The following is a 144,179-nucleotide window of genomic DNA, read 5'->3' on the forward strand; positions in this document are numbered from 1 at the left end:
CGGGGTTGGTGAGAGTTAAAGCCCTGTCACACAGTTCCGTATGGTTGGCGCATATGGAAATTAGCATATACAACGTATATGAACGTATACAGAGCCTATTGATAGCGTTTTGTATAAGTACGTGATACTCTATCAATAGGCTCTGTATACGTTCATATACGTTGTAAATGCTCATTTTCATATGCGCCAGCATACGTTTCTGCCATATGGAAGTGTGATAGGGCTTTAACCAAAAACAGTTAAGTTATGGTCGGTAACACCACTGAGGAAACTGCAGAGTGGGTTGAGAGTTCTCTGTGGGTTCGACATTACACATAGGCATTTCATCTATTGTTAATGTGAACATATTGACTCGCAGCTTTAAGGGGAGGTAAACATAGTAACACCTAGACAACACATCTTGCCGGATGACGGCATTTGTCGTGTTTTTGAATTGTATTGTGTGAAACTGATACAGAACTGACTGTAATGTTTTAATGCACATTGTTTCTATTGCTTGGAAGACAACTTCAAAAGTTCAACTATGTCTTGGTTTCTGTCAAATATGTGTTTTTCTTTCTGTAAAACATACAAAAAAAAAAGTATGAATCCTCTTAAACTCAGGTGTCAGAATATAAATGTATCCAATCAAATGGGATTTGGGGCGACTAACTGAAACAAACCATCATAAAAAATCTTCACTTGACGCTCAGCTGGTGCGTTGTGGCGAGGTGCGTGTTTGGATCACAGTTTTCAAAAACTTTGTTTACATCTCCCAAAAGACAGTGATTGTGCTCTAATTTATTCATGTCTTCCTCAAGCCACCCTCTTGATTTAACAACGCCCGTGAAGGATCTTTTAATACTTCAAGTGTTTTTTAGCATTAATCCTAGAATTCTGAATAACCTTTAAACAATCTCCAATCATCTTCCCTCCATCACATGACTCCTACTTCACAAATGAGTTCCACAAATGAGAAGAGAAATGTTTAATTAAGTTACAATAAATAAATAAGTTGCACACTTGTTATAATTTTCTCTTCCCCTTGCCTTGACGTCCACTGAGCCCCCATGTGCCTTTTTCAAATAAATGGCTCAAACAATAAAATAAAAAAAACAGACATACAGCTATTCAAATTAGAATTGAGGTCTCTGTGGGCCAAGTGTAAAATTGCTTTCACCTCCTCTGTGTTCACTGGCAGGCCAGGTCATTACTGTAATTCCATTGTGAATGTATTTTGCTGCAAATCAACTTTTAAACTGTTGAAATTAACAAATGAGTGTTGGATGGTTGAATTTGTATGAAGAGTAAAGAAATGGTCTAAAACGAATGTTAGTTAAGGTGAAGCCAACCAATAAGCCTAAGGGGGAAGACAAAAAAGGTTACAGTGTAATTTTATTCCACATCTAACTGCTTGTTGATACCGCCACTGTTTGCTGTTCTTTGCCTACATAATGTGTATCGCGTATCACAAAGAACAGTTTATGCGACATTATTCAACTGCAGTCGGTCTAATTTTCCAGATGTGTTATGGTCTGTGTATCTCCCTTGTTTTGACATTTGACGTAAAGACTACACAAATTAAAGTCTTGTATATCACTCATTAGCACCATCAATCAAACATGTAAAAAGGTTTAAATATACAATACTGCTGACATGTGAAACTAGCTGTTGACATAGCTCAGATACATTAGGCCCTTAAACAAACCATTCCTCGGGAAATCATCTGTTAACGTCATGCTTTTGGCAAAATTGTGCTTCGTTTTTAGTGTCGGACGGTGCTCTGCTGTTAAATCAATCGGAGCCCATCATTATTCTTAACTATGCTATAAGGGAAAGCTATTTGTTCTTGCCAGACACGTATATATTGCTCATAAAGCACTACGCATTTTAAAAAATCTAATGTTTCAGAGTAACATTCTAGTAAATGATCTCACATTTACCTCTGGATTTTCTGAGTGATTAGGATTCATTTGAGCTTTATACTGCCATGAAACTGTAAAACAGTAGTTGATTTATATTTTGATATACTTATATATATATTTTTTTTTCTTTCTTGGCTAGTTATATTTTATGCTTTGAAATACACACAAAACTGAACGCTAACCAGCCAGCAGAAGCTGCCTTCCACTTACAAACGCCTCAACAAGCATTAGAATGACAAACACATCTGTACGGAGCCCATCCTGCCATATCACTGCCTTGTCAGTCGGTGTCTTCACAGTTTATGTGGCGCGTTTATCTTACTGAGGAAACTGATAAGTAAATAAGTCTCAGGGGAACAAGTCCTCTGGGAAAAAAAAGTAAAGGAGTGGTTTTGAATCCTCATTGGATAGTTTGTTTTTGGCCAGGAAGTGGAACCCCCCCCCCGTCCTGGAGAAATTTGACCCGGGCACGGGGGTCAGCAGCTTGTCACAATTATCCTCGAGGTCCTTTAACTTCCAGATTGTAAAAAAAAAAAGCTTCTGTCTCCCAGAGACTCTGTTTTTAGCCAATCAGGAGTGTCACAGGAAGAATCCACTTGGCAATACCTTTATCGGCCCATCAGCACCACTGCATGACATGGGAAGACAGCCAGACATTCTTCACACAGGAGATCAGTTTCTTGGCTCTGCCTGTGTTTAAGTGGGTCCTCTGCCACTTCACTGTTGCTGATAGTAACCCATTTGGCAGCCAGACATGACTCTGCTGCCTGCAGGAAGGCTGATGTGGAGGCAATAAGCAAATCCAGTCACTGTAAACTTTTCTGCAGTCATTCTAGGAATGTTTTGAGAGCACTCCATTTACCATATTACTCACATGGTTTCAGAGTCTCTCTGAGAGATCATGTACATCTCTCTTACCAAGAGCTATGCATTTTAACAGAGGGAACAGAACGTATGGTCATCCAGAAACCTGCACACCTGTAGTGTGAAGGGCTTCAGTGTGTTAGCTGAAGGACACTGTGACAGGACACTTTTTTTTTCGCAGGGAGCTGTCACTGCCCAGTTAGAGAGGAACAGAGTCAGAGCAAAGCCCGAGTTCCCCTCCTGTGTTTTCAGTATTTCTACCTCGAATCAAGGACTTAGGCTTCTGAAGATCTCATTAAACTAAGTTAATACAATCTGAAGTATAATAAATGTATGATTAATGTAACACTTTGTAACATATTTATTCATTTTTAACATTGAAACAACATTCAGTCACACACACATTGACATTGGTAAACAACCCCCTCCTTGAATGTATCACTTCAATGTAAATAATGTTAGTATCTCAACAGATAAGTGGGTCTCTTTCTCTTGTTTGAGTTTTCACAATGTGCCTTAGCACATCATAATAGCTTAGTATAATGTTTTTTGTATTTATGATTTTGTTCCCAACTGGACTTCTTTGCAGCAGCATGCAAAATGATAATTGTCATTGATATTGATACACTGGTCTATAACATATCAGTTTCATCACAGTTTTCTAAAGCATAAGGTGACATCATCAAATCTTCACAAGTGAAAAGCTGGAACCAGAGCATGCTTGTTGTTTGTGCTTGAAAAAACAATCAAATGAATAACATTTACTAATCAATCAATTGACCAATCGTTTAACCTTTAATACCAAAACATAATTCTAATATGGTAAATAAATGCTACCAATGGTAAAGAAATAAAAAAAGATTGTATGTCCTATCTTGAAATAGGAAGGTGAGTGAGATCATCTAAATTCCTAAACACTAACATTTGTTAGCTAATAAGCCAACAAGATCAATAGTCATTCACTAAAAGTTAAAATATTTCTGCGAGTGTTCTGTTAGATGAAGTGGGTCACACACAAAGCATATCATTCACTGTCTGATGAAGCCATGAGTATGCATGGCACAGCACTCAATCATTGTTAATCAATTTATATTCCTCATTTATCCACGTGTGCATGTGCAAATGTAAAACAAACGATAATGGTTTAATCGCACATGATGTGATATCTGTTTTATCTAATGTAATATTTATGATTGTCTGGATTTCCTTTTATCCAGGCCATGTCTGTTTCCATGCGCCATCTGTTCAATGCATGCTGGCAAAGGCTCATCAGGCAGGTAAGGAAATAGTGACTCCTTATTATGTGTTTGAATTTGTGTGTGTTTGTGTGTGTGTGTGTGTGTGTGTGTGAGAGAGAAACAGAGCGATAGAGACTAAACAAACTCAGGATGGGGCTTAGTGCTAAGAGTTTACGTCGTTGTGCTTCTTTGTGATTTCTGTAAACTTTTTTGTTTCCCCACCACGGGCTTTAAACAGGATGTTTCATGTCCAGAACCCCTTTTGTTGGTTTACAAACCTCAATCGAGCAAAGTACAACTCATTTTAATTTCCATTTATTTCCAACCATTGACCACTAATCAATAGAGTTTTGCCATTTTTCATGGGAGTGGCAGCAGTTTCCTTTGAGGATGCAGTTGAGGCATTTAGAAAATCAGCACTTTGTTTGCTTAACAATTTGCGGGCAGCCTCTGTTTATATGCGCTCGTGTGAGTAAGGCAGCTGTTTGCTACTGTGATTGGCTTGGATCGGTTTGGACCGGGGATGGGAGTGTTACTGGTCCAGACCACAATGACGTTTTAGAAAGCTGTCTCAAAGACAAATGTACCAGTCTGATCAATCACAGAAAACAAATAGCCGGGTATGTCAAATGAGTGAATAACAATCAGGAGAGGAAATAGAAATTGGAGATTCATGAGACTCGGATTCACGCTCTCTCGTTCACCCTGCTCTAGCCCGGCATCTCTCCTGGCTCCACTTAGCCACCTTTCTGTTGTTCCTCTGCCACTCTGCTGCAGCTCCAGTGCCATCCTGCATCCTGCCTCTTACCACTTCTGTCAGTGAGGTAATTATAGCCAGAGCAGTGAGAGAGAGAGTCAGTGCCGGAGGGTTAGCCTCGGACCTTTGAGCCACACCACCTTCTCCATCTCCAGAGCTTTGTAAATGACCCTGCCGCTGGTCTTTCAGAAACACTGTAACAAGCCAAAAGTGAGACAAAGTGCCACTCCACAAGTTCACCTCTATCAACGGCATTCAAATTAATATTTCTCTCAGCACCAAGCCTAAATGTTGTAAGTAGCTCGAGTAGTAAGTCATTTGTTTATTTTTTCCACCACTGAACTTCTTTTAATGTAAGTAAAAACACAATCTAAATGTATTATTGTGCAGTTTTCCCAAGAAAGACCATCCTGGGTGTTTAAAAACCACAATTGCAATCTTTCATTAACCGGAGATATGTACGTGGAATAACTAATATGTTATGTCATTTCCTGATAGACCATAGCTAAATTCAGTTATATGAGAATGTCACAAATTATGAGTGTGTTTTTGCCTTGCCACTCAGATGATTGTGGGTGTTAATAATTTGCCATAAACTTTGTAGTGCTATGACTAATGATATCTATTGAACAATATGTTGGTTTACTTTTTTTATCAGTGTTTTTATATGCAAAGAACATTGTTGGTAGTAATGCATGCAAAGTGGCAGAAACAAACAACACAATAATAGGAATAAACAAAAATAGCAGAGAAATGATTGCTGCAACAATCTGTTCAGTGGCAGATATATTCAATATTGTGTGAAAATTACGCTTCGTTATCGCTGAGCAGTCACAGGATTTAGTTACATAGCGAATTGGACAAAACTAAGCTAATCAATTTAAAGGTAAAATAATATTAAAGAATGAATCAGTACTTTGTCATAATTCAAATATATTTGAGCAGTAAAAAGAAACAGTAAGGAGGGGAATGTTTACCTATTTCAACTTTAATTGAGGACAAAATCCATTAATTCTTATCCCCACAGAACCAAGGTGCTATAATGTTCTTCTACTCTCATGACAAGTTTAGATCTGGGGCCTCTAGATCTTAAACCAATATATAGCTTATTAATAGAATTTATGTGCCATATACCGTCTTCTCAGGGACGGGCTGCCTAATTATCCCCCAAGCTGAATGATATTGGTGTGCTTTATTAATGTTCCACGGTATTGCCAGGGACAACCAATAAATATGGCACTGGGGATTCCACCAAATGAAATGGGAATATTCCAGTCTTTTAATGAAGCGCTGTCAATGCGAACCACATATACCCTTATTTAAATATGCACATGATCCTTCAAAGACATTATACCAAGGATGGGTAAGTGATGGTAGCTCACTTGTCTTTTACAACCCAAGAGCTGCTTTGAACCACCTTGGGTCGTTCCTCATAAGAAAAACAACAGCATTGCATACGGATAAGATTCACCACATACTTTTGATTATTATGACATTGTTCGCTAGGTGGACTTAATGAGCACCTCACCAGTGTGTCTGATCCTGTTGGAAATAATGGGAAAAGTTTACATCACGGACACGGACATTTACAGCAATGGGTCCGGACATCAAAGCACCAGTCTTGGTTTCTCTCACCTTTCATTGGAACATAATGGAAAATCAAACATCATTATCAGTACATCGAGCCATAAAAGACAAATGTGTGTGTTACTGCTCACACTCTGTTTTCCTCAGTGTTTTATGTGCTCCCTGAGGAGATGTTAAGGCCTGTTGCAGATCGACCATAAATCCCAAACTTAGTCTTGTTTTTTTGTTTTTTTTTATCGCAGAGGGAGGTTGCTGTCTGGCTGAAGATTGACCATGGCTCAGGGCTGGAAACAGACCTATATGACAAGACCCCACTGAGGACTGAATGGACAGCAGTGTCTGATGAATGTCCTGCCTCCTTCTTAATCAGAAAGCACTCGCACCATGTGAGACACCAACAAAAGGTATGTGGCAGAGCTAGGCCAGTACAATGTTCTAAATATACCTTTGGTGACACACGCCGACTCCTTGTGGTGTATCAACAAAGTTTCTTTTTCACGAGCAGTCCTGCTCAGTCAGTGCAACAACTGTCAAAGTTGCTATTTGAGTATGTTTCTTTGTCTGGGAACCACATTTACAGGATAAAGCTGCCGATTTATTTTATTATTATTGTCACTAAATCCCATGAAAGACCAAAGCCAACAATGATTTGATCCTACCAACAAGTACTGTCTGTTTGTTTTCCTATGGGCCGTAGGCCTCCATTATTGTTTGAAGAAAAAAAGGGAAACTTAATGAGCCACACTGTTGAACTGTTTCCTTGTGATGAACATGGGAGCTGTAGTGTCTTTTGAGTCAGTTCCACACACACCGTCCCGCTGCTGTAATAACTCCCTATAGCACTAAATGTGTATTAATCCACAGCTGGAAAATAGTCCCCAACAAATGCATGTTTTATTCCTTTGTGGGTAATGTTTGCTATAGGCTACAGTGACCAGCTGTTTGGGGAAATTACTTTTTTATTTTTATTTTTTAAATTCCTTCCTCCAGTCTCGAATAGGAAGGAGTGTTGAATTGAAAGACGGGCTAACATATCGTTATATTTTGTCTTTAAGGACTCCTAAAAAATGTAGACTAACGGCAGTCTTGCCCTTTAAAATTGTAAAGTCTGACTTTGCTTATATGTGAAATTTAAACAAGTGTTCTAAAAAAGCTTTTCTGTACTTGATGTGAAAATCATATTTTATCCTGTGTCCAATTTAACACTGAATTGCGAAATGGAAATCCTAATAGTCAGAAAACAGCATGTGTCAGTGGAAAAAAGTGACCCTAAATACATCCTTCAATGTCTGCACATTGATGAGTGGAAGGAAGCAAAATTGTCCTTCAGAGCCTGTTATTATTAGAGCAAGCTATTGCAATGCACGGTGCACAGCGAGCCTGGAGCATAGGTTGCATTTTGCTGTACACTCCACTGCAAAATGAGACTAGTCAAGCCCTAATGTAACCAGCAAAAGCTGGATAAAAATCTATACAAACTCAATTATGAATCAATTTGAGTTTGTGTCAGACAGTCTGGTGCCAACAGAGTGGATTTTTTATTAACTTATGGTCTGGGAAGAATGAAACACTTTTCATTTGTGTACTTCAGTATGTTGCTTCATGATTCAGAGGAAGGGTGTTCACACTTTGTCTTAGAGGGAGTTATCCCTCTTGGTGGTGGGCCGGGTGGAGAGGCACAGCGTTTTCTGTCCTAATTATGACATTTATTTTTCAGTTTGTTACTTCACTGCTCAAGATTATCAAATTATAAGGATGTGTGGAGGAGATAAAGAACCCCTTTTGCAAAGCAGAAGGTGGCTCAACAGTTGATTGAGTAATTAAAATTGAACGCCTCCCACATTGATTCTTATTACCGCATTGCTTTAATACATTTGAATTCAGAGGGATCTTTTTTTTACCCTGCACCCCACTGTCCTGCTCCAGCGTATCAAACTAGGTCACAAGCTTGAATATTCATGATCCTCTATGACAACTCCCCGCTATTCCATGTCAAGACCTATGTTAATTCTGAGATTTGCACATTTGAGCCTGCTTGAAACTCTTTAACTTAACTACCTCAGATTTTGAGTACTCTGAGAGCCAGTTTGACAACCTTAGCCGCCCTGAAATGAAATGTGTGTGCTGCACAAGGCTCATCTAATATATACCTTACATCCAGAGTATGGTTTAGATTTTAACAAGTAATTTCTTTTGCTTCGCTGGACATATGGCGGCCATTCTGAAGGGTCACTCAGGATACAGCTGTGATAGCTTGAGATGTTATTGATTTGAGCAAGATAGCCAGGTGGCCGATGGGATTCCCGGAAAAAAATGCTGTTGTTTTGCACGCAGGATAGATTGTGCTCCGGTTCTCACGTGTCACTGGAGAAATGACAGTTGAGACTTGAATATTCTGAAATGTAGAAGGGCCAGCTCGATCCACAGCTCATCAACATTACAATCCATCTGTCAATCATTGTCCGTGGCGTCGTTATCATTGGCCAGTTGCTGTCTCTGTTATATTGCACGTGCACACAAACACTCACAGGTCCCATTGGTTCCATTAAAAGTTGCCCTACAGTAGTTTGTCCTTTTCTTGTCCCTAACTCATACACTTGACACTTGCCAGGAATACCTGGTCTGTCCCTTAAGGTCAATAAAGCACTAAAGAATTGCCCAACAGAAATGACAGCATTTCCCCCTGACATTTACACCCAGTGTGTGATGATGACCTCTCATTAGTAAGAAAGTGGGTCGTAGAGACTCTTGTAGTTATCAATTCTTGAGTGAGAAACGGAAGCTGTGTGTACTTCATCTTGGGAAATAAAGCAATCCTCTTGGTAGTCATTTACTACTTTGCTGCCAAGAGCATCATCATTAATTTGAAATGGTGTGGAATGCTTGGCATGGCCCTTTTCTAACAAGTTGACTGAGAACTGAGGCTTTCACAGCCAAACTGTGGGTGCGTTCAGCACAGAAACAGTCGGGAGGAAAGCAAATGTGATGAGAACGTGCAATATTTGATGTAAAAGGGAAACATTTTAGTTAGGTTAGGCAGTCAGTAGTAACCATATTATAGTAGCCGTCTTGAAATATACTAACCCTATGGATTTGTATCCACTACTCCGTTCTCTTTTCTCTATCTTTGCTATTTTTGTGCCTCCCTTTTACTCCAGTCGTTCAAAATTACAACTGCCCTGTGTGATGTATCTTGAAGATGATTATCCACTAAGATTGAGCTTCTGTAGCTGAACACGCCCAGGGGAGCCTCATCACCCCCGCTGTAATAGACAAGAACAAAAGGAATGGAGAGGGAAGGAGAGGAGAGAGGCAAGAATTCCACTGAGCTCCAACAAAGAACACAGTCAAATCTTCACCCCCCCTCACACCGTCTACGGCAGCCGTTCAACATGCTTGCCTTGAAGATAGCTCGATCCTCATCTCACCCTGGGAGAGAGATATACTGAGGCATATTGATCATAGTCTACTCACAGCTGTCATTAATTCAGACAACTCAGAGCTTAATGAGAAGTTTTATTCCTGCCTCTTCTTGTTACTCATTGGCATTAGATGCTCCCCCCCCCTCCCCCTTCTACTTAGTGTGACATAGATGCAGCCCCTCTACCACCTCCCCCTGCCAAATTCAACATTTAAAGATTTATCTCTTAAATGAGAACCTGTGGTAAACAGGCTAATCTGTTTGGCAGCACTCACGGTCATGGCTGAATAAAACATTTGACAACACTAAGCTCCTGAATCTTCCTATCTCTCCCTGGCAAAAGGCCTCTCTCTGCCTCCCTTCAGGGCTCCTTCATTGTTAATCCCACCGATCGCATTCTTCTAGCTTTTTGCCGTGCTGCAGGGGTGTGGCCGGACCTTTGTCTCGTCTGACAGAGAGTTCATTATGTGATTGGCGAAGAGCTAATGCAATAACGCTCATCACGTGCCGCTACCGAGGCCAAGTCCAGCCATTCAAGCAGCACTCTGTTCTTCTTCTTCTCTCCCCTCTGTCTTGTGGAGGCAGCCTGACACCTCTCCTGTGGTGACAGGTTCCCTCTGAGGTATTTAACCACTTGTCTTGCAAAACCCCTTTTAATTGAAATTACCCATTGGCTGATAAGCTTCTGGAGCCTTATCAGTGAGGAGATATAGTGGTTAGGGTCTCTCACGCTGGAAGGTTTTGCTGTTGCTTGCTTTACTCCCTCTTTTTCTAATTGTCTTTCTCTCTCTTCAGTTCTCCCCTCCAGTTTTCTTTTTCTTTTCTCCAAATGGGCACTCTTTTATTTTCTGTTTATTTATCTGTTGCACACTTTGTTACCTTTCTTTTTTTTTTTTGCTTCTCCTCCACTTTTTCCAGGTTTGAAAAATTGCCCAGTCAAGCATCCTGTCTTTGGTGCTGTTGTCGTGGCTTCTTGGCATGTAATACACTACATGATCCAGTAAGCACTTTGGTTCTTATCTGACATATACAGCCGCATGAACCGCTATGACACGCCTCCCCTGTTGTGAGCTGTGAGGACTCACCGGTTAACAAAGGTATTGCTGTTCCAGCCAAAGTGACTATCCATGTCTGTTTTCAGATCGACGAGCTTTGCTGCGGCCTCATCAGTCAGCACGCAAACTGCTAATTTATCATTCCGCTGGTTCCAGCACATTACACACTAATGCAGAAGAACCATAATTAGGTCAGTAACAATCTGTTATTTAAATTCTGTCACAGTCAAAACTTGACAACTTCTCTCCCACACACACACACACACACACACACACACACATACACACTGACACTCGTAGTGAGACAGCAGAATCAGCAGCAGTACTTGTCTTGACGGGTGGAATTTAGTGATGACATCATTTTTATTAAACAGCTCATCGTGTTTTTCTCAGTCAGCTTCTGCCTGGCTGAAAGCGCCTCTACACAATGATCTTCTTGGATTGGGTACCCTGGAGCATGAAGACATCTTTTGTAAATCGCTGAAAGAAGAATGATGTTATCAAGACAAAGACTGCTACAGTGCATTGGCTTGTCAAATAGAAATGCACATTAGCTCGGTTCAGTATCTCCTCATTTTTTTGTTGTGGCACACCACACTGCACTTTTGAATGGGCTCCAACTCAGCGGGCTAAATTCAATACGAAAATGCAATAGGCATAAAGCAAGGTAAACAACCGCAAATGTATCCCAACCTTTTTTTTTTTCTTCTCCAAAATGTAATGAACGCATGCACGGCAGGACAGGCTGATGAGAACACACAGCTCAAAGCACTGCTTTTATGTTGAACAAAACACATTGCAGCTACCTGGAAGGATACACTCAAGGATTTCTTTGTTGTTGATATTCAAATACTTTCCTTGTGAGTCACTGAATAAACTTCAGTTTCTGCCCTGTTGAATGCAATTTGAAGGCTATGCCCTGTCGAATCTAATTTGATGAATACTTACTATGCTGAAACCCACATCACTCTTCATGCATGACACAAATGAGTATTCCAGTGGTCATTTATTATGAAGAGGTTGTTTTATCACAACTCTTGGTATGAACAAATCAATGGGAAACCAGTGTTACATCTGAATAATTCATCAGCGGTTATTAGGCCCTTTCATTTACATGTACTAATTGGAAGTACTGCTGCACACATGGCTGTATGATAATAGTTGTGCTTAAGCTGTCAAGTGCGTATAAAGGCCATTAGATCTCTCATACTTTATGATGCATGCGCTTGACTATTTGCTGGAATGATGCGTCAAAGTAGAGGATGTTTGAGCAGCGAGCGGCTCATGGCTAATATGAGCCACCATTTTTTTTTCTTTCTTTCAGATTTCTTTCAGTTTCTTCCCGAACATTAAATACAAACTTACTTCACCGTGTGTTAAGTCAACCTCAAGTGTATATTACATTTTAAATTTAGCAATAACAAACCATAAATAGCATAACTGATCAAAGACTGACACAAGGCGAGAATTGCCCACTCTCTTAGAAATTACGTTAATATAAAACAAATTTACAACAGCAAATAGGTTTTGAGAGAAACAAATAATCACATCTGCTATCAGCACAAGAAGGAAATGTTCCGTCTATATTAAATCGTCTATATTTGAACTGTTAATACTGAACGTATTAGCAAAATGTTCCCCACAGTATTCGCTCGTAACAACTATAACATGATAAAATGTGTTTATGATTATGTTAAAGGAGCACTTGGTTATGGTACGGTCACGGCCATGGTTAAATATTGAAAAGTTCTAAAGGCAGTTGAAGAACGAGTCACGACGTGTTTACTTTATTTACATTAAACAAAGACATACTGTGTATCCTACCAAAGTGACTCTTTGCATTATGAAAAGTCTGTCGGGTCAGAGTCTTGTGCTTTGTCGCCTACCAGCCTCCCTCATTTCCTCCATACAACAAAAAACATCGACTGCGAACATAATCCAGACGGTAATTATGTTTCTGCTCAAAACATATTTAATGAGTAGTGTATATACATAATTTCTAAGAGACAGTGCTGCAGAGTGTGTGTCTGTACATATCGAAGATTACCCAAGAACTGTACTCAAATGAGTATACCCACAACATTTTACTTTCTATTCTATTCATGTCCATGCCCAATTAAACGTTGAATGAAAAATATTCTATTCCACTGCATTTCAGAGTTAAATATTCTACTTTTAACTCCACTACATTTATCCGACAGCTACTCATTGCTTTTCAGTTTTCGATTTTCGATTTTTCTTTTTTATTATTGATAAGCTTATAAAATACAAATGCATTGTTATGGATGATAATTGGTTCCCGATCTTTTTGGCTTCAAACTCGCCCTTTGTCTGGATTCAGATGTCTTTGAGTTGGTTGCAGTTCCACCGAAGAGATATTTCCCTATAAAGCTTCTCACATGGGTTCATTTATATCACATTTTGAGGCCCTAAAGAGGTCAATTATTCCAATATTTCACAAAAAAATAGTATATATTTAAAAAAGAAAAAAAAAATTTGTAGAAGAACTTTGTGTTTTATTTATTTCCTACCAAAAAATAATAACCTAATATCTCCCCAGATGTGTCATCATGCATCAAAAGAAAATCTAATAATGTCATATATAATAATAATAATTTTACGGCAGCCATTTTTCTGCAGAATCACTGCTTTTACTTTTGATAAAGAACATTCTGCTCATCATATTGTACTTTTACTTAAGTAAGATATCAAATATATTGTAATGAGGTATTTTCACTGTGTTGTATTATTAAGGTTACTTAAGAATATTATATAAATACTGAACATATTGCATTGAACATAAAAAGCAGATTCAGTATTTTTCATCCTGACTAGCATATAGCAGAGCTCAAGCTGTAGTGGAAAACGTTATTTTTGGGTGTGACCAACAAGCTAAATGAAAGCCTTGAGCATTCATATTCCAGATTTATGTTGCACAACTCAGGAGTTTAAGAGGGCAAATGAGCAGATTAAGGCTATAAAATACAGGGAAAGAGAAGGAGCGATGTGCTGCAGACGGAGGGGAGTGTGGAAAAGTGGCGGTGCTTCGGACGAGCGTGACCTGAGAAACACCATGTGGAGGCAGAAGGGCCCGCTGGAGCCACCTGAGCCTTGACTCCGTCTGAAACAGGAGTGCTTCGTTGACAAGCTATCACTCAGAGACTCCGACAGGGCTTTCAGCAGACCCCCGTCCTCCCCGGGCCCTTCTCCCCACACCAGCCCCCTGACGCACACGCTCGAACCCTACACCACAATGTATGTCAGCACAGTCATTAGGGTAATTGCTGATTACGCGCACAATTGTCTCACCCAGCTCTGCCAGACGTCCATCAATCTACAACTTAGGTTGTCTTACATTTGGGACGACTGGTTTGAAGAAGAAGATTGTTCAGGACGTTGACTTCTTTTTTTCCCGAGCAAATTGTGTCCTGGATTTCTTTTTATGGACATAATTTGTTTTGCTCTAACCGGTTTTAGTGTAATATTTAGCAGTCGAGTGAGATATGACTGGCCAGACGTCACAGGCAATAGATGAAAACTCACGGCAAATGCCTCATTTTGAGGCCTGCTGATGGATAAGTGGACAATGTGTCACAGACAGGTAGTGTGAAAAATTGCCCTTGTTATGCCTGTAGACAGTCAAGGTATCAGTGGAATTCAAAGCGGTGAAAGTCCTTGCAGGCTTTTTTTTTGACAGTCTGTCCTCCTTAGTGGAGGTAACAATGGTATATATTAAGTTTGATATATTTTTTTCACATGCGCTATCACAGTCTACAGTCTCTGAATTTGAACTGTCAGAGAATAGCCAACTGTCCAATCATAAATCCATCTGCTTTCTACACCCCATTTAGGAAGACACTTACACTTAGACGTACCGGGAAGAAGCAAGTAGATATTCTGTGCCATTCGGAATGAAACTTTGAAAGTCTCGCTTTTTTTTTAGATTGAACATGTGACCTTCCTGTTACAGGACAATCTCTCTTGATGGAGAACAGGTTTGCCAGTGGAATTGAAGCAGCAACAGCTTACAGTCTTTATCCAAAACATCGGTTTGATCAGCTTTTTTTTTTTTTTTAAAGGCTGGCACAGTTAAACTGATTAACATTTCAATTTGTATTTGGGGACTAAAATCAGCTCTCCTTGTTAAAAATGCATGATTTTATAACAGCTCCATAATAACGATATTAACCCATTCAAACAAAGGCTCACCTTTGCAATTACACCAATCTGGAGTGATGGCAAAGGGAGACCATGCTGATGCTGGCCCTCTGTATTCAGGCAACATCTCACCTTCTTTATCATGTTGATTTCAGGTGTTCACACTGAGTTGCCCTTTAAATTTGTTACGTGTGGCTGTTTGTGAACATCACTTGAGCAGAAAATTGCTCCTACCTCATACCTTTGTGCACGCCTGTGAGGCAAGGGCAAAAACTGGTGGGGGTGGTGAGGGCAGACGGATAGAGATGGCGGTGTAGGTGAGTGGTCCTACATCAGTACAAGGTGATGAGTTTATGCATCCTCACTCCCCAGAGGCCCTGAGGCCATGACCTCCCATCCATCCCCTTACGCTCTCATTCATTTCACTTTCATAAGCAACAGTAATGACTACGCTCCAATGAAAGGGAGAGAGAGAGAGAGAGGGAGAGAGGGAGAGAGAGAGACGGCTGAGACACTTGTTGTGAGGAGATGTGGAATCTTCTTGCTGCAATGGCAATTGCTTGTGCTCTTCGAAAATGCTGCAAGGAGATATATAGCTATTACTGAGGTCACGCAGGACAGGAGCAACAATCATTTTCTCCTTCTCATGTACGCACTCTGCTTTATGCGGCTGACACTCAAACGGATTGACACATGCCTAAACATGCACATGCATGCACATAGACTGATAGCACACACAGTCACACGCACTCACACAGTGGCTGATGGACCGGCAGCTCTGTGCATTGTAATATGCTTGGGAGCCTGTACAGGGATTAGCAGCTCATTTCAGTGGCTGCACAGTTGGCCTTCACAGTCTCCCAGAGGAGGGAGACAGCTGTGCGGGGGTGCTGTTTGGAGAGCGGCTAGCAGTGTGTGTGTGTGTGTGTGTGTGTGTGTGTGTGTGTGTGTGTGTGTGTGTGTGTGTGTGTGTGTGTTGAGGGGCGGGGGTGGGGAGGCACGGCGTATGCTTATCTGACACCAAGGGGTAAATTTGAGATGGTCCAATACCAGCTTAACCAATACACACCACTGCACTTAACTGCAACGGAACCAAGCAGCTGACTCCCGCCTCTCAAGAGATGTCTTATCACATTGCTCCTCACTTTAAACAAACTACAAGTTTGAGAGGATTTAGAAAGGCTTCAGCACAGGCATGTGACGAAGCATGAACGCATGTGTTGGAGAGGATTTGTGATGATTAAAAAGAAAAAAAAGACTAAAGCTAATTTTAAAGTCGGTTCCAGCTAATTCTAAAAGATAAACACAAACATTGGTTTCTTTTTTCTACAAAGTACTCAGGGCGCACAAGGCCAAGACTTTGTTGTGATAATTACATGTGAAACCACTAACTTTAATTACATTTTGCCCAGACAAACCGCTCCGGTAACTTCTGGTGATAGGATCCAGGTGGACCTTGTTATGAAAATGCGAGAAAGGTCTTGAGTGACGAAGGGGTCATGTGAAGATGTGCGGTCGTGATCTCACTCAAGTCTCGTCTGGAAAGAAACGGGAGGTTTCTGCAGACACCTAAACGCAAATAAATATTTAAGTGGGAGTTAGCTCCTCTGTCAGCTGGAGACTAGGTTTCTTGACTTATGGCTTCTAAAGTGACGAGGTGTGAATTCTTGGATTTGATGACCTGCGCGTGAGCCTCTTTGACTCTTCCTGCACCCATTTTCTTTTCTGTTTATGCAGCGTCTTTTGCACAAGTTGCATTCCATTTCTGTTTTTAAAGCCATGCATTGGAGAAATACAGCTGCAAAACGCTTTATCGTGATGAGGATGAAAGACAAGTTTAACCTTTCAACATATTTTTAGCGTTCATGGGAGAAGTTGTCATTGCTGCCATTAGTGTAAATGTTGATCGTGGCGACTATGTTGTTTCAGGTTAAGATTTCACGGCTGCTGGTGGGCCGGCTTCCGGAATTCTAAAACGTCAACTGTCAGCTCCAAAGCAAACACCGCCGACTCCAGGACGGAAAGGAAAAAGGAAACAGAGAACAAATCCGCTCCAAGAAAACCTCTAGCAGAGTAATACACTGTGACGTGAGACAGGGACTCACTCCTCTGGTTATTTCCCAGGCGCTCTTGGGAGTTTTACAAAAAGTGAACAAAAAAAGAAAAAGATCACACCAACTGATGTCATCGTCTGTAATTTTGCAGACAAAGGAACCTTTTACTGTGTTATATCCATTCTATTATGTCGGCCACCGTGAACTGTTGTGGCATTTACATGAGAAATGGGACTGGTGGTGAGTCTGGGCTCCATCTCACAGTTGCTTGTCTCTTTAATCCAATCTAGTGCAATGGTGTTGGCATTGCAGTACCAAGGCTGCAGCAGCAGGGGACTGCTTTGTGAAGAGCGGAAGGGGGTTATAATTTTGAGACCCCCAAACCATGGAGGGGGTCACTGGCTTTGCTGTGCTGGCTTCCTCTCACTTTGTCGACATGAGGCGTGGAATCAAGTGGGATTTTGAATTCAAAGGCACGGTTAGCTTTGAATCCCTTGAGATATGCGGACGGGGGAAAAAAGACAAATATAAAATATCTAAAATAGTTCATGTTTTCTCCATTGAGTGTGTATTTTGTGCAGCAAGAATGAAACACACAAGAACATTTTCATCTATTAGACAAGTGGAAGCCTATTCAAATAAGACTTTCCTGTTTCGAGCACCTCCCGGGTGACGCAGTAGATATCTAGCGGCTAGCGACCTGTGGCAGCACCTGTCATTCAAAGCGGCCACGCCATTAATTATGCATAACTTTAAGCCTTCATATCATCTAATCTGATGAGTTGTATAAAACTACACCCTGTACAATTCTCATGAAGGAGGAACTCAGCTATAGAGACCAAAAGCATTATTTTGTACAAACATTATTGTTTCTGCCGTAAAGTATGCCATTTTAACAAGAGGTGTATGGAGAGTGAATCACTTTTGGAGCCAACCTCACGTGGCCATTCGAGGAAGCGCAGTGTTTTGGCACTTCCGCGTTGGCAGAGGTTGCCGCTTGATAAAAACCCATGAATATTTATTAAGTCCTCCGAGATAAAGTTAAGATACAATTACTTGCTGGAATCTACATCTACAGCACGGCCTCAGCTGAGGTTTTAATATTTGGGTGCTGGAGAGGTTTGAGAAGAATCCCAGCCTCATTGTTCCGAACACAACAGCTGTGACTTAATGAGTCCATTCCAGAGTGCTCACCCTTTGCCCAAGTCTGAGCTGCTTCCACTGCTGCCTCCTCATTGACCACATGACCATTGTCACCAAGGTATTCACTGGGTCTTAATGGTAAGACACACAAGAATGCAGCGGTGGCTGAGCCTTTGCCACCTCGAAGCATTGGTGGGAAAGCTCCTGAACTCAATTCCAACGGCTTATGTTTACCATGACAAACCAGTGACCTATGGGTTCACTCTAGTAATTTGGGTAGAACCTCCCACACACACAAACACAGAACTCTCTCTCTCTCTCTCTCTCTCTCTCTCTCTCTCTCTCTCTCTCTCTCTCTCTCTCTCTCTCTCTCTCTCTCTCTCTCTCTCTCTCTCTGCAGCTCTGAAATATGCGTCCTCTGTGATCTGTGATCTTGGCGGCTGCCGTTTGTGTCAAGCTGTAAAGGAGCAAGACATGTGATGTACAAACCTGCAGCCTTGCAAGGGAAGTTAGGATGTTGCCATAGCAATTGAGATGAAGCTGCCATAATGTTAAAACTCCATCATTAGACAATTCTTGCTGATCCATGCAAGTAAATTCATTTTTACTTCCACACTGGAACTGACTGGGACTGATGGAAACAAGCTTTTTACGAATGAATTATTCACACAGATGTTGTTGATCTCATAGCGGACGTTCAAAACAGAGTCTAACGTGACCATAAACCTTTCCTACTGTATTTTATTAAACATTCACTTCAGCTGAGTTATAGTTGTGTTACAATGCTAATCGTGTTGAGTGTTTGGTTCCCAATTATCCTTGAGGAGGGAAAGAGCGTCTGTCATTCCGCCGCATATGCATACAAAGTGGTGTGCTTCTTTATTAAGGACTATACAAACAAGACTGTATTAAGAGCCATGAGCAAAGATGGTGCTTAAGAGCCTGGAGCTACACGCCCTTAACCCCAGGAATAACACAGCATGGAGCTGTCATTCGAGTCAGGTATCATTATCGCGGCAGGTCTGAGTTCTTAGGGAAGGCTGACAGCTTTATGATTTGATTCACTTGTGCTGGGAAGTAATTAAAAAGGAGGGGACACATTGTAAACTCTCGAACATGAAAAGTAGACACCTGAAAAGGTATTACTACATGCCAGTGTAGTGATCTGTTGTTGCGTGCCATGACATATTTTTGAATTCATAGAAATGGGTTACATGAATCTGTTCCGTTACCCCTACCTAACAGCGTGCTTAAACGATATTCATAATTACCATCTCAAAGATATTTTAATTAACCTCGCTCGTTTTCTATCACACCACCATCATTTGAGATCATGCTGTGAATTGAATTCCAGTCATGTGTCCCCCCATACATACTGTGAATTAGCTGGAGCAAAAGTCAGTGTGCTTGACCCTGGACATGAACCTCAGGGAGAAAAAGCTTGTTGAAAAACCAGACGGGCCAAACTCATGATAACCCCGCCCTCCCCCCCCCCCTCGAGGTTGTGCTGGTGAGGTACTTCTCCCCGTCTCCTGGACATGCCATGTAAAGTGAATGACAAGATATTAAAGCACTTTCTCATCAAGATTGAAAGGCGTACATTCTCTTTTTTTTGCCTTCAAGCAGTCAATTATTTGACAAGTACACATAATGAACAATGCAAGACTAGTCGGAATTTAATCAAAAGGCAGAGACAGGGGCTCAGTGCAGATGGGAAATGATTAACACAGTTAATCAAACATCCCAGCGTTAGGTTAAACATGGCAAGCCTATCCCATCATCTGTAAAAAAGGATGGGATCCATTGCACATTTCCATTTTTCCATTTCCTTTTGCCTGTGGAACAGTTATTGCATTTATTATGCTGACCCCCTTATTTATTCTGCGTGTCTCATGAAGGTATTTATGTTAGTCCTGACATCTCTGACTAATTTCCTCTCTTTGGTGAACCTTATGCAGAAGAATCTGAGGTAGGTAGCTTTGAATAAGTTGACAATATGCCGTCTAATCCAAGTGGTACTTTTGTAAAGGTTATTCTCAGAGGTTTGCTGTTTAGAAAGGCTTGTAAAAAAAAACATTGTATACAGGAAATACAATGCTTCAGGTCAAAGCAGTACAGGTGAGAAACTATTCAGACGCTGAGACATTTATCTTTCATTCTTAGTTTTTCTTTTGTGTCAGATTAACACAAAAGAATCAACTTTGTCTGATGGAACAAGAACTCTTATTTTATCACTATTTCACACAGGCAGTGGTTGACTAAATAATTATATATAATTATATGGTAAATATATGCTATACACTCAATTACTGTGCTTAGGGAAAACTTTGTTACTCCACTACTCATCTATTTTACAGCTTTAGTTACTAGTTATGGCCAATTTACAGATTTTACACACAACATATGATGATTTTAAAAATATATAACTCACTGTTACAGATATAATTAAAGTTTTATGTAATATTATATACAATAGTCCCTTTGGATAGTATCCAACACTTCAACCAAAAACAACAATAAATGCCACTTACACATTGATGGATCAGTTATAATAATCTGTCTTTAATGCAGAGCCTTTACATGTAATGAAGTGTTTTTATATTGCAGTGTTGCCACTATTTCCTAAGTAAAGCATGCTAATACTTCCTCCTGCTCAATGCTATGTTTAATCTATACCAATGAATTAGTGTCTGACAAACTCCTGAGGTAGCACTGTGTGCAGTGTGTTGTTTGGAATATCAAAAGTGGAGGGAAATGAAGAAATCAATAGAGATTTGTTTTTATGTTGTCCTCGAAACTAGTCTCAGGTGTGCGGTACGAGGACTTTTATCAATCTTCAAAATATCTCTTCATTCTGCAAAGTGGTGGAAAGTCTAGAACAACGACTATCCGTCCTTTTCCACTTTACCATGCAACAATAATTAGCCGTGATTACAAAGTATCTCTTGAGAAATTGGGACAGAACAATTTAGTTCATTGTCCTCAGAAATTGGAGTTGCCCTTCCTTTCCCTGTCTTCCCCCCCGTATTGGATTCATCTGTTCTTCAGCGTGCCAGGAAGAACACATCACTAATCAAGCAACCTATTTGATTTGCTTGGAAAGATTTCATTCGGACTAATTTGCCTTAATAAACAGTTGTCAAATGATTTGGACGAGTGCAATTCCAGACCCATTAAAGGATGTGTATTAAAGAATGCGCTTTTGGTATTGCCAGTATTTACATACGACCTTGCACATTTGCAAAAGCTTGTGTTTCCTGAGGCGTGTGGTTGGAAACACACCTTAAAAAAAAAAAAAAAAAAAGTAATCAGCCCTCAAGAACAAGTTGTTTAGTCATATGTGCAAGTTTTGACAAATTGAAAGACCTTCAAAGATTGTTGTTGACTCGGTAATAAGCATCTACAGCAATAGCCAGCATAAATTTGGCCATTTTGTATGCCTTGGTGAGCAGCCTCTGTATTTAGAACAGTAATGTTTTATGGAAATAAGCTATATGTATTTAAAACTTATAATTGTGTCCCTTTATACTGGCACAAAGCAGTTACTTTTAAATTAGTGGAATTAATCGGAATGCAAAATTGAAGGGAGGAATGTCTGTCCACAATGATGAATGCTTAAGTAAGATTTTGCTTCAATTAAAATTTCAGGCAATTATTCTAAAAGATTATTGACCTCTAAAGGGACTGGTGAGGTCACATATTTCCCTGTCTTTGCAGTATAGTATTCATCTTCATTAGAGGGAACAATTGAAGGCGTTTTCCTCTCGTACTAGAGGGTATTAACGCGGACAGATTATCCTCTGCACACTTCACTAATAAAGTTGATTTCTATTATTGTCTGTCCAGGTAAAAGGCAGATTTTGAAGCATTGTCTTCTTCACACTGACCTGCTCCTCGTCCTCTTCATCAGGGCTTCTGAGACTTTCTTGTCCGCAGTCAGCAGGCACAGGAAGGTCACTTTTGTTTTGAGTGCAGTCTAAAAGTCATTATGTACGACTCTGTTGAACATATGTGAAAGTTAATCGTGCAATAAAGTGTTATTTTCACTAAACTGAAGAACCACACGTGTATTTTTCTTTTTAATGCAACTGATCGATGCGTTATTGCAACTGGCACAAAACGTCTGGAGTCCTGCACTTTCCTCAGCGCTGCGGGAATATTACGGGGATGTATTAACTTTAAATCTGTGTAAGACAATTGAATAATACAGTTAGCTTATTATTGAGTTGATAAATTGATTATTATTGAGTTCCTTGAAATAATGTAGGAGTGAAAAAAATATCCCAGATGTTCTCCGCCGCCGAACAACTTTGTTTTCAAATTATAATGCAGCAACGTGATGGATTATAATGGTGATAACATTGTGCTGTAGTATGAAACCTGTAGTTTCAAATGCGTTGCGATCATCAATAAATGAATCTTTCTTTCAACCCGCTCATTTCAACGTAAACTGAGCATTCACTTGGTTTACAGTGAAATGCCACATCTTTTGTTTGAAAAATGTGTCCACATTTACACAACACAGAGCGCAACACGGCCAAGTGAAGCAAATTGGAAGCGTTGGTCTCTGTTGAACCTTATTACTTGTGACCATAGATCATTTCTTTATAGGTCACAAGTGAGGCACATCTGTTTCCACTTGGCTAAGTTTCCACACAAAACATTTGAATAGAGATTCTTCACCTATATCCATTGCTCCACTACGCTTGTTTAAACCAACATGTGTCTCATACATCAAACCTCAGAAAGAGCAAAAGGTTGTTTTGTACCAGAGAGTGTGTTTCTGAAAAGGTTTGATTATAGAGCACAGTTCAACAGATTCTTTAATGTTTACTCCCTGACACCGTTTTCTTTAAAGGATTTGTTTATGTAGTGTGGTCTTTTAACACTCAACTTATTTGACAGTTGTGCAAGCCAGAGCCCAACATGCCCACACTGGACCTTGCTTTTTTCAAATTTGATCTCAAAGCCCCTCATGTGTTTGACTTCTTTTTAATTGCTTCCTGTCTGCTGGGTCAATTATAAGTCCTGTGCTCTTTTAGGGGCGACCGGCTATAGCGCCATTTTTGGACAGACGGCGTGATTAAATAACAGAAATTTGAGCAGAATGATGACATCACTCATTGGGACTTGATTTGATAATATTTTACTTGGTGCGCAGGTCACAGCGTACACATGTTGATTTACGTTCAGACAGACGTTGACTGCCTCGACTGCCTTTCTTAGGTTTGTTTAATGAGGGGGAAAAAAAAGAGAAATCATGACAGTCTTACTCTTTTCTTTTTTATCCATTGTTGATTTTGGGTCAGGTGCATGCATAAATACCCCAGCGATCTTTTACTTAACTCAAAATATGAGCTTTGAGATTAACCGGTAACCAGCAAGCGAATTAAAAACACATACAAACAAGTTTTTCATTAACATATGGTAATCCATTCATTTTTAATTAAACCCAACAGCAAAGTGAAAGCACAAATAATGTCAACCTGAGCTTTAATTTCACATACTTGTGGAAATAATGAGAGTTGTTGATAATAGATGGTTTCAAAACAGCTCAGATAAAATATTCAATCTTAAAATATTACTTTCAACAGAAAATCTGCTAGCATATTCATATCAATGAATTGGTAAAAAGCACCATGAATAAAGCCTTTTGAATGAAGCTCATATTTCAGCTGCTCTCTCTTGTCAAAATCAATATTTACCAGCATTGAATTTGACTAGAGAGCTTTAAATTCTGTATTATTTATAACCAGCCACAGGTTAAAATTCAACATCCTCATAGACAACTCACAGAAAAAACTTTGTAGGTATTCAAACGTATAAATATAACATTATACACAATGCCGCCTCCACCTGACTATGCAGTCCCAGTGGCTTCCTTTAAAAAGGCTCTGTGCCCAGTTCAACCAGTGCAGCAACAGGGCCGCTCCTCGAGGTGCTGCAGAAGTGAGGTCAAAGCACTACACTGCCTGGTTGCCCGTGGCTACATAAATATTAACCGAGTCTCCATTGTGTAGACAGACCTTCTTTGATTATGAGTCTACTCCGAGATATCTAAGGAGACCACTACAGCCAGCTTGACTAAATTGATGAGAGAATACGGAGAGTCAGTGTAGTTGTGATGTGTGAGTTTTACTTGGTGTAGATCAAGCTGCTGGATTTCATGCATACGAAGCGAGGAAAGAAACATCACAAGTCGTCAGTTTGCATACTTGAAGCTTCACTTTGAACTTTTGTGGCTGGGATAGATATGAGAAAAAGAAAAAAAAGAAAATACAAACCTCTTTAAGTGTCAGTGTAGAATGATTCTCTGCGATTGGAAGTGTACAATTTAGTAAACTGAATGCTTAACTGATGTCCCAATTAAAGGAGCAGTTCAACACATTTTGATTATTTTGGCCACCTCTGTTGGTGCATATAGGTCAAGCTGAGTAAAATTGATTAGAACTTCAAAATAAAGGTCAAAAACACTAAGCGAACAAACGATTGAGTGATCAAGGTTAGACGTGGATTTGTTAATTGTGCTCTGAAGCATATAACCTGGCCAAATCTTTGTCCGTCATCAAGCGAAAAGACTCTGATTTGTTGGGGGTCAGCAGCAGTCCTGTGACTGGTCATGTGTGCCTGAAATGTCAATCATGTGCAAATATTTTGGGAAGGAACCAATAAGCATTGTTTGGTGAACAATTGAAGGTTAAGAGGCAAGCTCAGAGCCACATGGGAAACGGCGAGACATGTTTGCTCTCACCATGGATGACTGAGGTCTGTCCAAAGCATCTGCCGTCATCTTCAACTAATAGAAAAACAGAAGAAAAAAACACTGTGGTTACATCTTTTACCATCCTGCAAACACACTTGCATTCTCCATTTTGTTAGGAGTATATATTTACTTAAAATGTCTGTCTTTGTTTTCCACCAACTGAATGTTTTTTTTGGCCGTGCATTTATAGTGCACCATTTGGTGAGCGATTACATACAATACTGTGCCGCCTTTGCGAGACATGATTATATCACAGTTTATCATAAACACTTGCACATTAACAATTTATGTGTAACCGCTGTGACTCGTCAAAGAAATGACTGCACAAGCTGGGGTCACACACACATACACACACACACACACACACACATACACACACACACACACACACACACACACACACACAAGGTGGCCTATAATAAAATAAATAATTGTAATTACTGTGTGACTTAAACTGATATCTATGTCTTCACCTGCATATTTTTAATCTGCTTGTGAATTTTACAGTTCAATGATTTATGTTCATTCAGAAGAATAGCAATACGAGTCTAATGCCCTCTGTTGACAATCTGAGGAAGCAGATTCAAATGAATTCATTCAAAATGGCAGTTTAAGCTGTTCAACACTGCAGCCATATACACCACATGTGTTTTTAGTCTCGGCTTATAAATAAACATTTTTCTCTGCTTTTATTACATCTGTTTTCTCTTTTTTTTGTCCCTTGCAAAAGAAATGGCCGTATTATTATGTAAAATTATGCTTATGAAAACATAAATCTGCCCTTCTGCTGCATTCACCTTCACCTGGCAAGCATGACTCAACTTCACATTTTCACATTGTGGGTGAAAGACAGTTTTTATTGAAGCCAGGTGTGTACCCACGTCCTGCCTGATAATGTTTCTGGACAGAATTCCTCAACCAGATCATAACACGCTCCAAGTCTTCAGCAAATGCAAAAGGAAACCTGCACATGTTGTTTATTTCTAGATATTCTGATTTAGAGATTGGGGCCCTAATGAAAATATAAAAAAAACAGCAGCTGCATTGAACATTCGATGTTCTAACTTGGAGAAAAATATTTGGGTTTTTATGAGTTTAAAAAACCTGTAGAAATCTTGTTCAGATCGAACTGTAATCACCTGCATTGTAGAGTGAATATGAATAGTGGACCATCAACATAACATGCAGCTACAGTAATGAGTCAAAGGGTCAACGCTACAGCAGCCTGACAAATATCCGCTTGACTGCCGAATAGTGTCATGGATCATGTAGAAGGAAAAGTGTAGGGGGAAAAACAACACCCACAATTGAGGAGCGATTCTCTGTTTGAAAAACTGCTTGGCTCCACACACACACACACACACACACACACCCACACACACACACACACACACACACACACACACACACACACACACACACACACAATTGGCTCCATGCACCAGCAGCAGCTTGACCACTGCTGCCTGGGCCAGTGTGTTATCCTGTGGGGCCAGTTGGAGTGAGCATTACATTACTTCCATGTTCCTTTTGATGCTTGGTAGTATTACAGTAGAATAAGTCCTCTGTCATTGGTTGAATAGGCTGGACTGCCTACTGTGACAGAGCATGGGCCTCTCATGCCCAAAAGGAAGGCAGTGATGCATCTCTAAGCAGAAAAGGGGGGCAAACATAATAATCCTTTCTGTATGACGTAGCTGAATCTTCTCTTTTAGTTTAAAAAAAATTCTGAGCTGATTCCTGTCCGGCATGACAATAAGTTGATGTGATTAGTCTCCTGCACAGAACTAGACTCCGAGTCAGCGCGGATGTGGAGTCCATGTCAGGTTTTAGTGGTGTCCTCCGCTCAGACAGCTCCTGCAGACGGCAGCCTGCTCTCCACTGCACTGGCGCTGTTTACTGGAAGCCCGCTCCGCGCTGCTTCCACCAAGTGTCTCAACACTGTGAGCGGGATCTTTTCCAGAGGCGAGCCGCTGAAACTTGCACCAGTCTTCACAGACTTATTCAGGAGGAGCCAGGAGAGCAGCGTTGGCGGTTAAAGTAGCGGAGAGCGGTCTTTTCCCCCCCCTTCAACAGACACTGAAATCCCCACACTCTGTCCCTCTCAGTCACTCTGTCTTTTTTCTTTTTTTTGGGTCCCCGAGCTCCGCTTCTTGTTTGTTGTCGCTGCTTCGGGAGTGAGCGGAGAGCCGAGAATAGATGAGACGCTCAGAGGTGCATGAGGTGCTGATGAGTCGGGACTGAGCGCACCTTGCTTGCCATGGAAGTGCGTGTCCGGTGCAGGGGAATGTACGCGCTGAGAGGGGGACCTGCCGTCTGATAACCAGCCTCTGTCCCAGATAAGGCGAGCATGCCTCAGACCTGCATACTCACTCTCTTCGCTGCAGAGGAGTTCCCATCAGACTGTCTTTCCACAATCTGACATTTTTGTTTACCATTCACAACCCTACTGACTTCATTTCAGCCTGTTTGGCTTCACTGCTTTTCAAGAGAGGTAAGTTTTTTTCTTCCTTTTACACTCTAGTCCCATCACCGTTCTTGTAAATGTGACACGGCTATATTGAAGAGTTGTTGTGGAGTGTACGAACTTTTATTTCATTGCTCGGTCACTTTATTGCCTTGCATTTGATTTCGGTACTCATTTTTTATAATAACAAGACATTACTCAAGTCTCGCAGTGCATTTTTATTTTAGCTAAGGCCTACTTTTTATAAGTAAAAAAAAAAAAAGGTCAGATTTCATAAGGACGAACATCATTTAGTTTGTACTAATGGATACAGCTTTTGCACAGGGCACCTCTTTTTGTAGTAGTAATTTAAATGGACCGAGAGGTACCGTGGTTAATTGAAAAATGGTTAATCAAAACATAACCAGATGTGGATTGATTTGTTCGGCTGCCGAGTTTGGCTGAATGGAAACTATTAAAAAAGTGGGGGAGCAGCGCATTTATATGAACCTGAACATGTAAAGCACCATTTAATTGGAATGTATGCCTCCAGAGTTGAAGTGTAGTTTGTTGGTGGTGCTGGTCACTGAGGCTTTTTTTTTAATCCACTGATGGTCTTGTTGGTTTGAATAGGGATTTATGCTGGAAGCTTTGACCTGAGAAGCGATGTCGGTGTGATTCTTGAGAGCATTCACAGGCTAATCCATTGTAATTGGGGCTAGACTATTTGTCCAAAGAAAGAAAAGAAAGAGAAAAACCAGTCAAGGCTCAACTACCAATGTAATAATTACTTTTTTTTGCCAGAAAGAGAGCGAGAGCTTGTGATGCAACGGAGCTACAGGCGTAGGAAATGTCATGGAAATCAAAGGGACAAACACAAATGAAAACGTATTTTTTTTAAATGCGGAATTTTTGGCTGCTCAGACTTAACTCAATACAAGTCGTCGCAGAGTGGCAGTAAAATTAGATCCTTTTACTGCACATTTATTATTTAAGCATACCGATTCCGAACGCGTTTCGTCAACCATGTGTTAAAGAGTAGTCTAGGCAGCAGGAGCGCACACGCGGTGTGTGTGCCTCTTCTGGCCCGAGAAACACACCGCGGCCAGCCGGTGATGCATGGCAGCCCGGAGCACAGCAGCAATCTTCAGTGATCGATCAGCAGACTGGGATACATTTAGCCCCGGTCTTCACATGCCCTCAGTTTTTTTTGTTTTGTTTTTTGGTTGTATGTCTGATTTTAAGAGAGAGGGAGCTACAAATTCCTGCATGAATTAGAGTCCATGAATGTGTCTCATTTCTCTGTTTGGTCTAATATCTCTGAAGAACACATTCATCATAGCTGCTCATCAGAGGACTATACAGCAGCCGTAAAATGTGACATTTGTTGAGTAAAAATAAATAAATCAAATAAGCATTTAAAGTCCTGATTGAATAGGCACAACCTTTTCTAAGACTACTTTCTTGAGACATAGCAAGCAACATAATAGAGTATGGAGTGTATTATCTCCTTTTCCATACATACAACAGTGACATTCAGCTGAATACAAAGGCTGCCTATTTGTGAATAAGTGTTGAGTTTTCAGGAATGTGTCAGAAATACACACTTTAATCAGGCTCCATGAGCTACACATTCTATTCAAGCCTCTTTTTTGGGGAACTCTTATTTAATTTCATGTAAAAAAAAAAATGTTTCAATTAATGCAAGTGCAAATTCCAGCTGTTTGGAAGAAGACATTAGCATATCAAAGTGGTCATAGCCTTTTCACAATAGAAGGGAGTCGTATTTTATACCACGGGTTTTGGCTGAGCCTGAAAGGCTTGAGAGAGTGTGTGAGCTGGTAAAACTAAAAGACTTGTGTATCTCCCCTCTTGCTTGTAAGTAGGTCCGCACGACATCTTGTGTATAACATAATCTCACTTGTATTTGTTTGTCTGTTGGTGTGAGAGAATATGTCAGAGCTTTCACACAGCAGGGTAATAGTACAGTGACTCACAAACAGTAAAAGTGTGTGTGGGGTGGGAAACATAAAAAAAAAAAAGACATTAAATTCTTAAACTTTCATTAGAAAGCATTAATTCTTCACTAATACAGTGGCAATTTGTGTTGGTCAGCACCTGTAAAAACAGGTGCTTATTAGAAATAGTGCAAACTAGTTGTGAATGCGGATTAAAGAAGGAAACCATGTTCTCGGATGTCTCTTGTGTTATATCTCCAGCTTCGAGCATGTCATTATGAGCGTTTTACCATTGAGTCCCATGTGAGAGAGAGTACCTTTTTCAGTCTATAGCCTTGTTTCAGTGGAAGTGCGTCCGGTTTCAAAGAACTGCAGCTGCTCTTGATCTGCCAGAGCACCAGATTGCTCCTCTTTGCTTGTGCGTTCATCTCTACTCGCAGATCAATACAGCCAAGCACACTTCTATATGGGTTTTTTGGCGAGACAAAGTCATACATATCACTGTATTCTCCACTCTTTAAGTGACACTCTTGCAGCAAACAAGACTATTAAGGTTCAGTGAGTGTGATTGGGTGAGTTGGGTTGAATGCATCCAAATTTGTGACATTACATGTTGCTTTCATATTCGCCCCCCCTCCCCTCCAGAACAGCAGCTAAGGTTTTGTGATATCTACGGATATCTGACTGGTGCATTAAACAGATCATAAGAATTTCTGATTTTTGTATTATAACAAGCCAGGCACTTCCACTCTGGCTTTATTAAGGTAATTTGTTATTTATTTAATTCAATAAGAGCGCGCACACTGATCGATGGCAACATTTTCTCACTTTGTGTTTGCGTTGTCTTTGTCTGAGCAGCGATTGGTCCATATGACTGATTTAAAGGTTGCACTGTGTCTGAATGGATTGTTTGCGCTAGTGTTACGCAATATGGGATGTCGTGCCTTTATTCACGGTGAACACCACCCTAGCTACTCCATATCAAAATCAAGCAAATCATGGAGCTTGTGAATGCGTCAGAAGTAGAGGATTGCATGGACTTAAATCATTTAGATTTACATCCCATTGCTTATTTGGCGTGTACATTGTGGGTTTGTGTTTTCAGATGCAATCTTTGCTGTTGCTAAACCACCTACATGGAGTCATACTGAGCAGATAACTGCTTGCCATTAAAGGGAAGAAACAAGGCTGTAAAAGAAAGCTATGGCAAATTTGATATAACGTGCAGGCCTTTGGTGGGCCAAAAAACCTCCCCTTTCATGACTGATTTTATTTTACGATTGGCAATCAGTAAAGCGGTGTGCGCCGGTGTGTTTCCCTCCCTGCCATTTTGTGAAACATTTGTTTCCACTTGCCAAAGGCCTCTGGTGCGGCGGGGGATTTGGTGCCCCTGAAATGGCAGGTGAAACTTTCTGCTTGCCTAAATAATTTTGTAGCAGAACATTACACAGCAAGGACATAGTCAGCGGAACGTAAGGGTCAATTCAAACTCTGGTGACAAGAAACAACAGCAATATGAGCCGATGGCTCTCACATTGTGCCGTTTAAGTGGCAGCCTCCCTGAGCATATCTGGCATCTCTTTTTTTGTGCGTCACTCATTTTATGATTGACTGAAAAGTATTTAGAAGAAAAGGAAGCGCAAACCTACGTCGTAAAAATGGTCCACTGGTCATAAAACGATTGGGTGCAACATATTGGCCTAGTTTCTGATCGTAGCTCGTGTATCTTACATCATGTTGAAAACACTACCTGGGTTTCGGATAAGATATGCTGTGAGCCATTAGCAGTGTGTGTTTAGGTCACTCCCAATACAGTCTGTCAATAGAGCGTTGTGCAAAGAGACTCCATGATTTTATCACCATATTGGGATTTTGTTTTGCACATTATTATTTCACAGGTTCAAATTAGAGCAATCAATTCAGTTTTGAAAAGTATTTATCACTTGGATAATTTCTAAAAAAAATGTGCAAATTAAAAACACATTTGTAATTATTGAAAAATGTTATAACGAATGATAATTACATTTTATACACGCTAGGTTTTTTTTTGATCATTTAACTTTAACGTTGATTCTCTTTATAATTAAGACTAACAATAAAGACGACACACACACACACACACACACACACACACACACACACACACACACACGTACACGTACACAATGACCCTGTCTCATTCTTCGTGCTATATGAACAAGACTTGTCTTTATCTGTGCACAGCTGCAACACTATTTGGGAAAATATTCAATTTCTGTGTGACAGAGGAGAACCTAGGAGGCAAGGCTCTAAGCAAACAGCAGTTATTGCGGCTCTGCCATAGCAGCCGAGAGCAAGGCCTGGCTGGGAGAGAGGGGGGATCTGCGGACGTCTGCCAGGGGAAGGAGTAATGTCTCGGCTGGATTATAGGAGAGCGAAGCACTTCCACACTTAAAAGCCCCGTTTTCCAACAAGACAGGGCTGTTATTTAGGGACGGTGGGGGTAAACACACCAGCGCAATATATTTCCTCTATATAAGCTGCTGCTGTCCTTGGCAATTGTGACTGAATGCAAGTGAGATGGGTTTTTACTCCTCGTGCCTTATTTTATTTTTTTATAATTTTATGTTGGGCTGTGGGTGTTCTTGACATTGCTCCAGCGAAGTGCAAAAATGGTAAGCAGCATTCAACATTAGAATATCACTTTGAATGGCAGTGTGTTTTTTGTTTTGTTCTTCCTAACGGTGCTGTACATACAATGTAGCTGTGGCTGTCTATAAAATGATTTGCATACCTATTGAGTTATATACTATTTAGCAATTAAGTGGACCACGGCACTCTCCCAGAATACTGAATGCAAAAGCATGAAGTAGCAATAACCAACTAAAACTACTTTTTTTTTTTAACCACCAATCATATGTCTTCCAATGGGTGACATTGGAACTGAGATCGGGTTATGATTCGCTGGTTCTTTTAACGTGTATGCACATTGATATACTGAGAGCGCTTTAATTCAGAAAGCTACTGTAGACGCTTCATCTATATGGAAGTCTGCATGTTGGGAGTGCCGTTTTCAAAGCAACATTGATTTTTGAATGATCAAATACACCGAACTGACAACAAAGAAGTCAAACTCTTAAAAAAAAACTCACTCCAAATCACTGTGCATTGGCTACTTTGCAGCTGAAATCTTGCCAGAGGCACTTTACAGCTAATGTTTTTGCTCACTTTTTAAAGTGTATGCATCGCCACATATTTCATTCTATACGCTTATTTGGTCATCTGGTTGCTTTTTAAAGTCTGAGGCTTTGATAAATTATATTTTATTGTACAGTATTTAGTTTAGGGAGTGTGGAAGCTTTGTTCTCGTATCGTAGTTGCCAAGTCAGATGGAGTTGAGCGTCTGGCCTGGGAGTTTCAGAGGAATATCACAGGCATGGTAACTTGCTAAAAACTAAGCTAATCAACAAAATAATTGTCTGTTCAATTGCTACCATGCCAGAGACATCAAACACAGTCGAGGTTGAAAAAACAATCAAATTATCTCTTAATGATTGCTCACGCTGACAGACGAGCGCTTGTAACATTTTTTTTGCTTGTAGGAGACATATGTGGGGAAGAATGCACTTTGAGGTCGCTCGCTCATAAATTCTGTGTACATTTTTATAATCTGCATAGATATCCATAATCACCTGTAATGAAAACAATTTAATCTTATTATGTGGTTTTTGGCATTGAAACAGAGAGAACTATATTAGTCTATTAATTTCCTGCAGAGAATCATGAATCCTGCTGCTTTTATCCTCGTAGTACCCTCCATGTGTGGTCCACAAAAAATGTTTCTGTTTCCTCTACAGACTAAAGTTTGGCACCCATGTCTTCTCTTCTCTTTCTCTCTCTCTCACTCTCTCTCTTGCTCTCTCTCTCTCTCCCTCCCTCCCTCCCTCCTCCCTCCCTCCCTCTCTCCCCTTTCTCTCTCTCTTTCTCTGTCTTTCTCTCTCTGCGTAGATAATGTCTCTGCAAATGATTTAACCGCCCTCGTTGAGGCTCCTTCCAGTAATTGAACAAGCAGAGACTGGGTGCTTTACAGGAAAACAATAGTCATATTATCTCAGATCTCCACTGCTCTGAGATTCAACAACACACTACCTTGGATTGGACTTTGCCGACTACTTGGAGGGTCTGAATTGAAGAAAAGGAATCAGGTTTGCTTTCTCTCTCCGCAAAATAAATAAATAAATAAAATGGATGCCATTAATTTTTATGTAGGCGTTGATGTATTGAAAGTGTCGCATGATTGGAATGCATGTCTTGCGAGATGTACCTGGGGGGGGGGGTAAAGTGCAGCCTTGGGTGCTACTTGGTGCAGCCTTGACTTAAGAAGCATGCGCGGGAAAGAGACTTGCTAATAATTAATCAGAAATGTGTGTTGACAAACAGTGGCAATGCTTTTCAGCAATAATCAAACAATTAGAAACATGTGTGCTAATTATTTGAATTATTAGATCATTTTAAATAAACACATTTATCCACAATGTGCACACAGTCATAGTAATATTAATATCATTATTAATAATAATTTTATTAATAATAATAATAATATGCTTTTGAAATACAAATCCCTTTACGTGAAGATATGTCTCAAACCCCTATATTTCAGCATGATTGTTCAAGGTTGGAATTTGTTTAGTTTTTTGGCAGAGCAAGGGGAGCTTTGATTGTGTTGCTGTGGAGCAGAATTGACCTTGTGTGTCAGAATGAGCATTTTCTACGTCTTGTTTCATACAGAGCACTCTTAGACTGAATTGGCCTTAGGAGGAGTTGTTCTTGACAGAGATGCATTGTTTCAGGCAGCCAATAAACCACTGCACTGAGTGGCTACATCTGTGAACCTCATCTTGACTACAGTGTGGGGCTAGCAACAACACGGCAACTGTCACAGCTGCACCTGCTGCTGTCTCAGTACAGAGCTTCCCTCTCTGTTGCCCATAGAACCGTATCACTCTCCTCTCCGTGACAAGCCAAAGGCAATGGTCTCTGCTTAGGTCAACTGGAGAGAAGCTTCTTGGGAAAACACTTGAAAACAAGGGGACAAAATGTCAGTCCTGAAAAGAGATGTTAAAACAAAATTTCTGCCCTGAGGGCCAGGATTTGGTTTTTGTGGAACTTGGCTGTGAAAATGTGCATTTGTCCAGCTACAGTAACAGTATAGGGTTTGATATGACCGCAATGTGTCTCACCCTGATATTATAAATGAGGAATAGAGATACATGGAGCTGACTCTTCTGTACACACACCGCCCTGTTTGTGTATTGAGGCCATTCAGAAGATGATCTGATCAGCTGAGAAGAGATTCAGGAGCATTAAAGGCTTTTAAATCTCATATGTACTCATATTTGCTACGCTGCTGTAAAAAGTAACAACGCTAAGATCTAGTATTGGAATGATTAAACCTCCATTTTTGCACACACTTTTTTTGTGGTTCAGTGAATACCTGAAAGACAAAACAAGAGGCAAGAAATATCTAGCTGAAAAAAAAGACTATTAGATCATCATGCTGTCTCAGAAAAAGATTATTGGAGGGGAACAATGCAGAGAGGATTTTCAGCAAACAGAAGTGATGCAACATGTCCACTTTCCTGCCAAATTGAACTTAGGAGTGTGAAAAGCATTGCAGGGACACGAGCAGTATGGCTGACGTGAATGCAGATAGTGTGGGATTAACACAGGGGAAGATTGAGCGACATTGGCCGGTGACGTTTCTTTACAGCTTTGCTTGTACAGCTGTGCCAGGCCTGGCATTCACTGCTGCCTTTTGGATCCAACTCCTCCTCCACTGCCGGGGGGTTAAGTAATGAACATCTTAAATACTGCAGATAAGTTGAGCTAGTACTGAATGTGTGTGTGTGTAGATGGAGACATCAAATTATTCATGTATTTATAATGAAAATTGGAATGCTGAATATTGACACCTCAGTGTGTCTGTATGATTTGATCTTTTTGGCATTTGCACAGGAAAAATGCCGTATACAGGCTGCCCTAGTCATTCATTATGCCTCCTTCTAAATGAGGTGTGAGGCGGCTCTGCTGGTGTGAATTCTGCCATAAATCACACATACCCTGACTGCTTTATCCATTAGACCGACCTGTTTGTCTTCTTCAGCTACTCCGTCTCTAGAAACTTGTTTTAATAATTAAGACGAGTGTGAGAACTGAAGCATCTACTTCACACCTGGTGTGACACATAGATGTGGAAAAAAGAAGAAATGGAATTAGCCACAAAATGACAATACAGTTGAGTATAAACTTTATTGTAGATTACACCAAATTAAAGCTACTGTCATGATTTTATTGTTAGTCCTGAATCACTGTTCCCCTTTATTTAATGAAAGAAATATTACATTTTATTATTGCGTCGCTGTCCTATGAAGTCTACGTATCAAACAACTTGTTTTTAGCTTTGTGACTCAGCTAAATGGGTTATTTAGCAGTCGTTTTTTTTTTTAAACAGTTCATAAAGAAAAACTTAATTCAAATTTTGAGATACGCATCAAAAAATGTATCTTGTCACTGTTCATCAAACCATTTTAAAAATAATAATTATGTTACGCAGTGACCCATCTATAGAGCAATAGACAAAGACCCTGGATTTACTCAGACTGCTTAAAAAAAAAGTCAGGTTTCAGGTTTTACAGAGTGTTTTATGTAGCTGACTGCAACTACATAAAAACAGTCCATAAAAACAGAATTTACTTTTTGAAGAACCTTCATTATTTGGAGATGGATGACACAGATTGGCCGACATCGTCTATTAAATGAAATGCCGAAAAAGCCAATAACGGCAAGCAAATATAACATTTTGAATCTTTATCTACAATATCCCCGTTTGTGCCCTCGTAAAAAAAACGACAAATAGGAACATGAAAGCAAGGTTAAATGATGACGGGACAGAAAGCCCAGAGCAAGCTGCACACATTCTCAAGTACTGCATCTGTGCCCGGCAACACATGCTTCATTTTTAGTTTCAGCATCACCAGCTGAACCAATGTGATAAGTGCTATTCTCTAGTAGTTGATGAAAATAGGAAAGAAAGCAGGGTAAAGAGGACAGTCAAATGGGAGTAGGGGAGGGGGGGGGGGGGGGGGCGGGGGGGTAGAAACGGGTCCATTTTTGTCGTTGCAAAGAGTGGAGCCAGTTGCATTTCCGTCATTCATCAGCCCGAGCTGATTACGAGTGAGTCTAGAGTGAGCTGACAGGATGCGGCTCCTGCAGCCATTACCATCAGAAATAGGTCCTGCAGGCCCGGGGGTAGACGTGGAGCTGCAGCATCGAAGAGGCCGAGACCTGCCTAAAAGGATGGAAAGGTTTGCCATGTTTTGCTCGACAACATCTATTTAGTTTAGAAGTGAGGTAGCACATAACATATTGGCTCTAAAAGATCTGCCGATGATAAACCCAAGGAAATGATGCTCTGTAATTGGTGCTTTTGAAAATGTAGCAACCAGAAACTGAGTCGTAACAATCAGCGAGAGATGGTGAATGTTGCAGACACCGCAACGCCTACTCACTTTACTGCGAAGGGATCTTTTATTCTCTCACCTGAAAAGGCTCATAGGCTCCTGTGCATAATGGAAGCAGTGTAGCTAAGGGAGGGGTGTGAAGACATCGCTCCTGGGCAATATTCTGTAGTCACTGCCACAATACTCTCTCAGCTGTATTCTGGGTATTTAAACTTTCACAGAAGTTAAACACTTTGTTTTGCCAGACAGAAATATGTAATGAAGCTTTCAGAACCCGATTCATACAACTGGAGCATGCAGTGATAGCCCCAAACAAAAGTGCTAATTGACACTGAGGATATTTTTGGTGTGTAAAACATTGAAGCATGACGGAGATGAACAGTATTTACAGGACGGGGCTGAATATGTATCAGCTAGACAAGAATATCTCGTTTGATGTCGCAGTGAATCGATGCTTTTAACCTGTGCTTGTTATACACACGCCTTGGTAACCCTATGTCGAATGTAAATCAAGACGATGCTTTTAAAGCCGATATTTGTGATGCTTTTCTTTTCATTTTCTAAATCGGTAAATCATTAATGTATCCATTTGTGATACTGCTACTGTAAAACACGTAGGTGAGAAGTGTTGATGGACATTTCATGAATCGTTAGGTTGAACCTGCCCTGGTTGAACGTAAAGTATAACAATGTTTTCTATAATCAAGCATGAACCCTGTCTTATCACAGTTAACTAGCCGGAGCTTTTGCGTGTGTTCAATGATTGATTTTCAAAAACATTGCTGCGGAGGGCGGCGATAGCGAAAGATTCGACTCTTAACTGTAAGTGTGAATCGAACAGTCTCCTACGTAAGCATCCGATTGCACTGTAATTCATCGAGACAATATTAATCGTGTCAAATACAAAACTCTTTGCACATTAGAAAGTGCATCTCCTTCTCTTATGTCACCTTTTATGTTTCCATACTCCTCCGATCGCGACAGCTTATGCACAAAGAAAAAATAAATGTTGATTATGTTAACAGAACGAGGTCAAGGAAAGGTAAAACTTTTTTATTGTGTATAATCTACAGGCTATTTTAGTCAAATGAAACATAATCTTCTATCTACACGGCTCTGAATATTGCATAGTGTCAAGAAACCGCCTCACAGAGACGCTTGTTGTTGTTCAGAGGATCATTTTCCTTCCCAGCGAGAGCCCTTGTCCAAGTATCACCTTCTCTCCCAACATGGGACTTTGTTATCACACTCACTTCATATTCATAGTGAGTCTTATTCTCCTGTCATTATTGTGTGTAACTTAGAGCTGTAGCAATTACACTTCAGTGGATTACCTGCGCAGAGATACAGAGATTAAAATCTCTGCTTCATACTACCTCCAGCGTGGCGGTTCAAAGGTGCGACCCGCACTGCAATCCGCTGTCGTTTGGGAGAGCACGAAATTGGTCAACCTTTCAGAGTTTGTTTGGGAATTTGAATCCCTTTGGTATTCAAAACAGGAGGGCCTTATGACAGGGAGATAATTTCCTGGTGAATGTTTTATCGCAGTCCGCTTGACAGTCTCCTGTATCTGTCTGCTCGCTCTCTCTCTCGCTCTCTGTCTCTCTCTCTCGCTCTCTCTGTCTCTCTCTCTCTCTCTCTCTCTCTCTCTCTCTCTCTCTCTCTCTCTCTCTCTCTCTCTCTCTCTCTCCTTCTCTCTCCTTGTGTCTTTAGATTCCCTGACTTTGGTCCAGCTAGTCGTAGAAAGAGAGAGAGAAAAAAGAAGAAGAAGAAAAAAGAAAACCCTGTTTGTTTTTCTCCCTTTTGTTATCACAAAAGAGCAAACACATATTAAACATACACAAGGTGCAGAAGCAGTGATTGCTGTATCTGCTGTCCCACTGTGGGTGGCGGGGGACGATAACATAAGCCACAGACCCATTTCCATTTTTTTTTTTTTTAATCATGTCAAGCCTAAATCACGGTCAGTTGGAAGCGGGCATATTCTTAAAAATAAATATTTTTAACCCACTCTTTTAATCATATTCCTCCTGTGGTATGCCATGTGTTTAGATTTGGACAAAGGGAAAGTACAGCGGCTTTCGCTCTCATCTATTGGATGTAAGCCAAGTGTTTGCTTGATGACATCTCTGACATCCAAAATGAAGTTAAGATTTATTTAAAAATCTTTCTCTCAGTGCCATAGAGGCTGATCCATTGTACAGTGAGCAGGCAGGAGTGAGATCCTGTAGCACCTTAGTTAATAAAAGAGGGGGTTGGAATGAGCCAATCTGAGCTTGTTTGCATCACAATCCCCCACACAGTGCTGATGTTATGCTAATGAACACTGTGGGCTCAGCCCCAAAGCTGTCCTCTCTCTTTCACAGCTGAAAGTGGGGAGAGGGCAAGGAGTAGTGACACTGAAACTGCACGAGAAAAATCTAATGATGTAGCCTGAAAATTCATAGCGACTTAAATGACTCTATGTTGTAATGTCGCTGTGTATAAATGTAGAATTAGATGTTTTCTTTTTGTTTTGTTTTGAAACATTTTCGGTTGAGAATACATTTCATGTTATTGCGTGTAAAACGCTAATTTCTGAGCCTTTTTATACATTGTCTCTCTGTATTTGAAAAACAAAAACAAAAAACATTGCTAATATACCGTCATCAGGTTGAACAAGCACCATTACCTGTCAGGGCAGAAATGATTGAAGATTTAGGGCTGACAAGTGATTGCATTCAGGAAAAGACTACACCCACTTCTTTTGTCTGAGCTTCCTGACGAGACACAGTGCTATACCTTGTTTTAGGTCGACGTACGCCGCTTCCCCTTGTCTGACAAAAGCATTCGAGCTATCTTTTTTAGATTGAAAATAGATATGGCAGCGCTTGGGTTAGAAATGTGCTAGAATGAAGAAGGCTACAGATCCACTCTACTGCGGGAATCATTTGTGTAGTATTGCTTCTGTTGTAGGGGTTAGATCCTTGTGCTGTTTGCTATTTTAGTGAAGGCTGAGATTATGTGGTGTCCCTTATTTTGTCTGTGTTTGTCCCTCCCCTGAGCCACAGAAAGGTTGGCCACGTTATGCACAATGCCTCTAATCTGAAAGAATTAGCACCCTTCAAAAATCTAAATACCCACCACTTAAGAAACACAAGTATTGCTTTCCGGGGGTGATTTCAGAAATATTCAAAGACAGGGCATCTTTCTCTATGCTTTCTTGAACAAATGTCTACTGAGAGAAAGATATATAACGGGTGCTCAAGTGCAATGATGAGGTGAATCCAGGTAACAGCTCGTATTAAGCCATTGTTCAATGTCCCAGTCACAAAGGAGGAGATGTAGCTCAACAAGCAAAGGGATCCACGAAGAGAAGAAAAATTGAGATGTGGAGTGTGCGAAATAGGCTATGACTCAAAAGAAATTCACTTAATGACACATCTTTCATTCAAGGTGGAATTAAAACAGTCCCTCTTGTTTTTTTTGTTGGGTCCCAGAGATAATTGCTCAGTTTCTCTTTGGTTGTTCTCATTGCTCAAAGGAAAAGACACGGATGAATGGCTTATTTTCATTCTTGTTCCGCTCCCGTTTCTAAACGCGTCTCTCTGAAGTCATCTTCTCCATTACTTTCTTCATGTTTTGTGTTGCTGCCCACTACCTTAAAAATTAATAATCCTGTTTAATAACGCCTCACGATCACAGTGCATTATTGATGGTGAGGTCTTTAATAGAAGGATGAAGCCGGGTTTTTAACCATTCGGCTGCTCATTTTGAAAGGGGGAGGGAGGTGGGCCACAAAAGCTGCTTACTGGTGCGTTTCCAAGTAAATACGGCACATTATTATCATAGACTAAAACCAGGCCCTGTGCATCCGAAAGGCCCTCGGTCTCCTTTCTGCAAACAACCGTGTTGTTTTAGATTTAGAGTGACAACGCTAAAAATAAATAAGTGACACAAGCTGCCGAACTCAATAACAGTTTTTCAGTGAATGTGACCTCACAAAGCAAATCTCTGATCTCAACTGTTTACTCGTTCGCCATAGTAGAGTTTCAAGCATGCAAGCAACACGAGTCACTCGGACACTTTTTTTTTACCACACTGCGGATGTGCGGTTGTTCATTGTCCCCACTGCTTGACATTGCTGAGCCTCATTGTATTCTTTTTTTGTTGCATGAAAACAGCAATGATCGTACTCATGCTGAAATTGAGAAGATGAGTTCGGGAGAGTGTCTGGGCCAACTGCCGAACTCAGTTTGTATAATCCCCTGATTTGTTTGGACTAATTTAGCCATAGCAAACTGGATCACACAACAAATGTTTCTTTTCTGGTGTCCTAATGTGCTCTCCGACCAACAACCCCGCAAAGTATTTATGTGCACGTACTAATTGGGTTTCTGGACAGGGGAGTATACACTACATATTGCATGCACTCTGTGTATTCCAAGGTGGATTTGTGCCGTGTCAAGGACTTATTGGACTTGATTGGCAGGTACTATCACCATGATATTGCCCATATAATGGCAGGGCTCCCATTCCTGACCTTCCTATTTATCTAGCTGTATTAATGTCAGCCTATTAATTCCTAAGCGGAGGAACATTTGGCAAAGACACCGTTTAACGGACCCTGGCTGAATCCTTCTTATCTCAACAGACCTGAAAGGGATAGTTTTGTGCTATCAGCAAGTGGAAATGACATTTTGAAATTTCATTTGAGATAATCCACTTCACTTCCCAGTAAAACATCAAAATTACAAGCAAAAATGTATGGAACCTGTATTAAAAGTTTGTTACCGTGGCAAATCATCTGGCTATAATCCATGTGGACAGACAGGTGTAGGTATCTTTATCTTTGCATTGCTAAAGTGATTATGATGCTATGGATTAAATATATATTCAGCTAGAAGGCAATGTAGCACTCAGTGCCTGGGGATATAGTATAAACTACACCTGAAATAGTTTTGTTTTCTTCACATGAATTTGTTTTTGACAATGCTTCCATTTTTCTTTCCATAAATATTGACGAGTCGGAGTGTTCCAGCGTTTGGCTGGTGATTGCTTTATTTAGTGGCTATATGTCCTGAGGGGGAGTACTCTAATCGATTAATTGAGTGGCTCATAAATATGATCAATGGTGCAAACACTAAGAGCAATGAGCATGACAAGCGCCACGCTTATGTCACACTCTGCGGCTCTCTTGCATGCTACTGTATTTTCTATGGAAGTGTAGCTTGCCTAAGAGCTAGGTAATGATTCATTTAATCCAAACATTATTATCCACAGATTCAAAAAACATTGTTTTTATGTACTCTCAGATGATGAAATGGGTTAGGTAATACCTGAACATGATGGGATCCCAAGACTAAAAGGGATATTTGTCTTAATCAGACACGTCTGCTCTCATATGTTTGAATTATCTGAGATATATTTTTTTGCTCATGATGTTCTGATAAAATGTTGAATAACAGCTTTTACAGAGAACCCCCCGAACCAGAAAAACTTTCCCGCTTTGCTTTGTTTCCCCCTTTCTCCCTCCTTTACCTCCTACATCACCCCGCCCTCAGTCCCCCCTCTAAACTAGCCAAACCGTCCTGCTGCGCAGCATGCGTGTTTGACCTGGTATTTCTCTGGCTGAGCTCCCGTCAGGGCCTGTGTTTGGGGCACCAGCAGTCACACAGTGTTAGGTTGGGTGTCATTCAGCTCCTCTGGCCCTGTGCTGCTCTCAATCATTCCCTCAGCAGAGGGGTCATCCTGTGATTCCTCCCTGCCCCACATCTGACTCAGTGGGGCTCCAGACTCATCCGATCACCAGCCCAATCTCTCCCCTCTGGAGTGTGAATTTTCTGATTTACGCTTGCAAATTGTACATCTTCAGCAGTGTCAAAGTAGGAACACAATATCTTTCGGGAATATATTTCCTCCACAGCTGAGGCTGAGTGTTCTATGACTGAGCCCCGTGTCCCCAGGTATTTCAGTTTTTCCCTCAAAGTGGGTAAGAGAAACAGAGATAAGAGGAGTCTTATAGTTTGTATGAATTCATGTATGAGTATACTGTTGGGAAAACCCAATAGAAACCAAATGTCTTGCCTCCATTCAACATGTGGTGGTCTGTTGGTTCTGATTTACATTTCAGTGAATCTCCGGCCCCATATTTCCCTTCCTTTGCATCCCTGTGATGTTCCGTGACAATTAACATCCCGACTCTTTCTTGAGGTTTGTTGAAAGCTCAGGGGCTAATTCAAGGGTCAAGCAAGACTTGCAAGCTGTCAATCTTTCATTGTAACTCGACTCCCCCTCCCCCAGTCAGGTTCTTTATTCTTGCCCCCTCCCCACCCTCCCCTCTATTCTCCCAGACCTCGTTTTATAGAATGGCCCAACTCTTCTTCTATTCTCCTGTGGCCCTCTAACAGCTAGAGAGGGACAACCAGGAGCTTTGTCTAAGGAGCCTGGCATTCTTTGACATCTGCCTCTTGTTTTCAGACCCCCGCTGCATTCAAATTTCAAACTGTCCTTTTCAATCAGCCCCCCTCCCCTCCCTTCTAATAACCCCCTTCCTCCCAGTTACTAAGCCTTTTATTTTTATTTTCTTAAGAAGGCCAACTGGGTTCCTGCAATTCTAAATTCTGCCACTCAGTTGCCGATTATGAAGCAGTCTGTTGTATTGCGAATATATCAAGCCCACATATGTTTAAAGCCTCTGGGCCCAAGCCCCTGTGGCTTCTCCATTTCTCAGAGTACTTAAGCACATGTCTGCGATGACTTCATATTTAGCCAAAACAGTGCAATGCCTGTTGACATTTTTAGCAATCTGTGCTTAACAATCACAGACAATTGTTAAGGAAAACATTTTGTGTCTGGTGCATTAGAAGCAGCCATGTTGATCATGATGCTCTTCATTGTCTGTCCACCCCTCCCTTCCATATGAACTCCAAACCCCTGCACAACAACACATTGTTGGAGATGCTTAAACCCGTTCTGAGATCACACCCAAGTCGAGGGCTATTTAAGAAAACAGTCAAGGTATGATTGCCGTCAGTTTCTGTTTCATGGCGGTAAAAAGAATAGAAACCCCCAGCTGAGAGGGGAGACCTCGGCACGTTTAATGAGAGCGGCAGTCTTCCTTCAGTCTGCGCCTTTGGTGTCTCAGCATGTTAAACACTCACAGCATGAGACAAAATATATTAAAGTTTAGGACTGTTATCATCGATTTACAGAACACCCATCCCCACATACTAGTGATCTACATTCTGGATTTTTTTCTCATAGCAGGGGGTCTCTCCTGCCTCGGAGGCAAAACTGCGTACACGCATTCCGTCTTTGTTTCTACATTCTGACACAGGAGGTCTGTTGTGCACGCTGCCTCTATTGTTTTTTTTTTACACGAGGCCATGATGACAGGGAAGCAAGAATAATCATATTGATTCAACACTGTTATCTCAGGCTGAGACTTATCATAGTGTGTTGATATTTGTAAACACAAGCACCTGCAGCCACCAAGGAGACACAGATATACTGCTCCAGATGTAATTAATGTTTTAGGGTTAGGGTATTTAATTTGCAAAACTGAGAATTAAAATACTACCTTTTGTTAATAGTCTTGGCAGGTAAGGAGGCAATGTGTTGTGATGGAAGACTTTTGAGTGTTAAACAAGTTTGTGTATCGCACTTAATCCACTGCATTAATCTGTATTGGGACAATCAGTGTGTGCATGTGCTCACTCTAATCATTCGATTACAACCAGAGTAGAGCAACACACTAATTATTGCTACTTCCATTATAGACCTTAACCAGGTTAGCTCACTCGTGTCAAGGTCGTAAGCAGGGTAGGCAGAGCATCAGTCTTTGAAATTGCACTTGGCAGGTATATCCCATAGTTCCCGTGTTTTGATTCTGTGCACGCACCACAGAGGTCACAGAGTGAACCAGATGCAAAGTGGGACTATATTCGATAAAAGAGTGACAAGACTAGGGATGGTGGGAAAATAGAACTAATATTTTTGAGTGACAGTGATACAAATGTAATGCTGCGAACACCTTGAGTGTTTGTGCCCGTGTGAATTTGCATTGTAAAAAAAATTGTTAAAAACAATTAACACCGCAGATGTCCCTCCATTCTCCTATTATTATATTACTTTGTCATGTAAACTTATTACTGGGGAAACTGGGTTATTGTGAACCACGCAAAAACGAATGTGTTACTTCAAACTGGGTTCTCACAGTACATTATTTTGTCAATGACAATGTGATGATTTGAATGGGATTTGTCATCACTCACGTGTAAATGCATGTGCGATCTAAGTATTGTCTTGCTAAGTGGACAAAACAGTATGAGCTAAGACTTGCGCATGGATGAAGTTCCTTAAGCCTATATGTTCTCTATACAGCTTTGTAGTGGAGACAATCTGCTTAAGGCCTCGTTATACTATATGAACCTTGAATGTAGGCTGATTATTTGTAGCCACTTGCCCGATAAACCTAATTAGTGCCCCGTGCACTGATCAGCTCTAAAAGACAAGCGCTAGGGTTTTGTTGGAATCCAACATGTTTGGTCTCTCTGATCAACCTTTATATGACTGCATATTATTCCATTGAAACCAAATACACTGTGGCTGCGTGTACTCTGCTCCTGTTAACCTTTTTCTAAATGGCTCTAAAATTAGAGGTCTCAGGTGAGGCGTAATGTCATACTAGATGAGCTGATTATGGCAGGTTTAATTATAACTTTGTTGGCTCATGTGTGCGCTCCGCATGTTTTTCTCCGTGATGAATTATCACGCTGTCTGAGAACTCAGACGGAATAGATCAAAGACTCCTCAGGTCGTGGAGGGACCAGCCGGAGCTGATTTGTGCAGGTCTGACTGTACAAGACATGACAAACACATTTCCTCACAGTTTAGTTCTCTTATTAGCTGCTAGTGTGATGGAAAACACTCTGCTCCTTGAGTTTTAACAAACAATTGCAGTCCGCATACACAAAAGAAAATGCCCTGTTGTTTTTTAAATGTGTAAAAAAAAAAAATCATTTAAAAAAAACAGTTTCTAATGGGGTCCTATGTGCCTTGTTGCCAGAGTGATGCCATGTCCCATGGTGAATGCGCTAATGGTTCATGGGAGTGAGAGGACTGAGCTTAGCCCAGCAGTGTAAACACACAGACAAAAGGGAGCCGTTAGTAGTGTGAAACGCATGCCTGGGCGCGCAGGTAGGCATTAGGTTTCACCTTACACAGCTCCAGCACTCTATCCATGACAGGGAGGAGGCCATTTGCTTTTGTAGCGAAAGAAAGCAAAAACAAACATTCAAATAGACTAGAGGGACAGGTATGGATGAGGTCGGGTGAGAGGAATTCTGGTGTGTAGAGATGTAAGGAGAGGAGGGGGTGAGGAGGGGAGGGTCTTGGGAGATAAGGTGGTTTGTGGTCAGTCACAACAGAGAGAAATGACCATTTGCTTGTTAGTCTTTCTTTATTTGTTTGTTTGGCTCGGGCACAGGGGTGTAAAGAGTCACACAACATCAGTCAAATAGAAGTGGTGTTACATTTAAAACCTCTACTGAAGCAGAAGTGAAATGCCAGTAGTCAGAAATTCTACTTTAATACAACACTACCATGTAGCTAATTAAAATGTGGATGTGTAATTGGCCTTGTCGAGGTTCTAAAAATAACTAAACTACAAAAATGACATCAGGATTTGACCAAACAAGACATAGTAAGCATCCTCCTCTGTTATAGTTTTTCCATTTATTACTCAGACATCAACAAAGCTAATGCAAACCAATAAGACTGTAGCAAGATGAAATCTTTTTGTCTAATGTTCACCAAGCTATTACCATGAATATATTTAGCATCTAATGTTACTGTCGGTTAATTTAACATTTCCGCCATGTGGTTGTAGAGTTTGGATGCCGTGTCAGTTTACAAGTCGGTCAGCAAGTCTCCCGGAGAGTCGGCAGAACTTTTACCGTTGGGCCGATTTGAACTTTCAAATCTGCAGGAAGCTTTTGTAACACAGTAAAGTGAATATTGAAAAGGAAAAAGTCTCAGCACACAAGGAAGTCAATCAACATTACTTTAAAATCCCTGCTGACGTGTCACTTTGTGTTGTTGGAGAGTAAAAATCTTACATCATTTAAAGATTTAAAAATGTATGTTCTGTGTAATAGGTAGAGAAAATATAATTTGACACAGCATTGATAAGGTTAGCATCAAGAGGAGATGGACAGGGCGGTGCTTTATCTGTTTGATGACAACACTAGTCCGGCCCCTCCCTGCCAGTGAAATGGTTAACATTCAGCAGCCATTAAGGGATTTCCCTTCTCAGGATTATTGACCTTCTGGGCTTATTGTAGTGGCTTTGTGTTGGTTTGTAGCATTTCACAGTTTAAGCTTTGTCACATTTCTGCAGCGGAATGTAAATGCAGCATCAAGTGCCTTGTGGCAACCGTGTGACAGGGTGAATACCTCTGTGAAATCACACAGAGACAGAGCTCAACACGTGGAATAAATTACATCCCTGAACTGAAACGTCTGTCTTGGTCTGCTCCACAGGTGACGGGATCAATGATGAGCATCTCTGAGACCAGTTGGCTTGGACTTTTTTAATCAGAACCTTTTTATTCGCAACACAAACCTGCCACAAACCATCAACACCGGGCGCCATGGCATGCTCCCTGCGGAAACTACACACCTTCTGCTGGTTTCTCATCACACTGGCCCAAGTGCACTCCACAGAGGGTAAGTACATATGAAACTTTGTGTCCTCTAAATACTTACTCATTTGTTCTAATGCGTTGTATTCTATTGAATGAGTGTTGTTTCAGGCTCAATGAAAGCCAGTGACAGAACATATGTTTTAGCATTTGTCTTATTTAGAAAATATATCATGAGCAGTGAAAATGCGACTGGAGTCAAAGCTGCTCCTCTGAGTGCAGGCGGTGCTTGCGTAAGTAATGCAGCTCTGAGGACAGTGGGCACAGGCGGATGGGGGATAATCTTGAGTGGTTTCATTAGTTGGTAAATTGTGATTTGTCTGAGATTTTCTGCTTGATAGCGTCAGTTGTTCCCAGTGGCATCAGAGCTGGATTCATTTGTAAATTCCTCACTAAAATGTCTCATGGCAGAGACACACAGATTTCACACCTCAAAAAGTATAAAGCTTGAATGTGTTTTAATCATAGTGCATTTAGCTTTGATTAAATCACTCTCAGTTGTCCCATCATTACAAGATTCATGCATCCAAACCATACCTCATAAACTGCATCCTGTACATGTTAGTGTTTCATCACGAGAATAGAGGTGATGTTTGAAGCTTGGCTTTAGAATAAACTAAAGTTGGCATCTTTGCAGTGCAATATATCAAAAGCGTGATTCGGTTTGTTGGTGCCAACTGTTGAAGCTCCGGCCAACTGTTCACTATACCTGCTTTACTGATTTTTAAAACACTCAATAATGTGAGAATTATTGATTCAAGTTTTGAAGGTAATGATTTTTTAAAATGCTTAATTTACACTGTAGTGAGTCACACTGCCATAGTATATTTGACCATATGCGTCTCTCATGTATCATCTGGCTTGGATTTGATCTTTCATATAAGAAGTGTTAACATGTGGTCCCTATAGGCTTCAGTGGATAAAGGAAAGGCAGATAGTCACAAAAGGTGACTATACATAATCATATGTATTCCACTTACAGTGTGTCTCCACTCTGACATGTCGTTATAGAAGCCTCACGCAAAGATAAGAGTTTGCAATTTCAATGCCGAGGTACGTATATATACAAGTAAACCTATTCAAGGAGCAGGAAAGAGAGTTTTTGTCCATGATTGCGGCGCTTCTGGTTTCACCAGGCGCACCATAAAACTAAGTAGTGTTTGAAGGGTGGAAAGCCTGTATGGGATACGTTACACTACGAACTCTTAATGGTTGGTGAGGGTGCTTCTGCCAAAGTGGATGCGATAAGGTAAATCTTTGTACATGTTATGAGACTCAGACTCCGAGGTGCAGTAGCAGTGACTGTAGCACACAACAACAAAAAACGTATTCCAAATCAGGAGGAAGAAGGAGTAAACGCAACATAGGAATAAAGCCATTTATTGATGACATTTGTCATTTACCTTTTCCTCTTGTTGGTTTCACTCCACCCTCACCTCCCTCCCATTTCCCATCCCAGCCACGGAGATCAGCCCAGAAACAGTTAATTACAAACAATATCCCCAAGTAAACATGCTTCATTAAACTGCGTCTACCCCTAATATCTTTTTAATGCATTTTTATAATTGAATTAAATGGGTTAGTTGAATGCTGTAAATAGTCTTAAGTTTGGTTCCCTCCCTTTTTAGTTGGAAGGAAGAGAGACACACGGCCAAGATTGAAACTGTAGCTGTGGGTGATCGTGTTCCTCTCTGTTCTCCTTCTTTACAAAACACGTCTCATCCGCCACACTTTACTGCAGCGGCCAGACAAGTATACATGACTTTGATCTGTATTTGTTTAGCTGACTCACTGCCTTTCCAGGCGCTTCAGCTGCCATTTTCCTTATTTTATTCACTTCTGGGAAGAAAATGCGTGTATGCATCCACAACCGTGGCTGCCTGGTCAGTGACATCAGTTTCTAAAATTGATTTGGCTTATTATTCTAATTATGCTAAATATATATATATATATAAACTGTATATATGGCATAATGTTATAAATATTAAAGGAGCCCTGGGTCATTGAGCTTTTGAACCGTATGGTATGTATATAGAATTAACCATGCTATGCTGGAGATGTCATTTGTTTCTTTTCCGTCCCTTGTGTGAGCAGATTCTCATTTAGTGCTGTATTGTTTACAGTCACTGTATAACGGGTAAAACTATAATAATTATTTTGTTATAATACAGGCAGTTTTATACACTGTGATTGGACGATCTCGGAGCATAGATTAGAACCTGTGTTCTCGCAGTGTGTCCGAAATCCTACAAAAGCCCAGGAAGGGCCTTGTTGTGACATAGATAATGTAATCAATATCAATATCAGTATGGACATAAGGATATGAGACAAAATACCATGTTGCATTTTGGTTTCTTGGGATTTTGGTCGTCACGTTTAAATTCTACAATTTGACCTCAATTTCACACAAGGACACACAAAGTTCAGTTTGCTCATCACAAGACGTACTACCCAGGCTGATAAAACAGTTGCATCATGTCTTTGCTCTGGAGGGAGATTTCTAAAGTCTGATGATCCCATCAGGGGTTATCTCGGCTCGGGCTTTTTTCTTGACAATTTTTTTTAAAGTTAGCTAAGTTAAGTTTGCACTGCAAGGTTGAAAGACATGGGTATTTAGTAGGCAGGGAGGGTCTAACAAAAGATATGAATGAGTTGCATTAGTAAAGGGGAAGAGACCAGTTCCTGTGGAGCTTGACCCATACTAGGGACTAAAAGACAGGATATCTTGGCTTCTGCTGCATCAATTTGAATTTTTCTTTTGTGGGTCAAGCTTCTTATGAAATATTGAATTGCTGGAGTGCCCCTTTCTCATTACAAAACATTCATTTCTTGAGTAATTTTTACCACACATTTTAAGTAAGGTGAGATAAGTCAGGAAATACTATACATTTCTGTCTATACCCCCTTTCTGGACAAGAAACCCACAAACATCTGGCTTTTGCCTTTTGTGGGAAAGGTTAGAATCGGCATTCCCGGGACAAATTACTCTGCGGTAGTCACAGGTTTCCCGCATTTTTAAAAACCTCATATCCTCTCTAATTTTGGTGGAAAAAGAGTGTATCACTTTAATCAGTATGTTTTACTCAGACCAGCTTTTGATATTGTTTGCCCTCTGGTATTCTGAGTGATCTTCTTTGAAGCTGCAGGTTTATTTCCTTTTGTCCTACTGGTGTCCTCTGCGGATGTCACCATAGCAACCCAGCAGAAAAGACATGAAGGCGTAATGTTTTTTGTTTGTTGCAAAAATGCAAAAACGGCGGTGATCTTCCCTTGCAACACATGTTTAAATTGACTCGCATGTCTTCCAAAAATAATTTAGTCAAGTCTGGTGGGGTTGAAGGGATTTGTCTGTATCAGTGACAGAATAACAATTCACACCTAGCTCAGCCACACGCTCTCTTCAAAGGATTACGGTGAGACAGATTTAGAGAGCTGAGCAAGATTCTGTGTCAAGAGGTAGGGAGGGTAAAGTTTGCAATGAGCTGGACGGACTGCCAAGAATGTATCGGTAGAAAATGTGTCTGTTGTTACATTCCGGTGTCCAGCGTCTTTATCATGTGGCATCGCTGGCGTTTTACAGTATGCAAACTTTACAATAAGTAAACAACCATTCTCTATAGAAGCACAATTAAAGCAAAGCAATGTTAAGTAGGTCATGGAGACTTAATGTAATAATGAGTCAACAATTGTTTTTTTTTTGATTGCATGTTGTCGATCCATTACTATTGGCCCTGTGGTGGCTGTGCCTGTGAGGTTAAGGGTACATAAAGAGTAAGCCATGATATAAAAGCTGTGTTTCAGTCGCAGAACTTGTTTGAACAAGTCTGACACGGAGAATTTCTGTTCCCTCCGTACACCCTGAAACCACACTATTGTTTCTCCTCAAAGCTTGAAATGTTTGAAGTACTTGAGATTTCTCAAGGGCAACAGGGAAGGGCACCTTTAAAAGTCCTCTTTTTGTACAGTGTGAAAGGAAAATAGAAGAGACTTCAAGCCTTCATCTCAAAGTGAATGGAGTGAAATAGACAATCAAGGTGTTCTGAAAATGTAATTACTGGAAGTAAAAGCCTAGGGCTTATTGTGAGATAGAACCTACAAGAACAGGATCCAGCACCTCCCAATGCCTTGCCACCACCTATGTGCTCCGGTTAGCCATTTCTTGTAACCATGAAAGCATATTTATATAACTTTCTGAAAATGGCCATTCCTTATTTTATTCCCTGCGCTCATTCCACACTAAACTGTATTAAGCTAGGCTGATAGTGGTCATGCAAAGCAGATCAGTATCTAAAAGGTAAATCCAATCAGGTAAAACATCCAGATATCATAAGCCTATTCAGAGGCAAAGATGTATTTGTGCATACCGATAATGACTTTTTCATTTTCTCCACTAGGGGCCTCTTTCTCTGCATTTATGCTTGTGCATGTTATCTTAAAAAAAATGAAAATCTAAATACTATCTGTCAAGTGTCAATGTGTGTAACCGCAGGCAGTAGGCTTGTTCTTTTGAAGTACTAATTTGTGCCAGAGTTGTGTCCTTAGAAAAGAATAGTACCCCACTGCGGCGCCACACTCTGGTTCCCTGACCACTTAATTTGGTATTTAAGGTACTTTGAAAATGCTGGCCCATAGCTAATTTGTTGAAGGAAACAAATAATTTCTTTGTTAATTATTTTATGAAATGGTTATTTGCCTATTAAGCTAGGTTTTTATAGCTTCCAATTTATTTTATATTGGAAACGGCACTAAAACAGTTAGGGCTAAACGGGTGAATCTTTCCTTTGTGTCGTGTGTCTTTAGTAAACAACTTCTGTCGGTTTTGTCTTTCAACCTTCCGCTTGATGTCATCCTGGTTGTTTGCGGCAGACTTTGGTATCTGGCTTCCCGTGGAGCCAGGCAGGCGTGGGGCCTGTGTACGAAGGCCCACCATGCTGTCATGTCTCTTTCATCGCCAGCCAGGCTTGGCTAATAAGGAGATAAGGAGACAATGACTGGGAGAGCAAGCAGTGGCAAGGTGTAACCACAGCCCCTGGGTCTCCTCCCTGCCGAGCACTTCAAATCCTCATTTGGATTTTCAGCAAAGGAAGGAGGGATTTTCTGGATTAGGGCTTTGTCACTTGTGGCTCCAGGTTGGTGTTTGTCATGCAAGAGCATGGCGGAGCTCTTGACATCTTGAAACCCTCCCACCCAAGCACAGTCCCTCCCTTCACCCGGCTACTGAGGTAGTAAAAATATGTTCCACTAACCCAGAATATATGAAGCTCATAATTATCAAGTCACTGCCCTTGTCAAAGGTTTTTAACTCCATTTTAGTGGCCTATGTTTTGTGTCTGTGGGTTTGGGTTGCTGCATCAGCCTTCTTCTTAATGGTTATTTATGCAGAGATAACCTTGGGAAGATTCATTAGTTTGTTGTGTGCTGTCGCCGTCCATAAGTCATGCTGGGATCTCGGCCGTGACACTGACACGGCAGTTCAGACAGGAAACATGATGCCTTGTTTCAACTCCAATTGCTCTCCTTCATGTGTTGTAGTTATAGCAGGGACACTGTAAATGGTATTTTATGAGGCTTTTTATCCCTTAACTTCTCACTAATTTTAAGGTTCCTGTGCTGTATGATTTTCTCTTGCAAAGATGTGGCCATTTGTTTAATTAAGGCTTGCAGTCTCACACAACAGGACTGTGTTGCTTGTCATGGTGCTCAACCTTTAACATGGTCATTAATTGGGTTTCAGACTTGTCTAGGAAAGTGTTTCAGCGTGACAGAGCCTCAGACTTAGTGTGAAACCTACCTTCTTCCATCATTCTCGGTGCTGATCTTTGTGGATAATGGGCATTCACATGGGTCTCACGAGGCCCTCGCTGGGTGGGATCTCACGCACCCTAGATTAGTCATCTACCCTCATGTCCCTATCTGCCTTGTATTTTACCGTCATGCATTGTCTCACTTTGTTCTTGCTCAGGTAGAAACATGAGGGCCCCTAACAAGTATATCCCAAACAATCTACAAAATATGTTCTGATAACCCATCGGCTCTCCTCTCTGAATCCACTGAAGAAAAAACAAATATGACTTATCAATCTCCAGTGCAGTGGACTATAACCAAAGACCTGTTATTCATGGAACATTTATTGTGTTGTGCTTTTGTTGATTGTCTCTGATCGGGCCATAGCAGATGTGACTAACAGTATGTGGGCATCTTTTCAAGCTTCAATTTGTCAGAGATGTGCCTCCCGTTTTAAAGTTTTTGTTTGCTCCTATGTTCTATATTTGTTACTTGCTGTGGCAGAATAAAAAAGTGCCTTTAACTTGCTGCAGGATAAGATTTGAAAGGTTCTGGTATATGTCAGGTAAGAGGCATATATATTGAGAAAATACTAGTATGATAGCAGAAATAGCACAGGCTCTTTAGTTCTATAATATACTTCATGTTGCTAGAGCCTGTGTAGTAGACATCAAGGACCGCAGGCAGACCTCACGCAAGGACTACTGATGAAGTCTGGAAGGTGCAGATGAGGAGAATGTTTTTGATTATCCAGTCTAGATGGTATTTTAAACCAGGAAGCAGCATGTACACCCTCGCGCCAGACAAATGAGCCAACTCAGCTGGTCAAAGGGCAAATGTAGCTTGGTTTCCTGTTTGCTACTGTTGTACTGTGGAATTTTAAGGTGATTAGACTGCAGTGTTCAGGTCACATGGAGTGCAATATTCACTTAATGTTGCCTATGTAGGCAGCCTTTTCTGAGAAATGGAGACTGATGCCAAGATTGCCAACTGTTATGATTAAACCATTATCGTGCATGCTGTGTCATACTGTGAATTACATATTTGTTATCAATGTGAGCAATTTAGTCCCTCTGCAACTTCTGATTTAAGCAACAAGCGTAAGCGAGGGAATGAATGCATTGAAGTGGTCTTCGGAGAACTGCTATTTATGAAACCATTGACTCATACCGGTGAGTTTAACATCTCCTATCTGCTGAAATACCTAATGTAAACAACAACAAGCTGCAGGTGTTCCAGGGGTATGTAATCACGTTTTCATTGTGAGGATGCTGTTGAAAGGCACGTTCACTGGAGCACAGGAAAGTGTGGTTATGGTTTGGATGTCATGCAATGAAAACTGATTGCAGAACTAGTAATGACAGATTATGTTAGGGGGACATAATACATCCAAAGGCTTAAGATTGTACAGTTCATGCTAGAGAGTCAGATGCAAGATATCCGTTCTTGCCCTTAGTAGAAACCTCTTTGTCCTCTTGCTTTCAGTCCTGATTTAGAGCAGCTATAAATCCCGAAGAGGCTCCTGTAAACGATGGGTGGTGAAACTACGCCCATAAATAAAAAGGATTTAGAACCAGGGCCTTTTCAAGGAACTCTGAGTGCCCATTTATGAACCTTGTTAAATTACAGAGTTTCACTGGTACATTCAGTATTTTCTTTTGTTCAAACTTCTTACAGCCCTTTCTTGCAGTAAAGATTGTCCAAAACCTGCTTGACCAAAGCCAGGCTGCTAAAATATGCTGTGAGTCAATAACAAAGTTGTTACAGCTTATTGCTCCATTTCTGTCAGCCATCATTTAGCGCAAAGCAGTCATGAAGTGCGGGGTTTACTTGCTATCAAACATAACACACGTCAGGTCGGGCCATTTGTGCTCTAGTAGATTACTACTACTTGTCCGCGAGTGACTCGGCTTTTGACCTTCTGAGTCATAATGACCCCTGAGTGCGTCCGTATGTCAAGGGCTTGGGCCCCTGCTCTTAAATCCCCCTCTCAAATAAATAATGGGCTGCAAAAATAGTCATCAAAGGCACATTTCCCCCGTGGAGATGTTACAAATCAATATGTGTACACACTTACTTGGCCATTAAAGCTGATTCTGATTCTGAATATCAAATGATGCAAGTCATTTTGAATCAGCCATTCTTTTATAATACAGACTCAGCCCAGCTGGACCTTTGCCTCTTGCTTTATAATTCCTTTTGTAATTTCCATCACACACAGACACCCCCACCAGTCCCCAAATTATTTCTAAATAGCTAACAAGCAATGATTAAGGCCATGAGAGACATCTGATAAATCCTTATATGATAACTTCAAAGTGCCCCTGCTGTGACATGTGAGGGCTGGGAAGAGATGGAGGAATGAATCAGGCTTAGTCTGTGGACCAGATTCAAATGAGGGTAATCCAAATTTGTTTAAAAAAAGAAATGTTGGTGGGAACCTTATTTGGATGGTTATAAGAATCCGTTCACCTCTAGGAAAAAAATACATATGAGATGGAAGGTCATCAAGATAATATCCATCCTCTGCATTTTAATGAATAGCAGCCAATAAATCCTTGATGAATTGAAACAAGAGTAAAATTCAATTTTGCTTGGCCAGCTTTCTCTCAAAGTATTATGAGATGGAATCATTGAACCAAAATAAATCTAAAGAAAGTCTAATCTTGTATTTCTTTAATCTAAAAAAATAAATAAAGGCTATAGTTTTCTTTGTGTTGCATTTGTCAGAGAAGTAATTTGTTGTGCAGAATATATGCCTAACCTTCAGTGAGGCCAGTGAAGAGACAAAAGCCTAGGCCAGTGTGTCCGAGTAAAATAGCATTGTGTCACATAACAATCAACCTAACCTAGAAGCAGGCAAGTGTGCAGTCTAGTCTGAATAAGAACTGCATAAAGAATTCAGTTGGAGCAGCAGTCATGTCATCAGGGCATGACTACCCAGTTGGTCAGGGAATTTAAATGCCACGTGGGGGGTTGAAGCACTAGCTGAATAATGTGGCACAAATGCATACACATGAGGGCCGAGTCTCGATAAGAGGAACCACTGCTGTGGTCTGCTTGAGGAAGTGCACTTTGGGAATGCAAACCAAGCAGATGGACCCTTCTCATTTGTGTCTACTGCCACTGGTGACCCATTGGGAAATACTTCCTTATTGAATCGAGCAGCATCAAACGCTTCATTGGAGCAGGGAAGGAAGTCTGTGCTACCCAATATTTCTTAGTCCATTTTTTTTCATCATTTATAATGGAAAATGTGGAAATAATATAGATCAAAGGCATAACTGACAAACACATAGCAAATCCAGTCTGAAATGTCTTTGGCCAAAAATGACTTCCATCCTTATCACGTATAAACTCTGGATCATTGGATATCTTCAGAAATATTGTCGACAATATAAGGCTGAGTAATGAGGTCCAAAGAGCTTGCTGCCGCTAAAAGGTACTGTGACTCTTAGCAAGGACTGCACTATATCAGTTCTCCTCAGGAATGACTCATAGGATCGGTCTACTACTAATCAAACAGAATACTTTTAAAGTGCAGTCAGCTCAATATCCATTTGAACAATTTACAATTTAAGGTCAAATTCTGTATCATAGAATTGAATCGAATTTACCGTAACACGATGGGCACAAAGCCTTGACCTATCATTGATAATCTTAAAACGTATTGTAATTTAAGGCCCAAATCTACAAGTGACGATTTGTTAAGGACAAAGTTTACTGTTTGATGTCCATCGCAGCCATTTCATTACTGTAAGATGTCCTTGCTTTTTTGTGTGACCTAAAAAGCACTCCCCACTTCTCTCTGTCACACACACACACACACACACACACACACACACACACACACACACACATCACATGGGCCCCAGGGTTATCCGATATTAGACAGTGAGATGACATTGTGTGCTTGTGCGAGTGGAGTCAGCCAACATGTGCAGATGATGTGTAGTCAATAATGCATTATGAAAAAAAGCGGATTTATGACCTTGATGAGCCCCATAGAGCTTAATTAGGCCTTAAGGTTGATTTACTTGCAAGTGTACATGGAATTTGATGAGGCTGTGTTTTCCTGCTGGTGCAGTGCTTTTTCATTTTGTCTTGTGGCAACACTTGATGCCTTGTATTTGTTCAAAGTCTTACGGATTAGAAAGAAAAAACATAAACCGTTCCTGACTACCAGACTTTGCTGGTGTCCATATGTTTTTCAGAACACAGTAAAATCATCAAGTACTGAGCAGGCTTATGTGTATAGAATCGAGTTAATGTAAAGAAAAAGTCTCTTGACAGAGTACATTTTTGCTTAAAGAAGCCCACTTTAACACCAAAGGAGGGGATGTGGGGGCGGGTTGGGGTTGGTAATCTTTTTTTCTCATGCCGTCTATTCAGAGAGAAATTACAAAATCTTTTTCAGAGTCATGTACCTATATCAAAGATGCTCCTGATAGCCCCCCTGCTGTTGCTATGGAAGTAGCGAGATGTAAATGAACTGGAGTGAATTGGATGGTGGAGAATACAAATGAGGCTGGAATGCTCGTTCCCCTGCTGCTCTTTGCCTCTTCTTCTTCTCCCAATATCTCTCTCTGTTCCTGTCTTCCTCTCTCTGTGCAAGTACGTTTCAAAGGCCCAACATTACTAACTAGTATTCCACATATTTTGACGCTAGATAATTTGCAACCCTGTCTCCTACAAAAGCACATTTGCATACGTCTCTACTGTTTCTCAATTGCGTTTCCGGGGGAAACACATTTTCTCCCAGAATACTGCAGTTTTAAACGTTAACGTTTTAAATTCAAATAAAACAAAAACGCAACAAAACTACTTGGTTATGTTAAGACAGCAAAACCATTATGTTATATTTAGTTAAAGATAATGGTTTGGTTTAAAATAAGTATGTTTGTCACGTTGTTTAACTTACTCATACTAATAAATATTACACAGGTCAACGTGGACTTTTGGTTTCACACGGGACATGAACAGCTGTCTCCTGATTGAAAGTGCTGTGTTGCTTTGACCCTTCCATACACCCCGACCTCCTCCATATGCGGAGTTCTGCAGACTGTTTAGTTACGCATTTGTAATATGCCAAAAACAAACATAGTCCAGGACAAAATACATTTCCCTCAAATCATAATTGGCAAGGCAGTTTTGTTGTATGGGAACATGCTTAGGAGACTAGGCTGTAATGAGATATGTGTGGATCTTTTCCTTTTTTATATTTTTCTTTTCAAATATATTTATTTGGCAAGTCCACTAGGGCTTTGTGCATATTCTTTTATTTTCAGTCTGGCACTGAGCATCGTGCTCGTGGATAGATTGAACAAGAACAGAAAAATCAATGGTTTTCCCCCTACAGAATAACTTTGGCTTCTCGCTCATCATCTCTAATCTAAATATGAGCTAAGATGTCGTGTCAGTGTAATCGGTGCCACAGAAGTCATAGTTTCAACATCAGTTGTCAAAGAGTTTAATAATCTACAGATGTTATGGTCTGAATTATAGAGGCGAAAAAACCTCTACATAAGTGACTGTCGTTTGCTGTTAGCCATGCCCAAAAAATGACATCAGCTTTCAACACACAAAATGAAGAAAAAAAGGGAAACGCAGTCTTGAGTAAAAGTTAATGTTAAGAAATTCAAAAGAATAATATCTGTCAAATCAGTAGTGTAATTCTTTTTCAGAATGGCCACACAAAGTCAGCAGTCTACCTCATTCCCTGCTGTTTGCAGGATATATGCAATATTTTCTTTCTTCTCCTCCTCTGTGTGGACCTGACTTCTTAAGAATACATGCTGTTGTAAAGAATATCTCTGGATTATATAATCAGCACTGTTGGAAGAGTCTTGACTTAAAGGTTTCTTTTCCTACACAGACTTCCTTTGCTTGTACCATAGAGAGGAGGGGGTAAGGGGTGGGGTGGCAAAACCTGGAGGACTCAAGCTGCGTTTCCTGTGGCTCCAAACTAATGCTGTAGGCCACACTTTTCTTTCACCCCAAATCCCCCCAGCAAGCGACCTTGTCGGCTCAGGAGTGCATAATAATGGCGGGCCGAGCAGAAATGCTAGCTCATTTACAAGCAGCTGTTTATTTCATCAGAACAGCGAGGAAAATCAAAGAGCTACGTTAACGGTAGACGACAAGCATCAGGAGCGTCCTTGTCACATTTCTCATTGGCTCTCGACAGAAAAATTATCTGGTTTCACATCAAAATAATCTGGAGACCTCTTTTGTACTCTGGCCACAATGATGGCAGCGTGAGTGGCTCAATAGGCCTTTTGATCAGCCTCTGCTTTGCCCCTAGACTAACTCTTGAAGCATGTGTAATTCTACTTACAAAGGGTCATTTTAATATAAAAACATTTACTGGAGGCAAGATAGTCTTGATGAAAAGCAGAAAAGTGTCTTTGTCATTTATGCCGCATAATCAGCACGAGGCGATAGTGGAATACTTTTATTTAATTGCGAAAGACTCAAGTTTGTTGCCCTCATTATACGTACGGCTGTTTCAGAAGCTGCATTTTATCTGTGTACACACTCACCATGTTCTTTATGCCTGTTGTCCCTTTTGGGTTTGATCGTGGTAATGTCTAGTTTCAAGGGACTACATGGGAGAAGGTCTCTGCATGGTTGATGAAGATCCTAATGACTCCTCGTTTGTGTGAAATAGGAAGACATTTTGTTCATTAACTCTGCTTCAGTGACACTCATATCCTACCAGATGGTCACTTTCCAATTGATTTGGCTCATCAGTGGGAAAAAAATGAATTAAAACATTACAGCACCAAAGAGACGGCACATAATGGGTCCACTTTACATGCGGGAGTTTCCTGCAGTTCTTCAGCTGCAGATTCTGTACGGGTCTAATGTAATCGCAAAGGTTACACATGGTTGTAAATGCCAGTCTTGGAAGCTTTAAATAGAGTATCCTCATTGGTGTAATAAAGGGCTATAACCCATGGAAATAGAGGTTCTGTGCACCAATCAATGTCAATTACTATCATGTACAATAAGCACGTGTCAAAAGGTTGAGTGATCATGTACTTTATAGAAACCATACAGCTGCTTCCAAGCAGACAACATGGCTCTGATTTTAACATGTTGGTTGTAAAATATGCAGAATTTGTCTTACAATGTAATTTCAGTGAGTGGGTGGAGAGAAAGAAAAGGCCTGATGCTTTGCTTCTGTGCAATGGCACTGTTCATTGCTCTGCTCAATGCTTGCTACATAGATGAGGAAGAGGAATTTAAATCTAGTAGTGGTGGTGGTGGTGGGGGTGGGTGGCATGGGTGACCAGAATGCCTGATTAGTATCAGCATGGCCATGATAAGGATCTGACCAGAAATGTCTCTGTTGCACCATGTTACCATGGTCACAAGATGAGCTTCACACATGATATGTTATTGACTATGCCTTGAGCCTTTGCTCCCTGGCGTTTAATTAGTGCTGAGAATATAAAACTCCTCCTTCTTCAGGTGTTCGATTGATAAGCATCGGTTTTTTTTTCACCGCCTGTGTCATTGGTTTGGATACACGATCACAGAGTTGAAAGTACATCAAAGCTAGTAAAATAGCTTCCCGTGATTCAAGAAAGGTCTGAAGTGTGTGCTACCTGTGAAGAGGAGGGTGCTGAGTTTCCCTTTGAGTCTGAAACCTGTGTTTGTATGTATGTGACAACCTAGGACAAACACAAGTAAACATTCCTGTGTGTCATGTGGTTCTGTTTTTGTACCCATGCACCAGTGGCGTGTGCTGTGTGTGGCGACATTTTGTTTGTTCAGCAGCCTTTTCCCAACAGTAAAAGGCTCCGAAGTGAAAAGGACCCCTGAAACACAACAAGTGCTCCACTAAACTGTCGAGATCTTTCTAGGCATGAGTTTAGAAGACTTATCTAAATGAGTGCAACGGAACAGGAATGTTTAATACTTTGATATCCAGCACATATTGATAATGTTGGCATGGTGTATTGTTACAATATGGAAAGTAAATAATTTTCATATACTGCATTCACTGAATAATTATGCTAATGACCCCATGAGCAATACAATGATTACTTTTCTGGCTCATTTGAATAATTAATTAATTTAGTTAAGTGAGACAGTAAGTATTGTATTTTGTTTATGTGAGATTCACTGTGATCACATTATTCTAACGCATCGTAGTGCCAGAACATGATCGATGGTGTTTTGGTGTCTTCATATTATCTGTATGAAAACGGAGGAAGAGAATTTATTTGAAGTTGTCACATAAGCCCTCCATTATATAATATAGAAGAACTTATACGAAAATAATTATAGCAGGAGGCATTTTTAATTTGTCAATAAAGCAGTATAAACTTCTGCATATGATATAATTATCTTTGCTAGATCTCATCACCATAGCGTGGAGATCTGAGGAATCTCCAGAAAGAAATTAAATAATTGCACAAAACAATACTGAAAACACCCTAACACCTGCAGACTCAACTTGCATCTATTGTTTGCTGGACTTTTGTGTGTCCCTGTATAGATTTGTCCATGTCACTCATCTGCCCATGATCCAAAAATACCGTCCGACACCAGGGTGAAAAGTAGTTCAGCCTCGGGCCTAATCAATGGAGAGAGGCTTTTCGAGGTTGTTTACGAGTGTGCTTTTGGTCCATCATGCACAAACCCAGCTGGCGAATAAAGTGTGCTCAGAGGACAGCAATTTTGTTTGATTTCCAGATATTTGAACACGAAAATGTGCCGTTATTACAGGACCTGCCATGAGCACGGTTGAAAAAGTTACTTGGTGCATTTCAGAAGGAGTCATGCTGTATTCTTGAGCACACATTTATCCCCTCATTGTACAACTCTCTGTTTTCCTACTCGAACAGAGAGAGACCACATTAATTCTAAATCTTAAAACCAGAAACTGAGATTGTGAAGGCTCTGCAGAGGGATTTAAGTGTTATAACAGTGTTCAAGGAACACAGAGCATCAGTGGCTTTGGCTGCGGATTTGGAGATCAAACTTAGAGGTCTTGCATACAGCCAAAGAACCAGCACACTTCCAGCCTCAAAATAGGCCAGTGCATTGGTAATGTATCCCACCCGGCCACTCGTAACTGCTGCCTAATTGATCCATGTGAAGTGTATTTGACCTCTATAGTAAGACGAGCTAGGATTCAGTCCATTTACTAGAAAGAAATCCATTGTTTGTATTGAAACTACTCTTATATGAATACATATTCATGGGTGATGTATAGTATGTAATTTTCTTCTACTTATGCATTACATAGCTATTTTGAGTATTGATTTTCTTTCGATTTAAATAGTTGCACCATACATGGACAATGGAAGCTAACGTTTGATACAAAAAACAATAGATGTGTCTCCATTATAAATCTGCCAGTTCCATGTCATGTTTTGAGTATAGAACTTGTAATGTGGCATTGATGGAAGTTTTACATAAGTTCTTATAGTTACTTACTACACATTGTATTGCATTGACATGAACTCCAGATTGGCTGTCAAGTCCTGTTCATAAAATGCAGTGTTTTCATTTTCTTTCCAACTTGGCCTTTTTCCTCTCCAGACAACATCTCTGATAAATTGTTTATCACCTTAAGCGTTTTTTTTTTTATTCCTGAGAGAAAAAGGGCTGCAAAAATGAAATATGTCAGAAACCTATCATATTTGAAAGCCTTTACTTTTTCATGCCTATTGGTCACATTGCTGTCAAAACGAGGTTGAATAGGCAAGCTGCCCTCTTCCATACATTACATCATATTTACAGATTAATCCTTTGTTCACCCTGAGATCCTTAGAAGTAGGATTTTCAGCTGATTGGACACAAACGGAGTATCAGTCAATACAAACTGACCTTTATCTTCCTTTGTAAAATACCACAGTAGTATTTCCTGGCAAGGGACACAATACATAATGCTAATCTCCTGCCATTATAGCCTAGCATTTAATCAGACTAAGATTAATTATATTGGTAGTTAATTGATTTGAAGCATCCAATAGGGTAAAATGAACTCTGCCTTTCCAGGCCAATTTATCAGAGCTGAAGTCAGTGGCTTTAAGTAAACTGTTGCCTCACAACATGACTCATGGGAATGCGTTGTAATTTTAAACAACTGCGTATATGGATCGGTTCAACTTTACCAGGTGCCAAACATTAGTGCGTGACGGGGACAACACACTTTTCTTCTTCTTTCTCCTGCGACTGAACTAAACCTCATTAGGGGAGTAGAGGCTTTTGAAACACTAACAACAAAACATCAACCAAGTTCCAGGTAACGACACTGTTATTTAAAAGGCTCAAAGAGGTTGACAGAGTCAGCACGGCATGCAAGGAGGCTGTAGTTATTATTCAGTGCCGCCAAAGGTTTGGTCAAAGTTCACAGAGGGGCAGCTGGCAATTCTTTTTTTTAAAGCTCTACGCTATTCTCCTCTAATACTTGACATGTTACAGCTATAGCAAGCTGCTCTGACCAAAAATACCCCATATTTAAATTGCATGTTGTTCACTCTAAGTATGGCTTCACATTTTGCAGAGGAGAGAGACACAATATTGATTTATTTTCTATTTTTCCAACCCCCCCAACATACACAGACATACACACAGAACTCTCAATAGCCCGCCCTTCCATTGTCAGCGCTGCAAAGTGGATTAAATTACAGTCATGTTGTACAGATGCTTGTTGTACTTTTTCATTTTAGGTAGAAAAATGAGCTTTGTGAGTAAACCACAAGTCTCTAGTGATGTGATGTGTGATGGCAGTGTGTTCCCATACTGACATGAAACCCAGGACAGCAGTATGATAAAGACAGCTCTGTGGTGGCAGACTGTTAAGAAAAAAGCATAATTACAAAATGAATTCCTCATGGAGTTATATATATATTTTTTTTTACCATCACATCAGCTGTTGGGTTTGGTTATTGGTGTTGTGCTTACTGTACATAGAAGGTCGTGTGGGGTTACAATGCTCCAGACGTTTTAACCGACAAACTAGACTTTAATGACAATTATCGATTTTCTCCAGGACCAGTTAGGCATGGGGATGACATACTAATACTATTAGCTCACTGGTGCGGTTGAGATCTGAAATGTTCACTCAATACGCCGATATATGTCAGGCTAGTGCTCCAATCCAGAGTTCACTATCCACATATCAGCGTGATTCATCTTGCTAAACAGTTACAGCCTTCAAAATGCTGCTTTTATATATACCCAGCACATCCAGCTCTGATATCCTGTGTCTTCTCCCTTTCATGCCGTCTTCCTCTGTGTCAGCTCAACTACACATCTCCCTTCGATTTGCACTGATAGCGCTCTTTCTCTCTCTCTTCTCCCTCAGGGTTTAGTCGAGCCGCCCTGCCATTTGGCTTAGTACGGAGAGAGCTGTCTTGTGAGGGTTACCCCATCGATCTGCGCTGTCCAGGAAGTGATGTCATAATGATCGAAAGTGCCAACTATGGCCGAACAGATGACAAGATCTGCGACGCCGACCCTTTCCAGATGGAGAACGTCAACTGCTATCTTCCAGATGCCTACAAGATCATGTCACAAAGGTAAAACCGCAGACGTCTCTGTGCAGCACCAAAACAAACGATCACAAAATAAGGGTATCTGCCAAAGTTACAGGACCCTAAGAAAATAATTGACAGGGCTCTACAGTAACGGTTGCCTAGTTGCCCTGAGCAACCAGATACAGACCGCTGTCAACCATTTCATTTAGTCTGGTTGCCCCTGTTGGCATCCATTTTTCATGTGCTTAAAAAATCCTCTGCATCCCTCGGCTTTGGAATAAAATCTTCCGCCAAGGAGAATAACCTCGCTGCAGTCGGATTGATTTACTCCATCGAATATAGCGAAAGTGAATGTAAGTGTGAAGTAAAGACAAATGCAACAGCAGCCTGTCAGTATCGATAACCTAGAAGACATTAACGTTAGCGCCCACTGAGACAGATGAACCCGAACAATAAGAAATCAGAGTCAGAGAGCAAATAAACTCAAAACAGACACCAAAAACAAAAAGTAATTTTCAGTCTTTACTGATTCGTCATGATTATTCTGTGTATTGTAATTTACTCTATTGAATACATTACCTTGAGTACGCTAACATTAGTCTATCACTGTTTGCCTTATTAGTGAAGCTGGGCCACTTGCTCTTAGCAAAATCCATTTAATGTATTTAGTGTTTGCTGTTTGTGTCTCTAACACAAAGAGATAGATAAGGACAAATAAGTTTAAGGTTTAAAATATGTTAAAGCATTTTCTTTTTGTAAAAAGTTAATATGTCGTCAATCCAATCATAAATTACGAGGATCATACATTATGATTTGATTCCAAACACAAAAGTACCCTCTGGCTTTTGATATAAAAAGTGATCTTATTGTGGTATAGCTAGCAAACTAGTATAGCTTTTATAGATTAGTAGATCAAACTCTTTGGAATGCTTTTCAGGCTTTGTATTGTCTTGTTTACTGCATCAGATTTAAACAATAACATGTAAATATTAGGATTCCAGATGCAGTGACATTAGTTACCTACATCTGGCAGTTCAGTACAAAATGTGCTTTTCCCTGTGGTGAAAAATAACTAAGTAGATTAACTCAAATACACGACAGATATTTAACAGCTATAGTTAATTTTCACATTTCAATAATTACCTATAAAGCATATGATCAATTTATAAAATAAATGTAACTTTTAAAGTTAAACTAGCCAGTGTAGCAGTGTATTAAATAGTAAAAACTTGCTCCAGCTCGACCAACTACAAATGTAAAGTACTGCTTAAATGTTGATGAATAAATCATAATATAATGTAATAATTCTAAAAATAAATCGGCATAATGACTGCTTTTAAATGTTATACTTTAAGTACATTATGATGATAAAACATCTGCATTATTTAATGTTGATCGCAGGACTTTTACATGAAAGAGAAAACCTTTTTATAGCGTTTTGTTGCTACTTAAATAAATGATGTTAATATTTCTTCCACCAGTGGCATTTCCTTAACGTTAAGATACTGACTTTCTGTTTGGGCCCTTTGGTAAATCCTCTTGGTCAGATTAAGGGTAGGCTCTTGGCAGGCAAGCCTTATGGATTGATCACTGACCACAGAGAAGTCCCATATTTTAAAGCTGCTGTCTCTGTAGCTATCACTCATGTGCAAAGAAGGATGATTTATTGTGGAATTGGAAAGCAAACCCATGAAGGTGCATTGACTTGCGCACACACATGCAACTCAGTAGGGTTCCACTGCTTACACCGTATACATGAGACCTTATACATGAGACCAGTTGTCACATAGGGATGCCATCCGAGCCAAAGTGCACGGGATGGAATGACATATGAGTGCCACAGAGAGAGAAATTGGATGGTATGAGACCGTCAGCAACTCTGGCAAGCTGCCTTGGGAAATAAAAAGAAATAATGAAATAAAACAGTAGAGCACTTGTATTCAGGGGGTTTGTTGTCAAGCCCTATTTGATGAAGTCAGATAGCTGACTCACATTGTCTCTCTTGAAAGGCTGCAGCCTTCCTGCTCCCTGCTTGCGGCCCTGTGCATTAAGCTGCCCTCAACCTCGCTCCTACAAAAACAGTCCACTGAAGCACAAATACTGATCCAGCAGGAGCCACCTGACAACAAATCCCAAACAGTTTGCTAGAAAACGTACTCCACCAGCGTCTGTAGAGGACTCCGGTTCAAACTCTTGGCGCATTCCTCATACGCATATCTAGAGAGTGCCAGAGGACGTAGTTCAGATGTTATTTTAAATGTGTTTTTAGCATTTCAATGTCACTGCTGAGCTATTGTACGCAAAGCAAAGAGAGAAATGTGTGTGTTCGAAAAAAGAAAAAAAAAAGTCCTGTGATAAAAAGGATCTCTGTCTGGTGTGTGGGTTCAAACATCACACTAAAAGAAGCGGACAAGAGTTCACATGTGACACCGCAGGAAGACATCTAAAAGAGATCATCGGATATAAAGAAGTGACTGGCATATATTTACATAAAGTTCCATACATAGATCATTTTTTGTCAGTGTGAAAGTTCTGGTGAGAGAAATCCCCGTGAACAATGCGTGTTATTATGTAAATCAAGCCATTGATTTTAAAGTCGAGGTGAAATTAAAAATGCTTTTTTTAAAAACTATTTAGATCACATCCCCCGTCATATTGTGCACCTATTTAGCTAAATCTGCCAAAGAAAATCAATTTCTTCATATGTTTATATTAAAATCAACTAACAAATTTCTGCCAATTATGTGATTACATCCATCAATCTGCGACAAGAGAGGTGTGTGTGGATCCACAGTCCTCTGTAGCTAATGTGCTACATTCTAAACTCCCACTCTTTGCTGTCCAATCAAATGTGAAGGATTTGATTTAAATCCCTCTTGTAACTGTACACCGCTCAAAACGTCACAGCACTAGAAGCTAAAGGCGCTCTAACTTGCGTTTCTCCGGGACCTTAGGGTGCACAGATTAATTCCTTTTGTAGGTCTATATCATAAAAGCAGTGTTTGCGTAATCAGTGCAACTTAAACAGTCCTTTGTCCTGAAAATAGATTCAAAGACAGCTTGACAAACGCTGTATGATTGCATATGGGACTAATTAGTGCCATTTTTCCATTTATTTACAGCAATAGACTAAAATAGGAAGTAAATGTAATGCCTCGGCTGCCAAAAAATAATTATTCTCAAACGAGAAATGTAGGGATTTTTTTGTTGCCTATTTGGAATGCTGTGTTTGTTTTAAGGTCTGAGCTCTTCACTTCAAAACTTCAAAACTCTGGTCTGCGCTCAGGCTCCTGCTGAGGCTAACCCAGCTGAAATGTTCCATACGTGGGGCGACCCACTACACACACTGTGTATGGGGGAGGGAAGGAGTATTTCCTACTGTACAGTCTCCATCAAGAAGATTGAAGAGACCGAATTATTTCTTGCCGTAATTACCCTGGCCTACTACTAGCTTAAGTGTGTTGGAAAAATCACATTAGCACTTGTGTGGAAATCTGTGTTCACTTTTAAACATTTGAAATTAATGTGGTCCTGAAGTGTGGAGAATTGGATCGAGGCTTCACTGAGTTTGATAGATCCCGTTGGCACTCCACGTTGTGTTTATATCTGGCTGGCATATTATATTCATGAGCACAATGATTTTATGAAAATAGCCTAAGGACAGTTGTGGCTCAATTAGAACATTCAGCTGCAAGCAATTAGTTGACTCAAGTGGGTGATAATCTGTACAGGAATTTTTCACGTGGACACCTCCCCGGCAGATGTGAAACTGCCTGGCAGTACAGTTTGAAATAATTAATTCATTGATAATGATATTCAGCGAGGTGATTTTTATTATCTTTTCAGGATTTTAGTTCCTAATAATTACATTTCCTCATCCGCATTGATGATAATGATAATGAGTGCAACCACAACACATTCTTACCACACAGATAGCTTCTTCTAGATTAAACCTGTAATTAAATGTATTTGAATATTTCCTTTGTAATACATTTACTTGCGCTCGCACTAAGCATCTGATGCTTACTTGGCCAGTCCTTATCGCAGTAGCTTGATGTAGTAAAGATGACAATGACACATCTTGACAAATCAGTCACAAAAAAAGAACATATGATGATATAGAGTATGAATAAGTGGTTTACATCTATGGATTTCTCCTTGAGTAATGAGCTTCATTGTCAGTATTCGATAACAAGAGCATTGATTGCTGTAACATAACATGGCTGGGTCCTGCCGTGCCTGTGGATCGTGGGTTTTCAGAGGAGCATATCATTGACAAGAATGATCAAAGCAGAATGCTCTCTAACAGACAATCTGAAATTCATTAGCGGGATTAGAGGACATCTAGTTAGTTAATAACGATCATTAAAATGATCATTACCATTCACCATTGGGTATTTGAAAGTTTTTCTTTTTAAAGATATCATCAGCTTCAATATGACAGATTTTTACAAACATTATTAAGTTAATAGGGTTGTTAACAGCTGACTTGTAATGTTGAAATTACCCAGTAATGTTAGCATGCAATTGTCAATAAATGCGAGGCAGTTCTGGAGACTAAATGATGCTGCTTACACTATTTATATCCGTGACAGGACTGCTTGCAAGGCTCTCCGAGGAGCTCCATTGCTGCCGCCTGACAGCACACCGCCTTGTTCTTCCTCTCTGTACACACAGTGTTAGTGTTTATTTAAAGCGCAGCAGATTAAGATTTCATAAAGATCCAGATTAAGCTTGGGGTGTATACAAGTTCATGAGCCATGAAACTGCTCTCTGCTCCACACTATATTGGTGATGATGTGCTAAATGTAAAATAATATAAAGCGTGACTTATACCAACAAATAACACTTATGGAATCAAATAATACAATTTAATTTGCATTTAGGTAGGTATACTGACAAATATGTTATATCGGGTTACAATACTATGACAATAGGGTTGGGAAATATGGCCGTATATACTAATGATCTTTAGCTCGGTAGCTATCGCTTTAACATTTCTCGATGTGTTTGATCGTTAGTCAATATGCAGGACTGCTTTTATAGGATGTTTGCATCAATGTGATGATGTATCTATATTTGTCTGGTGTTTAATTGGCTGGATTTGCCAAAGACAAACACACCATGTGTTTTTCTTCTTCTCCATAAATGTATTTGAGTTTCCAGACAATTTACCAATATCACAATATAAAGTCACATGTACTAAGACATTTTTAAGCCATATGGCCAACCCCTATTTGTCAATATTAATATTACTAATGATGTCTGTGAGTTGCAATTTTTCCACCAATGTTTTTAAAATCTTTAAAATGTACAATGTGTAAATATTAATGTGACAGGCTACATACAGTTTGATGCATCAGACATCTAAAAGCACAATTAAATGTCTCTAACAGCATTTCATTGTGCTTGTGTTTAAAAAGGTCACATACACTGCGTGTAAAAAAGTATTTACACCCCTTTGAAGCTTTCATGTTTTATTGTTTTGTAGTATGAATGTAAGTTGATGTAATGTGTCTATCTTTAAAAAGAAACAACATTTTTAACTTCTGATCAACAGAAAAAAAAGACTCTTTCAAGTCAAAGTGAATAATTACAAATATGAAAGGCAAAATATGTGTTTGCATTAGTACTCTCCAGCTTCCATGTCAGTTTATTTGAGTCCAGTTGAGTAAGTTGATCTGGACTCGGCCACTCCAGGACATTAATATTGTTGTTTTTAAGCTGTTCCCGTGTGGCTTCAAGCGTAGGTGTGCGAGCAGTGTCTTCATAAAGGTCACATTTAGACCTGCAAAATGTCACAATAGTATTTCCATTGACTTCAGTGGCATAGCAATATACCTATGCTGGTTTAAAAATCAATAGGTGAGATGGACGGATGTGAGTCAGACAGTCTTCCTCCTGAGTCTGTAAGAGCCAGGAATCCCCCCGTTGAGCACCATTGGCAGCTCCAGTAAATATAGCATAAACACAAGCACATGACAGTAATTACAAGTTTCTGGGATGTCTTACCCGGATATTGGGTCAGACCTGAAGTTGAAAGCAGGATGCTAATGGCTAATTTCTAACGACCTGTTTCCTGAAACATTATTGGGCCACCCCCTTCGATAGAAAACGCTCTAAATATACTGATATTGGACTTGATTATACATCTAGTGTGTGTTTGTGTGTGTGTGTTGTGTGTCCTATTTGCAGCAGATTGTTTATTTTGCCGCCATTTTGTGGCCCTGGAAATGATTTAATTTGTCAATGGCCTGTCTGCTATCAACAGGCTTGCCTCTTGAGAGAGATGTCTGCCTTGATAATTGTGCCATGAACCTCATCAGCGTTTCAGATGAAATGGAGCTAGACGGGTCACTTTGAGTTTAAGAGACGCTAATTTGATTGAAATTCAAACTGGGAGCACCAGGAAGTAGATTGTGCCTTTTTCTGTAATGTGCTCTCCTCACTCATGTCACTTTTCTCCTCCAGTTACACGGCGATTGTTCTGCTGCTTATGCTATTTTTTTTAAATATTCTGAATTACAAGTGGCTGCTTAGGCTTCCTGAACGATATGGAGGGTTGAGAGATAGAACATTGAGCAGTGGGGGCAAAACAATCTAGGATTCGGCAATTAGGAGCATGTTGCCTTTAGTCTAAACTGGCTGTGTCACATGAGCAGCACATGATGTGTCACACCCGGAGAGACCTGCATGACTGTCCAAACTGGTTCAATTTAAAAGCACAAGACTATTCACAATGATTTTTTTCTTCTGATTTTTTTTTGCGGAGCCTTTTGCCTATTAAATTATATTTAACCCAACAATACTGGATCTTTTGGCAAAAATCGATATTTGAGATTTTGAATAGCTATGTTTATATTGGCCAATTGTGACTAAGATGTGTAGTCAGCATTTTATAGTATAATCAAGTCAATTTATTATTCACTTAGCACATTATCTTCATGTCAAATTATCGCTCTGACATGCTTTATGATTGCAGTGAAAGAGGTTAAATTGCATATGGATACATTGTATCAGGAGTGCTATGCGTTACACCTTCTTGACATCTCCTCGCACCCCTTCACGCTGTCAGCAGGGAGTGCTCATTTTTAAAGGAGATTTGCATCATATCCAAGCTGCATTTTCTGTGACACTCTAATTGTACTGATTTCTGCCTCTCCCAAAAGGTCAGAGATGTGATGGGATTACATTTGGAATACTTCAGTGTGATTAACAGGCTGGTAGGGGAAATGGAGGCAATCAAAGCAGAAAGTAGTTCCACCCTGCCCTTATTTTTGTTTTACTTCAAGACTATTTTTGTTATTATTATTTTTTTTTATCACTGACAATTCTAACTATTATTTATTATTAATTAAATATATCATAGTACCTTTTTGTCAATTTATTTTAAATATTAAGGCACTGTATATGTTCTTGATATAATTGTAATACAGACATTTTCCCAAACAACTGGGTAACGTTGGTCCTAGAAAAAAGGGTAACTTGACTTTATACGGAGCTCCTTTACCGACTAGCTAAATATTCTTTCTCTTGCATTACAAGATAACATAAATTAATACTTTCCATTTTCTTCTTCAGTGAAATCCTTAGCAGTCAAAGTATTTATAGAAATAGAATGTTTCACTCTGGAGGGAAGTGGAGAAAAGCTTCCTTTGACTTAATATTCATTATGTACATGATTAATTACTATATAGCCTCAGACTATCAAAAGATAGTCAGAGATATCATATTTTACATGTATTTAATTAGTGTGCACTTTGAGACCTGTGCCCTGGCAGGCCCGAATGCTGAACTTTTTATGGAAGAATTTTTCAATTACATGTTCTCTCTCAAATTGAGGGCTAGGATTATAGAAGAAGTCATTAGGGCTTCTTCAATTGGTCTCAGGAGATGCCCAAGGTTTCACAGATGTGAAGGAATCGGAGTAAAACAATCCCATAGATCAGGGCGCTCCTTCTCCACAGCTCTAAAATTAGGGCAATATATCAGAAAGAGCTATCAACACTTATGTCAACATTGTTTCAAAAGAAATATGAGGTGTTTTTTTCCCCAGTGCTTATGTCCTGTTGTTTAATACATTTGCCTGAGAAACGATGGCAGGCCTATGTCTCATTAGTGTCATGAATTTTATTTTTGATATCATTCTGTTTCATATGCCTAATATAAACCAGGCAGTCATTTCCCGCTCTCATTGGAATCTGTTAGATAAAGCACTGTAATTTATATTGCTCCTGCATGATATGCTTATGCATGAGCAAGGGGACAGAATCATCAAAGTGACCATATAATATATGGAAAGTGCTGCAGAGTCATGAAATACTACCTACAAGAACAGGCAGCGTATTATGCGCCCAGCATGAGGTGCATGTTTTAATTCCAAAACAGTAATTCATTTCCATAAAAACAAATACAATATGCTGATTTTCTCATCTGTTTTCATATATGAAGGTCATTAATAAAGTGAGATGCCCCTTGAGACCTTCACTGAACTCAGATATTGACACAAATATGTGTCATTATGGCTCTGTGATATAATACACTGCTTTAACATTGCCAAAAGCAAAACAAAAAAAAATGTTTTCATTGGTATACATGCTGATTGGGAGAAATAGAACATGGAGATAATCTGCTTCTGTGCGTGGAAAAAAAAGAAAAAGTAATTAAGTCGTTCCCGTTATTGTGATTTTGTGTTTTATTAAAAACATTTATTTAAACACGAGCTGATTGTTTAAGTTGCTGAATCATTTTTGTTGTGGTTGTTTTTAACAACTTCCAGCCCCCTCTGCGTGTGTTCAATACTATCCCAACAGTAAGCGACTCTCCACTGTTCCACCCCGCTACCTAATATTATATTAATAACATTTGGACACAGAGCGGCCCAAAACAAAGGCAAAACCCAAAGCACAACCAGTAATACATTTTCCAATGATCTGCTGTAAATGGGCGCACTGGTCTGTGATAGAAATAAGAATATTATCTCTGGTCCCTGCTAAATCAGCAGAACAGACTTATTGATCTGGCTCCTCACGTTGCCAATAGAATTTTAAGTCCCCTTGGTAGCAGGGATGGCTTGCTGGGGGTATAGATGTCATTATCATGATTTCAGTACAGCGAAAGGGCGGTCACCTGCAATTCCCCTGAGCTTCGGAGCACACTACAGGCTCAATTAGAATGTCTGCTCTCCAGATGTTCAAGGCAGTTGCCCAAATTAACTTTTGACACTGTTTCGCATGGCTGCTGAAATGAAAGAGAAAAAAAACTAAATGTATATACGTGATAGCTAATAAAACCTTATGTTCTCCATGTGATTTCTAATTATTATATATAGGTTGTCTCTGTTCTTAATGGGTAAAAAAAAAAAGGTACAATAACTGACACACATTTTGAGAAACCCAAAGCTGATTCTCATTGTTTGAATTTAATTTTTAATTTTTTTAAAGATGCCTTAATTAGCATGTTTGATATTTCTGCTCTTCTGGATCGAGAATTATAGAGGCTGCAGTAGAAATCATTAATGAGACCTTTGATGGCATTTTGGGTGCAATTTCAAGTGCCTCATCTAGCTACTCAGCATGTAGACCTATTCAGAGAAGGAGCAAGCTCCGATCAATAAGACGGGACATTTGAGTGAAACACAGACTTTGTTTATCCCGTGCAAATGCGCCCCACCAAAAACAGATGTGGGGGGTCAAATTCCAAAATCACATGAGGTCCCCATGCAATTGCAGTCCGGTGTGAATAAGTCTTTATCTCTTATCCACCAATATTTGTTGCATTGATTTGTGCTGTTTGTGTACATTTCATTTAATCCCAAATCTCATTTTATTCACAGTTTGCTCCAATTGCAAAAGAGCAGTTGTGTGTATAACCACACACACACACACACACACACACACACACACACACACACACACACACACACAGACACACACACACACACACACACACACACACACCGACACACACACACACACACACACACACGCACACACAAGATTATCCAAGTGCTTCACAAAGAAATACAGAAGCCCCAATTGGCAAGCACTGATGCAATGGAGTTGGCCGTTGAGCTAACAGACCAGCATTGCTACATGGTAATGGCAGTACAGTTCTTTGTTGGGGGATTTGACAATGTTCCTCCCTGAGCAGGAGTCAAGAACATGTGTTTTTGCATGTCTGTGCTCCACTCCCACATTTTTGCATTTAATTCCTTTGACTATTTACTTTGTTTGTTATTGTTGCTAAGTTTGTTTCCGTGTCTTTGTTTCCCCCCTCTCAGATGTAACAATCGGACACAGTGCATTGTGATCACTGGTTCGGATGTCTTCCCTGACCCCTGCCCAGGGACCTACAAGTACCTGGAGGTCCAGTATGAGTGTGTGCCCTACAGTAAGTTTGACCCTTCTGCCTTGAGTTGAAAAATCTCCCTCTCCTCCCTTTTCCCCCTCACTCCCATCCTCTTCTTCTTTGCCCTCTCTCTCTCTCTCTCTCTCTCTCTCTCTCTCTCTCTCTCTCTCTCTCTCTCTCTCTCTCTCTCTCTCTCTCTCTCTCTCTTCAGTATCATACCCTATCCTTGTCCAGACAGTCTGCTCTAACACCTGCCAGCATCATTTTCCTCTGTCTCTTCTTCTGTGTCACACCATGAACTTTTCATGAAATATGACCTGTAAAACCCTTTGGTCCTTTTTCTGTACTGCCTTTATTATTGATGTGCTCACCGTGTTTCCAGCCGAGCGTCGTGCCTTGTTATGAGGTAGCAGAATAGAGGGAGGGTAGAGGAAGTCACGCTGACTTTCAATGATGGCAAGCGAGTGTTTTATTACTCAAGTCTTGCACAGAGAAGTCTATCAGGCGCAAAGCAAAGCTCACCTTGATGGCTTAATACACATCCATATAACAGGTGTTGCAATATGTTAACAGATGTTTCATTATGTAACAGAACAGAATGGCTCCACTCGTAAGTCAACAAGGTAATACTTCACCTAAAGAGATAGTGTTAACATTTTGTCTGCTCCTTGGATGCTAAAATATTCATTGCTCCCAAACAATCTTTAGATTGCCCTTTGAATTAAAAGTCCCCTTTGTCCTTTAAGCTGTCATGTTCATTTGCAATTTATGAAGGAAATTCCCCCATGTAACCTTTACAAACTGATTAATGACAAAGATTTAGATGAATTGCCAGAATCACTAATCAGGTGGAACTGAAATAATTAGAGTGGGAGTGATGGGAAGATAGTATTAGGTGGCTCTTGTCGATTCAAATGTATTTCGTACACTGATGTCTTTAGATGCGTTTCATTTTCTAAACAAACCTCAAAAAGGAAGTTTACCCTAAAGATTAAGCAATGCAGTACCTACATTTCTCATACATTGCTCATTACCAGTATACCTGTCCAAGCCGTTTCCCTCAGTGTTGAATCAGAATGCATTAGTGAGCATCATTAGATGGTGAAACTCATTACAACTTAAAGGTTAACCTCTCTGAGGCTTCGAGGACCTGTAATTAAAAATGGAATAAGCAATAATGAGTCTTTGAGTCCACCTTATTGAACAAAGTCAAATCCTGTAGCTTTTATCCTAAACGCCTAACTGCTTTTTTTTTTGCTTCTTTGTTTTTTTTTTTACTCGCCTCATAGTTAAGTGAAGTATTGATCCTATGTCTTGCTGTTTTACCTCAAACCTTAATAGTGGGATTAGCCTCAAGGTGCACTCATGTCCACCCACTGTTATGATTGTCTTTTGCCTCCTTCTTGCACCAAGGAAACAGTCAACAACGACTTAGTGTGGGAAAAAAAAAAAAACATATGCCCAAGGACTCTCAGTCCGGGCAAGGTCTATCAAACAAAATTCCAAACAGGTCATCACTTCACTCTGAGCCGTTTCAAAAATGCATGTCTGTAGCCCCATCTTTTTGCTTCTCAAGGTCCATGCCCAACCAGAATAGGACCAAGAACACAGAATGTATCCTATCGCGACTGCCCTGGTAAGTGCTTAGTGTTCTCCCAGTCTGATCCAGTCCACACAAGCCCAGTCCAGCCTTTCCCACTCAAGTCCTGTTATAGATTGTGATTTATAGGCAAGTCATGTTTTTTTCCCATTTACCAATCCTTTGTCTCCTCTTTCCCCAACAAAATAAAATCCAGATACCCTAAACATTCAGACTAATGCAGACGAGTCAGACTAATGCAGAGAAAGGAACATTTTAGGGGATTTACTGAGCTTTTCCACACCAGAGCAAACCCTCTACAGTTTTCAGATGGGATAGCAAAGACCTGACTACAGTTGGAATAGATCACATGCCAAATACCAAGATTTGTGATTAAAAACATTGCAGTGGTTCAGGAGCTTAGGATCTTCTGGATTTGCGGGGATACAAGACTTTAGGAGTTGTTTTGCAAGACAACGTATTAAATCCCCATTAAGCTGATCAACGACGGGACGAGTGTCCTCATTTTGACTTGTAGCTGCTGCCCCTCAAAATCTATCTGTGCCATGAAATATATAACCAGCAGCTTAATAACATAATATGATAAACAGTTGTTTTCCGTCTCTGTCACTGACTGAATGTAATGTGGTACTTAATTAATTTGTTCTATTGTCTAAGCCCTTGTATAATCACACAAGCTATTTTGGATTTACTCTCTCTTCTGTGCAAGTGGCTTTTGCAACAAGTTGCCTACATTTCCACATTTCATCCTCTTGGCTTCATAACTTGGTTCTTGTCATGGACTGCCCTCATTTGCAACATTATCTTCATGTTCCAGCCAAGGATGTAAATATTGCCTTCACATTGGCTTTAGTAATTGATTGAATTAGGCAACATAAAAGCAGACACTTCTTTATTAAGACTGCTGTGCACAAGCTTTTTTTTGAAGAAATGCTGAGGGAAAAAAGTTTCTTTCCCTTTTCTACCCTTTGCAAAACTGTAGAGTCGCTGCCAGTTGGCATAAACAGTACTCAATGCTAAAATGTTCATTTTTCCTCACATTCTAATGCTAGTAAACCCCCAGCTCCATGTGACAGTGATGGCCAGATTATGAAAATTGAAGTTAAGCTGTAACAGCAGGATTTGTAGGTCCCCTTTGGGGTTTTGGTTTTTGTGTTCAGTGTTTCTCCCATATTCAGTGTAGCTTACATAATGCTTTAATTTAAATTAAACACTGGAGTCACTACGTAGCGGAGTCTGCAGTTGACAGCAGACAACACCTGATTATTCATAGTGATTATTAATAGTCAATATAATTCGATAAATAATAGTTCATAGAAAGCAGGAATTCCCTAGAACGTCTGTGATATGTAGTGGAGAAAGTTTAGGGTTTTTGGGGGTTAGTGTGGGTTGGCATGTGTCTCATGTTTGTTTGTTTTAATGTTGCTGTATTGAAAGTGACTGACTCTCTTCCCTTCCCCTGTGCAATCTGCAGGAAACCTCGTCGGCTATCTGACTCTCTCTCTTCTGCCACTGACTGATTTCTGATCATACTGATTGCTATTTCAATTCTTTTACATTTCCACTAACGTCATCAGGTCTTCAGTCATGTTTTCTCCTTTTCTTTCCAGGTTCCTTCACACCATATTTTCTGTCCTCTTCTTGCCTCCTGTGTTTTATGTGGCTGAGGCGGCTTTTGAGAACTCAACTGTTGTTAATGTGTTTGTTTCCCATCCATGTTTGATCTCTTAGTTAGCTGCAACACACTTGAATTTCTTTGTCTGCAGAATGGCGTGCATTAATTTACGGATCCTTCAGATTCTGTAGTTTCAACTGCTATTTGTTTGTCACTGAAGCCTAGGTCAGACTCAACAAATATATAACAGATTCAAACTGTGATATGAACCTGCACTAATTGAAGCTGGAGGGTTGCAGGATTCAAAGGGGGGGAAGCGATCTTATGATTTCTCACGTTATCCCGTGCTGCAAACTGGCCCAAAATGTGTGCATTTGGTATTTCAACATTGATCCGAGCAGGCCCGCTGTGGTGGAGCCTTTGTATTGTGAAGCCATCCGAGACTGAAATCTGAGAAAGACAAAAACCAATAGAAGTGTAGATCAAGGGCGAAAGAACTGATGCATGCAGTCTGTATTTGAGAGATTAACATCTCCATCAGTAAAGAAAAGTTGCTATTTTGTACTGAAATCATATGAGCATTATGCTTCTGCCTGTGCCTATTCAGTCATTACCTAAAACTCACTCTAAATTACTTTGTTTATACTGGCTAGATTGCTTTTAATGATTTCATTGTGTCTGATGACTGGATACAAATACTACTACAACTATAATAGCAATCTGCCTGAATCAGTCCCCATGTAGATGACATTAAATTAACTACATTTATAAATGAATACATGTAAACTGTAGCTTCAGCACCAGAGAAGATATATGAAGTGTCATTTTGTTCCCTCACATTTGGCCAATTTGGCTGATTGAACAGCAATCAGACAAAGTGTTTATCTGAATTGGAAAAAGCATGACAGTCTGACCTAGGCTTTAAAACAACCTTTTTTTTCTGAAGATATTTTGTGAATTTCTTATAAATATGTTCCTAGAAATATTCAGTCTTGTTGTTGACTTAGTTGAGTTACAAATAAACGGGTGATTATCATGCAATGCTTTAATGCATGAGGCATTCTTTTTTAAACTTTGTAATCCTCATATGTTTTATAAATCAGCCATTAACGTCTCTTATGAATGGACTGGGTAATGCTTCTTGGTGCCTTGTTTGAATGAATTTGATGATGTTGGCTAATTTATAGCAGAAGTGTGTCGGAAAGCACAAAATAACAAATTAAGTGCTGAGTTGTACTGTGGATTCAGTACACGTTTCGACAGTGAGTGCACATAATGTCTTTTGCTTCAGTGACTGATTACCTGCTTTGTTGATAAGGCCAAAGTTAGCCTGTTTTTATTCTGTGTACATATGGCTTTATAATTGCAAAAGTGATAATGTATGGTTAGAGTGTTAGACCAAGAATTTGTAGGTATTGTTCAGGTGTTACATTGTCCAGACTGGTAAAATGACATCTTAATTGTATTCAAATCTACATTTATTTCAAAGATATAGCAAAGAGTTATCTCATGCTTTCTTTCTTTAAAAAAAAGAAGAAGATGAATATGAAAAAGAAATGACTGAAAATGCACTTTTTCTTTATAATGGCCTGAGGTTACGTTCATAGTGGTGGATGGATTTAAACAGGCCAAAGTTTAAAAGCAACTCGTTCAACAAATCCAAAGGGATGTTCAGTGAAATTATAATTACCATAAATCAATGTAATGATGCAATAAATGACACTTTACTGTTGTATCCACACGATGGCTTTGAGTCTGAATGTTTTTTATTAGCCTATAATTATTTTTTATGACTAAAGGGAGATCCTTCTCCTGTGTGAATCTCAGGATTGCCTGCCTAAAAAAAACTAAATCTAAAGAATTGTTACTTTACAAAAAATAACATTATGCTATTTGCAACATCACATAATTGCAGTCAAACATAAAATCCATCCACCACTGTGCCATAAACCAATTGTAATCTAATTCTTATCTAACCCCTTTTCTAAGACGGGACCTTAGCGGCTGTATGTCACTCACAACTTTCCTGCTTTTTCTGAATAGGTGTACCCGTCTTTGTCCATGTCTCATAACGTATTTCTGCATATGTAATCGTAGCGTTGACATTTAATTCATATTAATCTCTTTTTTTCCCCTTGCACCCCTTTCATTCTCTCTTCCAACGCTTAAAATAGAAGTGGAGCAAAAAGGTAAATAACAGACACGATCCAAACCCTAGCTCCTTGTTTTGTGGCATCTGGTTGTAAACTACCTATTTTCCCATGGTGGCCCCTACAAACACATAGCAAACTTTGTCTTCAGAATCTCCCCAACTGTAATGTTAACAGCCAGTGTAGTGCAACAACGGAAGTGAGATTGGCCATAAGAAAGACGGCACACAAGCAGCCAAAATATGTAAATGAGTGTATTGGCTGCAGACCATAGGGCCTCCCTCTCCTCATTCTCCCTGGGTGCTTTTGCTACTCAGCAGATTCTCATATTGCCTGGCTTCCAAACCCTTTTCCATAGCATGCCATGGTAACAGTGTTTCTTGGCCCCTTTCTACTGTCCCTTTTTTCTCCAAGCCCCCTCCCCCGTTTCTCACTCTTCTCCCCATTATTCTAACCTGACCACTTGCTGCTCTTTTCTCTGTTGACTCTTATGCCTCATATGCCTCAGAGCACCAACCAAAACACCTCAAGAGACCCTTACTGAAAGTTTAAAAAAATGTAATGGCTGTGACATTTGCACCACTTCGTAATGACAAGCCTCTCAGGTATATACCGTAGAATAGGGGGTGTAACTGAGATACGTCAAGGTACACACAAACATTTTGCAGACTGTTGACTCCTGCTCTCTCATAACCTCTCCCGTCTGTTGCCAAGTGACTTTAGTTGGCTGCATTTTTTTTTGTTTACAGGACCAATTGTTTCGTTAAGTTTTGTTTCTGTTCTATTTCCCCTCATTTGTGTTCTACTCCCAACAGTAAATGTCTATGAGGCCAAGCTTCTTTTTGTTTCAGACTACTTTATATATTTAAACATTATGCTTAATGACTTTCCTATTCCTTTTTTTCTTTCTATGCACAAACCAAAACCAAAATCCTTATTCTGCTTGTGAATATTGGCTTTAGCTGTTAGTTGTGTTTTGGCCACTCTTTATTGTGTGTCCGTCCCCACTCCTCGTTGGACAACCTGTAAAACAAGACATTAGAGATAATAAGGATATTACATATAGTTTTGTATGGGTTTTATTTTCCACATTGTAACCTGTGTCTGTTTCTTATTCTACTTTTCTCCCATCACTAGTTTTTCTTTGTCCTGGGACTCTGAAAGCTGTCGATGATCCTTCCTTTCTATTTGAAGCGGAGCAACAAGCTGGCGCCTGGTGCAAAGACCCGCTGCAAGCTGGCGACAAAATCTACTTCATGCCTTGGACTCCTTATAGGACAGACACTCTCATTGAGTATTCTTCCCTCGATGACTTCCAAAATGCCCGGCAAACCATCACCTACAAGCTGCCCCACCGGGTGGATGGGACTGGATTTGTGGTCTACGATGGGGCCGTATTTTTCAACAAGGAGCGTACCCGCAACATTGTGAAGTTTGACCTGCGGACTCGAATCAAAAGTGGTGAGGCGATCATCAATAATGCCAACTACCACGACACATCGCCCTACAAGTGGGGGGGTAAAACAGACATTGACCTGGCCGTAGATGAGAATGGGCTGTGGGTGATCTATGCCACCGAGCAGAACAATGGCATGATCGTAATCAGCCAGTTAAACCCCTACACGCTACGATTTGAGGCTACCTGGGACACAACCTATGACAAGCGCTCAGCCTCCAATGCCTTCATGATTTGTGGAGTACTCTATGTGGTCCGCTCCACCTATGAAGACAATGAAAGTGAGGTCAGCAAGAGCCTGATCGATTACATTTACAATACCAAACAGAACCGAGGGGAATACGTTGATATCCACTTTCCCAACCAGTACCAGTACATTGCAGCTGTGGATTACAATCCGCGAGATAACCAGCTCTATGTGTGGAATAATTTTTACATCCTGAGATACAATCTGGAGTTTGGCCCACCTGATCCAGCACATGGTAAGAACCCAGCCCCAATAATAATTTATTTTCCAGACAATATAGTTCAAATGCATTCCTGGGATCACGATTGTAGTTGTCGCCAAGTCCGCTTTGATATTCCTTTGGTATTCCCCATCTATGTATGAAGTGTCACAGCTGACTGATTTTTAATTTAGAATCTAATATGTGCTAGATATGTTACGGAAGCTTTGGAGTGTAGGAAAGCATCTCAGGGGGTGAAGTGAGTCAGGCTCTGTGGTAAACAACACCTCGCAGCCAGTTACCATATCATAAGGGATCAGTATCTAGGGGATTTGGGGAGGTTTACCATCTGGGCATTCCCTGAGTCCCTGGTGCTAAGGCTCAAGGGATCCCTGCTAGCATATCCTTTTTTTTTAGAAAGAGTATGACAGGGAGAGCGATATATGCTTTCACCGCTGGAAACATACATGCCCGGACAGGTGCAAAGTCTTGCCTGGGGCAAGGTTAGATCATTCCCCAAGTGATGCTGAAACTCCAAATCTCCATCGGCCATTAAAAAAGAAGAAGAAGTGTTTCACACTCTGTAGGCAGAGTATGAGGATTCAAAGTTCCGTCTAAGAGAGAAAGAAATGGCAGACACAAGGGAGAAGGATCAACCATCCAGGGCCACATCAGCAGTGTATGTTTTTAATTTAGCTGTCAAGAGCTGATGGGAAGCTAGCCTATGCCTGCGATAGTCCTTAACCTGAGAATAAAATAACAGTAATTATCCTAATCCCCTCCATACCCAGAGTCCTAAATCCATGTAATGCTCAACACAGTCAGTGATGAGCTCCAGAGGTCAAGCAACTTTTCCACAGATTATCCGAGAGCTCAATATTTATTAATGTGTTTGCTCGTCCACTTTTGTATTGATAGGACATGGGCTGGAGCTGCTAAATCGGGTTCAGCCAGTGAAACAGCATCAATCTAGCACAAGCAAGCTGTACTGTAACAAAGAACCTAGTCCAGGTTGGAAAGCAAAATTAATATGCCGAGGGGGCATTGACTAGTGTACCGCAACAATCATGGGGAACAAGATAAAAACCTATTTTATTTTTATTTTTCCAACTCTGAATAACATGTTTGAAGTTTCTCCACTGCCAATAACACAGATACTAGACAGATTTTTCAATTAATATTTGCATATCACAAGAACATTTAGAGCAATTGAGGAATGTGCTCCAACCAGAAGCTGTTTGCTTATTTTAGTCATGCCCAAAACATAATGTCACACAGAGCGAATTCAAATGAGCTGCTTCTAAGCAGTGCATTGCATTTGCAGACAGCTGCTGTAAAAGTAGTCATGATATCACCTTTCCTGCTGTTTAGTCAAATAAATTGGACCATGTTTCGACATGCCATCATGTGTTTATACAATATACCGTAAACTGATTATAAAGCAGTCAAGCAACAGCCTTTATTTTCAGTTTAGCTGCTATGGATTCTTGGAATAAGCTGTGTATAGACAGGCTGCATGCTCAATTGATTTATTCATTTGCTGAATGGACACTGATTACCGATAGAGAAATCACAGGCTTTAACAGCATCCTGCCCTGAAATAAGACATACATTTTTTATTGCGTGTGTGTTTATTCACACAGTCAGACCTCCAGAGCACCCTACGGAGCCCACTTCCCTTCCTGTAGATTTTGTTTAGAAACACACACACTGCTTGACATACTATATTTGCTCCTCTGGGCTTCTGTATTCACACATCTTTATTTTAACTTCAACGATGACTCTGTTCTCTGTTCTTGACAAATGAGACATGAGCCTGGCCCTGCTGCTGACTAATGTATGTTGAGCTGCAGTCGATGAGTGCAAGGGAGAGTGGTCCAGGATGATCATCAAGATGTCAATAAACTTGTCCTCCCACATGGCTGATGTTGACACATAAATGATGGCACTTTTTTCTGGCTGTCACTAGATGCCCTCTCTGTGATATCTTGATGCTCGTTTCACAGCCTGCTTCACTGGGCACTGAAACAAGCTATCAGAATGCTTTTGCAGTGTTAAAAGTTAAAGGTACGTGTTTTTAACAGCACTAGGCTAAAAAGTAAAATACAAATTGAGAAGAACATTTCAGCTTTGCTCAAATCATCGCATGTGAAAGCTTAGCACATGCAGAAATGATTGTTTGTACAACAGAGCTTGGCTAATTATTCACGTAGATGCTAGAGCTGTGTTAATTGTTTGACTTTTTTTTCCAAAGAAAAAAAAAAAAAAAGGATCTGCAGGTTTTAATTTAACCACAGATTTCTCGTTTCTGGAGGATTTCAAAGCATGTACACTGTCAACTGCCATCCTACTCCCTTTTCTTCCGAATTTCTCAAGTGCGCAAACAACTCTGTCACATGATTCGCTCCGTCATGGAATGCAATCGCATCAACGTGATGTTTGGACCCTGTGTGGCAGACAGTTGGGTTCTTGTCAAGTCCAATAACGTCGCTCGTGTCGAGGCGAGATCATCTCTTGTAGGATTATGGGGGAGTGGATGGGGTCACATCCAACATGCGGCTCCACTGGAAGTGGACATTAAATGGGTCAGTAAGTCCCACTCTTGGCTTTGACCAGCAGCGCCATAATCCACTCATTTAACCATGGCTCCATGCCTGTTTTTCTTCTTGCATATAGGAGCTCATTAAATACATATTCCTTTGTCGCATCTTGTAAGTGAGATGATTAAATTGATTTAAATGAGGTATTCCCACAGAAAACTCATTATGCCACATTTCTATGGGCCTTTTATTCATGCCAAGCTCTCATATTTGGCCTCAAACCACTGAGTAAGCATCTCAAAGTCTATTTCTTAGCAGAAGTGTGCACAAACAGACTCTATTCACTGCCTCAATGGGACACAGGTGAGCCTCGAATACCTTTTATTTATCCCCTGTTGCAAAATTAGATTCTGAATCACTTCCGTATAAAAGCCCCCGGCGCTGCAGTTAACGCCCACACAAATCAAGACCTCCTCTTTAATTGTTGAAATGTCAATACATTTGCATACAATTTCAATCTTTGCTGCACCCTCAAATTACACTTTCACAAGTGGGGATCGTAAGGAAGAGAATGACCCAATTTGTTTGAAATTATAAGGCAGGGCTCACTGACGCGTCTTGCCAATTAGCTTACAAAACTCTGCACGTGGTCAACACAATTCCCGGTAGTTTGTGTGTTATGAAAGTGTATTGCAAGCAAAAATGCTCAGCTGTTACAGATGCTTATGAGTCATGTGCATTAGCAGTCACCCCAGAGAGCCTACCTCTTATAGTGTGATGAATATACGCCTCACTATTAAGCACCACTATGATTCATTCCTGTCTTCTGTGGTGCTTACATAGAGGTCAACCTGTGCATGGCAACATTTAGAGAGAAAGCAGGGAACATGGAGAGAGAAGGAGAAGAATGGATAATTTAAACGTCAACATCAAGCTTTCACGGCCATCTGAGGAGCTCAGGTAAAATGGCAGAGACTTCTTCCTCCTACATGCTCACCAGTGGAACAGGGATCAGGATGTGTTAAAAACAGCCAATTTGTTTGTTTGCCTTGACAATAACCCCCCCCCCCTCTCCCCAACCCCTGTCAGCTGCCCAAGTGGACACAGCAGTTTAAAAGGAGACTGTATTGATGTGGAAAATCACCCTTTTTGTTTTTGTTTTTCAGTCCTCCTGTCATAGTCTCATTGCTTCTTTGTCCGCCCGCGTCCATCTTATTGTCTCTCTCTTTCATTGTCTCTCTATTTTGTTCAGTCTTGCTGTTTTTTTGTCCGTCTCTCTTTTTGCTTTGCTGTCGACTCCCACTGTTTTCCGTAGTCCTCCTCCTCTATGATCATCCATGAACTGTGCTTTAAATCTGGATATTTACATTTGAGTGCGTGCGTGTCTACACATATATTGGTCTGTTTGGCTTCTCTCCTGAAAACAGGCTAAAGACATCATCATGCCCAAAGAGAGCAGTGCACACTAAATGACAGGATTTGAGTAAATCCTTAGCTGTGCCTTCTGGGAAACTGTACACACACAACGGCAGGACAAAGGCGGCTATCTCGCACATGAAGATCAGGGATCACACACTACCCAGTTTTGTCATTCACAAATATTTATCCACGGAGGGAACAGTTTATAACTGTGTTCAGATTTAAGCAATATTATTCCATCCAAAGATTGTGAATGAAGCTTATTTTTTTATGTCGATTACATAATGTAAGCAACTTCTCTCTGGCTCTTTCTCACATTTATTCCTGTTGACCTAAACTCCTGTTGGTTGTTGTCAGGATCACACTGATGTTGACTGAAAACACAAGCCCAGCCAGGCAGCACCAGACCAAATCAAACACCTCTCTGTACACAACAATCTGCAGAAAACAGCCCAGAATGTGTGCAGAAATCTCCAAAACTGACCTTTAGCCTTAAATCTTATTGGTTGGTGGCAGTGATGAAGTACCTTATGTTGTTATAGCACTTAAAGGTGTCCCTAAATCCCAGGATTTTTCTCCACCTTACTGATAATGTTTTGAACCCTATTAAATGGAAATAATTCCTTTAAAAATGTTCCATTCATCTCCCATTCTTTATTCCTCCCATTTAGCTTTTTAACCACCATGTCATGACACACGTTGACGTTATTCCATCTACATCATGACCCACTGGTCTCATTCTGGGTTGTGATATCAGGGTAAATTTAACCTGAGGCGATAAAAAGGGGTGAAATCCCACAATGGGAATTTACAGTCTTGTTCACAACGATGATATTACATCGTGGGATAATACCCAACCACCCAGCGTCTGGTAACTATAAAGGCCATTCAGCACATGATGTCAGGAGGTCAGCCGTTTCTTCTGAAATCTGATCACGATCTCTGCTGCTCCTCGTAAGACACGAGGGCCGGTTGTTACCCGACAAGGAGGAACATTTCACCCCTTATCCACAAACACTCCTCAAGATAATGTTTCTCATATTCCCAAGCTGCTAGTTACTTCTCCTCCTGGAATGTCTTACTGGCTGATGTAAAACTACTGTACGCAGCACAGCCAAATGATCTTCGCTGACAGCGTACAAGTATGTGGGCAACAGCAAACCCGGGGTTATGATTTAGAATGTCACAAAGAGTTGTTTTACATAAAAGAGAGAGGAGGGGTGATTACGGTTACACTGAGCCCTATAGCCAAGGGGATCCATAGTCTCTTGTTTGATTACAGTCTGACTGTGAAACAAGGCGTATTAAAAGAATTATTACTCAGACATCACAATGGTCCCCCATCACTCCCTGACACACGCCTTTGAGGAGATTTATTTCACACAGGCCTGATTGTTGTGTCTATGTGTGTTTCTCTAATCTGCGGGTGTGCATGCTTTTTTCCATGTTACACTGCTGTGTGCATGCTTAGGTGTGTGTGTATGTGTGTGTATGTGTACGAACACCACTGAAAGACTTCCTCATGTGCGCACGGCATTAAATATCAGTCTGCTCGGCACACTTGGAGTTAATGCTTGAAATTTGAGGCACATACAGTACAGAGAAAGCTGCAAGGAGAAGGGGGAAAAAAGCAGGCTGTAGTCTGGCAGCTGCTGTGTCTGTGCTCTATACTTTGGTGTCATTCTGTGTGTGTGTGTGAGGGTGTATGTGAATGTGCACATGTGTTTATAAGCGCGTCTTTGCTTGCGCGCGTGTGTGGGTGTGCACTCTGCCTGCCTTTGTCCATATGAATCAATGTGTTTGTATTGTGGGAAATAGAAATATTGGAGACAGCAGTAAATAACGTAATCCAGCTATTAGGTTTTGTACCCTAAAACATGGACGTATACTGTACACACTCTCACAAGGACATGACACATGGGAAATTATACGAATTTTCACTCAGCTTTCTTCATATTTACTGCTGATACACAAGCAATCATACGCCGTGTTCCCCTCCACAGCTACAAATGCAGCACAGGGTGAAAGACGTGTAATCCAATTTCCTTTGTGTATTATTGTTATTATTGGTAGATATCAAAATGCATCACAAACGTATTATAAATCATCACACTATTTCATACTCAAGAACACCTCCATCTCCATATGAACTCAGAAGCAAGGATGCATCTAGAGAGGACTGAGTGAAATGCATGTTTGAAACTGAGACATTTCAGCTGCAGCATTTGCAGAGGAAATTATTTATACTTAGATTTTTTTCGCAGTTCAGCATCTTATTTCAATTAACCTACACTCGGTGCCGAATGACTTGAAACATGATGGGTTAGTCATTTATTTCCCATCCTCTAGATTCTCTTGGTCCCCTGAGCGTGTCCTGTTCTGATCGCACAAAACAGACTTTGAATTGTTTGAGGTTCGACTGACTTGTTAACGTGGTATTCCTCTTCCATTAGGAGGCGATTGCCACCTAGGAGACACATTTCACGAAACAAGACACAATTATATAAAAGAAAAAGACATGATTCTTTTCTCTTAGCAAGGTGTAAGTCTTCTACAAATGGGGAACAAAGAGCTAAATCTCCTCGCTTCACATCATTATGAGATTATTCCATGACAGAGTAGAGGCTAGAGCAGGGGACAAGTCATATCTAATAATTCTTTAAACTTTTTACGTGGCAAATTAGCTGAAACAAATGCTTAATGGGTGTTCGCTTACCCTTCTTTTTCCCCCTCCCTCGCAAGATAAACAGCACCTGGTAATGTGTATGAAACATTACCCCGATGAACAACTATGCGGTGTCTACTGAAAGTGAAGCCATTAAGCATAATATAAAAGACACACATGCCGTCGGTTTTCATTTGTCACCACCGGTATGACTACTGAGCCCCGGTAAAGAGTCTCATCTGGGGCTCACCGTGTGTGTGTCCATCCGTGCGTGCGTCTGTGTGTGTGTGTGTGTTCCTGAGTGCTTAGGTGTATGCATATGCTCTGACAACACTCGACAAGCCGTGCTCCTCTCGCCTTTTCCTCTCCTGGATTCCCGTCTCATTGTCTGTCATCAATCCCAGACCTATAACCCCAGTGGTAATAACAGAACCACTGTGATACATTCAAGTGCAACATGTGTGGGCGTCGAATCACACAAAGAGGTTATGAATATGTCTGTCCAGACTATTGGCAGTTCTTTGGAGAATATCACTCCATGCGCTCACACTCTGTGACAGCTAATTGAAGGTTCCCCTTGGGCTGAGTGCAGCAGAGACATAATAATCAAGGATCCTGTCCTGGTTTCTATATAGCCCAAACATGGGATTTATTTATTTTGTCATAATCAAAAGAATATTGCACAGGGAAGGCATCCAATTGTGTCAGGCATGTGTTGCCACGGTGGAAAACAGAAATATTTAGTTCATGTTATGAATCACAAAAAGGTATGGAAAAGGCTGCTGCAGCACTACCAGCAGATCAATACCCATCCCTCACAGTGACTGCTTATAAACGTATCCACTTAGACATCTCTGTGAAGAAGTGACTGCCTGAGAGGAGTGTTCATTTTAATACCTTTGGGTTAATTCCTCCTAGCTTTCATTGGATCAAATTAAACCAAGCTATGGCATAAAGGTAATGAGATTATTGTGTTGCTGGCAGGATTATGGCCTGACACGCTATGTGCACTGCAACATCAGTGGTCAGAGAGGCAGCATTGTTTATGCACGAATCTCCCTGGGAAGTATATCCTATATTCACATTAGCCTCTTTCGCACACAGGAAAGAGGATTAGTTTGCATCATAGACATGACATGATTCTCCCAGTAGGATTACATTAGCCCCTTTACTTATGTCTTTTCCATAATGTTTTGCGTTAATTAAGCTCTTTAATGTGCAGCTGTATTCTATGCCGGTGCTTGGCGAGAACAAAACATACAATGCACAGACACCCCGCACCACTTTCCAGAAGAACCAATGAATCAAGTTTGCTATGGGACAATCCTTCTGCAATGGAACGCTTTAGGAGAGCCGAGCACATTAGTTGTAGCCTCTTATTATCCAAGCCTAACTTTAATTACCACCACAGTTTCACTGCTGGTACCAGGTAGCAACAAAATAAATAAAAAACTTGAAAGAGATTTAGTTATACATGTAACTAGAGCATGGAGCTCAACATCCCAGCAAGCCACGACAAGCTGCCCTCTTGAGTGAGGGGTGTAGACAAGATACAGTTGTTAGTTGACATGCTAAAGGAATGCGCTTGGATTACAGCAGATGCCTCTTTGATTTATTGGCTGTAGTTGTGAGCCTTTTATCTTAAATCATGCTGTCGAGCAGCGATTCATTTTCATTTTATTTCTGTCTGCATTCTAAACTCCCCCTACACGGAGACCGGGATCTTATCTTTATCATCTTTCATACTTTGGAAATGAGAAACCTATAAAGGGCCCCACAGTTTCTTGGGAATCTTCTGGACGTTTGCCAAGCAACCCAGACCCAGATGTTTAAATAGAAACAATGATAATTATTCACACACTATGTCGACACACTTTCATTTCCTTTAGATAGAGCTGCGACATTACATGCCGTAGTATCTAAACTCAGCGGGAAATGTGCAAAAAGAAATTGCTTTCACCTCTGTGAGTCTTCTGAGTGAGTCATGAACAAACAAGGGCTATGGCCATAGAAAGGTATTGGTGCAGAATAGAGACAGGCATTTCTCCCAGCCAACTAAATGCTAGTGATGAAAGGACACTAAGCACAGGTTGTCTCTTAACCGCTGTCACATGCCGTGCAGCCGAGAATTTCACTGTGTTGAGTAAAAGGATACAGGTAGGGGAGGAGGGACAAGAGAAGAGGAGGCCGAGGTGAAATCAGCCAAATCTGCCTTCAGCTCAGTGTCAAAACAGCCACTCAGCTGTATACACCTTCTTGCTACCTGTGTGTGTGTGTGTGTCTGTCTGTGTGTGTCTGTGTGTGTGTGTCTGTGTCTGTGTCTGTGTCTGTGTGTCTGTGTGTGTGAATTGAGTTCTAAAGCCCCCAACAGTAGGGAGCACACAGAGTCATCGCCTCTGGTCAATAGAGCCTAATTCGCCACAGGTAGCAGCCAGCCTCAAAGCCGATTTCCCTTCAGCTCCGCTGTGCTGAAGCCTCTCATCCACACCGGGGGGCCTATGGTGATAGTAGTGGTGGTGGTGTGTGTTTTGGGGGTGCTATCAGCCAGACCTATTATCCAATGGACGCAATAGATATGGAGGTGTTGCTGCCTGGGGTTTGTCTGCCTCTCCTCCAATACACCGGAAGACAGAAAGTTTCTTCTCCTTCTCAAGCTTGGCCCCATTGTTTCTGAATCTTCCTGTCATTGTGTTGTGCGTGCCTCTGTTTCCACCATCTTCATCTTCTCTTTCTCTATTTCCCCCTGTCCTGCCTCTGACTCCCCACTCTCTTTCATTCTCTGCCGCTCTGTCTCTTCGATGTTTTCACTACCGCTCGTACTGTTCAGAACGACTGTGCTCAGCTCAAGCAGTGTAACGGCACCTCTTCACATTCTCTGCATGCTCTACAGACAGCCTAATGGAGGAAATCAAAGTACTTAAATGCGATTAGATTCAGTTTGCACATTGCATTCCAATCAGAGCTCTTTTGATTGACATAGCTCATCCTTTTAAATTCAACCAACACATTTATTTTTTATTTTTTAGAGGGGGTCATGTTTCCTTTTTGTACTTGGAGATGTGGAGCAGATTTATATCAAATAGTTAGTGTTTATCAACATTTCATCTATGAAACTCCCTTCAGTTCGACTTTTGTGAAATGTAATTACAGTGCTACTCACACTTCTCTGGTGTATCGCATGAAAAATGTCTTCATAGTTTTTCCTTAGTGGCTCATGTTAAATGTAAGGAGTGCACTATTTTCTCCTTTCCCGGGACTGAAACATATTGTTTTTGCCCGGGGCATTGCATGAGTTACTGCACACCTCCTTCATCAGAGTATGAGTTGTAGCAAGAAACAACTGCAAAATGAATGTTCAGGCTATATAGCTCCATATACAGGTCCTGTGTTACTCTAGTGAAATTTAATCAGCCATGCCACAAAATCTCCCACGCAGAAATGATTGCCAGACAGGAGGATGTTACTGTAATTATTGTCTTGTTCATTGCAGACTGAGTGCCTTGGATAAGCCATCGTCGACGGCAATGCAAATACGCTTGTTGCACAAAGCACTTAGCAATTTACACAACAGGATACATGTGATGTATAAGCATTACATTGTAGAACATGTTGAGAAAATAAATTAAGAATGTTCGTTACACGGGACATTGTTAAGGTTTAGTGGTACATGAGGGCATCTGCCCACCCGAAGGTCAAGTTTAAATACTTTACAAAGTATTCTTTCATGTAGTCCACATTATGCGGCCCACGGGTGCCACGCTAATTAGCTGACCTTACACGGCAACCGCTGGTCAAGCTGCTACTTGATTTTGTATTTCTATATTTTAATCCACAGCACTGCATCATGTATTCATAAAGACTAATAATAAATATATCCTGGTGAGAATCAAACTCCATAAATCGTGGAGGCGATAATACCATCACATAACAATGATCCGCCTAAACATGATGCCCCTTTCTCTTCACAGCTCCACCACTGTCAGAAGTCACCACGGCCCCTCTGCCTCAGAAAACTACAACCACCACCACAACAACCACCGTGCACTGGGGTGTGGCCAACACAACCACGACAACAGGGCTCAAGGATGGAAGCAGGGGAGCACCCAAGCCGCCTCCTGTGATTCTACAGACTACTTCCCCGCCGCCCCTCGAGTCCTTCCCTTTACCCGAGCGCTTCTGCGAGGCCACCGAGAAAAGAGACATAATGTGGCCTCAGACCCAGAGGGGCATGCTCGTGGAGCGACCTTGCCCCAAGGGAACACGAGGTAAACAGGGCTCCCTCTCACCTCAGGGCCGCGTGCTTGCTGCTTTCAATATGACCCCGGGCGTCCCGAGAGAACATCGCAGAGTTTGTTCAGATGTGTTAGATAATCTGGCATACAACTTTTTATCTATAAGGACCATCAGTTGAAGTAGGCGTTCAGGGAATCAGCAAAGGCAGTTAATAATGCCGTTAGGCTTTAGATGTGTCATTCCAGGTCGAACCATGATTTAGGAATCTGTAATGGCTGTGTTGCAGAGCAGGCTCAGCTGTTTCTCCTGCAGCACGCACGGAGACGTGTATCCCTCATTTGATTGTGTGTGAAATCGTGTTAGCGCTCAGAGATCATCAGGCGCAGGGATAATTAGGACAAGAAAAAAAGTGTTGCCACTTAGTAGGAAAAGAAGGAGTGAGCTGTATCAAATATTTTCTCAATTAATTTTTGCAGAAATTTATTTTGGTCAATTTACATGTTTGGATTTTACTGCATCAAACTATTTCAGTGTAATTTGTCCTTTGGAAGCAAAACAATTTAAATATCCTCAGGGCTGATATTTCTGTGTGCACACACAAGCGGACTTTCTCCGGCTCCATATTTGTATGAAATGTATCAATTTGCATATTTGTAAATTTCTTGTTTGTGTGCAGTTTTCTTATTTTTTTTCCATTTCCTCATCGTGTGAAGCCCTGTAGAGGACTTCCTGGGATAATGAATTTGATTTGACTTGATCTAACTTGACTATTCTGTTCTTGTTTTCCCTTTCAGGCACAGCCTCTTATTCATGCGTCCTTTCCACTGGGGCCTGGCACCCGAAGGGACCTGATCTCAGCAACTGTACCTCCCACTGGGTCAACCAAGTAGCCCAAAAGGTTTGCATGAGCTCCGCCTCACTGTTTTTCATCTAAGTGGAATGTGTTTCTTAAAAACATATCTGGGGTAGACAAAAATAATTGAAAGACATCCTTGTTTACAAATATGGCTGCACAGCTGGGTGAGATTAGCTTGAAAGCTGCATTTATCAGCTATAAAATAGGTCTGGGAATAAAGACTTTGCTATGTGTGTTTTCAGAAAATAACAAAAAGTGAATTAAAAAACATTTATGTTTACTGACACATCAGCAAAAATAGAACATAGCATAAAGAGCGTGTATGACAAGCATACACTGTATGTATTTGTATTAGCAAGCCACTCTCTGTGGACCTGCTTTCTTAACATAACACACGGTAAAAAAACAAAACAATTCTCCTATGTGATGAAAACATTAAACCCACTTTTTCATAACTGGCATTTCAAGGACTGATTCAAGTGTGATTTGATGCCAGGGCTGTAGAGAAACCTTTCAAGTCTGTCTTCTTGCATTCTTGTGAACATTATTCACTCTCTCTCTCCCCCCTGCAGATCCGCAGCGGTGAAAATGCAGCTAACCTGGCCAACGAGTTAGCGAAGCACACCAAAGGCCCCATCTTTGCCGGGGACGTCAGCTCCTCGGTGCGCCTGATGGAGCAGCTGGTGGACATCCTGGATGCTCAGCTGCAGGAGCTCAGACCCAGCGAGAAGGATTCTGCAGGACGGAGCTTCAACAAGGTAACCGCATCCACCAGGAAGAAGAAAAAAAAACCTGTATCACTTAAGGCACTATATTTAACTTGAAATACTTTTCTCACCAATTCCTTCTTGCTGCACTGACACGTTAAAAATGACAAGAAGGGATTACAGTGTTCCCAAAAATAATGCAGTAATATATACAGTAGTTGTTATTTCTGTCACATGTAGCCTGCCTTTCTTTCAGGAAAGCTGTGTGACAGACAAGACAAAAAAAACAACAAGTTATGTTATTTCAGAGTCTGGCAAATATCAGAGATCTGTGTTAATGGCAGAGTTTGTGTTCATAACTTGGCTCTGCCAAACATACTTCTGTGATGTGTCCGGCTTTGAGAGAAAATTACAACATGTCGTAAATGTGAAGCCGAAGCACTTTTACACTTTGACTTCCAGGTAAGCAGGTCAGCGGCACATGAGATGGGGAGTGGCTGGATCAATAGTTCAGTAGTTACTTTGTATGTAGACCGACTCAGTCCTTTACTCAAGCTCATGAACTTGTGCAAATTACATGTCTCTATTTTTTATCTGTTCTTTTTCTTTTCTAATAAAAAAGCTTCAAAAACGAGAAAGGACATGCAGGGCATACATGAAGGTACTGAAGCAATGCCTCTGCCCACTCTTGCTTGCTGCCGTCCCCTCCTCTGTTCCCGTGCTACTGTATATGCCCCAGCCCAAGTTCAGCAGCATGTACCCTCTGCACTGTCATGTACTCCCTCCTCCCTGTGCTTCCTGTTTTTTTTTTTTAGTAATTGCCTTACATACAGACACAATCATACCCAAAGTGCTTTCTAAAATGAAAGAGAAGTTATCTCCATTTATAGCGGTGGCTTCTTTACATGGATGTGTCTCTGTGTGTGTCCCCCCCCCCCCCACTCCTCCTCTATGCGTTGACAGCGATGGTGTATTTTGTTCTTCATTCTGTTTCCCCCCTATTATATGTTTTCTAAGTGTTTACTCAAGATTGCACGTCAACTCAAACAAACACCCTGCTCCTACAACTCTTTCATTTTTCATTTGCTGAAGGATTTGCTGCTGTGTTAAATTTTTTGCTTTTATACGATCGCTCCATTCAGTATAAAAACCTCCTGAATATTGCATCAAACACAGTTCACTTGTGATTTATTCAAATCCTTTTTTTTTCAAGGACCATTACCTGACCTTTCACCGTATGTAAAGTCAAAATTGTGCCTCTTGTTTCACAAGGACATAGGTTTTAGGTCATAGAAGTCATTTGTTTCATAAATTAAATGTGCAAATCTTCAGCTCTATCTGGTTAATAGGGTTAGCCGGGTTAAACCACTTATTTATTTATTTTCCTTGACTGCTACTGGGTTGGGTTCATACATCAAAGTATTTTGGCCATATATATCCCTCCACCATTAGGGAGATCAGTGTCCTCCACCTGCCACCAAAGTCACCCCCCTCAATCCAAATCTCTCCTTCGGGATGGTATTAAAATGGATCGAGCTAATTAGCCAGTCAACAGCAGTGTGCTCATAAAAAAAAAAAAAAGAAGTATAAGGGAAAAGAATACATGTATGTAGTTACACCAGCTTCCCAAAAATGACTCATCATCATTTGTTTTTTAATGTCACAACATGTAGATTTGAAGTCAGAGGGTTAGAGGGCTTTTGTCGATGTAAATGGCAGCCAGAGAGGATTTGGGACGGACATCGTTGAGTCAGCATTATCTGACATCTGCTATACTTGACGCAATATCACTACAGTTCCCCCTCCCCGCAACCTTTCCTCCAGCCGTTGCCGGCATTGATTACCTGATTAGACACTTTGATTTGATTATTTCCTGAAGAAAACTCTGCGTCGTCTGGATCCTACGCCTAATTTATCCGGGGGTTTTTTCTTTTTTTGTCCTGAGCCGTTCAGGTGGCAGAAAGTGTGACGCTGGAAAAATGTTTGCGTGAAGGATACAATTCAATCAAACTATTTAAAAAAGATTGTTTTATTTTGCACACATTGTTTTTGGGTCATTTTTGCAGGGTAACTTAATGAAGTATTGTACAGTAAAGTATTTGCAGGACAAGTTGACTGCTGGGAATAAATAAAAGGAAAAGAAAGTATCTACGTGCCGAACACTTTGCAATTAGAGCATTTTAATTGAGGACAATGGACTTTAATCTGACCATATCTTATTATCCTGCCATTAGACAGACCTGATAGGCTCAATACACTGTGACCCTTAGTGTCTGCCCTGATGCAGCGTCCTTGAAAAAGAAACTGAATCTGCTCCATCCCCGGTGATGCTCCCGCTCTTCCCTCCCTCTGCAGTTTAACCTTCATTATCAATGCAATTGCAAAATTGATGTCTTTCTTATTCTGTAAATGTCTGTAATTAATCGATCATGTCATACATACAACCATAAAGCAAATGTCCTTTTAGATTTATTTTCATCTTTTTCATCACATTCATTTTAATCCTCACGGATGTGACCCTTCAGCATTTCATCTGTTTAAGTGTCTGCATGTCACTGCTTGTGCTTGCACACAAACGACTTCTCTCTGAGTTACTCAAGTACCTTTGGTTTTGTTTGTGTGTGTGTATTTGTTTGTCTGCTTTGACACAGGCCATCGTGGACACGGTAGATAACCTTCTACGACCAGAGGCCTTGAAGTCCTGGCATGACATGAACAGCACGGAGCAAACGCACGCAGCCACCATGTTACTGGATACTTTAGAGGAGGGGGCCTTTGTCCTTGCCGACAACCTCATGGAACCTGCCATCGTCAAAGTTCCTGCAGACAATATAAGTAAGTAAAACAAGAGTTTTTTGTGGTAAGCAAATGACAAAGAGTTCTTGATTGATGCGAGCACGGTTAATTTGATTACTTTCAATTCATTGAAGAGAGTAACTCTTGCGATAGGAAAACAAGGCGGCCACATAAAAAGGGACTTTGTTTTCATAATAAGCGTTTAAACCTCGAGGGAAAAGAAAAACAACGCATATTAGGTTTAACGAGTCGCTTACTGACAAAGTGATGAATATCAGACAATTAAATAGACTGGATTCTCTGATTACGCACGCTTAGTTTATAAATGTATGCGTCTAGACCTTGTAACTCTATACATTAATGTGAACATTAGCCTGCTGTGGAGTCAGAAAAAGTACAATGTTTATCCACAGCCTCCTTTTCTCATTGTATTCTGCTGGTAGACCATATTAGGAAGGCTTGTCCTTAGTGGTTTTCTCTCTCTGCGGTGTTGTTTAATTCTAGTATTAAGAGAGACGAAATCCTCACTTTGTGATTGACGTTTTCTTATTGTGTTGCTCGGTGTCCTTTGGTCTGCGCTAACATTTCACTTACTGTAGAAATATCAGGAAGAAAGCGTCGCCATCGATATTCTCCAGTTCCAGTTTCTTTTTTCTTTTTTTATGTCCTTGTGTCAAAGTCAAACAGACATTACCAACTAATATCTAATTCTCTTGTCCGTTCACCTTTCATCTCTAACCCATCCTCTGCTTTTCTGCAGTCCTGGATGTGTATGTGCTCAGCACGGATGGCCAGGTCCAGGATTTTAAATTTCCACAATCCAGCAAGGGTGGCATCTCAATCCAGCTGTCGGCCAACACTGTCAAGCTCAACAGTCGGAATGGTAAGCTTCTCTTAAACGTAACAAAAAGAGAAACTCGGCCCACATATTTCTTCTTACTCTCTGAGAAATGAAGTGCTTATTCAATGTATGCTTAACTTTTTCTCTCATTGTTCTTGTGAAAAGGTAAAGAGTCTGTATTTTATCTCAAAAACTCCCAAGCCCTGTGATTTTTTGCTGAAATATGACAGGCTTCTGTCTCTATCTCTCACTCAATCTTTTCACTTATTATTGCAGTTCCTTTGTTGAATATTTTTAAATGAAATTACATGGGAATACATTTTGTTTCTCATCCTCTGATGTCTTTCTGCCTCTTCCACTCTCTACAGGAGTTGCCAAGCTGGTTTTTGTGCTCTACAAAAACCTCGGCCAGTTCCTCAGCGCAGAAAACACCACCATCAAGATGGCCAATGAGGCTTACGGCCGCAACGTGTCGGTGGCCGTCAACTCTGACATCATCGCTGCGTCAATCAACAAAGAGTCCAGCCGTGTGTTTATTAACGACCCGGTGATTTTCACCCTGGAGCACATCGATGTGAGTCTCTCTGCTGGAGTGAATGGAGAGGTCATATTAAAAAACACCAGGAGGGGACATTCAGAGTAGACAGAGAGCTGCAATTTGAATTGTAAATGTCTGGCTAGGTCAGTCGGCAGTTTATTTAAGTCATTGAACATCAAATTAAAGGAGTCTTTAGAACCTAAGTGAATTCTTAATGAAAACTAATTCTTTAATCAACATTGGGATATAAATGATACCCATTTTATTTTATAGTGGGGGAAATTAACTCCTAGATTAGCCGTACAATCTAGGATGAAATTACTGGAGCACCAATTATCTTTCGTCTTTTAAAGTTGTCACTAGAGTTCCCAGAGGGCCATGCGTGACTCCATTCTTTATCAGAGAAATTGTGCAATTCCAAAGACATGCCGTCAAACAATTATGCTCCTCTGTTATTAAGACCTCATGTATCCAACTATGAGTCGGTTGATTTGACTAAATGAGATACAACATATGAATTGCTTCACAAGAGCTGTGAAGTGAAAAATCCTCATCCATATCGTGTGCGGAAAAATACTTTGTATGAGTAGGGGGTAAATGTCCTCTGTGTTCTACATGTACTTCAATTTCAGCCAGTCAATTATTTGGACACTTAACCATATCTCTTGTTATCTGCAGATGGAGCACTACTTCAACTCCAATTGCTCCTTCTGGAATTACTCTGAGAGGAGTATGATGGGCTACTGGTCCACCCAAGGCTGCAAACTCCTGGACTCCAATAAAACACACACCACCTGCTCCTGCAGCCATCTCACCAACTTTGCCATCCTCATGGCGCACCGTGAAACCTCAGTATGTCACGTCCAATTTTTATATACACCTCGAGCTGAGTTTTTTTTCTCTCAAACTCACCTGCAGTATTTTAGACTTTTTTCCATTTCATAAGCAAACTCAAAACCCCAAACATCCTCGTTTCTAGGTTTTACATGGCAATTTTATAAGATTATAGTAATCATAGCGATAAAACAAGGAAAGACAAAACAAGCCAAATGTAAGGATCAGAGAATAAACAATGTTGTCCTACAACAGAAACAAAAACAAAACACCAATACATAGCAGCAAAATAATAATCATAATTATAATAATATACTGTTGTTGCAGTCACTCCGCTTTCTTCATTGGCGGTTTAATTTAGTAAAACACACATCACATTCTCCACGTCAGCAAACAAAAGGCATTTCTTAAATATTACAAAACCTTCACACACCCTGCCCTTACATCAAGGTCCTACAGGAATCCTACAGTCAAGTGTGTACTCTTAATTAAAATGTAAGTCTAAGTTTCTAACACTTTTGTCTTGTCGATTCCCTAAAATAAAGCAATTTCTTCCTGTGATCCTCCGTCACGGGCAATGGCCTCAGTATAAATAAGTTGTGACCAGTTCAGTTTGGGCCTGAAGATGTGAAAGTATCCAGTATCCAATTGAGAAAAGTCAGAATAAAATAAACATAATTCTGTTTAGTCACCCTGTGGCCCCCTCAGATATATCCTTTAGTGTTGGGAACATGTTTTGTACACATACAGTACGAGGCTTTTGCTCTCCTGTCACTCTGAGTGGTAGAAGATTTATAGAACAGGGAGATAAGCAAATGTGTGGCTTTTTTTTTTTTTTAAGCACAAATGATCATTTTAAGGTTCCATAATATGGGTAATATTTTTGGCCATTATTACTTTCCCAAATTGTACTTAATTACTCATTCTAAATAATATATAAAGGAAGTTCAGTGCTTCTAATTAGGTCACAAGATCACAAATATACCTCACAGAGCTGGAAGAAAAGCATATTGTCATCTTTCTTTTCACAAACATATCTTGTAATTTCCACTTTTTTCTTTTCATTTCTTCCAGATTAACGACAGAGTGCACGAGCTGCTTCTGACCGTCATCACTCGAGTTGGCATCGTGGTGTCCCTCGTCTGCCTCACCATCAGCATCTTCACCTTCTGCTTCTTCCGGGGCCTGCAGAGCGATCGCAACACCATCCACAAGAACTTGTGCATCAATCTCTTCATCGCAGAGTTAATATTCCTAATTGGTATCGATATGACGGAACCCAGGGTAAGCTGGAATGATTGTACCCTATTGATTTGGGTTTGATTTATTCCCTCTCACTTTATCTCCTTTCCCCCCCCCCAAAACAAAACAAAATACCCTTTCAGGGTGAAATGGATGAGACGTTAAGCATTGTTTGGTTCTAACCTTCTCTGCCTGTCCCCGACATGACATGAGTGGGACACCACCATTAATATAGATTACCAAGGGGCCGTGTCTTCCACTTGACAGGTCTTTTTTTTTTCTTTCTTTTTGCACTTAAAGCCATGCCTGACCCTGTATTCATACTATGTTTTTTTGTTGTCTTTTTTTCACATACACTCTCTCTAGATGTACAAAAACGTTTTTTCTTCATACAGCTGGGAATCCAAGCTTCAAACTCTGAGCTGTATGATTAAATCTACTAAATCTAACCTTACATCCAAATGGTATTTAAATTGCTGCCGTACTGATGGAAATCTAAGCATGTGCATAGCCCATGTGGTGAATGAATATTCATTACTTTTTTCATCAATTTTACTGAATGGGTCAGGCAGCAGTGGTGTCTTTTCAGCGGGTTTTATTAAAAAGACATAGGATATATAATATACAATTTTCAATAAAGAAAGCGCCATGGAGATTCATCTTGTCATGTTTAAATCATTTTCTACACAAGTTCATCTCAAAAACCTTCCCATTTTATGGAAACTGTCATCGCGTTGTTTATCCTTGTTTTTCTTTTCTTGTCCTTTGACTGTCACTCAGATTGGATGTGCGATCATCGCGGGGATCCTGCACTTCTTCTTCCTGGCTTCCTTCTCCTGGATGTGTCTTGAGGGGGTCCAGCTGTACCTCATGCTCGTGGAGGTCTTTGAGAGCGAATACTCGCGGAAGAAGTACTACTACGTGTCCGGTTACCTCTTCCCCGCCATTGTGGTCGGTGTCTCCGCAGCTATCGACTACAGGAGCTACGGGACCAAGAAAGCGTAAGTGCGGCTTTTTTTAAACAAATTCTTGGAAGTTCAGAGCAGACACGCTGGATGCTCCTCTATGTGGGGCTTACCTGCTGTGACTGTACGTGGTAGCTTTTGAAAATAAATCTACTCATCATTTCTGCCCCGGCTTTGTGTGCGTCCCTGTAGACTACACCAAAAACATTTGAGCTCCTTTTGCCAGCGATGGGCAGCTGTTCAATTTTTTATGTCATTTGAAAGTGGCTGACAGACTCAACACTGCGGTTTCAGGGGAGGCGAGCTACATTAATGCCTTTCTGCTTAAAGACCCTCCTGTGACCTCTTGTTTGTAAATGCTCTCTTAAAGAGAAGAGCACTGTGCAGAAAAAGCCTTCAGTAGATTAATGGCCATATCTCAGCTAAAACCCAGCTATCAAGAGGGGTTACATGGGGTCTTTCTTTTGTTTTTTACAACTGTTTTAATGTTCAACCGGTGAAAGGAGCGCCTGAAAGCGCTCTAAATTAAGTTAGAAATTACACACTCAATGTCATCAGCCCGAGTAACCTAATAAATAATTTCCTTCCATTAATATTGGACCACGGGAGCATAAAGAAAACGCTGATAATGTTTTCGTAGTGTGTGCTGCCCCATTCTGAAGTGTGTGTTTCTTTGTCATAGGTGCTGGCTAAGCGTGGACAATCATTTCATATGGAGTTTTATAGGACCTGTCACCTTTATCATCATGGTAAGCAGGGTTTTTTTCTTCTTCTTTTGAATACTGCGCCTGACAGAGTGAGGAAGGGACTGAGAGGGTGAGATGAAAGAGATGAAGGAGAGAGATAAAGGAAGCGAGATGGTTGAACTGAAGCAAAAGTCAGCAGGATCTTTGCTCTTCAGTCTCCTCAGCGATGACAAGTTAATTTTGTGCCACAAGACAGATTTCGAATCATCTGACAATTATCTCTGCCTCTTACCACCTGACAAGGATCAGGGATTTGTTAGTGTACTTTAACCTCACTTTCACATCACCTAATGGCCTTCCAGTTACACATTTTATGATAAAGGAACAAAATAGATTCAGAATTGCCTTTGAGGTGTAAATATTACAGCCGCACACTGTTAGATGGCAATGTTAGACTCCATAACTCCTTTTTTTTCCTCCTCTGCATTAGCCTCCTTGTGTGTTTATCCACCTACAGTAAATAGCAGATCACAGTGTTGGGGAGAAGAAGAAAAGCAAAGGAACCTCTCTGTTTGGTCAAGGACCGTGCGGGGTGAAGGACATATAGCATCATAATGACATATGTCCCATTGAGCCATGCAATTATTTACTGGTCATGACATTATTATCTCCCGCTCCATCAGAGAGGCTCAGAAGAATGAGTCCTTGGGGACCCTTACCGCCCTGCACAAAAAAAGAACTAGCAGGTGGTATTCCTCAGATACATCCTCTCAGCCCACCGCACGCATGTATTGCTTTGCCCTCATGCACACCAAGGTATGAGGGAGCCCTGCAAACTTGTCTTGCTGCTGGGCTGGGAGGACGGGTGGTATTTGTTCAGCACTGTGTTCATTATCCAGCATAATGGTTGCTACTGTATCTACAGATGCAGTAACCTTCTGTTGAACATGAAACTGACACTGAAAATATACCGGAGAGACGGGGCACACATGTCAAATTCCAGCGAGTCTCTGCACACCATTGGCAGACTGCTAGCAGCTTTCAAAGTAAAGCTATAGAGCTATTGTACAGCTCTTTGTCTGTGTGGTAACAGAATAGATAAAAGAGGAATCTGCTCGCTGGACTGCTTTCACAGTTTTCTCAAAAAGAGACATTGCCACTTGATGAAGCCTTTTAAAAATGTAGGAGGAAGTGCAAAGGCATGACGACTGTGTTGGATTGAAATGTCTTTGAGTGAATGGTGAAATGCCTGTTTTCATTGATTTTCTTTTTTCCTCTCAGCACCCGCTTTGAATGTGTTAGCTTATAATTGAGGGAAAGCCAACATTGTATTAAAACAAACATACATTTCTCCCTGTCTCAGCAAATGCTCTGTCAGCCACACAGGAATATGTTTCCTTTTCCTAAATTGGGCCCTCATTGTTTTCCAATCGCGCGTTGCTTCTATAATGATTTGCATGAAAAATGTGTCTGCAGTGGAAATGATGATCAGGATCCCGGTGGTGATGACCGGAGAGATAGAATCATGACCCTGTGAGGAGCTAATGTATTGTAGCAGAGCTAATGTGTGACAGGAATGAGGTTTTGCAGCACTGGCTCACGCATCGCACACTGCTCCTCTGTCTTTTTGAGTCAATTGTTGCACAGAATCAAAGTACTGTGGAAAGGGGCATCTCAGGGGAGCATGCAGGAGCAAGGTTTGTCTACACCATCCGTGACCCTGCTTTTTCTACAAATTGGCTTTGTCCTTGTCAATGAGGGAGAGGGAGAGGAGGAGAAAAAGGCACACGAGCACAGAGAAAAGGAGAGAAAACTTGCTGCTTTGGCTCATGTCTCGATCCCCACCTGCCACCCAGGCCATGTTTGTACCAAATAACATTGGTTTTGACCTAGGATGGTCATGCTTTCCCCTCATCCTTTAGTTTCTTCTCCCTTTTTTCTTGTTTGTTTGTTTTTTTTTTTACTCCTGGCTCAAACAGGCCATAAATACTGACTGAAAATAGAAGCTGGTGGAAGGCATTTAGATCCTTGTTCTTTGGCAGAGGTTGCCCTGTCTCTGGGCACAACGGGTATTAGCTCCATGAAAGAGGAACATGGAAGTAATGAGTGGTGGGGGGGAGCCATTAGTATGCTTGAGATAGCTTCAACACAAGGCCTCTTGGATCATGACACGTCAGGAGCAGTTCTTATCATCTGGACAGCTCCATCTGCACCTTTAATATTTTATCCCCAGCAGTTCATCTAGAGTTCAGTGTATACACACGCAGTCCACTTCAGGAAGAAAAAAGAAAAAAAAGCTTTCTCCTCAGTCCCAGTGTGGCGAGGTGCTTCTGCATGGCTTGCAGTGATGATTCAGAATCAGAGTGAAGGATAGAAGTAAGGCAGCAAGGGGGATCCCCTAGGAAGGGCTGCGAAAGCATGTCGGTGGGGGGGTGGGGGGGGCGACATGTGCCGTGCTGCTAGGTAACTTTAAAGTAGTCCCTCTCCTCTGTCTCATTGGATCCATGTCACCACTCTAGGCTGTGTGAAAGGGTTTTTCAAAGTCCTCGCCCTCCTGTCCCTCCTCCCCTCCCCCACTGTCTGACTCATACAGCCGGCTGATAGAAGTAATGGCTGATAGCTGCGAAACAAAACAGAGTTTCAGTTCCATTTGTGATATAAAAGAAGGTTCACGATTGAGGATTTTCCATTCGTCCCCTCTCCTTTTGCTGCCCGGCTCCATAAGTTGATTGCATGTGGAGGGGGTGATGTATTGATCACAGGCAGTCTTTTGATAGCGCGCTCCAGAACACGGACTATTTCTGTTTAAGAGTGAAGGGCCGCAGTCTAGGTCCAGCTCGGAAAGGCCATTGATTTATTTCATGCCCTCATACTGGCGATGCATCTCCCTTTTTCTCCTTCCAACCCTTTGCCGTTCTAAAGATGACAAGATAACACTGAAATGCTTATAAGGCTCAACCTGGAGAAAAAAAAAAGCTTAGCTTACAGCAAATGTGTTCATTTGTATGATTTTAGTTTTGTTGTGTTACTCACCTACTGATACAGGAGCTGCTGTATTCATGTTTGTTTCTGTTCCTTTGATATGCACTATTGGAGATACAAGTTTCAATTTATATTTCTTAGATATGCTGTGAGTGCTTGTACATGCTGTGACAGAGACTAGTTTTCCCCAGAATAAATGTTTTCGAAGCAGGTCTAAATTATTTGGAGCGGCTCCTTGCTAGCCCATCCAGCTTTTGTGTCTCTAAATCACGGTATTGATTTTTAAGGTACCAAATAAATGCGCTCAGAAACACAGAACATAGTATCCTTGTCTGAACGTGATATGTGCCACTGGCTCCCTTAAGATGTAATACAGTAAAACAAGCAAGCAAACGGCAGCTCTCCCTCTCCCTCTCTCTTTCTCATCTGTCCACACACACGAATCGTACAAAATATACCATGTTCCCTGAAGCCTTTTGTAGCTGGTTACACCTTATAATATTTCACTATGTGCATAAAATGATATGCAGTTGTTTTGTACAACAAGAGGGTCTCTTATTTCTCCTGCTACTTTTCATTGCCAGACTGCTGCTGTGTGGCTGTTTCTTTTTTCTTTTTCTTTTTTTTACTGTGATGGATTTTAATGCATTTCCATGCTCTTATTGATATAGAATGACACTAAATTTGGCGCCAGTCGGCCTGTCTGAGCCCGGCTGGAACAATAGATGTTTATTGGATTAGTCTGTGGACATGCAGAGATTTGAAGGCTCTCCTCTTTTAATACTTATAGACAAATTAACAGTTTCCCCCCCCCCCCCCCTCTCTGTCTGCTTTATCTTGTGCAGTACATCTTCATGAATTAACACTGCCATTACTCTGTTTTGACAGCTCAATCTCATCTTCCTGGTCATCACAATGTACAAAATGGTGAAGCACTCCACCACCCTGAAACCAGACTCTAGCCGACTGGAGAATATAAAGTAAGTAAAGGAATATACGCTGAACCCCCGCATTCTCCTGCTTATCAGCAATTTAACACTGGTGCAATTCTGCAACTACCCCCAGGAAAACTAAGGCTCTTTTATTCTTGAGATAATGATTTTCTTTTTTTTTTTTTACTTAATAATCTATCATGGGAAAAGGCATTACCTCCCCCACCTCCAAGACAAATTTCACTTCTGGACCAGCAAGCGACATTTTTTTCAGTCTGAAATGTTCCAGATTAGATGGAACTTTTACCAGAGGAATTAATTATTCTAACTCTAAAGATTTCAAATGTTACACCGTTTTTTTATTGAGACGTTTGAAATGACTTAGCTGTCATGATGAACACGCAGAAGTCGTGAGTCGTCTTTTACATCCTTTGTTGTTTTGCCCCAAGCCACTAGCCACAGAATTGCACAGGCATGACACACACACACACACACACACATCACTCCACGGCTGCAGCTTAACTATGCGCTGTTAGCTCTGTAAGGGCGGGGTACAGTGGAACAGCTACCATGTGTGTTTGCCGCTGGAACATGTCAAACCTTTTTTTATAGATCCCAGCTTCTAATCCCAGAAAAGAAAAAATTCCTTCCCTACACAACCGCCACCACCCGACCACCACCCCACCCCCACCCCACCATCCCCTTCAAGGCTTTCTGAAGTCGTCTGAACATTTATGACGTGTTGGCTTTGGGAAGGAAAATAATGTTTTTCTGAAGCACTAATTGTTTTGTTTTGTTTTTTTTGCACTTCTGTGAAAACAATATTTATTGCTGTTTACTGCATGTCTCTTCCATTTGGGGTTATATGGTTTTGTAGCTCGCAGTAGCACAGCATCGTGTCAGTTTGCACCATTATGTTACGTATTTCAACTTCCACCACTCTTCGCTATTTCCAAGCAGTGCTTGTTATTTTTCATTTTTCCTTAATGAATGTGTGAAACGTTACAGCACTGTGGTAAAAATGCAATCAGGAAGAACTGTCAAAAAAAAAGGGCTTATTTAGACTTCTGGGTTTATTTGAGATAGACTACTCCCTTATCAAGGAAACCACAACCGGACACATTTACTGAACATGGAGACACTCAACATAATGTGCATTTGTACTTGGATGTTAGAAATGTTTTTGCTTAGACGTGTTTATTCTGCAGAAATACATTGTGTATTAATAGCTGTTTCCCTGTGGTCTTTTTCTTTTGTTTTTTTTTTCGTGCCAAGGTTTGGTCTGAAAGTCAGTTTAGCACCAGTGTCATTGCATGTTGCATGTGAAGGCAAAGTTAACGCACACCCTTTCTCTTCCCCTATCATTCTCCTCCTCTCTCTGTTCTGCGATCCGCACCAGTAATTATCGCGTTTGTGACGGCTACTATAATACAGATTTGCCTGGGTAAGCTTTTACTATACACCTCCAGATAATTTCACACACACACACACACACACACACACACACACACACACACACACACAACACCACCCATGCATACAATAGCATACATGCAAATTCAACCACAGACAATGTGATCTCGCCAAATGCTTCACACACACACTTTTGTAATTGAATCATCAACAGCAAAATCTACAACTCTCAGTTTGACCGTTAATTTCATTGCCTCTCGTGATTTCCCTTGGATCAAAGTTGAAGATATCTTACTCAAATGCCGACTAACCCCGCTGTTATGCGCTCTGATCTAATTGTGTTTCTCTCTTCCTGCTTATCATGCTCTCTAGCTATGAAGATAATAAACGGTTTATCAAGTAAGGACATGTTTCCCAGAAGTCTCCTCTTCAGCTTGTAGTTGGTCCTCTCTCCTCGTTTATACTTTCTTTCTTTCGCCGGTCCATCCTCTCCTGCTCCTACTGCAGCTTCAAAGCTACTCATCCACTGTCGTTGTGACTGTTCACTTTCACCCTGTCCGTCATCTTGAAATCCAGTGTTGTTTTTGTTGTGTGTTTGAGCGCTGAACTTTGACCGCTGCTGGTGTCTGAAGGCTCCACAGGACCTTCACACACAAGGCGGAGAGTCTCCTTTTTTTCCTTGAACTCTTTCCACATCTGCCTAGTCTTCCAGCTCTGATAACACACTCCCTAGATAAATATTGAGTAAATGATAGTATCAAACGCCTTTAGCTTATTTTGAAACTCGCTGTGCTTTCTGATTATGCTATACTGTATGTTCTAACACATAAAAAGTTATTTACAGAAAACCAGATCAAGGTTTTTGCTTCCTTCTTGTCTGTTTGACGACAGGAACTGCATTGGAGTTTGGGCTGAGAGTGTGTGTGTGGGAATGGGTTGTGGGGATGGAATAGGTGTCGTTTGTCATTTTATGGTTTTCCTCTCACGTGGTTTACAGCTTTTTTCCTAGTTTCTCATAGTTATGGTGATTGCAAATCCCACTCATCATCGTCCCCGATCCCTAAAATGCCTCTCATGCTGGATTCCACCTCTCCCTGTGTTTGTTTTCTGCCATCCTTCAGATCCTGGGTCATGGGTGCGTTCGCGTTGCTGTGTCTGCTGGGTCTCACGTGGTCCTTCGGTCTCTTCTTCATCAATGAGGCCTCGATTGTCATGGCATACCTCTTCACCATATTCAACACCTTCCAAGGAATGTTCATCTTCATTTTCCACTGCCTTCTCCAGAAAAAAGTAAGTTTCTTCGTCACCCGTGGTGCTCAAAGCCAAGTGATTTTTCTCCCAAGGTGAATGTGAACAGATCTTTGCACCAGAATGCATAATTCACAGAGCACCACACACTGATATAAAGAACAAACACTGCTTGCTTCAAGATCTTGGCTAAGTCATATGTAAAGTCAACAATGTACTGTAGGTAAACATTCGGCTGTTTGCTCGCGCAGGTCCGCAAAGAGTACAGCAAGTGCTTCCGCCACACGTACTGCTGCGGAGGGCTGCCGACTGAGAGCTCACACGGTTCTACAAAGACTTCCACTACACGGACCAGCGCACGCTACTCTTCTGGTACACAGGTAGACAAGCAGCTTCTTACAGTTTTACATTTTGATGCTCGGCGAGCCTTTGGAGCATCAAAATATAGAAGGACACAGTGTTTAAAGAACTGCTCATGAGAGTGTACTTTCTATCATGAGGAGTATCATGCATTTTAGCCCCCGAGTCAGATCAAGTGACACAAACATGCATGAGTACCTTTCTTCTGTTCTGCTCCCTTTAGCACTTGCTTTTATCTTTTTTTCTCACTAACGTCATGTGCATGGGAAATAGTACTGCACTCTTTAAAGAGCATTGCAAGCACATTTTACTGCGGGAAAAGCCTGAAATTACCCACAAAATAACACCGAACAACATATTTGCTTTATGCCTTTGTTGTTAAAGGCTAATAGCCCTTATTAGACAATACCTCCAGATGTACTAGTCCTTAAAGAGAAACTTCCCTATTATGCTTTAACCTCCAGCCTTATTTTAGGCACTCGTGACTGGAGCCAAAGTAATTCATTAGTTTTGAAAGAGACGTACAGAGGAAGTGAGCATTAGTACTGCCCTTGCCTCACTGCATACTAGTATGCACGTGAGGAGTGGTGAAGTCAGTAGTTTGTACATAGAGAATAAATGAAAGTCAAAGGTGAGCGGGCTTGTTTAAAGTCCTAATGACTGTCCCTTGTTGACCTGACAGAGTCGTATCAGGAGAATGTGGAATGACACCGTAAGAAAACAATCTGAGTCCTCCTTTATCTCAGGTGACATCAACAGCACCTCCACCCTTAACCAAGGTCAGTTCACACCTCATTTCTCTCCACATGCACACCTATGCACACATTTCATCATCCAGCTAAAAATAGCTCCTTCAAGTTCCAATGCTCTCAAACCGCCGTAGAGGATTCCTAATCGTGATAAATGCCTTCAGCTTGAAAAGACAGAGCTGTATGGTTTAAAAAAAAAAAAAAGATGTAGACTTTAGTCTGGTCTCTCTGTTCTGCCAACGAAGGATTACAAAAATCCGTTCTCAAATACTCTGTGCGCCGTGATCCTGGCTGCTAACGTCAGTCTCAAATTGGGGCAAGAAGAAGAGCGTTTTTATTTAAGTGCTGGCTGTCTAAAGTCCATAACCAGACTCAGGGGGAACATAAACAGAACTAAAAACAGGGAGGACAAAAAAAAGTTTTATTTCAGCAAAATCTTAACACGCGGGAGAGGCCATTTGTTGCCTGGCATGTAAGGTGACCTCTGTTACTTTACAGGGGGATTTATGAGGGCGGGAGAGAAAAAAAACTGTCATTTATTATTTAGCTTGAGCACAAATATGATGATGAGAAGATGATGTTCAACTCTAACTGACCTGGAGTGCTTAGTGTGTTGTTAGGCTTTCTGCTGCCTCTGAAATGGCTTTTCAAGCATGCGAGAGAAAAGAGGGTTTACACCGAGGTGGTTTCACTCCCTTCTTTGCCCTCCTCTGACTGCTGTCGCTGACGCTCTTTGCCTTCCCCTTTCTTTTTTTTGCTAACACTTCACACAAGGCAAAACATTACACCTTGGGCTTTGAAGCACATTTTGACTTACCCATAGAACTGTAACAATACAGAAGTAGGCCTTTTTTGTTCTCCTACAGTATTGATTGCTGGAGATGTTAATGTAAAGGTTGGATATTGATCACTCCGGGGTGTATTAGCCTAGTTACCCTGGAGAGTCAGTGCTCTATAAGAAGGCTCTATCTCCTGGAAGCACTTCCCCCGTCATTAAAAACATCCCTGGAGACTTCCCAACATGACAGATGGCATTTAACACAGGTGATAAATGGCAGTGGAAATACCTCAGATCCTTAAAACACACCGCAAGGGAAAAAACTGAACATAACATGAGGTTTGGAAGGAAACGGCAAAATTTGAGTCTAAATAAAGATTTTGATATGAAAACTTGGAAGGATTATGCTCTTTGTCTCAGAGGAGATTTTATATTTGGACCTGATTCAAACAGTAAAACCTTTTCCCAAGGTTTGTGCTATTTTGGAAAGATTATACGTAAACATGACTTGCATGAATATGCAGTAATGAGCACAATGGGTTGGAAATTGGATCATAAATAAATGGATTATGAATGACCTGCAACACACATAAGCAATTAACTTAAAAGAGGAACCTAAAGGTTGCTAAATGAGACGAAGAAAGTTGGCACATGTAGAAGTAGGTTGGTTTCTTGCTTCTCCCCTGTTGCTTCTTAAACTTTAATCTTTATTCTCAAATTCAAAATAAACCCCCTAGTTTCAGATTTTTGGCAGACACCCTGGGTGACACCACACGCCTCAACAGACAAAGTTGCTGAACATTTCATTTCTCTTCTCCATGAATCTTTCAATCACTGTCAGCTGACTGCGCCAAACTTAACTCCTCTTCTGTCTTGCCACTCCAGGAATGACCGGGAATTATCTACTAACAAATCCTCTTCTTCGACCACAAGGCACTAACAACCCTTATAACACCTTACTGGCCGAGACAGTCGTATGTAACACCCCCACGGCTCCAGTGTTTAACTCGCCAGGTGTGCTTACTTAATACTTTCACCTGCATTCAGGCTTTTCTTCTCTCTTTGCCTCCTTTCTTTTCTCTCCCTCTTTGTCTCTTTAGTTGAGTGTACAGCAGGCCAAATGAAAAGCAGGATGTTCTGCAGTATCGCCTTTCCTTCTCAATCATTGTCTCCCAAATACTTGATACAGTACATACTGTGTACGCACATGTTTTCATGTAGAAAAGAGATTTTTTGCGGCTCGTCCCGACGCACCCTCTGTGTTCTCGTATTTCTCTTATCCAAAATCCGAACGGGACATAATGATTAAGATGGGAAAGAGATACTACATGTTCTGCCTTGAGAGAATGTAAACAGTGGTGTAGACCTGAAGCTGTAGTATAAACTGCATGCTTATTAAGATTTATGCTCCTGAATTTGTCAGGTGATTTGTTATTGTTTTGTGTGTTTTAAGAGGGAGCTTTCCCCTTAAAACATGTTCAAGTGCAAGCAAAATCTATGTTTATGCAGGTCGACTTCATGCAACCTTTGCATTACGTTGTCTGTGTGTAGATATTTTTGATAATAGCTGATACACATAAGAACCTTTTTAAAAATCACTACATCTCAATTGCACATGACATTGAATCATATATCACACTGTGTGAGACTGTGCTGCAATTATGTGTGCTACTTTGAAACTGAAATGGCATCTTTTGTCATGTTTTGTGCTTTTCCCCTGTGCTTCCCTCTAGTGACCTACAGAGAGACAAGTATGGGAGTAAAACTTAACTTTGCCTATCAAATGTAAAAGAAATTCAGCATGCTTTTTTAAAAACAACCAACACCCTGGCACAATCACTTGGTTTACTTTAGGCCATTAACACACACTCAGTGAGCAAGTGGTTCACAAAATTATTCACCCAAATTCTACTCTAATCTGAACAGAAATGAAAGATTTATCTCGCCATTTGAAGGGTTTTTCAAAGATCTGACAGCTTTATCGCGAATGCCCATTACTCTGCTTCTCTCTCTTCTGCTTAATTTGTGATTTTAACCGACCAAACAAATCTGTTGCTTTTTCTGGCAGAAACAAGCATTTATCAGAGAGGTTTCTTTTTCTTTTTTCTCTCTTTTCTTTTCTCCCAAAATGTCTGTCCTCCTGCGGCATTCAGCAGGTCTCAATGTCCAGTAGTATTCCCCTCACACCGTTCTAGACAGCACCTGTCTGGACACTAAATTGCCTCCTAGCAGGCACAGACACTTGGATGTCATGGCAGCAGCTGTTTAATTTCCCTATATTCCCTCTTTTTCTCTTTTCCCCTAATTTGTCAATATGCTCCGTAGAAGCGGCGCTTTTCACATGCCTCCTACAATCTCGATCACTCCCCTTTTTTTTCCCCGACAAAGACAAACGTAGCTGTAAAATATCCCATTAGTCTTCATCATAATTCTTTACATCTGTTGTTCTTCAGGGAGGCATGTTAGCCATAGCAGAGCACATTTTCCTTTATCTCCTCTCTCAATCACGGCATAGCTAATATTAATCTTTTTTTTCGGCTGTTTTCCATGACCTCCATGCTTTGAGAAATTCCTAACATGACTGCGTCTGACCTCTGCAGCGGCTGTGTTATTCTTGAGCTGTTCTGCTAGTGACCGGGGTCTCACTGGGAACTGTCACTGTGACGGATGCCAAGTGCTGGGCTGCGGGCGAGCTCTGACCTTTGCCAGCTTTGGGTACACAAGCTGCCAACTAATGGACAGAAAGTGTACCAACACAAGCAGAAAAACTGAGAAAAGAAACATCTACAAAAAAAGTAGCTGTTAGCTAATTCATAAAAGTAAAAGCTATTTAATGCTTGTTTGCTTTATTTGCTGAACCCTTGCTCTTGCTAAGTTGCAGTTAAGACTTTTACTTTACGTTTTGTTGTTCTTTTGAGTGATTCTTCTTCATGTTACAATAAATCATTTTACTTTCTTTTGTACATCAGCTGCTCTTAGACCAGATAGCCTGAGCAGACAGACATGATGTGAGTTGTCTAAAGTGAGTCTTTTCACCTGCTGTGTGTGGTGATGGTGGAGTGCTGCTTGTGGGCTCCCCTTGTAGTGAGAACAAAGATGGCTGTCCCATGTTGATACATGACTACTTCCCCTCTGTCTGTGTCATCTTTTTCCCATCTCTGTCCTTTTCTTTCCCTTGGCACATCCAACCTATTAGTTGCTAGAAAACCTGTAAGTGTCGTAGCTTGCCCGTTTGTGGCTTCATACTTGTGGACATCTACTTTTGCCCGGTGTGTTGTGATGGTCATTACTGTTCCTTAATGTTGTTTGGGATCTTTTTCATTGCTGTGTCACTTTAGTGGCAGACTAAAACGCACAATGCTCTGCTTATTGTAAAGCGATTTTGAAAAGGGAAAGTCAAAATGTATATGTGAGAAAGTAAAATGATTTCTCATTGCATGCATGTGTTAAGGATTGTGCCTAACTAACGGATTTACAGCATGGCTTAATTTGACTTGAGTTTTCTATGTGAAACTGCATCCTAAACAGCATTAAAGTTTTGTTCCTTTATTTAATGGTTATTAGTGTTGACTAATGTAAAATCCCCTCACATGTCCCTCTCTTTCCAGGGCACTCACTGAACAATGTGGTGAGGGATACAAGTGCAATGGATACTCTACCGCTAAATGGTAACTTTAACAATAGCTACTCGCTCCGCAATGGGGACTTTGGCGACAGTGTGCAGGTAGTAGACTGCGGCCTCAGTCTGGACGATGCTGCCTTCGAGAAAATGATCATCTCCGAGCTAGTACACAACAACCTGCGTGCCTGTAACAAACTCCACCATCAGCAACAGCAGCAGCACCACAGTTTACATCATCCGCCCCACCACCAACAGCCCCCGCAATACCACCATCACCACCACACGGAGCGGGCTCCGCCCAAGGTGACGGTGGTAGGCGGCAGCAGCAGCAGCGAAGACGACGCCATCGTAGCCGACGCTTCGTCTTTGGTGCACGTGGGCGACACGGTGGGCCTTGAGCTGCACCATCAACAGGAGCTGGAGGCGCCGCTCATCCCCCAGCGGACTCACTCGCTTCTGTACGCACCCCAGAAGAAGGTGAGGACCGATGGGGGAGTTGAAACCTTTGTCAGCCAGCTGACACCCACAAACCCCGACGACGATAGTCTGCAGTCCCCGAACAGAGACTCCTTGTACACTAGTATGCCTAATCTGAGCGACTCCCCATTACCCGAGAGCAGCCCCGAAGTGGTGGAGGACCTGTCCCCCTGCAAGGGGAGCGAGAATGAGGACGTTTACTACAAGAGCATGCCTAATTTAGGGTCTGGCCACCAGCTCCAGGCCTATTACCAGATAGGCCGAGGGGGCAGTGATGGTTACATTATTCCTATTACTAAAGATGGCTGCATCCCTGAAGGCGATGTACGGGAAGGACAGATGCAGTTAGTGACAAGCCTTTAAATGTATTTAAATCATCCCCCAAACCTCTTCCTGCCCTTTTGCAGCCCTGACCTCTTGGAGGACACACTAGTGAAAGGAAAGGAAGTGTTAGTTTTATTTTTGAAGAGAGCGTAGAAGCCCCGTCATGCACACTATACATTTACAAACCATCCTCCTCGATCTGCATTGCCATCTCCTTTTCCCCAAACATGCCACTCTTCCTACCTTCCCTGCAGACCGACAGACTTTGTGCACAGCGATGGCAGTGCAAAGTTTTAATGAGACTGTACATAAAATGCAGAGTCAAATTTCAATTTTAAGAGACAAGCCAACTATGTATTTAAATGTGCTGCTGCTGTTGAATAATTGAGAAAAATTTAAGGTACGAAAACAAAAAAAAAGACAAAAAAAAGAAACATTACTGGCTACATCATATCAGCAATTTCCCGGTCAAAAGGTTGTACATACACTCCCCAACATCCTCGTTGAAGCCTGTTTTTTTTGTATTATTGTAAACAAAACAACACCCCTGGACCAGGACGTGGACTCTGTTTGTAAAATGTTCCTGATCAGACTGTTCGAAAAGGAATATAAGGTCCTGGTTGCCCAGAGTCGCTCTCCATCACCACGAAGTTTGGATTGTATAACCACTAGCAATCAAGCCCCCTGGCCTTATATTTTCTCAACTGTACATTGAACTGTTGTCAAGGAAAATGGCTGAAATATATATTTTGTTGTATTGCTAGTGTAATATAAAAAAATCATGGGAAAGCGTAAATATGAAGAAAACTTTTAATTGCAAAATTTAACTTTTGAGAAACTATTGTGTAGAAGTTGCACATATGTTATACAGTGTGTTTATGGATTCCAACACTTCATTCATGGTAGTATGTTTGAACGTAAAGGCTTATAAAAAGAAAGGAGGATTCAACAAATTACAAAGATGCATTATCACTTTTTTCCACTTGTGAACAGTGTTTTTTGCTTAATGAGTTCCATTGATATCGGCCATCAAAATATGTCTTTTTGATTTTGCCAAAGTGGCATTACTTCAGTAGGATGGGAATACAAAAACCCAGTTAAAGTGATTTATGAATTGCACATATTTGTGTATTTCTGAATGAAATAGATCTTTTGAACAGTCATGGCCGAGTGATGGTCAAGGGCAACTGAAATGAAACCGACTTTTGACAATAAAGTTTCTATCATAAATGTAGTTCTTCCGCTTGGGTTTGGACATTTTATTTATTAAAATCTTTCCAAAAAAATAAATGGGGAAATGTGTGCATATTTTCCAGCACTGGTTAACATGCTGTACTGTAGCTCATGTTTTTTATGTAAACATGTTACCAAGGGGCTCATCACTTAAGACTGATGTAAAGTTCAACACTTGTATAACAAATAAAATAAATGTGAGATTTTTTTGTCAAATGCCAGTTGCTTTTTAATGCTTTGTGTTTTTGGTACTATTTGAAAAAAACAGGTTTATTTATTTTGCTATGGACAAAATACACTTTTGACTCAGGTTATAAGTACGTCCCGAGCAACTTGAAAGGTAAAATTGGTGAATTTGTATTGTGTGGGATTTATTTGCTTTTTGTTCTGCTTTTTCTTCAATTGCTGCAGAGTAGAGAGAGCTCATTTCACCGTATGTGTTAGAGAAGCCAAATCTTTCCACGTGATTCAAAGATGAGAAACTCAGGTAGGAAAATTGCATTGTAAATGTTCCTCTGTGTGGTTGTAACACTAATAAAGGTTCAAAAATGACACTGGTTCACAGCATTGTCCACTTAGTATATTATTGAATGAGCTCTAGTCCTGGCACCATTAAAAAGCCCGGCACTACAGAAATCTTGTAAGATGTTGGCTTTAATGCCGTGTGGGAGTATAAATGTGTCCATGGACCTAACAAGAGGTCAATGTTACACTTGGCTGCGGTTGTAGAAATATATTACACATTATGTCCGAGTATGACACGTATTTGCTCTAATTAATGTCTGCTGCCGAAGCCCACAGTCAGTTCCTATACGCTTTATGCCGCAGGTAATGCTAATTTACGAAGCATTTTAATATAACACCAGTTGAGGCAGAGTGACAGCTCTCAGCGGGGTGGCTGGAAATTGCAGTGTTTACCATTTGGCATTGAAGGAAATGACTCAGAACTTAGCAAAAATGCACTTTACGTCAGAGCCGGTGCACATAATGCTGTGTGGGCTGCGTGTTGTTTTGACTTTTTCCACAATTATGTGACATTGTGTGCAATTATCTGAGGCTACAAATTGTCAGAGAAGAATTATGTTCTTTTTGTGTGATCTCTTGTACAGACCCCTTGAATGTCAGTTAGGAATCAAGTGTTGAGGTGATTGTTGAATGTTTGAAATGGCAGACATAATGTCGTGCATAATAATGAGACAGAAAATCATATTGATTTCCATCCTGCATTGTTAAATGTGCAGCACTCTGTATAAGAGCCCCAAAGAATTATTTTAAAAATATTTACAAATGAAAAAAAAAATAGTTTTACAGTAACAATTGTACTGTAAATTGGAAGAAAAGTAATTATAAAGAGACAATTCATTTGAACAAATAACTTCCCCAACTTAGAAGAAAAACCCGCCTTTTGTGTACAGTGTGCTGTGTTATACTTCAAAGTCTTCTCTGCAGTAAACAAGAAATGTGTCTTTGTCAAAAGTTATTCGAACCTTAAATGTTGTCTTCAGCACAAATCACATAAGTCACTTCTCACCAGCATTTTCTGTTTACCTAAAAAAGAAAAGACAACTCGTCAGTGCAGGATTCTGAATAAACTGTAAAATATGAAGTCCACATTAAGAGCAAAATCTAACATTTCTCCACTATAGGTATGTAGTCGCTCTCCTCAAATATATATAGACAAACAAATAATTGCCAACCCCTTTCTCACCCCTCTCTCTAACTGCAGTTTGTTTATTCTAACACCGTGACCTTAGACGAGGATAAACCTGGCTGGTAAGCAGGTTTATTTTCATTATTAAGGGCTGGGAAATATGAGCTTGGATCGGCTATTTGTCTGTGACAGGGAATGTGGACTCGGCACCCTCTAGCTTTGCGTGTGGCCTTCTCCCCATGCAAGAGCCTCTCTAATTCCCGTCTTTTGCTCAGGGAGAGACTCGCCCTTTGTCAAACATTGATTCAGAAGTAGGCCAGGAGCCGAGGGGCTGAGAGCTCGGCTGCTCCCACAGAGGAGCAAGTCGGCCCCTGGAAACCGATGTAGAGAATACTGTCAGCAGAATCAGGGTGAAACTGCTAAAGACGGATGTGTTGTTGAGTAAACAGAGGCATGAGACTAATGTGCGACCAAACATGGATATTTATGATTGTCGAGTCAGAGGTAATTCTCAGGATCTGAGGAATTTCCGTAGTATGTGATGCAATTGCATGAAAGAGATTTTCCTGTTGATGAAAGATTGAATAATGTGTGGCTATATTTTTTTCCTAATCCCAGAATGCACTGAAGGTCTCCCACATGTGTCTGGTATGGTACTTTGGTCACACACAGATTTCATGAACATTTAATGAATCTTGTGAGTCGACACCCCTACATTAACACAGAAAACATCAATGTTTATATGTATTGTGTAATCCTCCAGTCCAAATAATCCCAAATTTAATTAAGAACAAATGTTTAGGTCTTTGGCCATTTTTGCAAGTTTACATTCATGCAAAAGCTGAGTTTAAGAAGTTCCATCTCAAACCCTTAGTGATTTCTTTGAGGTTATCAGTAATAGCGACGGCTGCAGTAACTCCTGTGAACGGTAAACACAGTGCCAATTATAGATGCCATCAACATGGATGAAAGTGATCGTGTACAAGCAAAGGAAAACCTCTCAAGCCACAAACAGTAACTGGCAATGCAAAAGTAACTTCCCAAACTCTTGAAGTCAAAGGGGACCCTTTAATGGCTCACTCTTTTCGTGCCCCAGCCTCTTTTGTCCTGTCCCCAACTTCAAATGTGCAGATTTGCGGCCCATGGGCGACTTAGATCCGGTCTCGTCGAGGTGAAAAATCCAATTAACCTGCAGCTCCAGCTGCCTTCGTTATAATTCCCTCCCATAATTATGAAATTACCAGATGCAGGATTTCAAATGAAAAAAGGATGAGAGCGACTGGCTCAGAAAAAAAAGATGAAATAAGCTATTCCCTGCCAGTATACAGAGTTCCAATCTACCTCAAGGGGGAACAGCTAATTCTTATGACTGGGTTTGAAGGTGAGACCTGCAGAAGCACTTGTAATCAGAATAAGAAATATCCAAACAAAGGATGAGGATGGTTGGATCTTGAAATAGCAATTGAGATAAATGGATACACTCTTGCATGTTATGCATGCAGACTTCTGAAGTGACAGTATATAAATACACCGTATAAACCTACACTACTCAGAGTAATGTATCAAAAAAATAGTGTCTCTGTAACCGCTGTGGGATCTCTGGTACAGATGCTTATTCTGGTGGAGTATATATTACTTAAGAGGTAAGGATGAAACAAGACACTAACGAAACGAAACACCTACACCTTTCAGCTTCCTGCCCTTTTCTTCAGGGTTTTCAAACTAGACCTAGATAATGAGCATCAGTGATGTACAGTATATGGCCATATATGCAACGTATGAAGTTTTTTTATTGCATTCAAACCATGTAAATAATTTAAAAAAAAAAGGGATTGAGAATGTTGCTTTAAGTTCTGAGAAAAAAAAACCTCAATGCCCAGACTTTAATATTTTTCAAAGAGCTACTGTGTCTCACCTTGCCCTGAGTGCAGGCCCTTTCATCGCAAAACACAATGAGATTCTGCTCACTAAATATTAAAACCCTGAGCTACTGGAGCACATAAAATGTCATTCATTGCTCTAATATATCTAATTCAGGATCTGGTTTCCTGCAAACACCAAGAAAACATTTAACTCTTATGCTGTAAGACGAACATATGTTGTGGCTCATTGAGATGCATGATGATTAGAATGGCTGGACAGGAAGGAAACAGAAAATATATAGATCATTTAGAGACCTGCTTGACAACACCATTTGTGTTTACATGAAGTTATAAGTCACAAAGAATCTTTTACTGTAAATTCTAATATTATCTACTGACGCATTTATCAGGGATATTTCTGTCTAATGCGTGCAGTATATTACACATCAGAAACATCAAATAGCGTATAACACAATTTCCTCACGTAATGTTGTGAGTAATCACATTGTTTCTCGGTAAATGGGCACGATGCATTCTGTACTCGTGTTCAGCTCCTTCGCAGCAGAGAGAGACTCTCTTATCAGTAAATCTAAAATTTGTCTGATAAACTCATTGGCACTCGCTGGAGGGAAGCCTGGAGCAATAACTATGGGATCTCCTGTCGTGCACAAGCTTCTGCAGGCCAATATAGATAACTCCCACTCACAATGCACCTACTGTATGCTGAGACTCATGCAAACTAATCCATTATGCTGCTTTATCACACAGCAGCAACAATTCTATTCATCATTTGGAGAGAAGAGAAGGAATATGTAAAACTTAATGGCCGCTCACCTACACTATTTGTTTCCATCTTTACACTCAAAACGCTGTTGTTATTGTAATAAGCACTTTAAATCTCAAATCGAAGCGGGCCAGCAATCTCGTATATCTACATTTGAACAAAGCCTATCACAGACACAACAGAAGTTGCATTTCCTCGCAGGAAGATATGATTGTTCCAGCTGCAGAATAGATGAAATGTAAGAAGGACTGTCCTGTAACTGGAAAACCAAAGGTTCAATAATCAATGTGTGTCCATCAGCCACCATTTCTCCTTTCAAATAAACTTTGAGCAACATGCTGAGCCTCTGCCTGTTCTCTCTGTGCCCTGACAGCCTTCATAAGAGCAGGTAATGCTTAACATATTTATTAAAAGATTAAATATAACTAACAATCATATGGGGATTACGTGAACGAAGCAACCATACAGTTCTGACTACCAGCCATTGCCTCCTATTTGGTTCATCTTGAAAAATGGATGAAAAAGCCTTGAAGGTCACTTTCAAAGCATCAGGCAAACACGTGAGATATTCCCTGCTCGCTACAATGCATCTTATCTAATACTTTAGCCAAATAAAAGAGAATGAATAATATGTAAAACTTGCTCAAAAGTATTTTATACCAGTAACTGCATGCTGCTATAATGTCTAATGAAAACATTAATTTGAGAATTGTAAGTGTTGCGGAATCTATATGCAAAATTATGCATTGTAATTTATTTTTTAAATGATTAAAGCATCAAGATGTATCGATTGGACCGGCCATGTCTCATAAAAACACCTTGCCTGGGAATCATTCGCAGTGGGACATAAATGAGATCCATAAAGCAGATGAGGGGCTGAGGTACTGTGTTTATAATTGATAAGTAGGGGGGGAAACAGTTGACCTTGAGTACAGGTGTGCAGTGCAACTGAATATTGATTCAGAGTTTCCTTGCTGGTGGCGAAGGTGCAAGGAGACTGAAGACAAGATATAAAATATATTATGAATGTCTCTATTGGACTGTTTCTCATTAAGATTCAGTAGGGCATTTGGCAGAAGAACCTTGTCATGCTAATCCTGGCCAAGTAGTCCCACAGGGTCCCCGCAACTGTGAGCGAGCATACATCTCGAAGAACACACTTTTTTGTCCGTGATCTTTGTCATCTTGCTTCCATTGCCTTTGTGTTGTCATTGTCCTATTTGTGTAGTAGTTTGTCTTAGTCAAATAATCTGTTAATGGCACCAAAATGCACAGCGTGCTCCACTTCTCTTTTCAGTTAAGAGAGAGAAATCGTTTTCAATGCATATATTCTTTTGAGGATTAGTACGGATTCAACAAGTGTTATAAATGACAGCTTTTTGTGAAACAATTTGGGTTCAGTTATTATTATTTGATGAATAACCATGCTCATCCTAAAACAATGAAAGAGGGAACGATAAATCCATCTGAGAAAACTAAGAGATGAATATACTGTATTTATGCTGTATATATTTAATGTCTACTGAGCTGCAGGTCACTTTCAATATAGCATGAATGAAGTGTTGTGAGATCTAATCTGATTTCATTTTATTAAAATGAGAATGCATTTCAAGGAATGAAATGGACTTTTTTTTTTTTTTTAACAGTTTATTTCATCATGCACAGAGCACCGCCCGACTATTTGTAAATATAGATTTAATCGAAGCTCTGCAAATTTGAATAATCAATTCGGAAAATAAAGAAACAAGAAGCAGCTTTAAAAGTTCAATGTGTAAGATACCCCATAATGTAAACTTAAACTATTAAAACAATTAACTAACATTATCAACAGAATGTGAAGAGGTACAGTTTTGACGTTATGTCAAAGACTTCTATGTGTTTTGTTGCAGAGATATCTACTGAAATCAGCATCTAACTGACTAGTGCCGCTCCGACCAGTCTTGTAATACCACATGTTCCTCTAGAGGCGATAGTGAGTCACTGTAGCGGCAGTCTGCCCTCAGTCCAGAGGGAGAAGAAGTATAGCTGACTAACTCACTTGTAAATATTACAGCCATGTTCCATGTTTTATAGTTTGTTTATTGAATTACATTCAAATAACCTCCACCTCGCTTTGTCCTCTCAGCTGCCAGGAGGCTGTTTCACTGTGTCGCTGTTGTCGGCAGCCCCGGGAAAAGGCGTAGCTTCAGTTAGCAGTTAGCTGAAGTTCAGCCACAGCACCGGGGAACTGCAGACTCCCTGTTGCTGCCGTTACACAGGTCCACCAGCCCGCTGTGACTGTCGGCGCTGGGGCTTTTTCTGGCTGAGCTCAAGTCTCTTCGGCAGCTGATGGAGGCTCCGTCTGACGGAGGCGGCTCCCGAGTGCCGATTTTGGTATTCTTGCCCACTGACTGACTGACAGGCATTACACAGAGAGTAAATGCAATACACAATATAAAGAATTAATTAGAAGAAAATGAATATGCCAAACTACTACAACTAAAATATAAACATTACAGATTGTATGGACCCAGTTTAGAGGTGAAATACTGCCCCCTATTTCTTTGGCGCAGGTGGCTCAGAATTTCCCATTGAACCTTTCAGTGAGGATTCAATCCTTATCATATACATTTCCAACATAGTTTGTGTATCGTAGGCTAAAAATCCTGAAAGCCTGAAAATCTTCCTGCCATTGTTTCATTGTTAGTGGTAAGCCCTGAAATCAATCCACAGTACATTTCTTAGCTGATGAAATTACTGGCATGACCTTTAAAGCTTCCTCTTTGAACTTTTTGTCTGATGTCTTACAATTGACAATAAGATGTCTTGGCAATCATGTAAATTACATCTCAGATTCAATGGATCACATTGCAGATAGGAAGAGGGGAAAAGCATTATGTTGACTGAAAAAGGGAGGACAAGCAATTAATGATATCTGAGCTGGGGTTTCATATCTCCAACAATCAAAAATAGATTTAAATGATCAGATGGTCTAATGACAGGCCTGCTTCCGCCTTCCCAGACATTTCTCTGTGCAGAACGGTAAATTGCTTTGAGCTTATTTGTGATAATCATAGTATTGACACTTAGCGCTATGAATGGTGCCCATTACATGTTCGAGCAGAAGCCCTGGAAATAGACTTTTAATTTGAATGTATTTCAATAACGTTGAGTGTAATGGATTATGGAGGTGCTGCCGCCTGATTGATTGGTTTCAGCCTTTATGTACAGCACGAGTCGGGCCGCCATTGCTGATGTCCTTCCTGGGATAGCATTTTAATGACGGGCTGTGGCCTGACTTTGCAACTCGATGCAGGAGCCTACGGTGCAGTGCAATCATTATGGTAAATGATCATAGTGCTGTCTGTTTTGTGTGGACCTACAATATTTCCTCCCTGCACATGCACTGTTCAAATGCATTAAAGCAGAGCCAGGGGGATCCCAACAGATGCTGAATGGTTGTTTTGTCTTGAGTACATCGGGGGTTTTTCATCTTGAAGGTGATATCAAGTAGGATCCACATTACGACTCACTTTGATGTTATAGCTTACAGCTGTGGCTGGCAGATCAGTGAAATGAGCTCTTCGTTAGATATATAGAGGGACCAAAGGGTGTCCATATTTCTTTGTTTTTTGCATTATGTTGTTGTTGTTGTGGGAGAAACTGTGTTTGAAATCAAACATTTATATAAAAATTACTGGTAATGCTAAAGGAGGTTAATTGGGGTAAGGCAGGAACAAAGTGTTGAAAAAGTCTAATAAACTGCTTTTTAGCCCAGTAGGCATGCAAGGTTAAGCGCATAATTCCAGAGGCCAACAAGGCCAAACACCAGATGCTGTCACTTCCCACACTGGAAAAAGTGTTTTGGTATAAAGGTAATGGCCTATGGGCATATACTGTTCACTGGCTGATCGTAAACTGTGCTTTAAATGGGGCCATTTCATATCACAACTGCCAATGCACCTTTTGCATTAAGTTTGTAGGGTTGCTGATGCCATGTTGAGATTTGTTCTGGGATGGGAAAGCTTAGCCGCTTACATTTGTATTCACAGGGCAGCCCCGGTACATGCAGGGTCTGTTTTTATGTGGCCAGTGTGCCAGCAGCATTGGAGGACAACCAGATGCAGAGAATCACAAGTTGAACTGAGGCCACAGCCAAGGTATCATCATATGTCATCTGGATAGACGTGTCAATTGAAGTGTGCCTGCATGCAATGTGTTGTGCCTTGAGCAGCGCTCCCTGCATTAATTTCCTGTTGAGTTCAGAGTGTTTGTCACCCTGTGTCAGTCACATTGCCGGCTTCTCTCTCCCTGCTCAGGGACCTCGTCGCGATTGCAGGAAATGTTGTTTTCCCTCAACAGTACACTGGGTCACTTGGTCGATAGTGGCAGAGGTCCGCTGGGGTCAGGGCAGCTGAAAGGGGTGCCCACTGATACCACTGCATGATAAAATGCTCACTCTGAATGCTCTCGGAGGAAAGCAAAGAAGTAGAAACACATGAGTGAGGGAGGAGGTAAAAAGCAGTCAAGTCTAACCGCATTTCTTCTTTGCAGACTTTCTCACTCTGTGATCAATACATTAAGGCATGTGAAAGTGCAAGGCTGGTGGGCAAACTAGACGGCTGGACAAAACAAAAGTCCACTTGATTAAAACAGCACTGCAGATTAACCAGACCCTCTGTACATATTTGCTCAGAGGCATTAATCAACAGTGGATAGTCTACTCTGAATGATAAGCAAGGTGATTATACAGCATTGAAATGTCGCTCTGGTTGGTGATTCTTGGCACGAGCTGGTTTGCAAGCCACTTGTTGGTTGAAAGTGATACAACAACACCAATTGTGAAACACAATAGTAAATCAGTGAGCAATCAGTGTGTTTCATATACCTTACATTTTGCACCTTCCATATAAACATGATGTGATTAGCGGCTTCATTTAGCATCTGCGTGGAATCAGAGATTGATAAAAGAAAAAATGAAGCTCAAGAACAACATTTTAGTATTTAGTCTAAATGACTGCACTATTAACTTAATATACATATTAACATTATATCAATGATATCTCAGATCCAAAAACAAATTTGTTTTGACTATGTTTTATCAGCATCCCTGTGCCCCACAAAATATGATTATCATTGCATGATTTATGAAATATGCAATTTACCTACATCCTCATTGTATATATGACATTACTCATATTATTCATCCTTTCCTGGTAGCTACTGAAAAATGCTCTGCAGTTGAAAATCAGTATTGTGAATTATTGTGTATTCACCTTCACCCAACAGCTGTCCCCACAACTCATTGTATCTTTTAACACCCAATGCAACCTGATTCACAGTGAAAGTAATAAACAGTAAATAAAACACTCTCTGACAGCAGACTCAAAACAATTTAGTGTACTTGTAAAGCACCACAGTTCAATAACAGCACAAATCTGCCAACCTCAGAAAAAGCATTGACTCGTAATATCTATATAATTGGCACTGATTTGTAATCTGACACCTTCCAGTGCTAGTTGCTATTTGACAGTGGGCATGATAATGAAAAGGTATCATTTTAACACATCCTGTAATTAACCTCATGAATATATATTGGTTTGTTAGTTTTTCCAGCATCTTAGATTTTCACCTTTGCATCTAATCAACACCCTCAGCAGCAACTCAGTGTTATTAAGCCACCACCCAGTAGAAGAAACTGCTGACTTATCTTTTCATACTAACACCACATTTCTCTGCATACAAAAATGACTTTTTATTACGAGTAAGCCAAATCTCTCAAGATAAAGTTGACGGACTGAGACAGTGTCATTCTCAAAGTTCTTTGACTTCTCATACTGACTGACAATGATCGTCTAAAATCCGCCCCACGGGATTGCAGCGCTCGAAGTAATGGAGATAAGCGCTAATTGGGGTCATATACTCCATGCTTAATTCCCTAGCCTTCATAATACCATGTACATGGTATCATGAGTTTGCTCGGAGACAATCTGGAGAATCCATTACATCATTTAGAAAACGTTGACAGCAGTCAATTAATATTAGAACAGCCATGCGGTGTGTTAGCCACCTACAAAAAATGTGCAAGTGAAAGTATTAGCAGGGATTAGGAAATTAATCTTGTAAGAGTGCAAGCAGGTGACAGGGCGCTCCCACAACTCATTCCTATAATATTTAAACTGGTAATAGTAGATTAAAAAGAAAAGTTACACATTTTTGTGTTTCAGTGCACTTGGCACTTGACCTCTTCTGTCTTCCTGTGATGTACAAATATATGATGAAACTTTACTTGAGATGAAAGGCACAAGAGAGGCAAAAGTTTCCATGCTCGTGAATCCAGCTTCGTCTCATAAGTAAGAACTCACTGTTGTTTTGAAAACTCTTTGTCTTTTATTCAAGTTGATGGGTGAGTGGGGAATTATCAATTATCAATAGTAATATGACTGCTTCGAACGAGAGTTAAAAATATCAAACTTGTGTTTGTGTGTGGCCCTGTTCTATCTTTGTGATGACTAATGAGTTTGGGACCAACAAGCAGTTTATGTAATTATGTAATTATTGTTTTTACTTTGTGCTTTTACTCTTACTTATGTGTGTGTGTGTGTTCATTGGCTGATTTAATGGACACAAGAAGGCAGGAGGCGGGAGAATGACCTCTCTAAGGATTTTGATTCTATGTTGATGTTGATTGCTCATTGATTTGACTCACCTGCCTCCCACTATAAAGGTCACTCAGATAGTTAGTGGCTTTTGGAAAGAAGGATAAGTCTGCTGAAACTTTGAATAATAAAATTAAAACTAAAGAGACAGCATCAGAGTTATGAACGGGCAGTTCTTGTCCATATACAAGCCAGCACCTTAAAGAGATATGTGTTCTCCTTTTGTTCTCCTTTTAAATCTCAATTCATTATTAACTCTTGATTTTGCTTTTGAGTTCATATTTTCCAATGACAGTATTTCATGTGAATACTAAATTAACATTGACACAACAATAAATCCAAACTTATTTATTTGATTATTTATTCTTTAGTTGACTTTCAGTTTCCTTCAAATGTGACACTCTGCCCCAGGTGGCTCGTCTGGGTCATTCAGTGTCCATCTGTGCCCTCTATGTGTCCAAAAACTCCAGATTTCCTGGCTTTGTGCCTTTCAATCACTGTCTTATCATGTTATCATAGACATGTGGCTGTGTGGATACTACAGCTCCAAGCAGGGTTTGCTTACACACATCACGTAAACTCTCTCTTCATAAAGTATGGAAGCAGAATCTAAATTAAAACAAGCCGGGGAAGGACAATGCATGCAAGACGTTAGGAATAATACATTTGTTTCATGAAAGATTATTTAATTATTACAGGAATTAGTGACTTTAATTTAGAAATGAAGTTTAGTGAGAGGGGTCATTTATCTTCTGGTGACATTCTGTATTTTTCTTATTATTAAATCACATGACCAAAAATGAATTGATCCTACAAACATGTATCCAAAGCCTGATGCAGTAGCTTATTTCTCTTTGCCTTAGATGTTTTTTGTAGTCCAAAAACAATTAAAAACGTGAGCCACAATGTTTCTGTGTGACAAGTTCCTGTAGTTATTTTCATGCATTGTCCTGCTGCCATAAATACTCACTAGAGCACCATGGCTGAAAATTGTGCCTGTGTGCACTATTTCCCCCTTTTTTGGATAAACTAAAAACTACAGTGCCAATCTGTGAGACTGCAGGAAATGTTTTTGCTTTTTTTTTTTTTTTAATTAAGGTCATTCGGGAGATTTGTCGTAAAAAATATAAGACATCTCCAGCCTTTTAATTACATACACATCCAAACTAATCACACCACTTCAAAATCTTTTTTTTTAACTGCCAATTATGATAAGTAAGAAAATGTCACAAAATCAACACTACCTCTTTAAGGTTACAATTAGCATCAGGTGAAGGTCAGGGTTAGAACCTGCAGACATTTGCAAATGAAAAACCCCAAATCACAAGTGAAAGCATTGATTTTCAGTACATTTCCGTCTGCATGATGCTAGATAGAGAATATAGCTGTCCTCATAAGTATATTAATCAAAACGTGAGAGCGTGTGTGTGAGCTCGTGTTTGGAGCCGTCACAGGACACAGATGAGCGGGGAGTATCGGGTCACTGTGAACCCACAGAGAAAAGTGAGTAGAGGAAAGGGGGAGGCTAATGTGGAAATGAAGTGTCATTGTGTTTCACCTTCATTAGCCAGAGTCACCACACGTTCTCACCCAGCCTAAGTGTAGTTAACCATCTCAGCTGCCGCCGTGCATAATGACAAAGTGCAGTAAATGGAGAGAGACACAGGGTGACACTCGCCTTGGGAGGGAGTGACTGTTGGAGAATATCGTCCCTCATCAGTCATTTATTAGCCATTTTATCACAGCTGTCACAGGGAGAACTTTGGGTTCTTAAAGTTTTCGTGTTCTGATTGACACTCAATGATTTAAGGTCACAGTGTACTTGCTGCAGGAAACGTTTGTTGAAATAATAAAGCAGCACTTAGGTTTGCATTATGATCCAAAATATAGTGTGGGTTGGGCTCAGTTGTTAATAACGTTGCCTCACATACCGCCAGGGTTTGAAACTTTTCTTTGTGTGGCCACATTTGAAGGTGACTTTCCTCTGTGTGCACTCGTACTCCAAAGACATGAAGTCCGGGGCTGAGGTGTGTTCCTGTCTACCTGATCAACGTGACTTCAGACAGACGCACACGCTCAATCGATAAAACCTGAACAGGCATAAGCAGGTAGAGAAAATGTATGATTGGATAGACAGATAGTGTGCAAACACCTCGTGATCACGCTTTTCTTCATAACAAATCAAACGCTTGTAAGGTTCTCATATTCCTTCATCTTTTCTTATTATCCTTTCACTACAGGTCAGTCACTTCTGCTGTTCTGTTTGTAGTTCATGTTTGACTTTCTTGTAAGTATATTTCTGCCTTTGGGCAGTGGTCCTTGACAGTCAGGCTTTAATATTCAACATGTTGTACTGTAGCATCAACACGGAGCTGGTGAAGCCAAAAATCCATGGTTAGATTTCAAAAAGCACATGATTGAATTTTATTTTTATTTTTTTTAAATTCAAACTACTGTAGAGAAATGGCAGAAGTTGGTGCGTCCAATGGCTTGCACGGCAATTTCCCTTTATCTGATACTGGCCTGGGCCATGTTTTCTTTCTTCATCTCCACTGTCAGCTGTCCCATAAAGGCAAAATCCATAATAAAAAGGTCAAAAATGAAATGTGAGTTGGGTGAAAGCAGAGGTTCATTAACTGCGCTGTTCCTCGGTGCTCTGTTGCCCTCAGTTAATGATGGTATTGTTGTTCTCTTTAATACAAAATGCAGGCAACAAGCAAGCCGTGCTGAACCAGACACCAACACATTTGATGTCACGTTTGTTACTTTGTCATTCACAAATGAACCAAACAGTTTATGTTTTGCAACATAACAAAGGAATACGCTGCAAATGAACTGATGGAGAAAGTGACATCCCCATAGAGGACCAACATTTCTTTCTAAACCCTGCGTTCACTTTCTTCCATCTGCCAGCAGCTTGTGGCAAAACATCGAGCCGATTTGTCTTTCTGAGCGTCTGGGAATATACGGTTTATAAAAATACCATCATTATTAAAATGTGTCACTTCATGACACCTGGATGCTTGAGAAATATGAAGCTGTCACATAATGCTGTGCATTTTGTTGACCAATATGCTGATATCTTCCTCAGTCACTTTGGTTTGTGCATCTCCCACGAGGCAGGGTAAAAGGAAAAACAATTAAAAAGACAAACACTTCTCAAGAGTGTGAGAAATAACTTTACAGACATGGAAACAATAACAATTAAAATCCAATAAGATAAACATAAAGAAGACATGAATGAGATAAATGAATTAGACAATTGAATACACAAGACTGAAACAAGCAAATACAACAATAAAACTGGCATCAAGTCATTGAGATGACATTGAGATACTCGCAGACATGTTTAATGATGAGCCCTGGCTTTTCTTTTTTGTACATTTATTTATCCTTCTTTTATGGCGGAGGGTTTTATTGCTGCAGCTGTTGTTTTCCATGTCATTTGTATTAAGGAATGAGGAAGCATCTTCTCCCATCATTGGAAGCACTGACACCGCAGTGATTTATAATCCCTGTGAATAATTTGCAAAACATTCAATCTCTCTCTCTCTCTCTCTGTACGAGATGCAATGATATAAACCTCCTCATTTAAAGCGACCCGTGGGATGTTTAGGACAGAATCTCTTTCAACACGGGCGCTGCAGGCTGAAGGCACGATCGGCTGCTCTGGACTTGTTAGTTAGAACATTGTCATTAGTTGTTAACTTTATTTAGAAAAAAAAAAAGCCATTCTGGTGGTAAAGTTATGTTACAGTTATACAAGTGAGGTTTGCTGCTTGATTCAGTGCTATGCATCATGAACATGTAATAGGTAGTGTATTTCAAAATGACATGGAAATGTTTGTGTGGACACATATGCAGACCTCGTACTCAAGCTGCTGGGTATGTTTTTCTTTATTTGCATTGCCGCATAGATAAATCACTTGACACCTTTATAGTTTGTACTATGGACTACAGAGGATTGCTTTTTCTGGAGGAATGCAGTACCTTTGTGTACATAACCTTGTGCTAGTCGATTTATCATCAGACAGTAATTTAAGTAATTAGGGCAGTGATAAATCAAAAGAAAAAATTAAAGGTTCAGGGACAATTGTGCAATTGAATAGCCGTTCAAATAGTGTTTTGCACAAAGCTAAGTGCTTAAATGTTATTAATCTTTAGCCTTTTTCAGTTTTAGATGTGGTAGTACCATCATTAGAGAAAATATCAAAATTTACATAGCTCACAGCTTGATTTAAAATTCATATCACATTTATTTATTTATGTATCTTTCTGTTCAAGCAAATTAGTAAATATTTTGTTTACTGTACTGAAGCAAGATAGCAACATCAGCTCAAGGGTTGTATCAAAAGTGCTTTTTTTTATTTTTTCCTACCCTATATTTTGAAGGCAATTCATAGATACAACAGTCCTGATCTCCTCTGAGGCGTGCCCCAGATGAAACAAAGCATACACCTCAATAGGTCTCCATGGGACAGGACGGCTATCTGACTGGGTCTTGGAAGATTGACAAGTGAGCATTATTCTTCACAAGAAAGTGGCAGGCAGTCCCTTATGTGATATGGAGGCATGCAGAGGGTTGCTCTCTATCTTTTTCTTCATGTGTCTTTCTTTTTTTTAACACCTCTGCTATTCAAGCGCCTCTGAGCATTTAAATTATCAGAATTCTGCAACATGGCTGTCTGCCCCCGCACTGTCAAATTTGGACGGATATGTTTCAGCAAGTGAGAGAGGTAGACATGGACGATACACATACACTACACAGACCCGTACGCACACACACATTTGCACACAAGTCCAGCGTCACTTCTCCAGACAGGCAAACGCCTCTCGGCATACCCCGGCAGTTGAGCCGGGCAGAAAAGTGGAAAAATGTGCTCCTCAGTGGAGATGCAGTCAGTCATACAGCTGTCCAAAACCAGCAGCTATCTGTTCAGTTAGAGACTAGAGGGCAAAAGGTCAGAGTATTTTTATTCAACTTTCACTCATTCGTCAACGATGAACTCCAAAGTGAATAACCTTTTTATTATTCTGAGTTTTATGGGAAATAATTGAATGACCCTCAGTAGTTTTATTTAAAGGTTCAATATATGAATATACTTTAAACATTCATATTGCAGCAAACAACTATTTCCTGAGCAGAGAATGAAGTCACACTCCCTCTGTGTGTGTGTGTGTGTGTGTGTGTGTGTGTGTGTGTGTGTGTGTGTGTGTGTGTGTGTGTGTGTGTGTGTGTGTGTGTGTGTGTGTGTGTGTGTGTGTTGTAATCCGAGCTTCTCTGTGCTTTGTTTTGGTAGCCGGGTCGGCCGTGTGTGCATGTCTTAAGAGACTTAAGAGAGTGACTTCCCACACAGCAGTGTACAAGCGCAATGGCAGAGTGCTGTGCGAAGCGCTCAGCTAACGGCAAACTTTCAGACTTTCCTCCAGCGAAGAATACACGTTATTCGGCCAAAATGGCCTCCGACAAAGAGAGTGCTACATAGATGGCAACCGAATAATTATGTTGGATTACGTGGATTTTGGTCACTCTGCGGATCGAACAAATAACCCCGTACCTAGCTGAATATGTTACCAATGCTACTAAAATGACTACGAAATATATCCAAGATGTACATCCTCTTACTTGCCTAGTGTACGAGGCAGGCAATTGTACGATATTTGTACAATTTCAAGTACTTCGTCACTTGATATTGTTCACAAAAGTGTAACTCTATTCCGTTGTTTGTATTGTTGCGTGTTCACGGGCCCCTTCCTCTGTGTTTCACAAACACCTTGCTAAGAACACGAAGGGAGCGGGGAGATGACACGTCCGTTTGTTTTGGCCTGAGATGCTGGTGCTATAGTGCGACATCTAGTGGTTCTGAATGTCTAAATAGAACCCTTGTGAACTGTTAAATTATGCTTTATTGGTGGGACATGACATAAAAGACAAAAGAAGATCGAAATGAAAATGATTTGATGGGAAGATGGCAGAGGAACATTGTGATTTGCGATGCTCATGCTGTATTTTGTGTTGCAGTGGGTCAAGGCAGATCCCTAAAAACACACTCACACAGTGTAACTCCAGCTCTTTAAGAACATATGTGACTATACCCCAAATTAGACGGTCAATTGTATCTTCAAACACAAATTTCTAATTAAACACTAGAGCCATATGAGACAAAACAACACAAATATGTACATGGATCTTCACTGGTAGCATTTGGATATTGCTGAGCGCAGCTGTCACTGTCAACACAGACTGATTAAGGCTGATAAGAAAATAAATAAGCCACAGGCAGTCATTGTTATTGACAACACCATAGTGTGCCTCTAGTGAGCCAGAGCGTGCCAATTTTCAGGGAAAAAAGCACAATTTAGTCAGCAAGGCTAGATCCGTCTACGTGTCTGCCTGCTGGCACTAAGGGGAATATGGCTTCCTCCTGTGCTCTTATCGGTCCTCATTTGAATAAAACATGTTTATGTCACTATGCTAAATAGTGGCATGCTCAGGAACTTATTTTAAGTGGTGATGATCTGTCTAGATTTAGGGTAAATAAGAGACTTGTGGAAAATGAACACTGACAGAGAACTGGACTATGACAATGGTTCACACACACGTCGGAGCTGTAGCAGCAGGTGTAACCTTTCAATATTAACCATTTTAAGTGATGTGACTAAACAGAGAACTGCGAGTGTCCCTTTTTATTTTAAAGTGAATTTAATGAAACTTGGCACAATAAACATTCTCAGAGGCACTCTTGTGTCACAAGCAAGTGATTTCATTTATGGAGACAATAAGTCTTGTCTTTTCTCAAGTCAGACGGAGGAGCTGAGAAGGACAGAGGAGCCGACAATGACTGCATCTGCCTGCCTGCTCCTATATACATCAGTCTGAACAGAAATGCCTTGTGAATAGTAGATACGCTCACAGACTGCTGGGCTGCTGCCAGCACTGATCGATCTGGCAATGTTATCTTTTGGTGATTTATCTGGAGGCAGCTATTTTTGTCTGTATTTTGGAAATTATTATTCTAATACCTTAATGAAATCTGGAACATCTTCCATATCTTGCCTGACTGAATTGAATTTTGGCAAATATAACACTGACCTGAGATAGCACAGTGCATTTCAGTTCATTAGTTAGTCTTTTTATAGTTTATCTCATGCATATTAATCACAACTAGCATAATATCTAAAATACTGTAGTGGATTTGTGCTGCAAATCTGATAGCAGGGAGCAGTGCCACGCTTAAATGTGCTCCAAATGTGAGCCAGGTCTTAAGCTGACCCTGCCACCTGGACAGGATGTTAATAAACCGCGACAATCTCTCCATATTTAGACGTGAAGCGCTTGCTGGTCAGCAGAACATGTGTCTGCTTGGCTGAGAGATGTCAGAACCTGCCTTCCCTGCCCCTCGCAAACGAACTGGAAAGAATTGACATATTGGTTACAAATAGTTTCATCTGCCGGGGAAATCCAATATCCCCAAGATATCTCTGGGAATCATCCGTTTCACCGTGAGCACGGGATTCTGAAGAGACCTTAGAGTCCTGAAGCAGGATATGTAAGCATTATGATGGCTATGATACACAACATTGACATTCTGAAAACGTCCTGTTCTTTGGATTTTCACAGGGCTGAAATTGAACAAATCAAATATACTGTATCTTGACAGTGATCTAAATCCTCAGAGCCCTTTTCAAACTATTTGGATATGAGATGCATCACTAACTTTCTGCAGAAGTCCCTCCACATGTCATGCTGTTGACTTTGACCCTATTGAAACTGTCTAAAGGAATAAATTGAGTTTCATTTGGTGGAAAAGTTCAATTTTGTGGGTGAATTGCATTTTCTTCTGAAGTTTGGAAGTTCAAATTATCCCTATGTTAATGGCTCTGTATGTGTTAGACTTAAATAAACAAGGAATACATTTTCTTGCATAAGCCTAATGCAACCAAGTGTTAGGTTTCAGATCCATCGTAATGATAGTTGGCAGGGTTGAGGGTAGGGAACAGCTGTAGGCTCCCCATGTGTGCCCAACTAGCAAGCAAGTATGTGTCTGCGAAATAAATGCAAACACGAAGGATCCTTTCACTGCCGGCTGGTGAAAAAGTCCTTCACAGAGCCTAATTCACAGATAACCCACAGAGGAAGTAAGGTCTGACATGACTAATCTGCTAATTCTCTGACAAATAGATAATGTGTGGCACATAGAGGAAGAAGGAGGATTGAGTACCAAGGCACTCCAATAGCACTTCAATAGCTTCAGTGTTTCTTTAAGTGTTGCAGAGACGAAAACTATAATTGTATAATTTTTCTATAGAAAGGCTAAATGGCATCTGAGGCCACATTAGTCAATTCAAGATGTAGCAAAACCTTTTTGGACGGAGGTTACCAAGAGTAGTATTGTCCACAGATGTAACTCCATGTGCAACAATGGGGGGAAGCTGCAGTTGCGATGAGAAGGCTAAATTTGGGGAAAACAGCAAAGACCTCAATCCATAAAAAGTGGTTGTTTTCTACACTTTTTATTCAAGACTCTCAACACTGCACACTTCCTTGTTAGAGGAGGATCAAAGACTCGGTGCTTATTAATATTGTGTTCAGGGGTGTACTTTACCTGGATGAAAGGCTTGATGATTAGGAATTATCCTTGTTTCATGTGGAGGAGGGATTGAGGTACATTCAAAACATGTTGCACGGCCATGTTTACGGGTAGACAAAAAACACATGTTTTTGTTTTTAAAAGAGCCGTATGAAGATAAATATAACTGCAATATGAAATTGTCATGACTTAAGTGTGGCGGAGAAGGGCTGCCATTTTATACCAACATTAACGACACTATATGTGTGACGTTGGACCTAAATGGAACATTGAAATGTATTGAATAAAATGTGTTTTTCTCCTGGTACTTTATTCAATTTGTGGATTGTATTGTGGGAGAAGCATTTAGTATGCATACCTTGTCACTCTACACCTGCCTAGGATCAGGATTTGTTGAATCTTTTATTTCAAATAACTTGTAGCCAGGAAAGAGGTGTCATTAGGAGTTGGTGCTTTTCCTCAAGGATGTATGGAAGTTAATAGACACAATTACTGTTGTTGAGAGCTTTCACTTATAGGAGAGCCTCTTTAACCATCAGCCCACCATGTCACACACAGAGCTACAGTATGCACACTGACAACAAGCGCACATACAGAGAAAAAAACATTTCAGATGGCTGTGCGGCAGGTTGCTTTTCTACATGTCATTAGGCCATGTGGAAACATCTTTATACAGAAATATGCTGTTAGGAGACACACATTCATCATCCTGACTGTGTTATCTTTTGAGTCATGCGTTTATATGCTGAAAGACTTTACCGCACAGAAGCAGCAGGCAGAGAATAACATCTTCAATTTACAGCTGCACGTCTCCCCTGCTGGGTCTGCATGTACAGCATCAATCCATTCACAGTAGGGAAATATTACACAGTCAATACACTAGGAAACAGAGAAACAAACATGCTCATCAGACATATCAGAGATTTAAAGCAGTCGCTAATAGAGCCATGGCACCCCAGCTTTTCTTTTCTTGTTCTCTTTTTCTTTTCCTTTCTCCATGTCGCTCTCGCCATGTGTGATATGTCAAAGTCTTATTTCCATGTCCTGGCGCCACTTATACTCAAGGCAAACACAGGGCGGTATGTGTTGATGATTGTCAGCAGTGGCCATTTATCATCTGTCAAGCTTCTGTCCTCTGAGGAGGTAAATACACCCAGTGAATTATGGTTGTTTTAGTCTGCAGGCGGAATCCCACATGACAGCCAGCAGAAGGCCGTGACAAAATCGTTTATGAGGAAATAGTTTATCATGGCCATGGTAAACATTGTCCATCACACATGTGAAGAGCAATGGATGTATGACTTTGATGGGGACAAACCTGGATCGGAGACATCTTGGAGCTAAAGTGGAGGCATGAAAGATGTAGTTCAATGTGATGGAGGAATAAAAACAACACAATCATCATGTTTTTGTTGTGTCTCATTTGTTCTATATTGGATCCATCCATGTGTGTGAATATTGGTGAATCTGTCTTGAAAATAGGGACGGAGTACGGTAGAGATTATAATTGATATCAAACTCAAAGCCGTGTTTCCCTCATCAAAGGGAGGACTGTTTGTGCAGCTTTAGTGTGCCTCCAGTTTTGACAGAGTTTTATTGTCCCAGATTTGTTTGAGTTTTTTTAATTTTCTATTCGTGTGAATTATCTGGCCTAAATCTTGCAGTGAAGTGAAATACTCTGTTATAAAGTCAAGTCCTATAATCAAAATTTGACTTAAGAAAAAGTACAGAAGTATAAGCAATACAATATAAAATTATCAAAAGTATTCATGATGCAGAATCACTTCCAGAGCATCATATTATTTCATGCATATGATTGTATTATCATTATCTTGAGTTTGTCAAAGTGTAAATCATCATAACTACTTTATTCAATGTTGCACAGTTCATTTACATTACATGTTTTAATGACTAGTTGATACTGTGTGCTTTGCTTTATGTGTTTTAACGTTTGCGTGAATTTTGTTTGGAATTGTGAGTTCATACTGTTTGTTTTTTTGTTTTGTGTGTTTTTAAATGTTTTAAATATTTGCATGTTATGTCACTTGAAACACTATTGCTGCTGTCTTGGCCAGGGCTCCCTTGGAAAAGACATGTTGACCCTTGAAGAGACTTACCTGGTTAAATAAAGGTTTAATGGATAATATTTGAATGAATAGGTAGCATAAAATGCAAATACACAAGTTAAGTAAGCCGACCCAACATGTGTTATGTACCTTGATGTTCAAAACTTCAAAGTGCCCCATAGTGCGATTAACATAACAATATCTAAAGTAGAGTGTAGAGGAGAAATCCAGTTGAGGTTAGTGAAGCAGAGACCTGAACAATGATCCACTCTGTTTCTCACAGAAGTATAAGCCACATTCCTGGTGGGAAGTCTTTGAGCGTTTCAGCCAGATGGACAGCGTATTGAAAAACAGACGATAGTGGGAGCAGTGGGGGCCAGTTCCACACCTCGTCCAGTGAAGTGGGCCAATCATTAACAGATTTGACCCCTCTTTTTCCTGACTGTAAGGGAGAGTTCTGGTCGGCGCCGCATTTCTCTAAGAGCCCTCGGGCGAATTCAAGCACATGGCCCCAAACATATGGAGAGATATGTGCCTGAAAGCAAAGAGCTTTAAAAATGACTTTCCTAAAAGCATTAAATGGTTTTAGGAGCGGTTAATGATGACACGTCACACTTGTGGTTCAGGACAGGGCATTTGGAATTTGCAGATGTCAAATTTGGTAATCTTCTAAATCCAAGAGCTGACGTTGAAACCTGAAACTGTTGCCAGAAACATCTGTATGCTGGCAGGTGCTTGTCAAGCTAGGACCCAATATGGTTCGGTGAGACATCCAGTCAGCCCACGATGAAAGTGGCTCATCACTCACCATACAGTACGAAGTCTCATAAAAAGTTCTGTGAAATGACAAGACCTTCATAGATTCTGTCCTAATCTCCTGTTAGGCACCAATTCAAAATATCTGGGCTCGTATCCAGGGGCTTAAACATAATGACTCTCTCCTGCAGTCCTTCCTTCACTCACCCAGTCATTTCGGCCTCACAAGTCTAACATGTTTTGCAGTGCCATTTGTTTTGGTAGAACCGTGAAAGTCGCCCGTTTCTGTTTCGACAGCAGTCTAATAACGTGTTGAAAATTGCTGCACACACTGTCAAAGTCTTGAAATGATATTTCAGATGAAGGAATCATTAATGACTATGGAGGCTAATCAGGAAGTGACCCGTGAATGTTCAGGTATTGGTAGGAGTGTCTGCTTTTAACAGCAAATGGTATTTTCAGGCATTTGAACCACTTTATATTCCATTTGGAAAATAGGAGCACTCATGTATCAAAGAACATCGTGTTACAGTTGCTGTTGAGGTGTCTCCTCTGAGGATTGCAATTGTCTAAATTGAAAATTAAAAATAATGTTACAATCTAATGTATTTCAATCAATCGTCACGTTGTCATAACTGTTTTGTCACTAACAATTACTTAGAATTAATATAATATCCAGATAAATGTTTTTTAGCCATGATGAAACACTCAAATTCAATGCATTTTACTAATTTTAATTAACTAGGTATGTAATTAATGGCATTATGTTTACACAGCATTCAGGATTATTGGAAAATGAGCAATGACAATTGAGTCCATTAGTATTTGCTGTCGTTAGTAAATATATGAGGCCCACTCACTGACTTTATAAATGTAGTCATATTCATATTTCTTTCTCTCTCTCTCTCTCCTCTTGACACAGAAATGCAAAAATGTAATTTACTTTCTTGTTTGTTTCCTGTGCTGCTCGCAGTTCACTTGGGAAATAGCTACCTAGTTAATATCATTATATGTGGTCGACTTACTGTTGAGCATTTGATAATGGTGATTCCAGGTGTACATCCCATTTGTTTATTTCCCCATATGTTGCATGGTACATACTGTACACAATAAAGAGGAAATAAAAGTAAATGTGGTGGACCGATGCAACCCATTAGTGTCGTCAAGTTATTAAGGCATGCTCTTTCTTCTCTCTCTCTGTTTGCCGTTTAATTTAAAGAACACATTTACGCAACAAAACGGAACACAAAGGAATTTGATGGAATAATTAGCACCAATACAAAGAAATCCTGCCATAAAATGAAAATAAAGAGCAGTACACTGTAAGTGTGCATTATTAGGAGTTTGTATTCCAAGTAAACTGAAAAAGCAAACAATTATAACAAATTGGGAGGTCCAATTAATTAACTAATTACCCTCTTTCTTCTTTATTTGCCTATTATTGGAATTGGGATGTTGTATACAGGTCATACTAAACTTCCACAAAGTTTTTTTGTGATTCAGCACTGCAGCGCTGCAGTGGCTCCACTGTGCAGACAGCCCTTCTTTTCACACTCCCTGGGGTGCAGCAACTTTTAAAGATGTGTAGCCACCTTTTCGTGCTTTGTACTTAGACTCTACATTCATCTTTTATATATCTGCCTTGAAACTTTGTGAACAGGCAATTTACAGTCGATGCTCCGTATATCATTTAAAGTATGGATGTTGTACATCACCTGGAGGTAAAAGTTTTTGTTATTCTAAAGAATATTGGAATGTGTAGTCTTGTGGTAATGTCCGATTTTGAAAGTAATAAACTATTGAGGCTTTTTAGACAAAGACTTCATTTTGGTGGCGTCTCTTCCAGTGATGTCATGGCACAAAAGGAAATGGAAGATAAACAACTTGCCAGCTCAGCTCAGTGTGATTTTTCATCTTGCGAAAGGTGCTGTTTGGTTTAAGCTCTTCAGTTTGTCAACCGCTAATCAGGACAGTTGGAAAGGAATCCCTCATGGTTTAGAGTTTATTTTTGGACTTTCATTTGATGATATGAAGCCGGAGTTATAGTGTGTGAAGCACCAAAACATCGACAAAGTGAGTATGTGGATGCTCATCTTGTAATCAAAGGTTTTTCATCAGACTCCTCTCTGTAAACATTGGCATCCCTAAGCAAACCACGCAGTGATTAAGAGGAGTCTGCAGTTTTTACTAAGACTTTCAACTTCTGCCAAAAGTTTCAGAATGATCAAGAGAGGCATGCTGTTTTCTTTCTCTATCGAGATAGATAGTCATCAGTCGATAACTGAAATTAGCCCGTAACCCCCCGATGATCAACTCTTGACTTGCTTTGTAGTCCTCGGTTAATTATGTTGTACTCATGGAGTGACAACTCCAAAGTCTCATTGATTTTGTAGCTTCTCTGTTTCCTAAATGAGTTCATGGTATAGGATTGCGAGGCCTTTGGTTTAATTCTTTCAATCTCTTTTTTATGTGAGTAGTGTATTCTGTGTTGTAATCCTTGGCTGCAAACCCACCTTGATGTTATATCACAGAGTACGGGTGTTGTATCTAAATCCCTGGCGTGTCTGGCAGATAAAAAAAAAACTGAGCTGAATGATGATTTAGTTTTGTGTGCAAGAGTTATGACTGAACATGACCACAAACTGCACTTTGATTAAAATTGAACAGAATCCCTCTCACCACCGGCAGCAAACCAACAACTAATGTCATCTTTTGACCTGACGTTGTTGGCCCGACTCCTGCTGCAGACATCCAACAAGATTAATGTCAGGCTTCGCTCTAATCTGCTTTGTCTAGATAAGAGTGGACTCAATTGAGCAAGAAAAGCAACATATACAAAAATAGGGTGCCGGCTTTTCAACATCTTAGTGGTCTAGGTGACTGATTTCTCATTTCTTTTAAGAAGACATACGTAAGTGAAGGATATGGAGTAGGAATCCTTGTCTCAGAGTTGTCCATTTAGTTTGGATCAAAAAAAGCATCTTAAGTTTTACCCAAGTCATTCTGTTATCTTATTTATGCCATATTCACAGAACAGCTCCATCGTAAATACACATTGCCACAAATACTGTATATACCCCGTGAATGTGTATAAATAAACTTTTGCTTTTATCATTAAAGCCAGGAAAAACCTTTGTATTGAATGCCAGTTTTGATCTTCACCGCACTGCAAGAAACATGTGGTGAAATCAGATCAAATGCTGCTTAAACTGGAAAGTTGAGTGTTTTCATTGAGTGAGTGCTTTTTAGTGGAAACACGGAGTTCTGCTTAACGTTTCCCATAGGTAGATGATTTGGTTGCATCCTGTAAGAGTGAATGATCTCACTTGCAAGATTATTTGCAGTTGCCAAGAACGCTGAGTATGAAAACACAAGACATCATCTAAAATAAGTAGGCATTTACAGGAAAAGATAAATGACAAGAACTTAGACAAATGACTCTAACCTGGAATGATGAGTGTCTTCATCAGTCATGGCCTTGTTGATGAAAGCTTAAGGCTCTGCGAAGAACTTTGCCATTGCAGTACGAAGGCCATCTGTCTGCATCGAACCCTCAGGACTGGGGCCCCTGCCAGCGCTGCTACGGGAAGGCCTCTGTACCTATGGGTGCAGAAAAGCCGGGGCACGATTTATGGTGGAGATTATATGGAGCCTGGTCGACTGTAAAAGGAAAAAAAAAAAGACAGAGTTTCATCCATTTTAAGAGGAGGAGGTGCTTCTAAAGTTCTTTTGTCAGCAGGGTGGAGGTGAAGCCTTGGCAGGCTGCTGTTCCGGACTGAAAAATGTTCTCACAAATTGATCAATAGATCTTTGATAAGGCTAACATGCCCTGGCATGTGGTTGTTCTTTCAAGTTGTGCATCGGACAAGCACTCGTGTCATCAAGGGCACGCATCAGTGAGCTGACCCCGTCGTGAAGAGGACAGAGGCCCTGTATCCCTTTACAGTAAAGAAGCTTAAAACATCGAGGACATGAATATTTAAAGGCCCTGAACATTTCTCAATCAGCTTCTCAATATGGCTGACAAGAACACAGCAATGTCTGTTCAAGCACTGATTTAAACGTGATGTCACATAGTGTGCACCAATAAGAATTTAGCAATATTTGAATCACAATGATTGAATGCATTCCACAATCACACAGTCCTGATAAATCAGCTAAGTGTTAGAAATAACTATGGACAGTTATTCCAAACTTTATCTTTGATAAGTACTTGTTCAGTCTCAAATATAGTAATAATATAGTTATAAGGATCTAGTTAGGTTTTGATGCTACATTTTCAGGGGCTTTAAAAAAGGCACTTTCATGGTGCAGCGGCATAACATATATGCAAAGAAATAAGAGTATACAGTATACTGTATAAACAACAGCATTTCAACGTTTAAACAACTTGTATCAGTCCACATTTCTTTTTTGTTTCATCTGGATGTATTTCTAAACGAGGAGGCCAGAATAGTTTCCACTGCCAGTTCCAGTGCCTGTTTCTGATCATTTGATTAAGTTAGTAAAATTATCCACCACCCTCATGTCAGGACGAATTAGACGACTGAGTGAGGAGAGTGTTAAAAGACCAGTCCGGTTAAGAAAATACATTTTTCCAGAGTGATAAAAGTTAATCTGAGTTTCAGTCATATAGTGTATGTTGCTCACTGTAATTTGGATACAGTGTGCTTCCAACTTTCTCGAGTAAATGTTGTGCGAATGGAAATACAGTCACCAGACATGAGTTCATTCCCATCGCTGTACATAAATAGCACACGTTGTAAGGCACCATAAGCCTTTGCCGTGAACTGTTCCTGATGTATGGGTCTCTCTGGAGTATTTAAATCCAGCTGAGATGACTGATGACCGCGGCTGCCACAGAAGCCACCCTGACATGTCCTTCTTGGTTAAAGCCGGCGTTGCAGGCAAGATTTGGTAAATAAGTGCAGTGAAGCAGTGAAGACAAATTGTTCCT

The 144,179-nt window shown here is 40.5% G+C and overlaps 1 protein-coding gene across 13 annotated transcripts; it reads left to right on the plus strand.

Moving 5' to 3' along the window:
* Positions 1 to 26,630: 26,630 nt before the first annotated feature.
* Positions 26,631 to 117,436, plus strand: adgrl2a (adhesion G protein-coupled receptor L2a). Of its 13 annotated transcripts, XM_029428993.1 has the most exons (26): positions 26,648 to 27,438; positions 47,372 to 47,557; positions 64,646 to 64,859; positions 75,100 to 75,209; positions 76,744 to 76,803; positions 81,670 to 82,470; positions 93,027 to 93,323; positions 94,086 to 94,189; positions 94,720 to 94,905; positions 95,477 to 95,515; positions 97,506 to 97,689; positions 98,411 to 98,533; positions 98,860 to 99,065; positions 99,708 to 99,881; positions 100,938 to 101,147; positions 101,886 to 102,106; positions 102,753 to 102,819; positions 106,627 to 106,718; positions 108,070 to 108,114; positions 108,456 to 108,482; positions 109,205 to 109,373; positions 109,583 to 109,711; positions 110,374 to 110,470; positions 112,104 to 112,232; positions 112,952 to 112,969; positions 114,827 to 117,436. In XM_029428993.1, the coding sequence occupies exons 2-26, from the start codon at positions 47,482 to 47,484 to the stop codon at positions 115,678 to 115,680; spliced, it is 4,632 nt and encodes a 1,543-aa protein (XP_029284853.1). In that variant the 5' UTR covers positions 26,648 to 27,438; positions 47,372 to 47,481; the 3' UTR covers positions 115,681 to 117,436. The 13 variants fall into 13 exon arrangements, with proteins under 13 accessions (XP_029284865.1, XP_029284853.1, XP_029284855.1 ...); XM_029429005.1 differs by lacking the exons at positions 76,744 to 76,803; positions 112,104 to 112,232 and adding an exon at positions 80,557 to 80,571 and having other exon boundaries at positions 26,631 to 27,438; positions 112,952 to 113,003; positions 114,827 to 115,030; XM_029428995.1 differs by lacking the exon at positions 76,744 to 76,803 and having other exon boundaries at positions 26,649 to 27,438.
* Positions 117,437 to 144,179: the final 26,743 nt, after the last annotated feature.

Source organism: Cottoperca gobio, chromosome 4, assembly GCF_900634415.1.
Source record: "Cottoperca gobio chromosome 4, fCotGob3.1, whole genome shotgun sequence".
In the NCBI taxonomy this organism is placed as follows: domain Eukaryota; kingdom Metazoa; phylum Chordata; class Actinopteri; order Perciformes; family Bovichtidae; genus Cottoperca; species Cottoperca gobio.

What these genes read in the sequence shown, in the direction of transcription:
- adgrl2a (XM_029428993.1), top strand. Translation starts at nt 47,482, where the DNA reads ATGGCATGCTCCCTGCGGAAACTACACACCTTCTGCTGGTTTCTCATC. An exon ending in TCACCCTGGAGCACATCGAT is followed by an intron (nt 99,066 to 99,707) that starts GTGAGTCTCTCT and finishes TGTTATCTGCAG; the next exon opens with ATGGAGCACTACTTCAACTC. An exon ending in GATAATAAACGGTTTATCAA is followed by an intron (nt 108,483 to 109,204) that starts GTAAGGACATGT and finishes GCCATCCTTCAG; the next exon opens with ATCCTGGGTCATGGGTGCGT.